Source organism: Schistocerca gregaria, chromosome 3 (genome assembly GCF_023897955.1).
Source record: "Schistocerca gregaria isolate iqSchGreg1 chromosome 3, iqSchGreg1.2, whole genome shotgun sequence".
Taxonomy (NCBI): Eukaryota; Metazoa; Arthropoda; class Insecta; order Orthoptera; family Acrididae; genus Schistocerca; species Schistocerca gregaria.
In genome coordinates, this window is record NC_064922.1 from 168,870,622 (window position 1) to 169,012,682 (window position 142,061).

General features: G+C 39.5%; 1 protein-coding gene across 1 annotated transcript; it reads left to right on the forward strand.

The window, feature by feature from the left end:
• The first annotated feature begins 33,675 nt into the window (after positions 1 to 33,675).
• On the forward strand, positions 33,676 to 120,000 carry LOC126354607 (ATP synthase subunit C lysine N-methyltransferase). The gene is made up of 4 exons (XM_050004362.1): positions 33,676 to 33,953; positions 72,687 to 72,859; positions 76,515 to 76,703; positions 119,702 to 120,000. Exons 1-4 carry the CDS (start codon positions 33,905 to 33,907, stop codon positions 119,849 to 119,851), a joined length of 561 nt encoding a protein of 186 aa, XP_049860319.1. The 5' UTR covers positions 33,676 to 33,904; the 3' UTR covers positions 119,852 to 120,000.
• The last annotated feature ends 22,061 nt before the right edge of the window (positions 120,001 to 142,061 follow it).

The window sequence follows — 142,061 nt, forward strand, 5'->3', positions numbered from 1 at the left end:
AAAACATCAGTGTAGGTCTGTGCTCTGATAGTGCCACCCAAAACAACAAGGGGTGCAATCTCCCTCCAAGAGAAACACGACCACACCAAAACACTATCGCCTCCGAATTTTACTGTTGGCACTACACACGCTGACAGATAACGTTCACCGGGTATTCACCATACCAACACCCTGCAATCGGATCTCCACATTGTGTACCATGATTCGTCATTCCACACAACGTTTTCCCACTTTTCAATCGTCCATTATTTACGCTCCTTACACCAAGCGAGGCCTCGTTTGACATTTACCGGCGAGATGTGTAGCTTATGAGCAGCTGCTCGACCATGAAATCCAAGTTTTCAAGCCTACCTGTCATTGTACTTGCAGTGGATCCTGATGCAGTTTGGAATTCCTGTGTGATGGTCTGGAAAGATGTCTGCCTATTACACATTACAACCCTCTTCAACTGTCAGCGGTCTCTGACAGTTAGCAGATGAGGTTGGCCTGTATGCTTTTGTATTGTATGTGTCCCTTCACGTTTCCACTTCACTATCACATCGTGGACACAGTGGACCAAGGGATGTTTAGAAATGTGGAAATGACACGTACAGATGCATGACACAAGTGACACCCAATCACTTGACCACATTCGAAGTCCGTGAGTTCCGTGGAGCGCCCCATTCTGCTCTCTCACGATGTCTAATGACTACTGAGATCGCTGATTTGGAGTACTTGGCAGTAAGTGGCAGCACAATACACTCAAAATGAAAAACTATGTTTTGTGGGAGTCCAGATACTTTTGATCACATGGTGTACACCCACTTGGGTAGAACACTTAAAATTAATTGAAAAAATGTTGAGATGCTTTTCCGAATATGGAGTAGCAGCAAATCTCAAGAAATCTAATTTCGAACAAGAAAAGATAAAATGTTTAGCACAAATAATCTCTTCAGAAGGCGTACTGCCAGATCCTAAAAAGTTGATGCCATTAGAAACTGCCCTTTCCTCAAAAGAGACAATTAAAAGCATTCTTAGACCTCGCCTCATTTTTCAGGAATTCCGTCCCTAAACAACTTATGAATAGTGATGTTTCACTCAGTCTTCTCTGGAAAAACAGACCTTGGTTATGGGACAAGCAATGTCAAACCGATTTCGAAAAAATCAAGTAAATTTTATTAAATGCTAATATTTTATGTCAACCATACATGAAGAAGGATTTTTGTTTATGCACCGACGCGTCTTCTCAAGCTCTGGGTGCATGGCTTTTTCCAAATAGTAGAAGAAGAGGGATATCTCGTGCCTAAAGTAATTAGCCTCCCCAGGCACAGTTTATCCGAAGTTGAACGTTCATATTCAGTTAAGGAGTTGGAGAGTTTGCCTGTATATTGGTCCTTTAAAAACTTTGAATATTTACTTATGGATAAATACACAAAAGTATACAGTGAACATTAGTCCCCATCGCTTTTGTTAACTTATAAATTACGACACCGATGGGTAGCCAGGTGGTGTATGTATCTTAAAGGATTCGATTTTGAAATGTGTGCATAAAAGGAAACCAAAGGCTATAGCCGATGCTCTTCCTCGATTATCACAAGGCTTAGAGGAATTCAACGATCTTTTAAAGCAGGAAAGTGAAATAAGAGCTATGTTGATGGAGGTCAAAATACTGTACCCACATGGAACAATTACTGCAGGAAGACAAACGCTGGGGTAAGGTAAGAGCGAAACTTACGCCAAACGGTGATGAAAAGTTCAAAAACTTTTTCACTATTCATAAAGACGTTCTGTTCCACAGGATACATCCCAAACAAGAACAATGGCGTATGTGTTTGTCAGAGGAATGTGTGGATGACTTTATCTAATACATACACAATATCTAGGGCCATTATGGCACTGCAAAATGCACTGACAAAATAGGAAAAAATTGTTATTTCCCCAACCTTAGACGAAGAGTACTGCAGGTACACTTTGATAAGTGTATTGTTTGCCAGAAAGAAAAACTTTCCAACATCTCCAAACAGATGGAACTACAACCACTTGTGGCTAAAAAAAAACTTCTAGAAAAGGTATCGTGAGATGTGACTGGCCCTATCCGAGAGTTACAGAGGAGCAAAATATATAGTAGATCTGTATGATATTTTCACCAAGTATGTAAAATTGCATGTTGTGAAGAACATAACAGCCAGTTCAATTTCAAGATGAATCAGAGAGGATTATTTTGAAATAATAGGAAAACCAGAAGCCATTTTAACAGATAATGCCTCATACTTTGTTTTATGTGAATGGAAAGATTTTGTAGATTCACAACAAACTCAAACACATTTTAGTATCCAAATTTCATCCCAAAGCATCCCCTATAGAAAAGGTGTTTATGGAATTCAGCAGGTTTGTGAGGACCTATATACCCCTTAAAAATACCAAGTTGATTGAATATGTCACTCCCTTCCTACAAGTTGTTAACAACCTTCCCCATACATCAACTGGATTTACACCAAATGAGCTGATGTTCAATTGCAAACAAGTAGATCAGTGTGAAAAAAGACACCAAGTCACCGGAACCAGAATTATCACTGGATGATAAAATACAACAGCAGTAATCAACCTCGAAACATGGGCTACATATAGGAAAGGAATTTATGAGAGAAAGCTGAAATGTACAACACAATTTTATATAACACAAAAGGTGTTACTTAGAATACATCCCAAATCCACAAAAATTGGAAAATTGAACCATAAGTGGAGACTACTATACACTGGACTATACATAATTACTAAAATCCTCTACCCAGGAGCATACAGATTGGTACACTTCAACTTGACAAGGGTCTTTACCCACACAAAGACTTGAAAACGTTTATGTATTGAAGAAGAGCTGTATACCCTGTAATTTATATATGCATGTAAAAATATTAAATTTAGGATGCTGGAAAATCACATTCCAGTAATTATGTTGATAGTTGATTAGGAAAATTTTTGTTTGCTTTTTTTTATATGACAATGGTGTAAACGATAAGGTGATTGGATGTAACAAGGAAGAGTTTTAATTTTATGTGTCTAGAAACGACGATACCCTAAATACAATGCTTCATCTTGAGAATGGTCCAGTTGTAAACAAACAAACAACCGCATGGTAGCGCGTAGTGCAATACACAACTCGCCAAAACGTAAGTGGTTTCAGAGCGATGCACTGCATGCGCATTGGGGAGCTAGCTAGTCAACAAACCACAAGTACATGTGCACCAAACCGACACAGCTGGGAGTGTTGGAGCACCCGAAATGAATAAACCGTATGAGCTACAGCCTGCAATAGCATTGTAAAGCCTATTGTATAAACAGGGAAATAGAAAATTGAGGGAGAGTCTATACTACAACTATGACTATTTACACAATACACACATAAGAAGATAAGCTAAGGTATTATGTACACAAAAAGCGACCTTACACTACGAGATATTTACTTCAGTTATGCTACTATATACATTATATATTTGTATGTACAATATCTACAAATATAAGTATTGAAAGTACCCTCGCTAATTATATTTGATGGGCCAGAAAAGTCTTCCTGCAGGTAAACAAGCGAGTACAGTATAAGTGCTAAACTGAATAAGAGGTCACACCACACATGTAATACACTTTAGCTTTCAGATTTGTAAGGTAAGTAGAGAGGCACATACGACATTAAATGAGTTTTGTGATAGCATGACTATACACTGAAGTTAATGAATACATGGTTGAATATATGAAAATGGTATTAGTAGCCATCGAGGCACTATCCACTTATCTATGAGGATTTAGTTTTAGGTTAGTATTATGTTTTTCTTCCAGGGAACAATGCATCGATGTGTCCTAAAGTGAAGAAAGATAAATGTTTGTAGTGTTAGGTACGATAGAAAAATAAGAAAGCACCGCACTGCAAGATAAATATACGCTACTGGCCATTAAAATTGCTACATCACGAAGATGATGTGTGCTACAGACGCGAAATTTAACCGACAGGAAGTAGATGCTCTGTTTTGCAATTGATTAGCTTTACAGAGCATTCACACAAGGTTGGTGCCGGTAGCGACACCTACAACGTGCTGACATGAGGACAGTTTCCAACCGATTTCTCATACACAAACAGCAGTTGACCGGCCTTGCCTGGTGAAGCGTTGTTGTGATGCCTCGTGTAAGGAAGAGAAATGCGTACCATCACGTTTCCGACTTTGATAAAGGTCCGATTGCAGACTATTGCGATTGCGGTTTATCGTATCGCGACATTGCTGCTCGCGTTGGTCGTGACCCAATGACTGTTAGCGGAATATGGAATCGGTGGGTTCAGGAGGGTAATACGGAACGCCGTGCTGGATCCCAACGGCCTCGTATCACTAGCAGTCGAGATGACAGGCATCTTATCTGCATGGCTGTAACGGATCGTGCAGCCACGTCTTGATGCCCGAGTCAACAGATGGGGACGTTTGCAAGACAACAACCATCTGTACGAACAGTTCGACGACGTTTTGCTCCAGTGTGGACTATCAGCTCGGAGACTATGGCTGCGGTTACCCTTGACGCTGCATAACAGACAGGAGCGCTGCGATGGTGTACTCAACAACGAACCTTGGTGTACGAATGGCAAAACGTCATTTTTTCGGATGAATCCAGGTTCTGTTTACAGCATCATGATGGTCGCATCCGTGTTTGGCGACATAGCGGTGAATGCAGATTGGAAGCGTTTATTCGTCATCGCCATACTGGCGTAGCACCCAGCGTGATGGTATGGGGTGCCATTGTTTACACGTCTCGGTCACCTCTTGTTCTCACTGACGGTACTTTGAACAGTGGACGTTACATTTCAGATGTATTACGACTCGTGGCTCTACTCTTCATTCAATCCCTGCGAAATCCTACGTTTCAGCAGGATAATGCACAACAGCATGTTGTAGGTCCTGTACAGGCCTTTCTGGATACAGGAAATGTTCGACTGCTGCCCTGGCCAGCACATTCTCCAGATCTCTCACCAATTGAAAACGTCTGGTCAATGGTGGCCGAGCAACTGGTTCATTACAATACGCCAGTCATTACTCTCGATGAACTGTGGTATCGTGTTGACGCTGCATGGGCAGCTGTACCTGTACACACCATCCAAGCTCTGTTTCTCTCAATGCCCAGGCGTATTAAGGCCGTTATTACGGCCGGAGGTGGTTGTTCTGGGTAGTGATTTCTCAGGATCTATGCACCCAAATTGCGTGAAAATGCAATCACATATCAGTTCTAGTATAATATATTTGTCCAATGAATACCCGTTTATCATCTGCCTTTCTTCTTGGTGTAGCAAGTTTAATGACCAGTAGCGAATTAATGCCATTATTTAAAATTGCAAGGTGAAAATACGCATGTTGAGTCCTTTCGACAAAAGATTGCTTTGTTTCAATCTCAGTTGAACAAAGTATGCTTCACGCATTTTAATACATGCCAAACATTCAGTCAGTGAACTGAGATTCCGTTTCCTGTAACTTTCGCAATTGGAGCATAGGGCGTTTAAAAATTAATTTTGAATCACGTTTTTCAGATATCGATGCAAATTCAAATGCTATCAAGATATTTCAAAATCCCTTTGACGTCGATATAGAAGCGTTACCTGGAGAACTTCACTTTGAAATTATTGATTTGCATTGTAGCGACTTTTTTAAAGTCACTGTTATGACAGTGAACCGATAGTTCTGTACTGACAAGTTACTCTGTAACTGCAATATATGATCTGAAGATGGGCAGCTAGCCTGAAACCGGTCATTGAAAATAAAAAATAGCGATCAAAGACTGAAATGCCATATTTTTATTTAAAGAACTATCGCAGGAATGCCATTAAGGCAATCCTGTCTACATTTGATAATTGGTTTTTGAAAAATCTTATGCTAAATGTTTATGTGTACGCTGCAGCAAATAGGAACTAATAATTGTAACGGAGATACACTACGACGATGCGTATTTCATTTTTCATTTGCTTTATGACCTTTGTATGAACATCCTTATAACTGAATTGTTTACTCGAGGTGCGGCCCGTTTCTTCATTTGGTACCTGCTACTCTCGAAGTAATTGTCTTCCTCTGCACTGTGACGATGCACTGGTCGCTGAAAGAAAAAAAACTTAAAATTGTATTATGTAGCTTGATGGCCACTGATACATTTCGTCATTGCATACATCCGCAGATATTTCCATACTTTGTTTAAATTCATAGGCATTCGTTTATTCTGTTACCCATTACGATCATTTACTCCGCAAAGAAAATTATTTGACATTTCAATTACGGTATCTCGCCGTTTCTCCTTAGCTTAGACGTCTCGTATAATTTTTAATGCTTCATTTTGCTTGTAAATATGTTGTACATAGCTTAATATTTAATTATATCTCTGTGTACATGTATGAATAGGTTCCTTAGTTCTTAGGCAGTAGATGTATTTGTGTAGTATTTCCGTTTACTTTGTATTTAAGTTAGGTACTTGTACATATTGCATTCCTATTTGGTTGCGCCTTCTGCCAGTCTGTCACACATGCATCCAGGTCAATGCTTCCTCTGCTACTACTGAAGACACATGTATTGTTGAGTGCGGACAGTTGAGTCATAGACTAATTTTGTTTATACCTTCGCTTCGCATTAAGTGGTGTATTACTTCTCATTGCTGTTAATTTTATGCTTTCGTGTACAGATCAAAAGAAATACTTATGCCTATTCACATTACTTTATCTAAAATACACTCCAGAAGAAAAATTACACTTAGAATTATGTTCACTATGTTCTATTAACTTGTGATAGAAAGAAAAAGGTTCATCATTCTATAAAAGCATATATATCTTCATAAAATTGTGTAACACATTCCAGTTTCTTTTCATAAATCTTCTTTCTGTACTCGGGCCTGTTTGCTAGTGTAACCATGGCTTGTTTGATTTTGACTTTTGTCATTTCTGTGGAGGGTACCTTTGGTATGGGCGACTCCCACTCATTCGTTTGTTTTATCCGGAACATCAATTCATTAGGTGTGAAACCTATTGAAGAATGTGGAAGGTTATTGACAACTTGCATGAAAGGAGTTATGTATTCTACCCGTTGGGTGTATTTGCGACGGGTGTATGTCGAAATAAACCTGTTGAATTCTTTAAAGACTTGTTATACTGCGCTTGCTTCTGGGTGAAAAAGGCTTACTAATATATTCTTTATGCCCTGCAAGGTCATACATTGTTTCAACTTTAGCCCAACGAAATATGAAGCATTATCAGTTAGTAGCACCTTTGATTTACCTACTCTTCGCAAAGAGGCTCCCTCAATTCTTTTTCTGACATTCGTGAGTGTTGCATTTTTAATGGCATACATTTTTGTATGTTCGGAGAAAATATTGTATAGTGCTACTACGTGTCTTACTCTTCTTTTACTTCCTGGATATGGACCAGCTATGTCCAGGGATACTTTATCTTGGGGGTTTTTTGTGTAGCCCAATATACTTTGACACATTGGATTGTTTTGATTTTTGACATATTGCACATTTTCTTAATACCTGTAGGACTAGCCGTTTCAAATTCGGAAAAGAACAAAGTGTTGCAATTTTTTCTGAACATTTGCCTACTCCATAATGTTCCTGTACTTCACGTGTGTGCCTTATAAATTCATCGATATAATCATCAGGAATATACACACGCCACTGATCAGATTTTTCATGTTTCTCATGAAACAAAACGCCCTTGTACTCTTGATACCATTTACTTACCTTTCCACCTTCATCCTGCTTAAGATTTTGCATGACTTTATTCCACCTGCGATCTTGCTGTTGTATAATTTTCATTTGCTTACAAAATGTATGTTAATCAGACTGTTGTGTTGTACCTTGCATTGATAACGTTCTGGGTTCTACATCTTGCTCTGTTAATTCACCAAATTCCTCTAAACCTTGAGGTAACCTAGACAAGGCATCTGCAGTAACATTCTGACTTATTTTAATATAAATGGTCTCGAAACTGAATTATTTTGAATACAGACACCACCTAGCTAATCTATGGTGCAATAGTTTACATGTTAAAAGAAATGACAGTGGCTAATGGTCACAATAAACATTGTTATTTTTGCCCCACAAAAAATATTCGAACTTTTTAAATGCCCATATTAGAGATAAACTTTAGAGTTCTGACACACACAGTATGATCTTTCTGCTTCTGATAATGTACGACTAGAAAAACTTATGACCTTGGGTACTTCTTTTCCTCCTTCTTCTCGCATCTGGAACAAACATGCCCCCAGCCCCTAAGATGAGACCAATAGCCTGGGGCTTAACTACGACTGTTAGGTGTTTTCCGATGGAGTAGTGTGACTTAATTCATTACCTGGAGTAATTTCAGTTAGTTGCACTGTATGGGTACTTCGCCAATTTGTGCTGTTAGCTGCTGTGCCGCTATTTTGCTGCCCAAAGGTCGGCAGCGGTACAGCGTTAGGCATTGCATTGTTGCCACGCGTCGGCCACTGCTGCAGCCGACTGTTTCCGAACACATTCAGCATAGGGCCTTGTAATGGTGGATTGTGATTCACTCGTGCATTGAAATTAATCTGGTGTTTTGGAAATTTCTTTTAAATCGTTTATTTTTTTCCGTTCCCGTTACCGTAATCTTTACCTCTGGGTATGATACTTTGTTGTTGCGTGTACCATCCTTGCTGTGTGTTTGGATCTCGTTTTATTCACAAATTTACTTAACTATGTTGTTTTTATGACTGATTTTCTGTTGCTCTATTGGCTACAGGTCTTTCCTCGTAGATTAAGTCTATAGAATCAAGCACTAACAGAAAATATTCAGTGTTGTGCTCTGGCATTGTGGCTGATTTTTCTCTAATGTGCGATGGTAAACGACTTTTCAAAAATTTTAACACATCTACCTATGATATTGGGTTTGTCCAGTAGCGTGTCTTGTTCAGGTATTTTTGAAAGTATCCATGTATACTACCATAGTTGCCATTGAATGGTGCCGGATTGAAAACCTCGCGTCTGAATCTTTCTTGCATTGCCTGAGATCAGTATTTATCGAGGAAAGCTCGTTCGAATTCGATATAAGTGCTGCAACGTTCGACCACTTCAGTTGACCATAAAAGAACGTCACTTTACATATATCTCACGACAGATCTGATTTCCCACACGAAAGAGTAAAAAAGAACATAAACGCCATTATTGTTCTATGAGTATATCCCTCAACTCTTTTACTACGAGTAAAGGTGTAGAGAAGCATCTGATTGATAGCTCTACTAAGGAAGTGATACATGGGAAAATGCCAACTTAGAACTCAGTTTCGGAAGTTTAAGAATTCACAAGCGTGTGATACTGTAGCACACTGTGAGGGAGATCCCACCGCCTTGCATACAACTCTCACATAGCAGCACATACATGTTATGGTGTATCGAGTTTTATGCTCGTATGACTCAAGTAAAAATAGTTTCAGATCACATATTGGTGATTATCTAGTGAGATGGTTGCTCACTGAGCTTTAAAACTTGTGTGGCGTGTTGATTGCATTTATAGAGGTAACATTCCTATGACCAACTTATAGCAGACTGATGATTTTTACAAGAAAGGGGACAAATGTCAAATTTGTAGGTTGTGACAACTCCAGTTAGAGACCACTATTTAACGGGGAAGTTCTGAGGTGCAGCATACAGTGCATTCAACTTAAACTACCAAGTGCCATATGCACACCATTGATTTGAGCGGGTATGCTGCCTATTCCATTATTGAGCCTTTCAGTGATTTCTGTTTGTCTTACGATCAGGTTAGTTTCTGGCCTGAGAGCATAGAGAGATACATTTCATTGTCCAAGCAGATGACACTCAACATTGCCTTATACTTCCTGGACTCACTTTGATTTATGCAAGTGCCTCTTCAGAAACTTGCTGAGTTGTCAGGAGGACATGCACCTCACTATAGCTCCATTTCCCAACAATACAAAGATTCAGCTCGTGATGATGACGAAAAGGAATGTTTCCTTACATATACCTGTATTAGATGGAGAGACTCAATGAACCCACATTGCCCCCCCTCCCTCCCTCCCTCCCCAATAACTGCATTCAGTAGTACCCTTAGAGGCAATGTCATAACAGATGTGGAGTGTGGGCATACACTGAATATTTGGCAGGAATTCAACAACTCTGACTTAGGTGAGTATGCGCAACTGGCAGATATTTTTGAGAAATTCTGTAACGTATGGATGACAACACACACTCTGGATCCTGCATTCTATTACACAGTGCCAGAGCTTTCTTGGTATGCAGTGTTGAAAAGGACATGTGTTGACATTGAATTACTGACTAATGTCGACATGCTATTCGTTTTCGAACACAGGATTTGCGGAGACTTTGCTATGTTTGGCACTCTCCCCCCTATTCCTTGGACTTTTTCGATGTCGTACATGAATCCTATGTGATTCGGATCCCATGGCACACAGCAATACTCTAGAAGAGGGTGAACATGCATAGTGTAACCAGCATCTTTTTGTAGACCTGTTGCATTTGCTAAGTGTTCTGCCAATAAATCGCTGTCTTTGGTTTGTTTTCCTTACAACATTATCTTTATGATCGCTTTTGTTTCAGTTATTCGTAATTGTAATCCCTAAGTACATACATACCTGAATTTAAAGTTAACATTTGTGATTTATCGAGTAACCGAAATTAAATTCAGGGGATTCCTTTTAGAACTGAAGTGGATGACTTCACACCTTTCATTATTTACAGTCAATTACCACTTTTTGCACCATTCTGACATCTTACCAAAATCATCTGGCAATTGATTTTGATCATCAGATGATATTACAAGTTAGTAAATGGCAGCTCATCTCCAAGTAATCTAAGATGAGTGCTCAGACTGTCTCCTAATTCTTTTACGTAGATCAAGACTAGCAGAGGGCCTATAACACTTTCTGGGGGATGCTGGATATGAATTGTGTTTTCATCAAAGACTTTACATCAGTTACTACGAACTATGACTTTCCTGACATGAAACCACTAACCAAGTCACCCAACTGAGACGATGCAATATGATTAGAAGTCACTTGTGAGGAATGGTGGCAGAAGTCTTTTGTAAATCTAAAAATATGGAATCAGTTTGACATCCCCTGTCAACAGCAATTAATTACTTCATCAGAATAAAAAGGTAATTGGATTCATATGAAACACAACAAACGCAAATGGCTATTGTGATTCATGATTACTTTGTGTACCTTCTACATGATGATGATTCTTCTTCTTCTCCACAAATGGTATGCCAAGTAAGCATTCGATCGCAAAGTCATGAGGTGTATACTACAAGTATCTCCCAACAGTGCATGTGTGTGTGTGTGTGCGTGTGTGTAGTTATTTCTTCACCTACTGCTAGCAGTTCTGATACTATCAGTGTCACTTTTTTTACTCATCTCTCGTTATTTTTTATCTCTATCGCCAAAATCAGTAACTGCATTAAAAAGAATCACTGATATTGTATTAAGAAAGATTCTCTCACTAACATTATGAAAGACAACACCTGAATTATTAAAAACAATATCTAATATTGCATTAAAGGAATGACTGTGATGGGAGACTTAGGAGTACTTTCTAGTCATATGAAATGCTTTTAATCATTGAGGCATCCACCACAGAAAGAAATGTATCTCTGTACTATCTAGTCAGTGCTATGTATTCTGTAATTTCTAGTTCTTAAGAAAAACTTCGTCGCTGTTATTTCTGTTTAGTGCTATGTATATCCCTGCACAAAGAATTATTCTATACATCTAGTGACTAAATCAGAAAAAATGCTGAATATATAACACTTTCTTGATCTTTTCCTCTACAAAATACCTAACACAAGTTTCTGGGCAGTATTAATGCATGTAAAAATGCATAGCCATTCTATAGCTTAGAGTCAGGTGGTAACGGAGGCACACAACTTTTTTTTCTCTTACAAGAGAATGGTCAGGATTGTCATGTCGAAACCTGTGTTGCTTTTTTTACCACTGTGAGTTAACATTGCAAGATGTCTGTATGCAGAATTGCAGCTGCTGATATGACCTGGAAGTCTGTAAACTAATTTATGAAGTAAGACATTATTGTCGCATGGTTTCCGCGCTTATAACTGCCTCTTGTATAACCCTGACCTCTCTCGCTACGTTACACCAACGCCATCTATGGACAAGGTGGCGTTAGCTACGCGCCGGTCTCTTGCCACAGCAGTGAGAGACCTGATTCCCCCAGTAAAAGCGATCGTATGATAATTAAACATTCGTTGACAAATATGGCTGATATGTTATCTACAACATTCTTTCCAAATAGCTATGAAATAGACACAAATAAAAATACTAATTAGAGCACGTCCAAATTTTATTTCTTGTAATTACCGCAAAAATGCGAAATATTGATACAATGTTCAAAACATAGGTTTTCTGTGCACCAAGAACATACAAGCAAAGACGGCATATGACAGCCCTGTGAATCACAGACGTTGTAGATGTCCGTAGACAAAACTGGGCTGGTGTTAGGAATGAATCAAGCCCAGTATCAGTATATTTCGAAGAGTGCCACGCATATTTAATCAAATTCTGAAACCGTGGGGAGGAAAATTGATAATGTACTACTGATTGCAGCTTGAGAATATTGTCACGGTGACACTCAGGAAATTGCAGTGATCTGCACACAATAATTTTCTCTGTTAGTTTTCTGTAAAATGCCTTCCACTGACGTTAAAATTCTCTGTCTTAAGGTTGAATTACGTTCGTCGTGCCGGGTGGAATCTGAAGTATCTCTATTTCTTTGGCAGGGTGGGCTCGAAATCCAGCTTTTAATTAATCAAACCTTTTATGACCTGAGCACGAATCTAGAAGGAGAAGAGATTTGTTCCTGGAGAAAGGAAGAAAGGCATGACGCATGATAAGTGCAACATTTTCATTTCCCATTTTTCCAGACTTCGATGCGTCTACCACAAGATTGTTTGCGTAGATCATTGTCCTTTTGACACGTGGTCCAAAACGTCCAGTTGGTTCTTGAAGTTTAGGCATCAATGAACCATCCAGACTATAGTGTATGAATGGGTGAGTGCAGTCGTGGACTGCGCAATCGCCTCAATATGTTTCTCCCCTTTGAATGCCACTGTTCTTTTTGTACACATTTCTTTTTGAAAACCTGACTGATCTGCATTGTACACATACGATTTACTAAAACTAGCGATCATAATTTTTGCATTCGTAAGAAAAGCTTCTACCATTTCGATTTGTCTCATTTCATTTTCCGACCTGTTTCGCGATACATATTTTGTTATTTTTTGCCACAATTTTGTGTGATCCCACTTTGAGAAGCTGTAAATTCTTTAGTGCCTATCTCGTTGGCAATCTCTAACGCCCAATCACCCAAAGCTGTATCGCTGACGCTAAATGACTGTTGTCTGGCATCGGTAAATAGCTCAAAAAGTCTCGCATTTATCTCCGTCGCAATTTCCAGTCGACTCTTACGTCGTCCAGCAACTTCCTTTTTCCACCTATACAATTCACATTCAGGACGGACAAAGCGATACTTATTTTGAACAGTACTGACACGTAGGCGTTTCTTACCACTTTTGTTCAACCAATATGTCACCGCTTGTTCTTTGTCTGATAAGGTAATTGTAGTTGCTGGTGTTATTTTCGGAGATAATTGATGATGGTAGGTGGCACTATCACTCGAAGAGTCTTCATGAGTGCAACTTTCGTCGGTGTCTTCGCCATCTGTAGATTCACAGTCTGCAATGTCGAGTGTTTCAGTTGTTTCTAGCCACATGTCTGCGCCATTTACATGCTCGTCTAGAAGTTTAACAACCATGTCGCACAACACATAGTCTTCACGCGTGTTTTCTGCTGATTGCTTCATTTGGCGTCTGTGGTATATCTCCATGGCAAGCAGCAAAACGTTTACAGGGTTCGCCATCACCTGTGAGGGGTGATTGAATGTTCACCGTAAAGTGGCTTGCGGAGTATAGATGAACATGTACAGAACATCTTTCACGTCTCTAACCAGTTTCAGGACGGTATGTTTCGAAATATGTACCAAAAATTAAAAGGACGCGTATGCCACAGAAACGACTATTCGTTTCCCCTTTCCACCAAAACCGTGCAGCGATATTCCTCTTTAGTGAACGCCGCGATAAGACGGCCGCACTTCCCGACCATACGCACAACGCTCGCGATTCGCCATTTCCAGGGGTGGCCAGCCGTCACTGCAAGCGCCAAGCAGGAAACACAGCCATGTTCGTGATTTTTTTTAGGTGACTTCCAGTTCATGTCAGCAGCTACAATTTTGCATACGGGCCTTTTGCACAGTTAAATAACAGTGCAAAAAAAGCAATATATGTTTTGGCATGACAAGTCTGACCATTCCCTTGTTAGTACAAGTACATGCTTCTGAAGAAGTTATAACAGCACTGCACCTTTTCTAGAAATAAACTACAAAGAATTTTTTACAGGTCATTTATTTTCTCTTTTAATTTTACATATAATTGTGGGTCATATAAACATATGAAAGTATGCCTGCATTTATTTGCCTACATCAGGTGACAGTGATGCACCGTACATGTTCTACACAGCTTCACAACACATATGTAGACCTTTTTATGTGAATACACCGTCAGAAGAGATCTCATTAGTCGCCTTTGAAAGAGTATATCAAACATTGCCAAAAACTCTATAAACATAAAAACACCAGCCAACATGTTCATTCACTGCCCACTGAACTACTGAACTGGTGAACATCACTTTTGTCACTTTTTCACTAATAATATTGATTGAAACATATACACTGCATAGATAGTCATAATATTAAACTTAATAAACAGGTTTTTGAATGAAGTTCTGGGTCTTACTTTTGCCATGGTTCTTATTATTCTTTTCTGCAATACAAATACTCTTCTTATATTGTATTGGCTACACCCATCCAACTATACAATTCCATAAGATAGATGGGGATACACCAACCCAAAATACGCTATTTTTATTTCTTCGATCTCTAAATATTGCACTACCGGTAGTCTCCTTAGTAAATACAGACTAGATGTTATTTTACCACAAACATGGTCTATTTGCTGATTCCACAAAAGACTGTCATCTATATATATCCCCAGAAATTTACATTATGTACAGGTATTTTCCTGAATGTCCTAATTTACAACAGTATTTTTATTTGAGCCAATTTCTTAAAATAAATTAAATTAGTTTTGTTAATATTGACCCTCAGGTTTTCTTTTTCAAAATGTGTTTGGGCTTTTTCAACAAAATTCTGGCTACCACCCATAATATGAAAGTGTAACATTTAAAACACTGTTAGAGTATTGAGCTCATTTGCGGAGGACATGCACAGAAGTATACATTTGCTACCACTCACATTTAGAGTGTATTTAACTGTGAATAGAGACATCTTAATGTGTGCATTATTCCACTGTAACCACACAGATTGTGGTGCAGATGTAGATGATAGTAATAACTCACGATTTTGGATAACAGTTCTTTTATATAATATGGTAATATGTCACTGGTGGACCACTCCTGTTATAGCTGCTGCATTAGAGGCTCAAAGTTGGACAAGATCTGGTGGGACCTGAAGTTCATCAACTCAGATAAATGTGGTGGAAAATCGAATGCCTTGCATAAATCAGGCTGGTTGATTGTCTATTGCACTGTAGGAGAAAGAAAATATTACTAACTGACAAATAATAGTAACAATAATAATAACAATAACAATAATAACAATGATAATGAGAAAGATATGGACTACTAAATACTTACATTCAAATGGAACAATTTTCTTCTTTATATCCTCCTCATAGGTAGTGGATAATATCTGACACTTCATGGTGTTATCGGTCAAGTGAATTATTATGACAGTTATTGTCCATTAATTACATCATAAATAAACAAAACATCAGCTAGGTCAACTTACCAGTTTGTGTACTCAAGAGAAAAATGCTTATCTTATTCTAGAACTGGCTCACCCCCAGTATTCAGAGCCACATTAGGCACTGAGTAGTGGTTTTACCTGGAAAGCGAGGCTCAAGAAACAGGCGAAACTGCTCAGAGTATTCCTCGCAAAGCTACAGATTCGAAGGTAAAAGCTGACAGTTGTCAATCACTGGTCACAGACCTGCCAGGAGATTGGCACATGGCACCAGCCTGATGCTAGTTGCTGACTCCCATATGTATCTCTGATTAGATTGTGTGGTGAGATAACCACAGGCTCAAGTCATGTCTATGCCCAGTCAAATCGGTCCTATGATACTTGTATTGATGATTTGAGCATAATTGAAATACATGTAAAATTTTTCCCTCCTTTTGTAGCATCGATTTATTCCATGCACATGCCATTTGTATATCAATTTCCACATTCATTTTACTACTTTTTGGCTTCTAGCATAGGGCCAAGTTCCACCTGTATTCAATTCATTATAGAATAGATTACAGCAAGAGTAAACAAAAAATAAGTTTACATACCATCTAAAAGAATTTATATGTATTATTATGTCACAAGGCTCTCAGCTGATTATGGACCACCGTAAAAACTTGCTACTAATATTTGCCACTATGTGACATACTTGTATCGGCATTGAGTTAAAGTTTACGAACAGTTGATGAACAAAAACAGCATTCCTATTTCTCCCACGCCTCTTCCTATCCTGACATTAAAGAAATCGTGCATTTATCCTTTATGTGTATGGTACACTTCCTAACAGATTCAAACTGCCTCTCAAGTCTGTACCTTAGTTACAGGTTTACAGCATTATCATCCTTTCAATTGCAGTTCTATATATGTGTACTCTCTAAAGGCATTTATGATGATTCATTGCACTATATTTTTGTTGGTGCGTTAGCATTAACAGTCAATAGAGATACTTCTTCTCATACCTGTCCCATCCCCTCTCCTTCACCATTTCTGATGCATATGTATTGACTAGTCAGCCTAAAGTGGAGTTTTCTCCTGTGATTTTTTATTTTACAATACTCTACATCCATGGCTTTTAACTCCATTAGGTATGTTTTGATTGGAGCCATCTCAATGGTATCCCTGTCCTCCCTCCAACCCATTCCCTCAAACCCTTGCTTAAATCACATTATTTAATTAAGCACTTTTGTTTATGCACTTAACTGTTACATTTTATGTTACATGAGGTTTGCACCCATTTTCCTGATACTGTTTTTGTTAAAAGTTTGTGCATCTACTTTTAATTCAAATTTCTAATGTTAGTACAACCCTTCCACTTGATAGCAAGTATTGGTAACTAGTTTTTGGAATGGCAGTCCATGTTCAGATGAACATCAATGTTAAATTTGACTTAATGTGACAGAATACTATGTATTAATTCATTAATATGATGTGTAGACTTATTTGTCAATGTGATTCAGAAAATTTACTCTAATGGCTTCTATATATTGTACATGTAATGTCATGACAGCTGTATATTCATACTGTAGATGATTCCTTAATCATCAACAAAGACTTTATTCGCTTATACGAGACCCCCAACACTGAATCACAAACTCTGTGTAGTATTTTAAAATACGTTTTTGCTCATCTTGATTTGTCAATGGATAACTTAAGAGGAGAGTACTATGATGGTTCTGCGAATATGAGAGGTAAATTCAAAGAACTAAAAAAGTTAGTTTTGGATATACAACAAAAAGTACATCATGTGCACAGCACTGCTCACAGTTTAGACTCGGCAGTTGTAGACAGTCTCCACCATCTTACATCTGTGAGGGATATTATGGCTTTAGCCAAGGATTTAACAAACACAATAAGGGAATCCAAAACAAGCATGGGACTTTCCAGAAGCATTCACTGTGAGAGTGCCAACAATCAAGCTGGTCTATGACCCCTTTGCCCAACTCGATGGACTATGTGAGCTCCTAGTATCTTGAGAATATTGAAAAACCTTGAAGATCTTCTAGAGTTATTTGGAACATTTTCTGCAGAGGACAAAACAGAGGCAGGTTACAAATGTGCAGGCTACCTTGAGTCGATGTTACAATTCAAGACTTATTTCTTTTTATGTATTTACTCCAGTAGAGGATAGCAATGAAAAAATTCAGTGCCATCATCTAAGTGTTGCTAATCTGGAAAAAATATATCAGGGCTTGATTTGTATGTTGAATGGAAGGAGTGGTAGTTTTGAAAATTTTAGGAATTGCATCTAAACGAAGAACCTTCAAAAGTTGTTGATCCTTTGCTTCCTCGAAATTGGAGTATACCAAAGGAATTCTACAAAGCTATTTCCATTGACGTTTGTGAAGTGGTGCAATATTGCATTACTGAGCTGGTCACTGAAAAATCAACTGAGTTTTTCAAAAATGACTTAAACATTGAGAGACTGAACTTACACTTGAATATGTTAGCCGATATAGCTAATAAAAAACAACTGGTCTTAAAAAACATGCTTAATGTAAGAAAGTACGTTACACAAGAGCCTGCAGTAGGAGAAATGTTATGTGAAGTAGTGAAGTGCATTAAACTTCTCCAAGTAGTTACAATCGTGACAGCAACAGCAGAACAGTCATTTAGCGCCCTTAGAAGTCTGAAGTCATATCTCCAATCAACAATGGACAGATGTGATGTAACAACTTGGCTGTTCTTCATGCACACTGGGATGTTTTGGATGAATTGCATATCTGAACAGTCATCAATGACTCCATATTCAGTAATCCAGTCAGATGGTCTACATTTACAGCTTTCTAAAGACACTCTAGCCCTAATAATGGCATTTAGAGAAATATTAAATATCTTCATAAAATAGAGAGATATGTACATAATGTTAAATTTTCAGTTTTGAAATATTAGTACTAGTTTAGTATTGTATTACTATATTACTATAGTACTGTATTAGTTATTTTCAAATACTTATAATATTTTCATGATATAAGACCCAATTAAAACCCACTATTTATATACTTTTTGGCTGAAAGTATTAGGAATACTGTATTAACTTTGTTAACTTTGAGATTATGTTTTTATTTAATGAACCCTGAGCCTTATTCAAAGTAATCTTAAATTAGCTATTTCACTTATTAATCGAAGTGCAATTACTGTGCAACAGCAATATTTTATGTTTTATTCTTTTAATGATAGTTTAGGATTTATTGAAATATAATTCACTGCTCTGTAACAATTTGTAAGTACGACTATTACTGTAAATTAAATTAGCTTTTTAGGAAAATACAATGCATGTTTGTTTTGTTTCTTTTTCAAAGGCAAAAAAATGTGTCGGGCTTGTCGAGTTTCCCAGAGTGTCGAGTTATCTAGAGTCCAGTTTTTGGGGTTCTAATATTGATAATATAACTCTAAAACGCTTAAAAAGACTTTAAACTCTCTATTTTCCATCTAAAATTTAGAAAATCGTCTGGGGAAAGACTCTGAGATCCCCCCCAATATTTTTTTTAAGTTGGCGCCCCTGGATTGAAGAATTACTATGAAGCAGAGCACACACTTAATGGAGATAAATCATCAGATGTTGACACATTCCCCAAAGGAGTGTTATAGACTCATTGCTTTACGCAGTGTATATAAATTACCTGTAGTCTGTTCAAAATTACTTTACGATTGACACTTCTGCAGGAAAGCTTTTGCATGAGCTGCACAGAGCACAAACGTAATTTTACATTTCATCAAACTTGCTCAAACTCGTCAGTTATTCAATGTAGATAAATGGAACTTTTGTCAGTGTGTCGTGGCAAAACTCCACTATGTTATTATTTTATATTTTTCTATAGTAGTAATTTGTAAGACAGAATGCAGAAGTTATAAAAATGCATTTTCTGACGACGTTAGCAAATGCACGAATAGTTTTTGTTACTGAACTAACACAAACACATTATGGAAACGAAATTTTTAGAATACATCATATTTTTATTTGCACCAAATCAGAACTCTGTCGGAGATCTCTTGCAAATGACATGTGCTGCACCATTCTGTGCTTCTGAGTGGAAACCTCAAAGATTGCACATTTGGCTCCATTGTAAGAAACAGAGCGCTAGGTTCATAATTAAATAGTAATAAGGTTTTCTGATCAAACTTTCTTCTTATCTGTAACATAGAAAAAAATTATGTTTCTTATTTCACATGAGGAAAGTCATTAGTTTGGAATAAAGAATAATAAAAGTAATGTAAAATACATTCTACCATAGTACTGCAAATAATCATAGGGTTTAAGACAGCTCCTCAGATGAACTTCATTCAGATTAAGTTGCTGATAACAGTCATCTTATTAATAGTCATAGCTTCCGAAACTATAGCATCTAAAAAAATGGCTTCATTCTGCCATATGTTTTCCATGATGCCTCATTGACAACTCCTTCTAAACAATAGATGAATTCTCGAATATGAGTAAATAAATCTGGAGATATAATATATGCATTTTGTGCCATTTAAGGGAATGGGATAGATAATAGAAATATTTACGTATAACACTATAATGTAAAAAAACTAAGTTTCCTGTGCGCATTTCTTGTGCATTTGACACATTGCACATCTTAGCGGTTTTTCTGTGATACTGATCAATGGAACACGTAACTAACTAACTGTGGTAGACCACTTCCTTCCAGTCTTCAAGAGATGACATTGAGAAAAGCTTAGTTGCTAAATGCCTCGACTACAGTTTATTTCTTTTAGTATTGCTGGCAAAGGAACCTCTAATTAGGGACCTTATAGGTATTAGATCTATAAGCATTCGGATCTATTTTGGAATGCTAGGAATTATGATGTCACAAGCCCTCACTGCTCCATATCGGTAACATTATAACGCCTATTAATGACATCATTGTACTTATCAATGCAGTTATCATATGACAAGCCACACCCCCTTTCCCCTTCCCCTGTCACCAGCCAATCAAGATCCAAACTGGCGAAACTAACCCAGGTGTGCTAATTGGAGATTTATAAAATCCAAAATGGTTGAACTAGCTAACTTGTGTTTTCTATTCCCTCTTCACCCCAGTATATCACAGCCTAGTATTAAAATGAGGTAGCCAATCAAAGTGTAGATGCAGGCTTCATTTCAGTTGCATAAAAATGGCATAAATTTCAGAGGCATACAGTGAAAGACTTCATAACTTTCATTTGAATATGCACCCAGGTCAAACTTATGCATTATTTCTACAACCTTCACTTGCAAGACAAAGATGCACTCTACGAAAGAAAAGATATGCCATGAAATAATTATCTGAACAGGATGGAAATCTATAGATGTGATGTACATATACAGACAAACAAATGATTATGATTTCAGAAAAAAATGGATGAGTTATTAAAGAGAAAGAGCTTACAAATTGAACAAGTCAGTAACATCTTGGTCCAATTATAATCTTGACGCAAGCAGTTATTTGGCTTGGCATTGATTGACAGGGTTGTTGAATGTTATGCTGACATATACGATGCCAAATTCTATCTATCTGGCGCGTTAGATCGACAGAATTCCGAAATGGTCCGAGGGACATTCCCATAATGCTTCAAAAGTTGTCAATTGGGACGAGATTCAGCTACCTTATTTGTATCTGTCAGTCGGTATGGAGATATTGAGACTGGGGGGATTTCTTTATATAGTTTTGCGTGATTAAGTCCAATGCTGTGCAAAGCTGTCATTTAGTTATGTGCGATTTGCGATCCGTTATGTGTTACTTCCCAATAATAAATCATATTTTTTCTGATTACCGTTAAAATATAATGACGATAAATGTTTGAGATCATTTGGAAAAATATGTTAATAACTATGTGGATGACGTGAAGTTATTCGTTTACTCTTACAAAATGAAAGAGTGTTAATTGTACTTTTATTTACGGTCAGTGTCGGGATCAGTGATTACGATTCCAGAAATAATTGATTGGACGTAGTTCAATTGCACGCAATCGTGTGGGGCGAATTATGACCTTGAAATTGGTTGTAGATGTATTTAGGTCAATTTCGTGACAGGCTAGTAAGCGTCACGAGTGTGTCGCTGTATCAAGACTGTTTTCGCGCCCCCGATGGTTTGCTTTAAATTCGCAAGAATACAATTTACACGAATTCTTCATTATCGCGAAAGGGTAGATTATTTGATGAGACATTGTGGCGGACGTAAATTTGGATAGGAAGATCATTTTCAAAATCCAATATAAATCCTGTTGATCGAAGTAGCCTAGCAACCCATAGGCTCATACGTAGCTATCAGCAGAAACAGTTACTATCTTTCATGCACATATTTACACTCTACATCGAGGTGTGGCTGATTTTTGGGCTCAAAATAAACATTTGAATGCATTTGATAAATAAAAAGGAAAAATATAAATAAATTTATTCGTATATTTTGTTATTTCATGAACATTGATATTTTCTTATAGTGCTGTAGAGCCTTATGTATTATTAATATTGTGATAGACTGATCGCAAGTGCTCTTGTTACAAGTTGAGTTTTGGGCCTGATTAAGAGTAACTGATTCTTAAAGTCTCAAAACTTAAGTGAAGAATAATATCAAACTTAAATAATGCATCATCGAAACCCACTATCTGTATACTATATTAACCATGGCTGTGTAGTTGTGTGTTGCCGACAACAAATAGGTAAACACTAACATAAACATTTCTCATGCTCTAATAGCGACATGGGAAGGAAGAGACGACAACGACGACATACATGTATACATATACAAACGGTATACGTGGAACTTTACAATACGACAACACAACGGACGTCATGGTATACAGCATCACACAACACATAACAAACAATTGTAATAACATATGAACTATGAACGCCACATAACTGTGAAATAAGAAAACAAACAAAAACTCAGTGCGAAACGAACGATCTCGAAGGAAGTAATCCGCCCCAAACTACAGGATAGTGTTTGTGGGAAGAGTTGTAATGATGGAAATGAAGGGCTGGCAACCATGGATGTTTGCTGTTAATACGAGCCTTGTGGGATTGACTGAGTGCTTGCCGTGCCTCATGCATGAATCTTGTCCCACTACATACTTCATAGCTGTCAGTCCCAAAGTAGTTCTGAACACATAGTGGAGATCGTTGGAAGCTGCAATCTCACTTACGACAGCTTTATCCAAAAATTCTTGAAAAAGTAATATATTAAAGAGTAATTTCACGTATTTGTAAAAATTAAGTACTAACAAATTGTCAGTTTGGTTTTCAGAAACCCTTTTCTTCAGAAGATGCTATACATGCTTTCACTGATCAAATATTAAATGCTTTGAATAACTTAGTATCACCCACTGGGATTTTTTGTGATCACTCAAAAGTGTTTGACTGAGTGAATCATGAAAGTCTTCTAGCCACCTTAAGCATCCTGGTATGAGTGGGACAGTGCACCAATGGTGTCCCACAATGTTCAGTCATACCTACAGGGTATATCAGTATTGAAGAGATATAAAACAAGGAAAACCCACAATTGGGGATTCACAAGCAGGGACATGGTATGGAAAATAATCTGTCACAATGAGTAACATACAGGGCAGGGAATATATGATACATAGGATGATTTCCCATGGTTACTTGGAGACAATGATGTGGGCATTTTATCCATGATGGTGCTCCCCTGGCCCACTGCCTACAGATATGTATGGAAAGGTGTTAGGTGGCCACAGCCTGGCAAGCAGTCACAAGGCTGGCTGGAGGCCTGCAGTACATGGAGGTGGTGGACACTGATGTCAAGATGTACGAGGCAGCATCAGCAGTGGATGTGGGTGGCAGTGGAGTTGGAGGTGGGTAACTGGGGTAGTGTAGGGCAGACATGTGGATGTTTCGCACTGTGGTCCCACGGTTTGCTGCTGTGACGTCTATGCCAGTGGCATCAGTTGCAGTTCCTCCAGAAACATGCATGGTCCATTGTCTTCTACATAATTGTTTGGTTCTGTATTTTAAAGCACACATCTCTGGAAGATTGTTGACTAAGAATCATTGAAATGATCAGTGTTTATGAACTGGTAGTACATGAACATGGCAAATCTCTATGGCCTTATGTTATCATATAGTGTCAGAGGTGTCATGACCTCTGTGAGAAAATGAGATGATAAATAGAAAAGATTTAAATGTGAACATAGGTTTTTGCAGTGATTGTCACAGTCAATAAAACTGTTCAGGATGTGTAACCTTAATGATGAGGTAGACTCAGAAGGATTGGTAACTCTCCTACTCAGATTTTTTTTGTAGTTACGTATGTGTCTTACTGCAATGTCCCACACTCACTAAAAATACAAAAATTTTATTGTGCTGTGATAAGGTTACATGCGTTTTTATTCAGCCCAGGTGCTGTCACTAACCAAAACTAACACTGCCCATTCATAAGTGCTAGTTTGGAAACAGGATGGTTGGTGGAGCTTGATTCCAGTTGGTACAGAGGGAAAGGGGGAGAGGATGACACTTATGTACAAAGCTGGTCACATATTTGTAGGTGCATTTGGATCTGTTTGCTATGGGTGGTACGGCTCTTTTTGGATTACCTGAATCCTTACCAGCATTTTTTCCGCCATCAACCATGTCAGTCTCATCAGATACGATTACACCTAAAATATTGAAAATTTCTTAGCCATTGCTGGCTCTGTGCTTGCTGTCATGACCATAATCCACACATATGTATTCAATGAGTAGCCTACCCCTACATGTGCCACATAGTCCTTCTGCTGCTGTATACCTTTGCTTAGATCTCTGTACTTCAACTGATACACAGTTGTTGGAGATATGGGTCAGCCTCATAGGCAGCTATTTTGTAGCGCTGTGCTCATTTTTAATACACACATAATGTATCTTTGGTTAAAATTCGGTAAGCCTCAGAATTTTACATCGACAACATAAATTTACCATATCATCATTATTTCCAAGAAAACGTTCATCTCAACACATGAACTATGATATCATACAATATAGTAATGTAATGATGGCCTAGCAAGGGTTTATCTATCAGGGTGTGGTGCTTCTCATACATATAGTGCCTACAGTTCACAATCGGCAAAATTTCAGTGCTTGTAGAATTTGCCATCTTCATCAATTTAGTGACTACATCATGATGTTATTATTTCTATCAGTAGAGAAACATGTTCACACCTAGCACATGCACTATAGCACCACACACAGTGTAGTAACATAGTGGTGGCTTAGCAATGGTGCTTAGCAATGGTAAATAATTTGGATATAGCACAAGTGTGTAATCTGACACCGCACGTCCTTATCAGTGACCATGAACTAATGCACGCTCTCTCTCATATCTGTACTGCTTATATACTAATGAATCATCTCTATCATGCAGCACAGCTAAAAGAACAAAAACATAAGATTATCATCAGGAGATAGTATATGGAATATTACTTCATACAGAAATTTATTAAACTGTGTAACTCAACTGTATAGATATAGTTTTTTATTTATAAGTTAGAAAATGTGTCAAATAACAGAGTTGAAATGGTACAACAGCACAGTTACTTGGTCAACCATTTTATTTTTTGAATTATTAACGATGAATAATATAGAGACCTTAGGTTTATAATGTAGATTCATGCAGGGAAGAGCATTTAGATTTATGTTGAATCCGATGTCCAAGGATGCTAGTAGTTATTATTATGTATATTAGTGTTAAATCAAGTAACATCCAGCTATGAAGGAACTAGTAGTGACTCTGGCATAGGATAATTTTAATTGATAAAGTTTTGTATAATTCAGTTTTTTTCATGTTATTTGCTAAGTAAAAATCTTTTATCCTGTACCATTATCCATGTATGAGTTCCTAGAATTGATTTTTTGTACCTAAATTCCGTTAACAGAACCTAAGAGCACAACAATATTCCTTGTCTGCCTGTATCGCCTCTAACAGGATGACTGACAGAATATCCAGTAGCCTGATCAGCGTGATCTCTGGTTCCCATTCAAATATGAAGACTCCCTTGTTGTATCAGTCATCTATGTCCCATCATTGTTCACTGACTTAGGGTAATGCCCCCACTCTCTGATGAGAATCTAGTTGGTCTGTCAGAAGTAACTCTGTAATCTATGAGTGCAGCAACTAATATACATAACTTTAAATATAGTAACACACAATTAAAACATACAGCATGTTGTGCTGACATCCCAGCTCAGGAGTGTAAGTTGGGACATCTGCAAGGCTTGTTGTCTGTTTTAATTGTGCGCTATGTTATTTGTGACAAGCTGATGTCCGCTGCCATATATTATTTGTTGCAAAATCATTATTTGACTTTCAATATTGTAGCAAGCATGTACAACTACTGCAATAATGTTACAAGATACAATGGTGACATCATATTTCTGTCAAAGCAGTATGCAGTAATAAAAAACTGCTAGCGAACTTAGCTAACTCGATTCTCCAAGAATAATATAACTCTCAGATCAGCTCAAAACTCATGCAATGTCAAACATATATAAAACTCAAATGCGTTGTTTGTATAAGTGAAAAATCGATGTTTTATTAAATAGAATGTACAATTAAGTTTTTAGAGGAATAGATAAAGAAAATTTAGAATTGATAAATAAAACAAAGTATAGAGTAGAATGCACATGTTGTTAAACGAAATAACAGGACTATGAAATGGTATTATGCAGGTTCATCGTACATAATGATAGATTTCTTGTGGTCTTCTTGTACAATTTATCGGAAAACACAGTATTTTAGATTAAAAATTATTATTTGGAAACTTCCTTATTATTATAGTATCAATATCACACTCCAACAACGAAACAACTGAACTCTGGATCTCTTAGTCTTTTACTTCAAAATGTCATTTATTTTGGAAATAAAAATAAAATTAACACAAATAACAATTATTTACAGAACTGTAGGTTATGAACATAAATATAACCCTACAAACCACTTCAAAAGACTTTACTACTTGACAAAAAAATACAGACATAATTTTTAAGAAGATCGTTCAAATTTTAAGTTCATTATTTCAAATAAAAACTGAGTACTTATAAAAGAGGCATATGAACACCATTTTAGCTCAAAAAACTTTTGATGGGATAGTAGATGGTTAAGCACATGCAAATTAAACCAAATTTTAGTTATGATAATGTAGAAATGCATACTCTTCAAGATGAAGTTTGGTACTTTAAGACAGATAAGAAACTCCAAAATAGAAGATAGGGTTTTATAGCATTATTTCATAAAATCGCTTTTACATTAGGAATTGCACATTCTGGTGATAATATGGCAATAACGATCTATTCTAAAATATTTCAGATATTGAATTTAGTACAACAAGGGTCAGGAAAAAGGCTTTATAATGGATGACGACAGTGAAAGAAAAAAAAAAGAAACTGACAATTGATAAGACGATTTAAGTCACTCATAAATATGTAGATGAACAATAAAATTAAGAATGAGCCTATTGCTGATGATGATCTATATAAGTGCAATGCAAAATTCATTTCTATAAAGGTTTTTGATAATTTAGTCTTAAAGAAAACCACGAGTGATTACTTATATTTTCTTCTGAAGGGATTTAAAAATAGAACTAGAGTATGTTAAAGTCCATCTAAGTTCTTGTTTTATTACTTGGTTATAAACAATATTTATCTAGTTTTTGACAAACAAAGAATGTAGTTTTTCATTAAACTGGAAACACATACAGTAGAGACCCACTAATCCGAAACCCCAGTAATCCGAACCTTTGGGTAATCTGAACATAAAAAGCATTAGTCTAAGTATGGAAAACTGTGCAGTAATTTGCTGTACATACATACATACATTTTTAATTTACACAGTACAGTAAACATGTATTGGAAAAATTGGGAAGAAAACATTAGGTTTTAGCAATGCACAACAATGAAAGAAAAGCTGTCAAACCTACTAAACTACAGTGGACATTTTAACCCTACTTTTTAGATGACAAAAACTTACTCATTGTTTTCTGGCATAATGAAGACAGTCTGTTATATGACGCATAGTTGCGCTGTCGTCTCGTAAACATCAAATTAGTAGGTATAGCAGTGGGCTGTTGCTCCAAATAACGTAGCGCGAGATGAATGGTTTTTGCTGCGTTCAGTGTGGCACCAGTTCTTTGTCGCTTTCAGACTCATTGACACTTCCATCACAGCAATCCACTTCTTCCTGGTCTTGAGTCACAGCCACAACCTTTATCTATGTCTCCTTCAACAGCCTCTTCACATCCAGAGATTGTTTGTATCATTTGTAGTAGATTTTCCTCTTCATTTTCAACTAGGTTGTCCTGAAAGTCAAGAGATGTCCGCAGTTTTCTCCACAATTTTTTCAGAGTATTTTCTGAAATATTCTGCCATGCCTCTTCTGCCCAGTAAACAACATTCTTCGCATTGGTCCTTTTTAATTTGTCCAGTAAAGGAATGCTATCATCTTGGATCAGCATTATTAAAAACTGTTTTCTCTAAATCAGTTTTAATGTTTGCAGTATGCCCTGATCCATCGGTTGTAGAGGTGGTGTAACAATCAGTAGCAAAAACTTCGCCACAATTTCTCTATCACAAAATTCCTCATTGCTGGAGTGAGATGTCGTGTTATCAATCAGAAGGACTGCATGGGGAGACAAATGATTTTCCTTAGAAAACCGTTGAACAGAGGGACAAACTGGCAGTGAAACCATTCTTTGAACAGTTTACCATCCATTGATGCTTTCTTCTGGTTGCGATAATATATGAGCAGGAACTTAATGTTGCAGTTTTTAAAAGCTCTGCGTCTAGGAAATTTGCCGATCAGCATTGAAGGCAGCTTGTGATTACCAGCAGCGTTGCTGTACGCTAATAAAGTTACAAGATGTTTGCACATTTTAAAACCAGGAGCATTGCCTTCTGCTTGTGATGCCAGGCTTTTTGTTTGCAATGGCCTGAAATTAAGGCCAGTCTCGCCAGCGGTATAAATTTGTTGTGGAGAATACCTCCCCTGTCTTATTTTTTCAAACTCACCCAAGTATTCCTTCACTGCATCTTGGTGAGAAGGAAGCTTCTCTCCAGTAATTGTTAGCTGACGGATTCCATGACGTTTTTGGAATCTGTGCAACCAACCCACACTCACCATAACTTGTTCAGAATAACAGCCTCCTCATGAACCACAGGTTCACTCAAAGGAGTTCCCCTTTCTCTTTCCTGTTTAAACCAAACGAAAATGGGTTCATCCAATTCATGGTACTGGGACTGTTTCAAAGTCTGCCATATTTCGAGTGTTCTTCCCAAAGGCATTACATAGGAATGGTCAAGTTTCACTTGGTTCTTCTTCCAATCGCACATTGTTGCTTTACCAACACTCAGTTCCTTTGCCAATTTAAATACATTCTCACCACTGTCTGACCACTTCAAAGCATTCATTTTTTCTTTGAGAGCTAATTTGTATGTTTCCGTTTCCTCATGACGAAAATATGTACACCATTACACCTTAAAGAATAAAATACAACTGTTATGCGTGCCAGCGAAAGATAACTAAAATAACCAAGCGCCTTGCGAGCCAACTGTCAGTGCACTGACCTCAGTCACTACAAAGGTCTCAACAATACACAACAACAAGGGCAGGGAGTAAGAGTGAACCATTGTTCGCACACTTGTTCCCATTCGTTGCCATGGTGTACCTACTGATCTGCTTGGTATACTTCATTCTAGAAACTCGTCACTGTAATTGAAACCAATCCGAACAAATTGGTGGTTCAAACAAGGTCTGGTTCAAAATAATTTGGATTAGTGGAACTCTACTGTATTTGTGTAAAAGGTACATTTTTTGGCTATGTTAATTACTTGGAAATTGATGTATGTAAAGGAAATAATAAAAAAATATAGCCAAATAAAACAGTATTTTAAGAAGTAGCACCAATGTAGGGAAAAAGATTAGAAACTTAACATGAGTAAGAATAGTTATGTCATCCAGCAGTATATAAATTACAAATTACAAATTTTTTGAGCTGTCGGTGAAGATACACAGGCTACACAAATTGTATTTATAATACTAATGAAGTTTTTAATGTAGTTATTATAAGAAAGTATCAAAGCCTCTGTTATGATATGATTTTTATGGAAGGGATTTTTTTCTGCAGTAGATCATCACCTATCAAATTTATTTTGTAATGATAAAAATGAACATATGAAATTTGAATTCCTTAGGTATATAAAAATAACCATCTGGAAATTTAGCTCTTTAGTTTTCTAATGTAATATATTATTTTATTATATCATGGATTTAGAACATTATTATCACTTCTACTGCATGTAATCGATGTTTAGCATTTATTAGGATCATTATCCTGCATCACTTTTTATTGTTGAATAAGCAGTGCTTATAATCATAAAATAATGTTCTATAATTTATAAATCATTTCTTCAGACCTCTGTATTTTATGAGTCTCTTTTCCACTTATTTTCCTTTAGACTAGTTTTATAAATTCACTCATAATTTTCCATTACATTCAGTCTTCATCTTTCCTACAGCTTTATTATTCACTTATCGAATCTTATACCCATTTGGATAATCCCTAGTATCCAACAGCTGAATCATATATCTAATATCTTCATAAGGCTCTTCAGTTTTTTTGGGTCAAATGAATGAATCTGTACCTTGAAAGCAAAATTCAGCTATTTTTCCATATTTTAAGACTAATAAACATTGTAATGACAATGATACATCAGTTCTTTTGATAAATCAAAAAGACTCATAGCCACATATATCAGTTTACTAAATAAAATTATCTCATTTTTCACAAATATTGGCGCTAATTTTTCATTAAAGATTGATCTGCTTTAAGTAATTATTTTAGTTATTAATTTATTTTTTCTGAAGTCATATCTAAATACACTTTACTTCTTAGTTGTCCACAGAGACTGAATTGTTCATCAGAGTGTACATATCCATCTCAAAGTCATTTGTTGTTTTTGCCTACATTTGTGTACTGTTACATATGTAGTTCTACAAGTAATTTGACTGATTAAATTTTATGTTCATATTAACCTTTTTAAACTATAGTCAAAGTTCACAATATTGTTTTAAATTTCAATAATTTTACAGTATATTCTGAATTGGAGAGCGTAATTTTGGTAGTAATTTAAATTCATTTGCTCCAGGAACTATTTTATTCTCTGAAACTTGTAGCAGATCTTTCGATTCAACATGCAGTTATTTATTCCACTTGCATACTGTACTACACTCTGTACACATATGATCAGAAGAGACGCTCTAAAAGTTAAATTTCCGTTTGAAGATAAAAAATTCTCATTTTTAGAAACGCTGTTCCTTCTATTGCCAATTTGCAACTAGCATCCTCTCTACTTTAGCCATCGTCAGTTATTTTGCTGTCAAAGTAGCAAACCCAATGTACTACTTATAATCTCTCATTAGCTAATACGACTCTATCACCAACACATGATTTAATTTGGCTGCTTTTCATTATGTTTGTTTAGCTTTTTTTATATATTCAAACCTATAAACTATCTTTAAGAAACGTTCCCTTCCATAAAAGTGTTCTTCCTAGCCCTTCATCATCTCTGAAAGAATTACATTGTCATCAGAAAACTGAGAATTATTTCTCCCTGATGTTTGATTGCCTATATGAACCTCTCCTGTTTTACTTTATTGCTTGATCGAAGCACAGATTGAGTAGCACTGGAAATAGACTAAAACCTGTCTCACTTCCTTGTCAACTAGGGCTTCCCTTTTCTGCCCTTCGACTCTTGTACCTGAAATCTGGTTTCTGCATTAGTTGTAGATAAATTTCGCTACCTCTTATCTTTGTGGACATCAAAGGGTATATTCCACTCAACATTGTCAAAAACATTTTCTAAATCTACAGATTGTATAAATATAGGATTGAATTTTTTTCAATCTATGATCCAAGGTAAGCTGTAAGGCCAATATGTCCCTGTTATTATAAAATATAAATTATTAATTTTCCCATTTGGCGATTTTTGTACTCCTGGCTGTGGACTATATTACTTTAAAAACCCAGACTGATTTTCTTTTCGGGTATCTTGCTTCTTTTGTGAAAGAACTCTCAATGGAAACAATAGCCAAGTGTCACTAAACATATGTTGTTTCTTATTAAAACAAAGCAAAATATTGAAGTAAATACTATTAAGATGCAGAAATACACAGTTCACTCTACAAAATGTTTCTTCGTGGCGAAAAGGGTTACTTTGGATGTTAACACAAGATGACATCATTTTGTTCGTCAACATCAAAATTTTCTCGATGTGAAACATTGTCCTTGGCATCTCATCCCAATCTGTCCCATCCTGTTCTGTTCTGTTGATGGCCTGTGTGAATTCTGTCATTCGAAATGCAATGTGGAATGTTTTGACGTTCTGTCATATCTCATTTCACTCTTTCAAGTAAATAAAAAAATATAATGAATCCTATTTATATGTAAATTATAACTAGACAATTAACCTAGGAGAACGAAACTAATTACATAGTCCACTTTTATACACTAGCTTCCAAAACTAACGCCCCACACCCATCCCATTATTTATTGAATCTAAGTCCAATGTACAAGACATCATATATGCTGAACTACTGGTGTGTGTTATGCAATGATACATACGATTTTTCTAATACATTCAGTGGTGCATGTGGATACTGCCTGAAAAATATGTTACGAATAGAGTTATTAGTAAAGAAGCAATAAATTAAAACGTCATGCATAATGCTGGAGTGTACCATAAACAAAGGAAATATATAGTAAGCGATTAACCTTCTTTTCTTTCATTGTTTTGCGAGGAGTACCAGGGATTAAAATTTTCGAAAATGTTTGAAATTTCGTGCGAAGTTTGTTGGTAGCCACTAAGCACTCTCGATCTTAAATACCCTTGTTAATTTGCACGCTTGAGCTACACCGCCTCAAGACAAATACACACTTTCTATCTATAGTACTTAACTTCTTTTGTTAAACTGTAACGTAAATTATTGTACGTCTTAATGAATATATTATAATTCGACAGAATAATATACCATACTGCAGATAAAATTTTTCGTGTCCCCAAAGTATTTACATTGGCAACCAGTAACCGGTATTTAACAATGAAAATCACCAAACGATTTGAGAAGTTATTTTATGTTCACAACAAATTTCGGAAATTCAATATGCTTTCTTCAGTCTCAATATGTATCTCATGTACAGACATTCAGTTTGCCAATATTGAGACATTTGAATGTCTATACATGAGGTGCACCTGCGGCCTGAAGATGGCATATTGAACTGCCGATACTGGTGTGAAAATAAAATTACCCCTCAAGTCCTACGGCTGCTTGGTGAATTTCCTTGTTAAATATTTGACTAGCCGCTGCCCCCTTCCACAATGAATCATAGAGTAACTGGTATTGTGCACCGGTTAGTAATTTAGATATGACAGCACGAAGATCTTTTTAGGCTTAGCAGAACCTAAAATTGAATCGTTCATTATAAAGAGCATTGCGCCGTCGATAGCCTCGAACTTTCCTTGCTGTGGTGTTCTTATAAAAATAAGTTTTGGGAAAAGTATTTTTCTAAGTGGAAAATTTTGAAACGAGTGCAAGGTAACTCTCAGTTACTCTTTTGAGATACTCATTCATCCTAGCCGCGATTGTATGAAGATTGTGGAGAACTGTAATGATGACGGAATACGAAACTGTCATTTTTCGTTGATGATTTTTATCATGTGTCCAAACGGAGTTGACTCTCTATCGACTGACAATGTCCGAATCGATTTCGATTACCGCAAGGGCGCAAGTATCTCGAAAGACACGAACTTGAACACACTTCGTGGTTGGGAAGCTGCAACGGCTAAAAATTTAGTTTGTACTATTTAGGAAATTGAACTTGATACAGTAATCTTTAAAAACACTATCAAGTGTAAACAAAAGATTTACAACAATGCAGCAGTTACAGACACCTATTAAACAGATTATTGTTAAGAGTCAATTCGCATCCTAACACTGTATGTAGATGTTTGATGAGCGTGTGGAGAAATGGAAGAGTCAAGGAGTAAAACCGGTCTATTGCTTGTTGGCATTACAGGTGCTGTTGGCATTAAGTATTATTGCTCTGTACATAAGATTTAATGTACTTCAGAAAATTCAGTTCCGGGCATATGTTGAGGAAAAGCTACATAATGCCACTCCTCATGCACTTTTGTAGTCTTTATTTTCGTCATCTGTACATAATATGCGTCTAAGTATTTGTCGGAGACTTTTCCATTGAGTTTACCGTGCGGTTTAAGTTTTAACTTCGGAAAGTATGTTCATTATGGCGAGGACGTAAACGCTAGGCTACACTACAGACCAAACCTACCACAGTTTGTATTTACTTTGGGTTTCACGACAGATCGGGCTATCACCACAATCAATATTTAAATTGTTATGATTGATTTCCTGTAGTTTTGTTTAGGTAATGTACTTAGGTCAAATGTTCTTGAAACAAATTTTGTTGCATTAGACAAATGATAGTTGAAAAATACTGTGAAATTTCCTGCACTGACGTTTCCTTAAGCTTGACGACAGTGTTTTGAAATCACACATTAACTAATATATTTAAAAGGCTAATAAGACTTGTTGGATGAAATATAGCCAACATCATAGCAGAGGGGGAACAGATAGGATGATATTTCAGGGATTATCAGTGTTCATTTTTCTTTGAGTTTTGGTTGTACTAATATGTTAGAGAAGAGAAAATTTATGAATATCAATGACTGACATGTATTGCAATACCTTCCTATGTGTACTTAAATCAAAAGTATAAGCCCCAGCTAACCAAGACGAGTTGTGTTTTAGGCCTTACTTATAAAAAAAAATCTATCACCAATTGTTTTGTCAACTAGCAAACAGAAGCATGGATTATTTTGTTTCTGTAGCTTTAAATATTCATTTGACCACTTGGATTGGTATATACTGCTATACTAAACAATCAGTTCATCACCATATAATATCAGGATGGTTCATGCAGAGATGTGGGTTTGGTTTGTGTTCCATTCACATTTCAGATGCAAATGCTTCTATTATTATTTCACCATTAACATGTGACACAACGTTTTCTGGCACTGAAGTTAATATGATTATTGCAATACATTGCATGAAACTTAACTGCCTAGAAGAAACCTTCATTCTGAATTGATGTTTTGTGTTCAGCAGAAGTTTTAAAGGCTTGTATTTGCTATCTGAAGTTGTGACTTTTTGTATTCTGCCCTCCCAGTGATGAATCATCTGAACCTACCAATACAGAATGTTGCCATCATTCTATAACATAATGATGATGTGACTTCATGTATACACAAATAGAAAAAAACAGAACACTGCCAGTATTTCTTTGATTTCTGAATTCGTTTTTGGAACGTAGTTTGCGGTTGCAGTCTGATCTGTAGTGTATCTCAAGGTCAAGGTTAGGTTGAAAAGTAACATTTTATTGTGAGTTAGCAAAGCCAACAAATGTATGAGGTCATAGATGTGGTGACATACGTATCTGTAAGGACCTAGAATAGATCGAAAAGTGGCAGTTTGGTTGTGAGTTTGCAAAGGAGTACTAAATGCTTCAGTTAATCTCCAGTGACTTTCCATGTCAGATCCATTAAATACTATTGCTAAGGCAGATTATCCTGAAGTATCTTAGCAAATAAGTGTGGAGAGATAAGTGCAGTTTTACAAAGAACTTGTTCAGTCTTGATTTGAATGAAGTACAGTAAGCAGTTGTCAGGAGTAGTTGTTCTGACTTGCAGCAAGTTGTTCTGTTCATCTCACTCGGTAAAAACCTAGACCACATATGGTATCAACATACACACGAATGTTCCTCACATTTTACTGTGTTGTTTTTCTTTTCAACGGGTACCAAGATTGATTGCAAGAAGTCATTATGCCACTCTACCTTTGACTATATTTCTGTGCATATTCCCAACAGCTCTTTCTTTACATCTGAAGTTTTTAATGTTTATATTAGCAGCTCTCAATCCCTGTGCCCTTTCCATATTTCATCTCGTTATTATACTTTCTACTTCGTGTTCATGTTGTTGTGTCTTGTCTTCATCCACCATTGTATAGCCTCTCATTGTATTTCTTCTGCACCTCTTTCACTTCACATTGGCAATTCATTATCCTGCCAACCTCAATCTCTGTCTCCATGCTTCCATCCCTTCTTCTTACACATCAGCGCCATCACTTCTTTATACATTGTCATGACGGCTGTCAGTCACTCTAACTGTTTGATGATGTTACATTTCTTCCAGTCTACTTTCTTAATTTGTTATTTAATGTTTTGTAGATTCATTTTCCATCTTCCATGTTAATGCTTTTCACCTCCGCCTTTCCTTCATTTTACTGATGATTTAATCCATTTTGAACATTACATTATTCTCTCTCTAATCCTTATTCCTAACACTTGTTTCATTTCTTCTTTTGAAATACTTTTAAAGTTTTTCTACCTTTCATTGATGTTACCTGGATAATTGAATTTTATTACAAAATATTCTTCTGCTTTGTTAGACATTCCCCCTTCCTTTAATGTCTCTAAATTCATAATTTCTCTTTTGATACCTTTCCAAATAATTTTAATATTAACTCACAATTCTCTGATGACTAGGTTGTAATCTGAGTTGATATCAGCTCCTGGATAACATTTGGCTTTTGTCAAGCTATTTTTACACATTTTTTGGATTAATTAATACTAGTATGTTGACATATATCATTTGGTCTTGATTTCTAGGTGTAGCTCCTTCTGTGGTTCTTGAACAAGATGTTTTGTACCATAATAGGTAACATAGGATGCAGTATGTTCGTGACACACAGTTGGTCTGCCAGAGTTCCCTCTATTACTACCAGCCATGACTTCCCACCGCATGATGTGAGGAGTTGCACCACTGAGTCTCTCCAAAACATTGGAAGAATGGGACCTCACCCTAGATTGCTCCAGTACTTATTGACAATGGTCATCTGAGGTACAGCAGAACCGTGCTTCATCACTGAACACAGAGCAGTCCATTCTTCCAGGTCATGGCACCACTCCAAATGCAACCGTTTGTGCTATGGTGTTAATGGCAGCATATGCAGGGGGCAGTAATGCTCTAGTCCACCTGTTTGTATTCTCCAACTATTAGTGCAGGATGACACAGAATGTTACAGGGGATCTGTTACTTGTTGTTGGATAGTAGGCAGAGATTTGAAGGGTATACAATGCTGCACAATATGGCAATCCCCCCTTATGGTGATCAATCAAACAGAACCATAACAATGGGTATACCAGCAACCACATTGCCACACATTGAACCACTGCTATGTCCAAATGCCTCACAAATTTCTATACTGCACAATTTGACCAGGCAATGAAATAGAGACCCATGACAAAGCCCCAGTCTAAAGCTGCCGAGTTCTGATAACACTGACTCAAATGTGTGTGCGGCATCTCCATGTCCTTCATAGTGGTCATTCAGCATCTGACATTGTTCGTGTCCCTTATGTACCCTACCAGATCTGATAACAGCATTAATGCTCTCTGGTGGCCATTCTACTTATCTATGTGCAACTGTAATCGTTTATACCTGCTGATGGTGTGTACATGTATGAAGTTACATTGATAATCCAGAACATTATGACCACAGACCTACTGTGATGAATGCCGATACCTTCTTCATCATGCTGACAGTAGGGCGTGAATCCTTTGTCTTCCAGGGGAACAGTTCCTTGACACCTGTACTGCGGGATGGAGGCAAGTTCACGGCGGCTCCATTACACTATGGGGAACATTCACTTGAGCATCCATGGATCCGGCGGAGCTCATGCAAGGCACCACAATGGCCAAAGGGTATTGTACATTGCTTGCATTACATACCATGTACACCCCTTCATGATGATCATGTTTCCTAATGGCGGGGGCATTTGTCAACAAAATAATGCACCATGTTACGTGGCCAGGACTGTGGTGGAGTGAATCAAGGAACACAGTGGTGAGTTCCTTCTGATGTGCTGGCCAACAACGCACCTGATCTGAACCCAATCGAACTCGTGTGGAATGTGATTGAATGCGGAGTCAGAACTCATTGCCCCCTCCCCCTAATTTACGGGCATTAGGTCACTTGTGCGTGCAGATATGGTGCTGTCTCCCTCCAGCTACCTACCAGGGACTCATTGCTTCCATGCCATGATGTTTCGGCACTGTTATCCATGCCAGAGGTGGACATACGGGTTATTAGATAGGTGGTCATAATGTTCTGGCTGATTGGTGTATACTGGCATCTGATTATATTTTCTGGGTGCATCACTTTTGTTCCCAGACAGTATATTAAAATCTTATGTCGGCTTAATGGGGTCGTCCTTAATCTATCTTTGTAGACAATCAGCTTGTTGATTATCGTGCCCATGCAGGACACAGCACAGTGGTTGCAGCTTAACTTGTAGCCCACATGACTGGTTTCACAGGTAGTCCTGCCTTTGATGCGATATGTGATGTGACAGGAGTGGAGTAGGTTGTGGTGGGAGGATGTTTGGGACGGGCCTTGCATCTAGATGTATTACAGGGATATGAGCCATGAAGCAAGGGGTTGGGAGCTGGGGTTGTATAGGGATGGGCGAGGGTATTACGCAGGTTCAATGGGCAGCAGAGGAGGGGTGAGAAGGATAGTGCGTAGGACATTCCTCATTTGAGGGCATGATGAGACATAGCCGAAACCCTTCTGGAGAATGTGGTTCAGTTGCACCAGTCCCAGCTCGTACTGAGTCATGAGAAAGTGTTTCTCTGGGGCTAGACAGTGGGATCTTGGGAGATGGCAGATCTGTTTTTGTATAAGGTTGGGAGGGTAATTACAATCTGTGAAGTCCTCATTAAGACTCTTGATACATTTAGAGAGGGACTGCTCATCACAGACCATAATTACCCTCCAAACCATGTACAGAAACAGGTCTCCCATGCCTTATGTCTCCAGTCACTCCCCACCTCCCAAAGGCCCAGTGTCATGTGCCAGAGGAGCATTTCCCTTGTAACTCAGTACCACCCATGATTGGAAAAACTGAACCATATTCTTTGCCAGGGTTTCACCTACCTCTTGTCATGCCCTGAAATGAGGAATGTCCTACACACATCCATCCCACCCCTCCACAGTTGTATTCCATTTCCATTGCCTACTTAACCTACACAATATTGTTGTTCATCCCTACACATCACCTGTTCGCAAACCCCTTGCCTCATGGCACATATCCTTGTAATAGACCTAGATGCAAGACTTGACCCATACCTCCTCCCTCAGCCACTATTCCAGTCTGGTCGCAAGCATCAACTATCCCATCGGAGACAGGGCGACCTGTGAAACCAGTCATGTGATCTACGAGCTAAGCTACAACCACTGTGCTGTGTTCCATGTGGACATGACAATCAACAAGCTGTCTGTCCACACGAATGGCCATTGACAAACTGTGGCCAAGAAACAACTGGACCCCCCAGTTGCTGAGCACTCTGCTCAAGACAACATTCTTAATTTTAATGACTGCTTCACAGCCTGTGACATCTGGACCCTTTCTACCACACCATCTTTTTGGAATTCCACAGGTGGGAACTCTCCTTGCTGTATTTCCCTTGTTCCTGTAATCATCATGGCTTCAGCCATCTTTAGTCGTCGTCCTACACCCATCTCTCCCCTTCCCTTTTCCCATTGTGCTACACAGTCCTCTATTCCACCACACAACCAGTCTTTTTACTTCTCTCCTTTTCTGCTGCCCCTCCCCCCCCCCCCCCCCCTCCAAAGCATGTTCTGGGAGCCCTCTGGTTGCTGCAATCCCTATTGTCTTATAAATCACTGTTTAGAAATTTATAACAAAAACCGTCTGTGATGCTGATTCAAGAATCCCTAGTTACCTGATTAGAATATATGTAACAGACATTAAAATTTGTAATCAGGGATGGATCGGTCAGGGCCTTCGCTAAGTAAAAAGCTAAACAAAAAACAACAAGAATGGGTTATCCTAAAAATCAGATTATAATTACATTTTAAATGACCACTGTGGACTTTAGGTTAGGCGTACTGATGAAGTCAAGTTGAGGGATGTGCTAGGTTGAGCTATCATTTTTCCACAGCTGATTTTTGAAGTTGTGTTTCTGAAACGAATAGCATACATGATATGGAACTTTTTATCCCCTCAAATGTGTTTGAATGAGATACTGACATAGTTAAACATCTGCTCACATACACTCTCTCTCTGCTATTCTGTATAGAAAATGTATGCAACAGGGAAAGAAAAGCTTTATAATATTCACAACACACTCCTAAACATATTAACTCATGAAAAGTGTTAAACGAAGATGGCATTTACCACTTCTGCTGTATTAATATTATTTGTTCACAATTAGTTTCAGTTGTATAGACCATTCTCAAGTGGTTTGTGGTTCTGTACAAAATGGAATATATCATGTTACCTCCACATATACAGGGTGATTTTTTCCACTTTGTACAAACTCTAGAGATCGATTGATGAGAGCACATGGAATAAAAAGGTCTGATGAACTAATGTTCAAAAATGTATGCTTTCCACAATAGATACCATTTATTCTATCATACATTGTTACCATGCAGCCACTGTTACATTATGTGTTGAAAATGGTTTCCATGTGCCTCAATGCTTGCTTTGTATGCTCCTTAGCATGTTCTGTCTCAAAACACTCACATCAGTGAGGCTGCAACCAAATATTGTCAAAGGCAGCATGAATATGCTACTCCAGTGTCTCCACATCTTGAATGGGCTGTGCTTGCACGATACTTTTGAGATGGCTCCCTTAACCAGAAATCACATGGGTTGAGATCTGGCCATGCAACTGGACACCCTCGTCCAATCCGTCGACCAGGGAAGACGCAATTGAGATGCATCCAAATGTTAACGGCGAAGTGGGCTGGAGCTCTGTCAGTAGCAGCCATATAACACTTCAAATCATCAGTGGCGCTTCTTCCAGCAGGGGAGGCAAAGTCACTCACAAGAAAAGCCGATAGTTCCCGCCTGTTAGGCGATGTGGAAGGAAGGCTGGCCACAAAATATGGTTGTCAATTATCCTGGCCCACACAGTCCATCTGCAACAATGCTGATGATTCGCTGTCACCATACAATGGGGGTTCTGCATACTATTCCACAAATGACTTACGAAAGCTGAAGATACCAGTCCTCATAAAAAGGTGGCCTCTGCTGCAAATAGGGTGGATGACACAAATCCTGGAATTGTGGCGGCCTGGTGGAGAAACAAGTGACGAAACTTCTCCTGATGTGGAAAGTCTGTCACTAGCAACTCCTGCACATGCTGTAAGTGATAAAGGTAGTAACAATTGTCATGGATAATGTTCCACACAGTTGTGTGGCTTATCCTCTACTGGTGTGCCAACTGCCTGGTCTGACACGCTGGTCACTTCCACAGTGTTAAGCACATTTATCTCCAAGTCTGGTTTACAGACGTTTTGGGCACATCCTTCATGATTTCCTTCTTCCTGAGATGAGCTTGTCTAAGACAAACAGTGAAACACTGTTGCAAGCAGTGAATGCTGTGGCTGTTGTCAATGGGCATAGGTCACCTGATACAACTTTTCTGCCCATTGGTGTTTGCCTTTCTGCATGTAAATGCCATGTCGGCAAGCTCTCGATTCAAATCTGGAACATTCTTGTACGATACTGTGTCACATCAACTACACGATGAGTCAGCAAGAGACGTGAATTGGGCACAACAGTACCAATTACTATGGCAGTAGAGGATGCTGGGCATGATGTATGAGGAACCTTACCACCCTCTAGGAAGAAACCATACATACTGTAATCATGGCTGCATGGTACAGCGTGTATTAAACCGCAGTCTCTTTAACAAAATATGATTGGATAAATGGTCTCTAGCAAGGAAATCATGCATTTCTGGACATAAGTTCATCAGAACGTTTTTGTTCTGAATCCTCTCATTGATCAGTCCCTAGAGTTTGTACGTGGTGGAAAAAATCATCCTGTAGAAATGTTCTTTAAATACATATATCTGCAATACAAATCTATGCCATGCATATTGAAATGTCAGCATCTTTAAATTTGTGTTTTCTATTCATTTTGGTTCACAAATGCTGTCTTGTTGGTTTGACAACTTAACATTTACAACATTATTCTATTGATCAAGGGTTAATGTAATGATGCCCAGAAAATGAAGCTCAAATAATTCTGTTTGTACAGAGCTAATTTAAATATTTAATAGCATATATCTCTGTGACAGACAGGAACAACACAAAAAAGTGTCTAAAAAAGGAAGTTAACACAAACCAAAAGAAGAACAGTCTAGCCACCTTAAAACAACATTAACGTTGTACCATGAACACCCTTCCACAATGTTAATTATCAGTGTTACAGAATCTAAATTACAAGATTTAAATAAGTCCTATCCAGGCTCTAAATTAGTCAAATTTTATTTCACATAGTGGCTTTGTCAAAACATCAGCTATTTGTTCATTTATGCTAATGTGCTGTGACACAAGTGTCTTAGCAAAAACTTTCTTCCTAACAATTAAAACTTTGAAATCAATATTATGAAAAGAATAATTACTAACAAAGAGATAGAGGGGCTGGCCAGTACTTACCTCAGCTCAGTACAGCATGGTTCCATGCCTCCATCCTTGCTACCTTCCCTGTTTTCCTTTCCCTGTTGCTTCATAACGAGGGTTGTTAGTAACTAAATCCACTTTCCCTTCTTCCCTTTCTTTCCCCTCTCTCCTCCCTGATGAAGGAACATTTATTCCGGAAGCTAGAAACTTAAATTTTCGGTTGTTTTTTGTGTTTCTATCGGCTGTACTGAGCTGAGGTAAGTACTGGCCAGCCCCTCTATCTCTTTGTTAGTAATTGTTTCACATCTTTATATGAGATTTTCCATTAATTAGTTATGAAAAGAATAGACTGTTATTCACCATGTAGCAGAATGCTGAGTCGCAGATACCTGTAGGTAAAAAAAAGAAAAACACTGTCAGACAAATAAGCTTTTGGACAAAAACATTTTCTTCCGAATAAGACAAAAATACACACACACTCACCCAGACGTGCGTAAACGCAACTCACATGCACATGACCACAGTCTCTGGCTGCCGAGGCCAGACTGCAAGCAGCTGTGTGTGGTGGGAGAAGCAACGTGGGTGGTGGGGTAAGGAGGAGGCTGGGGTGGGCAGAGGGAAGGTAAGGGGGTAGGGGTGAGGGACGGTAAAATGCTGCTTATGGGAGCATATAGGGAGGAGGCGGAGAGAGGGTAGGGCAGCTAGGTGCACTCAAGAGGTTTGACAGGGGGGGGGGGGGGTTATGGAGAGGGTTCTGCAGAAAATGAGAGAAATAAAAAGACAGTGGGTGCCTCAATAGGTAAAATGGAGGGTTGTGTAGTGCTGGAGTGGGAACAGGGAAGGGGATAGGTGGATGAAAGACAGTGATTAACAAGGATTGATTGCTTCAGAGCATGACATGACAGTGGGAACACTTCCTGTAATATATCCTGTGTTCCTGTAACTCTCCAGGCCTTTCGTGCTTCTCTATGACTCAACCACTGTATTGTGAGTAGCAATCTATGCTTTTCATAATATTGTCATTATTCCATCCTGGATTTTCCATTTTTGAAATTTTTTATATCTATATGATTAAGTTTATAGTGAAACTGTGAGTTCTTGCAAAGGCTTATTACTGGAATATTACCTTTATAAAGTACAAAAGCTCTTTGATTGCCAGAAAGATTATAATAACAAATAACTGAACCAACAGGATTTGCTGATGCCATGATTAGCGGTACAAATTTTTATACTGTAGATGGTAGAGACACTGTGGGCTGCTTGTTGCTTCTTAGATGCCCACGGAACACTACAACCCAAAACTTGAAAAAGGTAACCACTTGCAGATTTTCTGTCGCCTCCCACCAGTCCAGTAAGATTCAACATAACCAGTAAAGTTTTTATAACAAACTCAGTTTAAGGGCTTCCTTAATATAACACCATAAACATTTTAAAGTATTCTATAAATCCAGACCTGCACATAATGGGTACCTAGCTAGCATACTTATTGCCATACAGGTATCTGGTCTGGAACATAACATGGCATACATTAATGACACTGTTAATTTTCTCCATCTTTTTTCAGTGTCTTCATTTTCAGATCCTTTCATTTGAACCCGTTGAGATCAAAATTTTCCTCTGTGGGAGTTGAAACAGAATTACATTCAGACATATCAAAAACTTTTTATACTTTTTCAGGATAGGTACTTTGACAAATAGTAATACTTCCTCCCTTTAAATTTTGAACAACATTCATGCCCAAATAGTTCTGCACCCAAGAATGAGTATGGGAATTAATTTAAGGAAAGTGAGTGAAAGGGTGGCCCAACTTGATGCATTGTTTGTCATTCCCAAACAAGTATTTTTACTGAATAACAGTTCGATCGTGAGTCACCTGACAGTTACCAATTTCTTGTGAAATATGTACAGATAGTTAAGAGTTTGAAATTATTTCACAATTTATAACAACATTTGCATTGTACATAAAATTACAAACAGTTCTCAACAAATTTCAATTGTGCAACACAATGTGGCCTGACTATAAACAGTTAATTAAATAAACCTGCTGCAGCACAGTTCCTGGAACTAGATCACAACTGTGGCTAACCCCACAACAGGACTTGAATATAAGTTCAACAAACATTAAATAAAAAACATTAAAATGCATACATTTCCACTGGTTATTCTGCTCTCATACAGGCAAGATGCGACCAAGTTGCTCAAAGACTACCCACATGTAAAACCAAAGCAACAGTACTACTTCAGAAACCTCCAGATGGAGACATACAGCCCCTAAGGGGTCACCGAAAAGTGTAAAGAAACTGGACTGCTGGCCAGCACACACTGAGCAGAATTAACAATCTTTAAGTACAGTACCTACAAAGCAGTCTTCATAGATAATTTCAGACGAATGCCAAGGAGACCAGTAAATTCAGGACTCCAGGTAGGCACGAGATAGTACTGCCCTCATGCTCGTGCCTACTAACAAGTTGTTCAATACATCTCGGCATATATAGCACACCACAGTTGACTGATGCCACAAGCTTGTTCCACATAAATCATTGTAAGTACTTAAATAAACTACTGGACCCCTAAAACACAATTAAAATGATAATGATAATTAAATCTTTAATTTTTTTAAGAAAACAAGAAACCCCATGCTCAGTTTGCCCAAAGACTTTCATTACACTCCCACAAAGGCCTTACAATAACAGAAGTACTTAGTCAATTACTTCCTAATCTGGTGACACACCCGTCATGACACTTTATAACAAAAGAATAAGAACAAACTATTCAGTGTGAGGCTGGAGTGGGAGATCCACAGAACTTCGTGTGACTTGCCAACACTTAGGTCTTGTGTGATGACACGAAGGCTGCGGAAGCAGAAGGAAAATGTATCCCTGCCCTGCACCTGCAGAACATAGCACCTCAACCACTGCTGATGCTAGGCTGTCAACATATACGTAACAACAAGCAGCAAAACAAGTTTGATAATAATTAACATACCATAGTAATACTTAAATGGAAAATTGAAAATTCAAGTATTAAAACTTGAGTATGGTGGGGCCCCCTCATAACGTTGCAAGTTAACTTTCCCAGTAGTAACAAGAAGCAATGTACAAGGTCATTTAAAAGAATAATTACATAATAAATCCAACAAGATTTAAAAAATCAAGGTATACCTTTACTGGGGCCTCTTAAGGGCTAATAGACATTGTAATTAGGATGCACACTGAATGGCAGATGGTCAGTTAAACTGTAGAGCCATAACCCAAAGGGCTCTTTAACACAGAGTGAGAGAGAGTACAAATACAAGCATGCACACACACGACCCATACATGCATACCTTTAGGTTGAGCACACACAAATTTAGTTACTGGCAGAAGCCAATAAATTGCGCCAAAAAGAGCCACGTGCTCTCCAACAAACAGAAATTACAATCAGTAGTATCAAATACTCAATAATAACAAGTTTTACCATGATTTCAAAATGAGATTAACATTGCAAAATACTAGCTTGGAATATACAGAAACCTCCAGATTGAGACACACAGCCCCAAAGGGGTCACCAGAAACCGTAAAGAAACTGGATTGCTGGCCGTCTCACACCAAGCAGAATGAACAATCTTTAAGTAAAGTACTTGCTATACAATCTTCATAGATAATTTCAAACAAATGCCAATGAGGCCAATAGATTCAGGACTCCAGGTAGGCATGGGATAATACTGTCCTCATGCTCGGGGCTACTAACAGGTTGTTCAGTACATCTCAGCTTGTTTAGCACATCACAGTTGACTGATGCACATCATAAACAGGTTGCAGGCGATGAGAGCCACTCCTTGCCCACTAAACTTGCTGATAGCGACAGTCAATGTTGCAGGAAAACATGGGCCCTCATATCGCAATGGTCAATGGTGTTAATTCACTGCAATTGCCAGGACGCTGAGTACTCAGGTACACCCATTCAACTCCATGTCTGATGCACCATCATCCCAGAGGGAACACACAATGCAGCAAAGGTGACACAACGAGGGTCAGAGTTGATGGAATGCGCGCATGTGTGGCACCAATAAGACCACATGCGCGCCCTCACGGAAGCCTCCATGGCTCAACCTGCCCTACTCAAACCGAAAGATGCCATGAGAAGAAGAGAACATACATTAATTTATGAGTTTTACCTGACTAAGATGTACTGGGAAGGTCTTCCCAGTGGCTAACTTCTTGACTAGCAAATTAACCAGTCCCAAAACCTTGATGATAGAACACAGTCCCACAAAATGGGGGTCACCTTGCCAACACTAGCACCATTCTGCACTCTCCCCACAAAGTTTCTAACAAAAACCTTATCTCCCGTCATACCCTGATAGGGTCGTCAGCCACGGTTGTAGCACCCTTCCAGATGGCAGTGTGCCAATTCAATATTCTGCCAAGCTTGCTGCCAATTCTCCTTGAGGAGACCGGAGTGATTGATGTGGGTAAAAGGTCATTAATGCTTCAGAAATTGGAGAGGGTAGAATTAAGGGGATATGCTAATATAAGAGCGGCAGGAACAGCCTTGGATGCCTCGTGCTGGGTGAAACTAAACGCGAAGATGAGTCAGGGGAGTGTTGCATCCAATTTGCACAGAGACTTATCATATTACATGATTAAGGGTGCCTTATGATTGATCCTCTCCTCACAGGACAATACAGCATGGTTGTAATATTCCTAATGCCAGTGTGGTGATAGGTCTAAACTGCCTGGAGACAAAGGCCAGAGCATTATCACTCACAAGGGCCTTGGGAGGTTTAAACAATGAATAGATCTTGGTTAGCTGATGGATGGTAATGGCAGTTGTAACCCCTCAGCTAGGGAGCGTACAAACAAACAGAAAATGCACTGACAGCAACCAAGATGTAACAGTTGCCCCTCTTAGTATGGGGAAGGGGTCTTGCAAAATCAGTAAAAAGTCTATCCATAAGATACTGCTCTCACTTGGACTACAGAAACCACATGGCCAATTAGTGATCGGTTTATCCTTGTTACTAGACTCGCACTCCTTAATCAAACGGCGAATATCCTTGTACAACAAAGGCCACGTGAGGTGAGCATGTACCTTCACCAATGTTTTCTAAAGGCCTAAATGATCATCCACCATGAAGTTATGCAAATAATGAAAGATGGAGGGAACTAACTCAACAGGGAGACAAATTCTTGGCTCACGAAGTTCACCTCCTTGTTTACACAAAATGCCTTCCTTTGACAAATATTTCGGGACACACCCTCCAGACAACAATTTCATCCTAATGGCTCCCCACAATGGATCCGGATCCTGCTTGGCCTTATGGCTGCCAAACAATTTTTTATATGGGCATACCTTGAAACGGAAGGGTGATATGTAGAGAGCTCATCTCTCAATCCTACCAGTTTTCCTGGGACTAGCCAGAACCCAACTGAATGCCTGATTTTTGGTTTCTAGAGAAATTCTCTGTGTTCAAGATAAAATTTGAACTTTTCAAGGATGAATAGAATGATTAAGGCCTTACACGAATATGTAAGTTCTGGACCCATCAGTCTCCTAGTTGCAGAAGCTAAAGCATGTCTTTCATCCAGATTCTTCTGGAGAAGAATCATGGTGATGCCAGCTTTCAAAGAATCAGTCAGGACAATAAATCCCTTGTTGAAATGAGGCACAGCCGACACCAGAGGATTAGTGATGGCAGTCTTAATAGCCTCAAAAGCACGCTGCTCACTTCCTCCCCACGCAAAGCTCTCTACTTTCCTGTGCAAATTATTAAGAGCAGCAGCAAGTTGAGGGAAGTTGGGAACAAATTTACAAAAATAATTAGATGTTCCTGTAAACCTGTCCACCTCCTTTAAAATCGTACATGGAGGAAATTTCTTCAGGTCCATTGATTGTTCCTGGTTGATCCTAATGTCATCTTCTGAAAGGAGGTGATCGAAAAATGAGATCTGGCACCTGGCGAGGGTAATCTTGGATGACTTCACTGTTAACCCAGCAGAACAAAGTCTGGACAATGCCTAAGCAAGGTGAGAAAGGTGTTCCTTGAACAAACAGCTATAGACATCCACATCATCCAAGTAGCTGTAAATGCATACAATTTTAAATCCCCCAAGACATGATCCAATAACTGAGAAAGAACAGCGACTCCAGTTGCGAACCTGAACAACATGCTACTAAACTCATACCGATTCCAGTCCATACAAAACGCAATGATGTGATTAGGTTCTTGGATCAAGGGAATCTGGTAATAGGCTTGATTCAAGTCGAGCATGGTGAAGCAAATAGACCCAGAAAACCACTTAAAACAGTTGTAAAGATTGGGCAAGGAGAGTGATTCCAAAATGATCTTGTTTAAATCCCTGTAATCAACTACTGGCCTATGGCCCTGTCCCTGACCTTTAGGGACAAGGATTATTGGTGAAGCATATAGTGAAGTGGTAGGCCTAATTACCCCATCCTGTAACACAGCACTCATTTTATGCCTTGAAATTTTCATTTGAGGCCATGAAAGATGATAAGGGGCCTGTCGAACTGGGACATCATCAGCTAGACTAATATTATATCGAATTAAATTAGTAATACCCAGTTTGTCAGACAAGAGATCCAGAAACTCCCACATGATGTCCAATAACTGTCTCTGCTGTTCTGGCTGAAGATGACCAACCTCAAACTCCCCAATTTCGCAACTTTCAGAATTAATGAGGCTCGGACCATGACGAGAGCAGAGAGCTTTCTTTTTCACTAGAGAGAATTTAAAGAGCAAGGTACCACTCACAAATTCAAGGACCAGTCTGGTCTGCTGAATAAAATAGCAGCTGAACAACAATGTGACCACCAAGTCCTTAGCTACGAGAAGTATGACTGGCTGTGAGAATTCACAAATGGATAAACTACTGCGTACCTCGCAACCAGAGGCAACTCTTGCCTATTGACCCACGACATCTCTGGGACGCTGAGTACATGGGAGACAATTTACAGAAGTGGCCATACCCCAGGAACCATTTGTATTCAGGTAAGGAGATCGAACTGCCGGAGTCCAATAATGCACAAACTGGTTCCTGACCAATAGGGGCACAAACATAAGGTAGTGAAGATCTTTCCATAGCATGAAAACACATACAATGAAATGGTAACCTCCTCTGACATGTTCGACCCCCCATCCCCCCAATGGCATCGGCTGTTAGGCCTGGGGCTCATCACAACAGAGAACTCGCACCACAACAGAAACAACACTTGCAACTGGTCCAGTCATATTTGGATCCTGGTTTGTTACCTCACAGAATAAAAGGTATCGATGGTAGAGTTCCATCTGACCCTGCTGCTCATCAGAAAAGGTCAGTGCCTCAATTGACTCCAGCAATTCCTGAAGCACATCAAAATTAGTTGGATAGCACGCAAACACCAAGTGAAACTAATCCTTTGGGCACATGCCCTCTATAACACTGCAAAGAAAAGTTGATTAAGTCTCTTCAGTAAATTGATTCCTTAGGATGGATAAGATGTGTGACTGCTGTGTACGGACGCAGGAGGAGCTGGCCACTCTTCGCGAACAGCTGAGCGTGTTGATGGCCGCAGTCAGCCGTCTTCAAGCTGCTGCCTCGGAGTGTAGCGGCAGTGGGAAGTCTGGTGCGTCGCATGGTGCACCCCAGGTGTTACATGCTTCACCCACTGTCCCTGCTGTCGAGACATCTTCGCTGGTACCGGGCGCGGTTGGGCCACCATCTCCCCAAGGGGAGTGGCGGGTTCAGCGGCATTTGCGGCGCACGAGGCAGAGGGTAAATGTGGAGGCTGGTCGTGTGGCATCGCCCGCTCTGCCTGTGAGTGGACATGTGGCTGCTCCTTCGGCAAGGTCCGAGCAGGCGCACGGGGGGAGGGGTTTATTTGTTATTGGGAGCTCCAACGTTAGGCGGGTGATGGAGCCCCTTAAGGAAATAGCGGAAAGGTCGGGGAAGAAGGCCAGTGTTCACTTTGTCTGCTTGTCGGGGGGTCTCATCCGAGATGTGGAGGAGGCCCTACCGGCGGCGATAGAGAGCACTGGGTGCACCCGACTGCAAAGTGTTGCTCATGTCGGCACCAATGACTCCTGCCGTCTGGGTTCAGAGGTCATCCTCAGTTCGTACAGGCGGTTGGCGGAATTGGTGAAGGCGGAAAGCCTCGCTCGCGAGGTGGAATCAGAGCTAACTATTTGTAGCATCGTTCTCAGAACCGATCGCGGTCCTCTGGTTTGGAGCCGAGTGGAAGGCTTAAACCAGAGGCTCAGACAATTCTGCGGAGAGCTGGGGTGCAAATTTCTCGACCTCCGCTATTGGGTGGAGAAATGTAGGGTCCCCCTGAATAGGTCAGGCGTGCACTACACGCCGGAAGCGGCTACAAGGGTAGCGGAGTACGTGTGGAGTGCACATGGGGGTTTTTTAGGTTAGAGAATTCCCTCCCTAGGCCCGACAAGACGCCTCCTAAGGCGCGGCAAGGTAGGAGTAGGCAAAATGCAACAGGGAATAACAATATTAATGTGCTAATAGTAAACTGCAGGAGCGTCTAAAGAAAGGTCCCTGAACTGCTCTCATTAATAAACGGTCACAGTGCCCATATAGTACTAGGGACAGAAAGTTGGCTGAAACCAGACATATACAGTAATGAAATCCTAAACTCAGATTGGAATGTATACTGCAGAGAGAGGCTGGACAGTGAAGGGGGAGGTGTGTTTATAGCGATAAGAAGTGCAATAGCATCGAAGGAAATTGACGGAGATCCGAAATGTGAAATGATTTGGGTGAAGGTCACAGTTAAAGCAGGCTCAGACATGGTAATTTGATGTCTCTATAGGCTCCCGGGCTCAGCAGCTGTTGTGGCTGAGCACCTGAAGAATAATTTGGAAAATATTTTTGCCGGATATAGATTAGGAGACTCAAACGTTCATACCGGGTGGCAGGGACAAAGAATCCAGTGAAATTTTTTTAAGTGCTTTATCTGAAAACTACCTTGAGCAGTTAAACAGAGAACCGACTCGTGGCGATAATGTATTAGACCTTCTGGTGACAAACGGACCCAAACTATTTGAAACAGTTAATGCAGAACAGGGAATCAGCGATCATAAAGCGGTTACTGCATCGATGATTTCAGCCGTAAATAGAAATATTAAAAAATGGTAGGAAGATTTTTCTGTTTAGCAAAAGTGACAATAAGCAGATTACAGAGTACCTGACGGCTCAACACAAAAGTTTTGTCTCAAGGACAGATAGTGTTGAGGATCAGTGGACAAACTTCAAAACCATCGTACAATATGTGTTAGATGAGTATGTGCCAAGCAAGATCGTAAGAGATGGAAAAGAGCCACCGTGGTACAACAACCGAGGTAGAAAACTGCTGCGGAAGCAAAGGGAACTTCACAGCAAGCATAAACATAGCCAAAGCCCTGCAGACAAACAAAAATTACGAGAAGCGAAATGTAGTGTGAGGAGGGCTATGCAAGAGGCGTTCAATGAATTCGAAAGTAAAGTTCTATGTTCTGACTTGGTTGAAAATCCTAAGAAATTTTGGTCTTATGTCAAAGCGGTAGGTGGATCAAAACAAAATGTCCAGACACTCTGTGACCAAGGTACTGAAACAGAGGATGACAGACTAAAGGCCGAAATACTAAATGTCTTCTTCCAAAGCTGTTTCACAGAGGAAGACTGCACTGTAATTCCTTCTCTAGATTGTCGCACAGATGACAAAATGGTAGATATCGAAATAGACGACAGAGGGATAGAAAAACAATTAAAATCGCTCAAAAGAGGAAAGGCCGCTGGACCTGATGGGATACCAGTTCAATTTTACACAGAGTACACAAAGGAACTTGCCCCCCTTCTTGCAGCAGTGTACCGTAGGTCTATAGAAGAGCGTAGCGTTCCAAAGGATTGGAAAAGGGCACAGGTCATCCCCGTTTTCAAGAGGGGATGTCGAACAGATGTGCAGAACTATAGACCTATGTCTCTAACGTCGATCAGTTGTAGAATTTTGGAACACGTATTATGTTCGAGTATAATGACTTTTCTGGAGACTAGAAATCTAGTCTGTAGGAATCAGCATGGGTTTCAAAAAAGATGGTCGTGTGGAACCCAGCTCGCGCTATTCGTCCACGAGACTCAGAGGGCCATAGACACGGGTTCACAGGTAGATACCGTGTTTCTCGACTTCCGCAAGGCGTTCGATACAGTTTCCCACAGTCGTTTAATGAACAAAGTAAGAGCATATGGACTATCAAACCAATTGTGTGATTGGATTGAGGAGTTCCTAGATAACAGAACGCAGCATGTCATTCTCAATGGAGAGAAGTCTTCTGAAGTAAGAGTGATTTCAGGTGTGCCGCAGGGGAGTGTCATAGGACCGTTGCTATTCACAATACAATATACATAAATGACCTTGTGGATGACATCGGAAGTTCACTGAGGCTTTTTGCGGACGATGCTGTGGTATATCGAGAGGTTGTAACAATGGAAAATTGTACTGAAATGCAGGAGAATCTGCAGCGAGTTGACGCATGGTGCAGGGAATGGCAATTGAATCTCAATGTAGACAAGTGTAATGTGCTGCGAATACATAGAAAGAAAGATCCCTTATCATTTAGCTACAATATAACAGGTGAGCAACTGGAAGCAGTTAATTCCATAAATTATCTGGGAGTAGGCATTAGGAGTGATTTAAAATGGAATGATCATATAAAGTTGATCGTCGGTAAAGCAGATGCCAGACTGAGATTCATTGGAAGAATCCTAAGGAAATGCAACCCGAAAACAAAGGAAGTAGGTTACTGTACACTTGTTTGCCCACTGCATGAATACTGCTTAGCAGTGTTGGATCCGTACCAGATAGGGTTGATAGAAGAGATAGAGAAGATGCAACGGAGGGCAGCGCGCTTCGTTACAGGATCATTTAGTAATCGCGAAAGCATTACGGAGATGATAGATAAATTCCAGTGGAAGACTCAGCAGGAGAGACGCTCAGTAGCTCGGTACGGGCTTTTGTTAAAATTTCGAGAACATGCCTTCACCGAAGAGTGAAGCAGTATATTGCTCCCTCCGACGTATATCTCGCGAAGAGACCATGAGGATAAAATCAGAGAGATTAGAGCCCACACAGAATCATACCGACAATCCTTCATTCCACGAACAATACAAGACTGGAATAGCAGGGAGAACCGATAGAGGTACTCAGGGTACCCTGCGCCACACACCATCAGGTGGCTTGCGAAGTATGGATGTAGATGTAGAATACTATCAGATTCAGTAACCCCCATTTTGAGTGCTGACACAGCCATACGCACTTGTTCAACATATTGGCTCAATGCCTTGGAAGATGCTTGCTCCTGCCAAGCTCATGCCTGCACCATGGTTCCAGCTCATTGCATATGTGCACCAACAACTTTCTTTCTATAATTCGAGCCCTGATATGCCCTATGGAATCCTGATGTTTCAAGGTTTCAGAGACCAAGATACCCAGTGTCCCATTTGTTAATGGATAAAGCAACAAAAGGATCATGTGGTGCGGTATGCACAGGGCATCAGCATGAGACTCAAACTGGACAAGCAGCCACAGAACTTGCTGCACGTGATGCAGATCATCAGTAGACAACTCAGATATTCCAGTAAGGAGGCACGTAATAGGTTTGGGCAATTTGGCAAAGTGGTCAGAGGACAAACTACCAAGACCTCGGGCATCGGATGGCTTATCAACAAGGAGCTGATTACGACTTACAACTTCCTGCTCCGACCCCACACCCTCACTTTGTAAACTCAGGTATGCCACCCTAACCTGTAAGTCCCTTACCCAATTAACTGTCTGTTTAACCCCTGGCTTCTCAGAATCCGTAAGTTCAATATGACTGAAATCCATTAAGCAATTTCCCCAATGTGCTAGGTTTGTCTGGATCCTACAAGACTGCTTACAGGTGGGTTGGCTGCCCTCCAGGAAAGACATCACATAATGCAGCTGAAATAATAGGAAGAGATTTACCTATCCCCCAATGGTGTCTGAAGAAAGGCAACGCGGACTGTTCACCGATGTGTACATCCTGGCTGCCAATTCTGAGATGTACCTTCTATAGATAGGCCACAAACCTTTAATTCACATTGTAGATGCTCCCTCTTAAGATGCAAAATCCCGGGACACCCCATCGGATCCATGATAGGTACTCACCTCCTGGAAAACAACTAAAAGCATTAATGTATTAACTAAGGGAATGACAAATGTATTAACACAATAGCTCAAAGGAATGACAAATGAAGACAAAGGGTAGACAACTCTAACCCCACGCTCTGCTACCAACTGAGACCTAGAATACGGATCAGCATTAATTTAAGGAAAATGTGGAAGGGTGGTGCAACTTGATGCATCATTTATCATTCCCAAACAAATATTTTTATTTAATAGCAATTCAGTCATGAGGCAACTGACAGTTGCCAAGATCCTTGCAAAATACATGCTAATAGTTCAGATTTTTAAATTAAATTCACAGCATATAAGAAAATTTGCTTTATACATAAAATTACAAATAGTACTCAACAAATGTCAGCTGTGCAACACAATGGTGGCCTGACTCCAAATAGTGTTAATTAATTAAATAAGCATGCAGAGGCACACTGTCCCCACAGCTAGATCACAACTGTGGCTAATCTCACAACAGGACTAGAGTCTAAGTTAAACAAACACATTACATAAAAAACATTAAAATTCATACATCTCAACTGGTTATTCTGCACTCACATAGACAAGATAGGGCCAAGCTGCCCAAAGGCCACCCACATGTTAAACTGAAGCAACAGTAGTACATCACTGATTGGCCACAACCTTTTCCACGAAAACTGTGTTAATTACTTAAATAAACTACCATGCTCCTAAAACACAATTAAAATGATAATGACAACTAATCCCTTAATTTTTTAAGAAAACAAAAAAACCAGTGCTCAGTTGGCCCAAAGAATATCATCACATTCTGACAAGGGCGTTCCAATAACACAAACACTGAGTCAATTACTTCATAATCCGGCGACACCCCCGCAAGGCACAATACCAAAAGAATAAGAACAAACTATTTAACTTGAGGCTGAAATGGGAGATCCACAGAATGGTGTGTGACGTGCTAACATGTAGGCCTCATGCAAAGACGGGATGGCCTCCAAAGCAGAAGCAAAAAAGAGTACCTGCCCTAGAACCAGTGGAACAGCAACACGTCAACTGCTGCTGATGCAAGGCTGTCAACATACACCAAACAACAAGGGGCAGACCAAATTTGATAAAAATTAACATACACAGTAATACTTAAATGGGCAATTAAAAATTCACTCATAACATTTCAAGTTAACATTCCCAGCCATGACAAGAAGCAATGTACAAGGCCATTTAAATGAATAATTACACAATAATTCCAACAAGATTTAAAAAATCAAGGTATACCTTTACTGGGGCCTCGTAAGGGCTAATAGACACTGTAACAGTGTTGTCACAAGTTCTGGAAATGAGAGAATTTCAAATATGTCAGGGAAATTTGAAAAAAGAAAACCACTGGAAAAATCTTGTTTTTTGTCTCAGTAGATGAAATGGTTTGTTTACTGAGATGTCATGCATCGTTGCTGGCTGGGTGCAGCTGAGTATGTGCACTGCTTCCCTACTCCCTCATTCTTACTGCTTCTCCCCTTCCTACCACTTCCCTCAGCTTGCAGTCAGTGCTGCCACCACTTATCGCTGCTAGCCTAGCAGCTGCCGACGAGAGGCAGGATTTGTTTGGATCTGAATCTTAGAGATTGTTGACGGAGCAGCCAGAAACAGCAGTCATGAGTGCATGAGATGTGTCTGAGTGACTGTATGAATGTGTGTGTGTGCTCTCATTTCCCAACAAAGGAGAGTGAGATTGTCTTTTCTACATGTCTGCCTGCAGCTCAGCAATCATCTTTACAGTGAATTGCTAGCTATTCCCATTAGTACTGATTCTCAGAGTTTTACACAAGTTATCTGTTGCATGGATTGATCACCACGGTCTCGTTTCATCTACTTGGTGTCTGTGACACGTAAATAGCTGGCTACATGAGGGGATTTGTGCAGTGGGCCAAAACTACAGGCCATTTCTGTGGGTGTGTCTAACGGATTGGGCCTGCCAATCTGAAGCCCATTGTTTCCCACTAATGTGCAGGCCCTGCCTGTCGGATCTAGTTTCAACGATCTGCCTGCATGCCGGGTCTGTTTGTGTGTGGCATAATGCGGCAGATTCTTGTGGTTTATCCATGGACCCATGTCAGGCGTGTTCCTTGGCGGGCCAGAGGCCGTGGGTAAGGTGTTTCAGGAATTGTGACTGTCTCCCCGCAAGTACATTGTACAGTATGGTATTTTATAGATATTTTATGTATTGTAGTACATTTTGGCACTTTGAAAGCAGTTTATATATTAGAAAGTATGGATGAGAAGAAGAAGAAAATTGTGGCAGTTGTTGGTGGCTTGTATGCCATGTACTCATATCTTTCTTGAAAGATAAATCACACAATAGCTGTGAAATAATAGACATAACGCAGTAGGTAATAACTGACAATAATGAACATAGTAGAACCAACATTTTATTGGTGGTCACCTATAATGTTGGTTTACACAACTCTTCCCTGCGTTATACACTTCTTTCAAGAGGCCTACTTTTTTCTGAGGTTGTTTCTGAAATCAGGGAAGGTATTTTAAATCTGCCTTGCAGCTCCAAGGAAATACCTATTTTTGTCACCAAATGTGTTTCATTTTATTGAAACAAAATAACAACAGTGGTCTTAATGAAACACACATTCCATTTGGCTTGCTTTCTCCATCTAAAAACAGTTCATTACAAAAGATGTTGATGTTAGTACTTATGATTTTTGCCCAAACGGTGGAGAGATACAGAAGTCTTTACATTTTTTGCCAACTTACTTTACTTACCCTTGAGATCTCAGAATCTGTCAGGGAAAAATGCTAAAACTTGTCTGGAAATCAGAGCAATATCAGTGAGGCATCCCTGGTACCTTTAGACAGTTCTCACAGCTTTAGTTACAGTCCAAATCCAATAACTCATTCCAGGAAGAGCCATGAGGTCTACAACAAACAGAAATTACAATCAGTAGTATCAAATACTTAACAATAACAAGCCATGATTTCAAGTACAAGATTAGAATTGCAAAATACCAGCTTGGCTCATATGGAAACTTCCAGATTGAAACACACAGCTCCAAAGGGGTCAGTTACCGAAAAGCATAAAGCAACTGGATTGCTGGCCAACTCACATCAGGCTGAATTAACAATCTTTAAGTTCAGTACTTACTAAACAGTCTTCATAGAGGCCAATAGATTCAGGACTTCAGGTAGGCACTAGATAATACTGCACTGCTGCTCTTGGTTGCTAACAAGTTGTTCAGTACATCTTGGCATATTTAGCACACCACAATTTACTCATAACCAAGTTGCAGCCGACAAAAGCACTCCTTGCCCACTAAACTGACTGGTAGTAATGGTCATCGCTGCAGGTAAACACAAGCCTCCATAGCCCAAAGGTCAATGCTGTTAACTCGCTGTAGTAGTACACCAAGTACTTAGGCACACTTATCCAGTTCCATGCCTGACACACCATTTGCCACCATGCCACCCCAGAGGTAACACGCAACCCATTTTCACTCAACAATGTACCTTTCTAAGTATTTGTAAACTCTAGTCCATTATCACTCCTTAGAACTTTAATTTTTAGATCAGCTTTTGCAATAAAGTTCTTGATCAAACTTTTAACTTCATCCTTTTGTTTTAAAGACTGCTTTGTTATAACGTAAGTAGTCATCCTTCTAAAGCAAAAATAATCTTGCTCCTCCTAACGAATGCATCTGCATAGGTCTACAGGCATCTGCACGAATCAGTTCTTGTCAAACTAACAGGGAAAGGTGAGCAATGTTGTTTATCCATCAGGTATTCTTCAAAAGTGACAAAGTCATCGATGAAGTTCACTCCTTTACGCAACAATTGCTGTCTCACATGCCTCCTGTATTTTACATACTATAAGACACATTTTTTTCTTCAAAAAATTGTCTCAAAAATTCAGATGTCCAGTATTTGATTTAAAATTCCTGTCAGCCTTAGAAATGGCCTTATATTTAATACTATGAGAAAACTTTCTCTGTGTGGAACATTGGATTCAACTGGCCGCAGCAATGCACCAATGTGACGAAAATGAGTTGCGGGGATTCACAAGCTTGCTAACACTGACTCCCTCCCTCCCCACAGTCAAAATCCCAGAACACTGTCTAGCCTGTGATGCATCACTGCTGTCTACAATGATGATTTTCAGAGATTTTAAAAGACAGTTTGATTTATATAAGAATTTTTTTAGTCTGGCTTTGCAGTCTAATAATGAAAATGGTAATAACAACATTTTTCAGAAAATTGCTTAAAAATTAAGGTGCATCTTGTAGGCCATGAGGTGTATTTGTCCTTCTTTTCCTGCTGTTGTTTATTTTGTAAGATTTGTAGTGGGTCTTATACCAGCACTAGTGAGAAGTTTCATCCCTGACCGATATAACAGGGCAATATTTTGCCGACCCCAATACACTGCCAGATGAAAGTAGTATTAGCTTTATCCTCTCCTCTCAGAGTAGTTTTTCTGGTGGTCTGGATCCTTCTGTGCAACCTCCCTGTCGATCCGACTGTGGTGAAGATCCCTGGAATGCTTCCGCAAGTTCTGTCTATTGCACTACTAAATAAATAGCCACACTTCTGATAAACAGGGGTATATTGTACCCAGCATTTTCACTATAACTTTTCACAACACAACTAACAATTGCTATGGTAATAGCAATTACATTCAATTACGTTACATAGCAATTACATTCAAACGTCCGTACATGTGTACTGTAGGACCTGAGAGAAAAACCAGAAAAACAACTACCACTCTTCAACTGTTCATTACGCCCTTGCTGGTGTGTTGTTTACTTCATGGCTCTCGGATTCAGGCACTTGCTGCACCATGGCACAAATGACTCTTGTAAAACTAATGGTTGTAATACCATTTTTACTGGTCCCCTTCTCACCAGCTCTACCACTGCTCCACATTCACTGCATACAAGAAAGGAAAACACACAATTTCCCTTTCCCACTACATTTATCCTTATTCAATTTACTTACGAGCATCTCTTGTCGACAGCTTTCCAATGGTGTGTTGGGATGTTTAGAAATATCCCGAAACACTACAACAGTAGTGTCTTATAGTCCGTAAAATACAGTATTGCTCTGATGGCACAATTTTTTTATTCCAACCATTCAAGTTTTCAACATGTTTAGACAAATTTACCTGACCACTGTCAATACTGACTGACGAAAGCCACTAGTGTCATGTAAGTCAACCATAGAGTGTGTTTTATGTGCACACATCAAAGTAACCATTGACAGTTTTGATTGTGTTCTGTTTAGGGGAAATAACATACAATACATTTTATTGACACATTTGGATAATGCACAAAGTTCACCTTTACTGTTCAAGAATTCACATTGTTCGTTATTTAACACTAAACATATACCCCTGTCCAACATAGTTCCTACCAAAAACAGATTGAACTTCAGTTCAGTTACAAAAATCACTCTCTAAGTAGTGTTCTGATAAATATAGTCCCATTTCATGCATACAGTACCATGGCCAATCACATTAAGTAGTTTACCAACATCCACAACTACTTTCATTGCATGTTGCACAATCCAAAGAAATTCTGGTCGAACGTAAAGGCTGTTAGTGGCACCAAAGTTAGTGTCCAGTCCCTAGCGAATGAGAGAGGAACTGAAATTAAGGATAGTAGAGAAAAAACTGAAATGTGTAACTCTGTTTTCAAAAACCCAGGAGAATTGACCCAATTTAATCCTCATATCACTGAAAAGATGAATGACATAAGTATTAGTCTCGGTGTTGTTGAGAAATAGATGAAATAATTAAAACTGAACAAAGCTCCAGGCCCCAATTGAACCCCTGTCAGATTCTACACTGAATTTGCAGCTGAGTTAGCCCTTCTTCTCACTATAATCTATCATAGATCCCTCAAACAAAAAACCATGTCCAGTTCATGGAGAAAAGGCACAGGTGACACACATCCATAAGAAGGATAGTAGACATGATTAGAATAGAATTTTAGAACACATTCTGAGCTCAAACATAAAGAGGTACCTTGATCAGAATGACCTCTTCAATGCCAACCAGCAAGGTTTTCGAAAACATCGATCATGTGAAACCCAACTCACACTTTCCTCACATGACATACTGAAAGCTTTGGATCAAGGCAACCATGTAGATGCAGTGTTTCTTGATTTCTGAAAAGCATTTGAGTAGTACCACACCCATGCTTATTGTCAAATGTACAATCATGTGGGATACAAGTGAATTTTGTGCCTAGATTGAGGACTTATTGGTACGGAGGACACAGCTTGTTATCTTGGATGGAGAGTCATCAGATGTAGAAGTTACTTCGGGTGTACCCCAGGAAAGTGTGCTCTGACCCTTACTGTTCATGTTGTACATTAATGACCTTGCAAACAATATTTATAGTAAAATCAGGCTTGTTGCAGATGATGCCATATCTATGATGAAGTACTGCCTGAAAGAAGCTGCATAAATATTCAGTCAGATCTTGGCAACTTTCTCTAAATGTTCAGAAATGTAAAATTGTGCACTTCACAAAATGAAAAAAATGTAGTCTTCCGTGACTATAATATCAAGCAACTCATACAAAACTCTGAGTGGTGTATGAAATGGAATGATCACATAGGTTGAGTTATGGATGAAGAAGGTGGTTTATTGATAGAATACTGGGGAAGTGCAATCAGTCTACAAAAGAGACTGCTTAGAAATCACTCATGTGACCAATCCTAGAATATTGCTCAAATGTGTAGGATCCATAGCAGATAGGACTAACAGGAGATATTGAACGTATACAGAGAAGAGGAGCAGAAATGGTCACAGGTTTGTTTAATCCATCGGAGAGTGTCACAGAGATATTGAAGGAACTGAAATGGCAGATTCTTGAAGACAGGCGGAAACTATCCTGAGAAATTCTGTTAACAAAGTTTCAAGAACCAGTTTTAAATGATTACTCTAGTGATAGAGTACCACCCCCTACGCATTGCTCACACAGGGATCTTGAGGATAAGATTAGAATAATTACTCCACACATAGAGGCATTCACACAATCATTCTTCCTGTGCTCCATTTGGAATGGAAGAGGAAGAAACCCTAATAGCTGATACAATGGCACTTACCCTCTGCCACGCACCTCACGGTGATTTGCAGAGTACAGATGTAGATGTAGACTGTCCAGTTTCTTGAACAATTCTCTCTTATTCTACATATCCATGAATGAATAATCTTCTAGGTCAACATCTTGACTGATACACATAAGGCATTAGTTCCTGAGCCTAAGCCTTCCTTGGACTTCAACAATCTGCAGTCTGCCTTCAAATTACCTCTTTTCTTACAATAATTGCAGCTTGTCATTTCTCTTGTCACTTTATTTTAACAATTCTTTGCAAAATGGCTCTCTTTACTACAAGCATGAGGGGTAATTTTTTGCTGCCTGCTTGCACTGGTCAAACTACCTCTACTTGATCAGACTGATTGTTTCTCCCTTTCTCAGTTGGCAATCCTGAAGTTAACTTGTTAAGTGTTTGCTCGTCAAGGAGGACGTTCTCCCATGTTGAACAGAAATGTTTATATTTCTCTGCCTATGGCATTGACATCTTTTTGTCATTTTCTCTGAAGGTAGTTCATCTGCTTGCTTCAATGTAGTATTGACTTCTTCTATTTTCGACATAACTGTACTCACCAAGTCATCACCAAGTAGGAGTGAGAAAAACTTTTGTTGAAATAGGTGAATGCTGACTGGATACTCTTTCTCACAAATGGTATTCAGTTTAGTCCACATGCCAGCTGACATCATACATGAAAGCAGTTGAGCGAGTGGCCCTGCATCCATCTGCATCACAATAAGTTCCTGCATCCTTCTCTAGTCGCGTTTTCTGTTTCTCCTTCAGAGACTCAATAGCTGTGCCTTTTTCTTTGAATATCACTTCCATTTGGAATTCTTACACCACGAAATTGGCCCCTCCAGACAGCTTTTTCTATTGAAGCTGATGGGATGAGCTCATGACAGGAACTATGGTATCTTTATCAGTTTATACAAGTAAAGGAACCAGCTTGCAATTGCATGGAGTTAGAAAAATCATTGATTATTGAATTAAATTGCACTAATGTAATACCATTGATTAGCTGTTACATAGTAAATGGTGAAATTACACTCATGATTATTGATTTCATTTTAGACATTACACTCATCATTGATTTCATTTAGACAAAGGGCATAAAAAATTTGATTAAAAGTAGTGTTTCTTTTGTAACAGTGGAGCAATACAACAGTATAAACACCGGATGGACATCACAGTGTGATGTGAAATTGTAGTTACCTGCTATGCAAGTTGTTTTTCCACGTCTATAACTATTTTTACCATTGCTAGATATCAATTTCAAATCTTCACAATTTATTTTAAACAGCAACTGCTACATCTAAGTTTATGTTCTACAGACCAGCAAGAAATGCATGGCAGATGGTCTTCCTCTTGAACACTTATTTGGGCTTCTTTCTGTTCCATTTGTGTATGGATTGTGAGAAGAATGATTGTTTAAATGTCTCTGTGTGCATTGCAATTAGCCTATTCATGTATATATGGTTGTATATTGCTTATGTCATGCTGGTTTTTGGAACACCTTAAGTAGGCTTTCACGGAATAACTGCTGCATGTCTTTTGTCTGACAGTTTACCATCTCTCTGACATACTCCCATGGCTCAAACAAACCTGTGACCGTACATGCTGCCCTTCATTGTAATGTTCAGTATCCCTGGAAGATAGATGGTAGAACATAGCCATAAAGAAGTTTCAGCTCTGACCCTGTTCAAAACCTGCATAATACCAAATTTTAATCCATTTTCTTCATTTTCTTGTTAGAAAACACTTAACTACACTGTATTTTTTCCTTCCTCTGAGAGCTGGGGGCCATGCCCTTCCCCCCTCCTCCCCTTTCCCCCCCAGGTAGATGTGCCCTTGCTGTTTGATATGGATCCACACACTTGAGTATAATATTCTAGGATGGGTCACACAGTTGTTTTGTAAGGCATCTATTTGTAGACTGAGTGCATTTTTCTACTGTCCAACTGATGAAACAAAGTCTTCCTCCTGCTTTACCTATGACTGAGAGTGTGTTGTTATTCCATTTCATATCTGTACAAATCACTGTACCCGTGTTTTTGTAGGAGTTTACTGATGTCAGTTGTGTTTCATTGATACTGTAGCCATAGGATACTATGCTTTTTAATTTTGTGAAGTGCACAATTTTATATTTCTGAATATTCAAGCCAAGTTGTCAGCCTTTTCACCTCTTTGAAATATTATCAAAATATGTCTGAATAGTTGTGCAGCTTTTTTCAGATAGTACTTTGTTATCAATACCAGCATCATCTGCTGGAAGTCTGAGATTACTACTAATATTTTCTGCAGGATCATTAATGGGCCATATAAGCAACAAGTACCCCAACCATTTCCCTAGGGTACACCTGAGGTTGTTTCAACTTCTATTTATGATATGTAGTGTATCCATTGGTAATTTTTCATTGCGAGGGAAGTTCCTATTGTACCACATTATGGAGTCGACTATGCTCACACTGTAAGCTGCACGTGAAGGGGTATGCCAGATGAACTTCAAGAGTAAAACCTAGAAGGTTTGTTTACCTTGCATCTTATGGCTGTTCTGATGTCCCATTAGTTATCTTCTCCATTGGACACAGATTCTTAGTTGACATATTAACAGAGAGATCTAGGATGGTACTTAGAATCACTAATTCCATCTTGAATGATAAATTCCAAGTCTTTTGATTCAAGAGAAGGGGTGCTATCTCATTTCATTGTTGTAATGAGAAAATAAATATCACACAATAGCTTATTGACAATTGAGAGCCATTAAAGTCAAGAATGCAATGCCTATTCACATTTTTGAACACTGTATCAAATGAAATAATAATCATAGTTTTTCCTCATATTAAATCTTTCATTGTCACTTCAAAGAATGTCTGAGGCATGTGACGAATTTCAAGCAACACACTATACTGTTGGTCATCTGCAACTTATGACTACAGGATACTCCTCATGACTTAACACAATGGCAGAGCCTTTCACTTTAAAGGCTATAGTGGATCACATTGCCCATGTAAACTGTAGTTCATCAGCACTTGGTTGTTACGACTGATGTTCATCAGGTTTCTCTTATTCATCATACTAAGTTTTTAACATGATTATTGTATCACAATTATTAGAAATATGAAATAGTAGTGTAACTTTAGCTTCCAGTAAAGTCCTCTTATGATTTAAGTGACTTAATTATTAATTCTTAAGGTTTAACATTATCCAACTTCCTTTCAGTTTTCATATGGTGTGTTTTTCAGTGTAAATATCATCACAGTGTCTCAATCTTGACTTGACAGACTCATTACCACATCCCTGACTATTGTGCCTGGCCATGTGTCATGCTGGAGCTTGTTATCTATCCCCCATTGAGAACCATACCTTTATCCATTGATGTAACTCAGTGTAAAATAAAATCATGATAACAAATTGGCATAAACAGCACAGACTATCTGTCCAAGATAACATGCTTTGTCGTCTCTACCAAGAAATAGTCAGTCAATTCTTAGATTCCATTTTACATTCAGTGTGATATCGTCAGCATTGGTATGCTATTAAGTTGATTTAGTTTTGGAAGTCAAGATTGCCTTCACCCATGGCTTTCAAGATGTTATGTGACAGAAGTACAAGTTGGATTCCATATCACTGATATTTTCAAATCCTTGTTGGTTGGCTTGTCATTCTGTTCAACATAACTCACCATGTTTGAGCTTAGAATATGTTCTGAGTTTCTATCTCAGATGGCTGTCTAAGATATTTGATGGTATGATGATTGAAATTTTCCTGGCTTTCTGATTGTTCCATAAAAACACAGGAGAACTGCCGTAAGTCAGTAACATCTGGCCACGACATTTCGGCACAAAGTCTTTTGTCCATCTTCAGGTGAGCACAGCTGTAAAAGTACTGGCGAATACACGGTGAGCTCTGCTATTTAAAGCCAAAGGGAGCTGCATTGCGCATGCGCTGTGCATGTACTGTTTAGCGTGCGCGTTCACAATTCCGTGTGCTGCGCCTGGCGCCCTCCGCGGTGAAAACTTGACATTTTGATATCAGATCAATCTTCATCTTTATACCAATAACTACGTTGACTACGAAGTTTCTCTACAACGGGATTCCAAGTGGAATTTAACTGGTAACCACTATCTCAATTGATAAAGAGTCTCACTGTCTGACAATTTTATTTCTATGGATTCATTTATAATTGAACTCTAGAAATTTGATGTTTGAGCCACAATTTTTGTACCATTGTAATTCATAGAGTGGCCAGTAGAAATGCAATGGCCTCATGGTGTGCACCGTCTCCACGAATTTTTACATCATATGAATCCCGTACATTAAAATATTAAGTTCACAATGGAAACTGAAAAAGATGGTTGTTTGCCATTTTTAGATGTTCTGGTATGGCGCAAGAATGATGGCACACTTGGTCATTCAGTGTATAGGAAACTGACCCATACAGATTTGTATCTGCAAGTTACCAGTTGCCACCATTCGGCACAAACAATGGGTGTCCGTAAAACTTTAATCCACTGTGCTCATACTATTTCTGACGTCGACAGTCTTCAAGCAGAACTGAAACACCTGCAAAAAGTATGCCTGATGAATGCCTTTTCAACTAAGCAAGTGAACAGAGCTAAGCAGTCCTACAAACGACGCAACAAGGAAGAAGAAGAGGTCTTCAGGTCAACGGCTTATCTACCTTTTATTGGGAACATCTCGTCACAGATAGGCAGAATATTGAGGAAGCATCAAGTTAGAGTCATCTTTCGCCCTCCTCCTAAAATATCATCACTGAGGGGATCCATTAAGGATGACCTGGACCTACGTAAAGATTCTGTGTGATTACAGCAAGTCATATATAGGGCAGACAACAAGAACGGTGCAGGAACGTATTGTGGAACACCAGCAGCATACTTGCCTTCTCCAACCCACCAAGTCCGCAATTGCTGAACATTGCATTTCTACAGGCCACTCTATGAATTACAATGATACAAAAATTGTGGCTCAAACATCAAATTTCTGAAGTTCAATTATAAATGCATCCGTAGAAATAAAATTGTCAGACAGCAAGACTCTTATCAATCGAGATAGCGGTTATCAGTTAAATTCCACTTGGAATCCCGTTGTAGAGAAACTTTGTAGTCAACATAGTTATCGGTATAAAGATGAAGATCGATCTGATATCGAAATGCCAAGTTTTCACCGCAGATGGCGCCAGGCGCACCGCATGTAGTTGTGAACATGCACGCTAAACAGTACATGCGCAGTGCATGCGTAATGCAGCCCCTTTTGGCTTTAAGTAGCAGAGCTCAGTGCGTATTCGCCAGTACTTTTACAGCTGTACTCACCTGAAGATGGCCAAAAGACTTTGTGCCGAAATATCATGGAGAGATGTTACTAACTTACGGCAGTTCTCCCGTGTTTTTATGGAACTATTTGATGGTAGTTTTATGTATCACTTCTACAGCCCTTCTTATAGATTGGGGACATGAAAAACTGACTGATTAAAACCAATACTGGCATTTTAGTTCTGAATAATTGGTATTTTCTGGTATTTGTTTGGTATTGGTTATAACAGATATTTTATTTTTATTTTTTACTAATAGCTGTGTAAAAAATCAATTATAAATGAATAAGCTGCAACAGCGGTACTAAAAATTTTGGATCCAAAATAAACCTGATTTTTTTAAAAAAAATTATTCATAAAATTTCCATTGCTTTGAAATGTTTGTTATTGTAGAGAATGGGAAAAGAAATCGGTGCTATTTTAATAATAATGCCAACGGAAATGACAACAAACATATGGTGATATTAATTGGTGCTGCATTGCTGAGACAGTAATGTATCTGTTACCTTGTGGTGTGGTCTATTGGATGATACATGTATACAAGCAGATTGCGTGGCTTGCCCATATGGTCTATATTATAGTTTCATGGTGTCGTCGTCAGACATTAGTTGTTTTACAGGGTGGCAAATCACTTGTCTGGAAGTATTATATGAAATGCGTTACCATTTTATTTTAAAATATTAAGAATGGGTGGAGCCACAACAGGTTGTGAAAACTTATAACTTAACAACTCATTCATAGTTTACCATAAAAATTGAAAGTAGCTGATGTGTTGCCTGTGCCTACAAAATATGCCTTCATCTGCTTGTAACCCTTGGAAATGGACAAATTAACATGAAAAATAGAATTCTTTGATTTGTTTTCAGCCTTTAGCACTGACTATTCCTAACACCCAAATGATCCTCAATTAAAACATGATTTTTGAGCAGAATTTCAAAGTATTAGAACCAACAAGAGAATACTATTGTTTTTTTGGTATTCAGCCACTTATCACTTGTCCAGAAAAGCAGCAGATGGTGGACAGGCAAAATTTTCTTTTTATTTGCCTATTTAATTTAGTACTTTGATTGTATTTATCTTGAAACTGAGGGTGTAAAAATTTTTCGGTCATTGTTCGATTTTTACATTGTTACAGGAAATAACAGAAACAAAGAAAACAGTAACTGGTTATTTCAGAAACTGGTTATTTTGTACTGTTTTAACAGTCAGGTTAAACCGGCATTGAGAAAAAACTGATGTAACAAAAAACCAGTTGTTTCAGTGATAAACACCATCCCCTACGGTAGACAGGTGTGACCCGTGTTTTCTTCCGAGTACTCGACGGAGTTTCATGTTGAGGGACATGTAATATATTAAGGTTAAAATAGGGGTTAATGCAGGAGCATATTCTCTATAGAATTTGGAGACTTCCATCAGGCCATGGATCTTTGTTAAATTTTAGCAATTCCAGATGTATCTCAACGTCAGTGACATTAATATCTATATTAATCATCGTTACATCAGTGCAAGAATTAAAATTTGGCAGTATTTCTAGACTTTCTTTTTAATTCTTGAGCAGATGCACCTATGTATAAAGTGTGCCAACCTCAAATAACATTGTCTTGTACCGTTCAATTGCTGCTTTAAAATTGCAAGTCTGTACATATTCCTTTATTACTGCTGCAGCTAACAAACTGCTAAGCTCTGCTGTCATACATCCAAATGAGCAGCAATAATATAAAATAAACAACAAGTTAGATGAGAAAAATGTAGAATCTATGCTAGAAAATAACCTAGATTCCGGGTTAATGGTACAATCCCACAATGAGGCAGCTGTCTGTGAGATAATTAGCAATCAAATAAGCAGTTGGCCATGATCTGATGAAACTGCACTGTTTAATGCTTCAGGTATGTCATTACTGTGGCATAAGACTTGTACACAACATCAGAGTGATATAATGAAAATTTATTTTATTATTGCTTAATTAAACAATGATTTAGATCATATGATATCTGTTTATTTAAACTAAGATTAAACTGTGATTTTGGTAACATAAAGACAGCTATTCTTTACATGTGTGCAATGTACACTGTGTACATAATTCAGCATTAATGTGTCTGCATCTCAACTGTTGTTCCAAATGCTGTCTTCAAAATTTTAGCCCTAGCATCCAACCATCCTCTCAATTACTGCATGTGTCACACAACTTCCACTACCTGCCTCATTTGTTCTCGTAGTTGCTTGTAGGATGTATGCAATTTATAACACTCCCTAGACACTTCTTGCTCTTGGCACTATGGCAGAATCCATTGGATATTTCTTCCTGCCGCCTCACCTCATTCCACATTTTCCATGCATTAAAAAGTACCTTCAACCTTCAGTGCCCATCAATGGCTGATAACATCGTATCCTTTTTCCTTGAGAACAGCACTCCTCTTTCCATGTGCTGAGTCCACAACACCTCCACCCTGATACAGGCAAGGTGGGATCTGAGGAGGGTCCAGAGAAAGGCAGCTCCAAAGGTTACAGGTTCTTTATTGAATCATTTGTACTGGCTGGCCACTGAGTTCTGCTTGGGAGCCTGCTTGTACACCCTAGAATCCTGACACAGTTCTCTGACATGCGCCGGTGGCCTCATTACATAAACTGACAGTGACACTGCCATGCCAGTGGTATGTGTACTCAGTGGTGCTGTGTCTCCTCTGGCCCAAGATGGTATCTAGGCTGCATCATGGTGGGGAAGCCTTCCACAATGAGGCACTCCTCCTGTGATGCCAGATGACGACTGTGTGCACAGTCTCCTGGGCAGGGCTCTGACATACTGCTGAAATAGACCTGGGATGGCCTGCTGCACCATGGCACTAAGTCTGAAATGGACTTAACATATAAAGCTATTGCCCTTGTTTGCCTTCAGCCTTATGACTTGTACTAGAAGGTCCATATGACGACCTCACCTGGCCCAGTCCCTTAGTACTGGTTGAGCTGCGAGGCTGAGAATAATTTTCCTACAAAATATCAATTGCTTTTAGTCAGAAGTGGCATACTTATAGTGCATACATGCCAGTACCTATCATGTATCCTGAAACACTACTGCCACTGCCAGTGTGAACTTCTGCCCTGCTTCCTACTGCATGAGTTCGGGCAGTACTGCTGATTCTTCTAGTTCAGCAAGTTAAACTACGTTGCAACATTGCCTCAGGCTTGTTTGAATTATTATAGTGACATCTCACACATGTCTGCTGTCAGGGTGGATGCAAATCTCTGCACAGACTCACGCTGTTTGATTTGATTTGATGTTTTATTGGTTCAGTTTTATCATACAGCACAAATTGTACAATTGATATTGGACAGGTCAAAGATAAGTTACAATAATACATAGTATTAGCAAAATAGTAGGCAAATTGAAAATAGGTTTCTATTACAATTAATTTTGTTAATGTGTTCAGAAATTTTCTGACAGAATAGAAACAGTGCTTTATTAGAAATGCCTTTAGTTTAGCTTTAAATATTGGATGAGTAGCATTTTTTATTTCCTCTGGTATCTTATTGTGTAGTATTACACCAATGTTAATTATGCTCCTCTGATAGGTGGTTGTTCTGTAATATTTTTGATGTATATTTGATTTCTCTCTGGTACTACAGTTGTGTACATTTTTGTTCTGTAGCAGTTTGACTGTTTTCAGGAGGTAATCCTTAGTGAACAAGATAGTTTCATAAATGAATAAACTTGGAACATTTAGAACACTAAGCTCAGTAAAATGGGATTTACAGGACTCCATCTTTTTAAGAGCTCTTTTTTTTGCATTCTAAAAACCTTACACTGTGAGTTGATTATCCCCAGAAAACGATCTCATATTGGACTACTGAGTGGTACTGTGCATAGTATGCCTGCAGTACTGTTATTTTGCTTGTTGTAGCCTTTAAAATTCTTAGGCCATAGCACACATATGATAATTTTCTAGACAAGTTATTTATATGTGTGTCCCACTTTAAATCTTGCTCAACCCATAGACCCAAAATTTTTGTGAGACTTACATTTTCTATGGGATCATTTTTTAAATGTGATTGGATATACATTTGACTAGTTGGAGGAATTAAATGAAAATTGACACACACATTTTTTTCAGTATTTATAATGAGTTTGTTTTTTTGTGAACCACTCAGAAAGTCTTTTCATAGGACTTTCTGCTGTGGACTGCAAAGTTTCTGGACTGGATCCAGTGAGCAATATGCTGGTGTCATCAACAAATAGGATAGTTTTTGTGGGGCTCATATATTCAACTAAGTCATCCACATAAATCAAGAAGAGTAGTGGACCTAAGATTGAGCCCTGTGGTACACCATATTTTATTGGTAATTTGCTAGAAAGAAAGGAGTTTTTTCTTGTTTTATTCATTTTGTTGAATTCATACTGAAGTGATACTTTCTGCCTGCAGTTTTTTAGGCATGAACACAACCAGCTATGTGCTACACCGCTTACTCCTTGTCTTTCTAACTTTTTGAGCAGAATGTTATAGTCCAGGACATCAAAAGCTTTTGATAGATGTAGAAATTATACCTGCAGCTAATTTATGTTGATCAAGGGATTTTGAAATCCTGTCTAAGAATTCGAAAATTGCTGTCTGTGTAGATTTAGACTTTCTAAAACCATGTTATTGTACTGTAAGAGGTGCATATTTATTTATGAAACTTAAAAGCCTGTCATAGAAGAGTTTTCCTAGACTTTTTGAGAAGGAATTGAACTGTGACACAGATCAGTAGTTTGATTTTTTTTAGAAAAAACATTTTTTTAGCAGTGGTAAGACTTTTGCTATTTTAAAAATATCTGGAAATACACCAGTTTTTAAAGAGAGATTGAAAATTTTTGCCAAGGGTTTTGCTACATAATGATTACATGCTTTTAATATGAAATCAGGTACTTCATCAAGACCACTTGACATTTTATTGCTCAATGATTTAATTTTACTTATAATTTCATTGGGGTTTGTTTCATAAACATACATAGAAGCAGTCGAAATCACTGACTTGCTGGAGAAACTTGGGACTGGTCCTTGACAGTTTACTTGAATGAGTGAAGTGAAGTATTTATTGAATTTTTCCACAACTGAATTAGGGTCTGTGACTTTTGGGCCTTCTAGTGTTAATGATACATTCTTTTTCTTTGGTGCTGAACTACAAGTTTCTTTCTTTATAACCCTCCATGTGGATCTCATTTTGTTAGATGAGTTTTTTATCAAATTGTCATTTCACGTAATTTTGCCTCTTTGACTACTCTACCATAGATTCTTTTGTAGGCTTTTGAATAATCTGCGAACTCTTAGGTTACTCTATATTTCTTACAACAGTACTGCAGAAATCTGTTTTTCTCACTGCCCATACATGGTCAGTGCAGTACATACCCATAAGTATCTGGATGCTAATTTCAGTGTTACTGACTGTTTTTACATAAGGGAGGAGAGGGAGGGGAGGGGAGGGGAGAGAGAGAGAGAGAGAGAGAGAGAGAGAGAGAGAGAGAGAGAGAGAGATTGTACCAAATGTTAGTGTGATTTCCTGATTTGTTAGGTGTGCCTTTCATTCTTCCTGAAACTTATATATAGATTCATGATACTGTGGTAGAATTGCTTTTCACCTGCAAAATGTTAACTGCTGTATCTTTTTAACAAGGACTATAATTTTAAATTACAGGTGGTGCTGCCGTTGCCATAAGTTTGGCTTGTGCCCCTTTTGTGTCACCAGCTCTAAGAAGAATTTGCCTTCCATATGTCCCTGCTACAACAGCACAGGTTCAGAATGTACTAACACTTTTAAGAAAAAGGAAGGGCAATGTCATTGATCTGGGCAGTGGAGACGGCAGAATTGTAAGAATCTAATTATTTTTGGGTTACATATAAAAAGAAACTCTGTGTATTTTGCATAACTTTTTTCTGTGCATGCAAATAAGAACAGGTTATGTAGTAAACATATGATGAAGTAGAACCAAATCTAATAAGTATCCTCATGAAAGAAGGGCCAGGTCATAAAATGTCTGTCTTAGAACTTTAAAGAAGTTACTCCATTAGGAGAACCATGTTAAAGCAGAGACTCAGGACAGAAGTCAGATGTAACTGAGGTTTACAATGGCAGAAGTTCAAACAGTGGAAAATCCAGGATGGAATATAACGAAAAGGACAGTTGCTACTCACCATAAAGTGGAAGTAACAACAAAAAGACTGTCCGAAAGTTAGCTTTCAGCCAGCAAGGCCTTCGCGAAAATAGACAACATACACACAATCATGCAAATGCAACTCTCACACACGTGGCCACAGTCTCTGGTAGCTGGAGCCAGACTTTGGCCAGAGGTCTTGCTGCCAGAGATTGTGGTCATGTGTGCATGAGTTGCATTTGCATAAGTGTGTGCGTGTGCGTGTATTGTCTATTTTTGACAAAGGCCTTGTTGGCCGAAAGCTAACTTTCCAAAAGTCGTTTTGTTATGAGAGAGAGAGAGAGAGCTGATATAACAACAGAGTGAGACTTCAAAAAGTACAGAAGAATTAGAGTAAGATATTAAGATATCACAAAGAACTAAAAAGGAGAATTAGAAGACACTGGTTTTAAATCAAGGTCAGGTGTATGGCATGGGCCAGATATACCTTGAACAGGTAATTCCCTTCTTTGCACTTTGCAGACATTGGCTTTAGGATAGTGTTACAAATGACCCTAATGAAATGATTACCCAGATCCCCGCTTTCTGAAATATATCGAGGAACTACTGTATACAGTTTGTCTTGGTCATTCACTGTAGTTGACTACTTGGCACTAATCTTGCTAGCAGAAAGCTTTACAGTTGACTTACTACATACGTATTATGTCAACAGAAACAATCAATTTTTAAAAATATGATGTAATTGGATAGATAAAAAAAATCTACCCACTGAATGGTGGCAGGAAAACACAAATATAAAGGTACTGAAATCTGCTAGCTCTTGGAGCCAGTAGCTCCTTCTGCCAGGAGAAGGCTTGAAGGGGAAGGAAGAGGTACGAATTAAAAGGCCTTTTGAGGTGTAGGAAATGGGGACAATATGGAAAAGCCAACCAGAACCCTAGGTTACAGGAGACTTACCGGACAGGATGAGAAGGAAAGACTGATTGTTGGTGACTGCAATGCCTGAGACTTGAAAACCTGAGAGCTTGAATGTGGAAGTGATGGCCTGCTTTTGAACTAGACTGGTGGGTTAGTTATGACCAGTACTAGTGGGAGTAAAGTTGTGAGGACGGGTCGTGAGCCCTGCATGGGTAGCTCAGTGTTAAAATTTCATTCTTACTGAGATGGTTGGTGGTATAGTTTGTGTCTTCTTTGGATTAGGGAGTGGGGTTGAGCAGTTTTGTAGTTAGGGAATATACATGAAAGTAGGTTCTTTTCAGGTGTGTAACACAGAAGGATTTGGGGAAAAAGGGGAGGGCCAAACTCATAACCAAATAAATTGTCTTTTGACAAGGCATGGATGCAATTACAGGTATGTATATATTTTGACAGTTAATATTTGTCAGACAGTGCTAGAGGGAAGACAAAACAACATATATGGAATGTGGGTAAACAAGTCAACATGGATGAAATCATGCCTGTAGGGTGAAAATAGTACTGGCAAATTAAAAAATGAAAGACATCGTGTAGTGCAAAGAGAGATGGGGATGGTGTGCTTTAAAGAGCAGCATAGGGGACAAACAAAACTTAACACAAAAATGATTTTAAAAAAGTCAAAAGATTTCACGAATGGATGAAGAGAAAACAGTCGAAGACAAAAAAGAAAGAGTGGGTCATTAGTATAAGAAAGTATAACCGCCACAAACTAAACAGTGTGATGAAATGAAATGATAAACAGAAGGGCACCAATAATGCCTGGAAAATAAACAGAAAAATAATTAAATAAAAGGGGCAGAAATAAATATGGTACCAGGTAAGACAAAGGAAAAACAGTTAAATAGAATGATTTGAAAGTGTGTGATAAAATGCAGGTTTGAAGATGAAAATTGTTCTTGCAATTGCAAAAATAACTGAATGGAGAGAGAAATATGTAGTGACAAGTTATAAGAGCAACTTTTCCTTGAAAGCAACTACCCTCCCGACCTGGTACAGAAACAGATAACCAGAGCCACGTCCTCATCTCCTCAAACCCAGAACCTCTCACAGAAGAACCCCAAAAGTGCCCCACTTGTGACAGGATACTTCCCGGGACTGGATCAGACTCTGAATGTGGCTCTCCAGCAGGGATACGACTTCCTAAAATCCTGTCCCGAAATGAGATCCATCCTTCATGAAATCCTCCCCACTCCACCAAGAGTGTCTTTCCGCCGTCCACCTAACCTTCGTAACCTCTTGGTTCATCCCTATGAAATCCCCAAAGCACCTTCCCTACCCTCTGGCTCCTACCCTTGCAACCACTCCTGGTGTAAAACCTGTCCTATGCACCCTCCCACCACCACCTACTCCAGTCCTGTAACCCGGAAGGTGTACACGATCAAAGGCAGAGCCACGTGTGAAAGCACCCAAGTGATTTACCAACTGACCTGCCTACACTGTGACGCTTTCTATGTGGGAATGACCAGCAACAAACTGTCCATTCGCATGAATGGACATAGGCAGACAGTGTTTGTTGGTAATGAGGATCACCCTGTGGCTAAACATGCCTTGGTGCACAGCCAGCACATCTTGACACAGTGTTACACCGTCCGAGTTATCTGGATACTTCCCACCAACACCAACCTATCCGAACTCCGGAGATGGGAACTTGCCCTTCAATATATCCTCTCTTCTCATTATCCACCAGGCCTCAATCTCCGCTAATTTCAAGTTGCCGCCACTCATACCTCACCTGTCATTCAACATCATCTTTGCCTCCACACTTCCGCCTTGACTTACATCTCTGCCCATACTCTTTGCCTTTAAATATGTCTGCTTGTGTCTGTGTATGTATGGATGGATATGCGTATGTGTGTGTGTGTGTGTGCGCGAGTATATACCTATCCTTTTTTCCCCCTAAGGTAAATCTTTCCGCTCCCGGGATTGGAATGACTCCTTACCCTCTCCCTTAAAACCCACATCCTTTCATCTTTCCTTTTCCTTCCCTCTTTCCTGACGAAGCAGCCGCCAGTTGCAAAAGCTCGAAATTCTGTGTGTGTGTTTGTGTGTTTTATTCATTGTGCGTATCTACCGGCACTTTCCCGCCAAATTTATGTTCATATATATTTTAGTACCTGCTGCCCTCTCTCTCTTCTCTCTCTCTCTCTCTCTCTCTCTCTCTCTCTCTCTCTCTCTCTCTCTCTCTCTCTCTCTCTTTTTCATGGCAAAGAAAAAGTTTTAAAAGTTATGAAAAATATAGATTCCTTATCACTTTTGTGCATTAGCACTACTCCAGTCACTACTTTTTCAGCAGATCAGAAACAGACATTCATCTTCCACCACCTGTATGCTTTTTCGTTTCTATAATATTCTGTTAAAAATTAATTAATGTGTGATTTTGTTCTGAACTTTTACAGGTATTTGCTGCTGCAGCAGCTGGGTTTGAAGCACATGGTGTGGAACTGAATCCATGGTTGGTAACATATTCAAGATTGAAGGCTGCTTCTTTAGGTCTTAATAAAAGAACAAAATTCTATCGTAGAGATCTTTGGAAGTTCAGCATTCATGGATACAAGAATATTGTAGTATTTGGAGTAGAAGAGATGGTAGGTCCGTCTTGCAGTTTCCTTAAACTACAGTGTTCAAGTAGAGTTTGGAAACCTTCTTTTGTTTGTTTTAATGCTTTGGAGATGAGCAACATAATTCCCATGTCGCACAGATTATACTGCAAAGAGAAGAGCAGCGTAGGACCTATATCAGCCTTGTCTCACTGTTGTAAATGGATTCCATCATTTGTCTTACATCTGTTATTTGTATAAATATTCTCTACAATGCTTGTATGGCCGCAAAAAACACGGATGGCAGCACTTGTTACTTGTATTGGTGGGAAATGAATACAGACAACATTGTGTTTTACTTGCTTTGCAATATTTGTGTTCTCCATATTGCCACACACCACACCTCATCAGGTCACATGCAGTGCAAAGGGTATTGATTGTTGTCTATTACATGCTTTGTACTTATTTTCAAGGTGGTCTTATAGTACAGCTCTTAAACGAAGAAAAGGGCTACCTGATGATCTAATTGCCCATAAGCTCAAAGAACATGAACTTTCATTTCACACAGGAGACCGTTTGCTCAGAAGAAACAACGCAGGTGATGATTGATTTCTTTTGGAGGAGGGTGTTGACAAGAACAACCTATATCTCTAATCTTAGAAAACAAATTTTTGAGGCAATCCTGTTTCAGCAGTCCTTTTAAAATGTACATGATTCCATGTGACACATGGCCAGAATGAAGGCCAAATAAAGAATTAATTGATTTTAACAGTCCTTTTAGGAACAGCAGTAGTTGATTTCTGTTGCCAACCTGCATTTTTTCACAGCAAGAATACATTTTGTCAAGGATAATTTTCTAGAGCTGCTTGTTAGTTCTGTAAGAGCTTGCTAATGCCTTTTTGTTGATCATTCCATGAGAATTCAGAATGTCAAAAGAGTCATTAATGAGCTGAAAGAATCTGCCATTTCCTCTTCTTCAGGCAACAGATAACGAATTGCTTGAGCACTTTTATTTGAAAACAGTTGCAAGGCTGAATATACGTGTTGCCACTCTCTACCTGTGATGCTCAGATGAAACTGTGACAGTTTGGGACACATTTCATTTCTGTGTTATCCGCTGGGTTAAAATAGGCCCTAGGTATCCCTGCCTGTCATATGAGGTGACTAAAAGGAGTCTCACTTTTCGGCCCTATACATTCAAGTCCCATTTTATGATTTGACCTGCCATTTTCAAAATTCTACAGAAGTGCAGGCCATATGGAGAAGGACGCCTTACGTGGTGCATGAGTTATCCATAGTGCCCTCTTGTCATGGCTTTGCATCTCCACCTGCAATTCAACTATTTGGGCGAGGACACGTTTTCGGGGTATGTTATTTTCTTCCATTGTCTGCTGTCTTTTTTCACCCCCATGACAGCATTGGTTTTCTCTGCATCCAATATCCAGCATGGTAGCCAGTCTATTGTCATGGGGCCATCAGTACCCATTTGGTGGTAGCCCCCTGACAACACAGGGGTCACACTGATGATGCCTGAGCTGTAAACTCTCCACATATGCCAAGGAGTAGATGTCTGTCTTCCTGGGACATCAGGACTCCCAGCAATGGCCATCATGCCAGGTGGCCTTTGCTGTGGCTGGGTGGTGCCCATGGGGAGAGCCCCTGATCAGAGAGGGTGGTGTCAGGGCGGATTACCTGCAATGAAGTGGACTAGGTCATCTCTTGCTGGTGACTGTATGGTGCCAGCAGTCTCTGAAAGGGCAAGATCAAGTATAGTGCTGACAGATAGGACTCTATTAAATTGTTTCCCTCCCTCGCTACACCATGGGAGGAACGTAGGGCTATAGAAAGAAGAGAGCCATATTTGTCTCAGTATTTAGTCTGTAGCAGAATGGACAAGGACTCTTTTCTACCTATGAAGCCTCTTGAGGATAAGTTTGGGGAAGTGACAGCGCTGTCCAAGATGAGAAGTGGTGCAGTCTTGATTCAGACAACATCCCCAGCCCAATCCCAGATGTTACTCGCTTGTGACCAGCTGGGTGATATGCCTGTTTCCATGTTTCCATCACTCCCCATAAAAGCCCCAACATGGCCCAGGGGATTAATTTCCATCGTGACCTTCTCTTGCAGTCTGATGTCGAGCTCCGCGTCAGTCTAGAATGGCAGGGTGTTTATTTCATCCGGTGCATTTACAGGGGACCCAAAGACAACAGGGTTGCTATCAGTGCCTTCATCTTGGCCTTTGAGTTTGATTCATTGCTTGAAAAAATTCAGGAATATGTCTTCCCGCTGCACTTCCAGCGCCACATGTCAAGACTGTGGACATCCACTGCATCCAGACACTCCCTGTGCACCTCCTCCCACTTGTATCAGCTGCGGAGAGCAGCACTCCCCCTACTCACCTGACTGCACAGTACTCCAAAAGGAGTGGAGAATCATGGAGTACTAGACCATGGACCAGTTGACGTACCAAAAGGCTAAATGTAAATTCGTACCAAGAGGCTAAATGTAAATTTGACCGATTACACCCCGTTTGGTTGACATCCTCATATGCTGCAGTTACATTACCATCGCTATCACCACACTTTGTGCCACAAATAGTGGGCGCTCTTCGCCTCCAGAATACATCTGCCCTCTTGGTGGTAGGGGGGAAAATCTCCACCTACTTTGGGAGCAAGCGCCCCCCCCCCCCCAAACGCCGGGGACATTGGTCCCCTCTCCCCAGCTGGAGAAGCAACAGCCTCCTCCGGCTCCTCTCATGTGGAAGGAGTTACTTGGGACCCTCTCTCTCAAGGTCTCCACTAATGCCACAGTGGACACTCGCCAGTGGCTTAACGAGCCAAAAGCTGCTGGACGAAGAGCTTCACAGTCTTCCTCTGTGCCTGAAGCTACTTCAGAGAAGTCCTCCCAGCAAGCCCCTAAAGAGAAGTGAGAGGGCAAGTAAACAAAGAAGTCTGCTAAGAAAAAGGACCCTCCAGTGGCCCCAACACCACCAATCCCTACCAATTCTCCACCTGTGGATGAGGAGGACATCTCAGCATTCGCTGAGGACCAGGATCTAACTGATGCTTCATCCACAATAGGAAAGGATACAAATACTCAATCAGTGATAGCAGGTGACCCTGAGGCATAACCTGTCTCCTTGCATGCTTCATTCCTTCCGAGCCTCATAATAATGTAATCCTCCAGTGGAAATGCTGCGTTTTTTTCCACCACCTGGCTGAATGCCAACTGTTAAGCTTTACACCTGATTTCTGAGTTTCCTTCCAGGAAACCTGGTTCCTGGCAATGTGACCCCTGTCCTTCATGGCTATAGGTGATATTACAAGAACTGTAGCGACTATAATAGAGTGTCAGGTGGAGTTTGTGTCTATGTCCTGAACTCATTATGCAGTGAACCTGTGCCACTTCAAACCCCTCTTGAAGCTGTGGTTGTCAGGATAAGGATGACACAGGAAATAACTGTCTGCAACGTTTATCTTCCTACAGATGGTGCAGTACCCCTGAACGCATTGTCTGCACTGTTTCATCAACTTCCTAAACCTTTCCTACTTTTGGGAGATTTTAATGCCCATAACCCCTTGTGGGGTAGCACTGTGCTTACTGGCCGAGGTAGAGATGTCAAAACTTTCCTGTCTCAACTCGAACTCTGCCTCTTAAATACTGGGGCCCCTCGCCTTTCATTGTGGCTCATGGCATTTACTCAGCCATTGATTTATCCTTCTGTAGCCCAGGACTTCTCCCATCTGTCCACTGGAGAGCCCACAATGACTTGTGTGGTATTGACCACTTTCCAATCTTCCTGTCACTCCCCCAACAGCATTCCCCTGGATATCTACCAAGATGGGCTTTAAACAAGGCAGACTGGGAAGCTTTCACCTCTGCTGTCACCGTTGAATCTCCCCCGTGTGGCACCATCGATGTGGTAGTTGAGCAGGTCACTAGAACACTCATTTCTGCAGCAGAAAACACACTCCATTGTTCTTTTGGGTGCCCCCGGTGAAAGTCAGTACCTTGTTGGTCTCCAGAAATTGATGAGGCCATTAAAGAGCATCGGCAAGCTCTACAGCGACATAAGCGACACCCTTTCCTAGAGCACCTAATAGCTTTTAAATGGCTCCGTGCCCACGTTCAGCAACTTATAAAAAGACGGAATCAGGCGTGTTGGGAGAGGTACATCTCGACCATTGGGTGTCATGTGTCAACTTCCCAAGTCTGATGTCACCTTCCTAAGTCAGACGTGTTTGTGGGTACCAGACCGCGACAGGTGTTACTGGCATTAACATCAATAGCATGTTATCTACTGATGCAAACACAATTGCCAAGCACTTTGCTGAACAATGTGCTCGAGCCTTCACATGTAAAACAATAATCCCCCCACATTTTGCTCCCTCAAATGGCAGATGGAAAGGAAAGCCCTCACGTTCACTAAATGTCACAGTGAACTCTATAATGCTCCATTTACAGAGTAGGAGGTCCTCAGCTTCCTTGCACATTGCCCTGACACAGTTCCTGGGCCAGATTGGATCCACAGTCGGATGATCAAACATCTATTGTCTGACTAGAAGCGACATCTCCTCATCATCTTCAACCGGATCTGGTTCAATGGCATCTTTCCATCGCAATGGCGGGAGAGCACCATCATTCCAGTGCTCAAACCTGGTAAAAACCCGCTTGATGTGTATAGCTATCAGCCCATCAGCCTCATAAATGTTCTTTGTAAACTGTTAAATGTATGGTAAGTCGGCAGTTCTGTTGGATCCTGGAGTCACGTGGCCTACTGGCTCCATTTAAGGGCGGTTTTCGCCAGGATCGCTCTACCATTGATAATCTAGTTTCCCTCGAGTCTGCCATCCGAACAGCCTTTTCCAGACACCAACACCTACTTGCCATCTTTTTTGATTTACAAAAAGATTACGACACGACCTGGCGACATCGTATCCTTGTCACATTGTATGAGGGAGGTCTCCCGGGCCTGCTCCTGATTTTACCCAAAACTTTCTGTCGCTCCGTACTTTCCATGTCCAAGTCAGTGCCTCCCATAGTTTGCCCCATATCCAGAAGAATGGGGTCCCACAGACCTCTGTATTGAGTGTATCTCTATATTTAGTGGCCATTAACGGTCTAGCAGCAGCTGTTGGGTTGTCGGTCTCACCTTCTCTGTCTGCAGACGACTTCTGCATTTCGTACTGCTCCTCCAGTACTGGTGTTTCCAAGCGACACCTACAGGGAGCCATCCACAAGATGCAGTCATGGGCTCTAACCCAAGGCTTCCAGTTTTCAGCCGCAATGTTATGTGTCTTGCACTTCTGTCAGTGTCGTACCGTTCACCCGGAACCAGAACTTTACCTTAACGACGATCCACTGAGTTTAGTGGAGACGTATCAATTCTTTGGACTGTTTTATGACACCTGATTGACATGGCTTCCACATCTTCGTCAGCTGAAGCTGAAGTGCTGACAGCACCTCAGTGCCCTCTGGTGCCTGAGCAACACCAACTGGGGTGCAGATCACTCTATGCTGCTGCAGCTCTATAGAGCCCTTGTTCAATCCTGCCTTGACTATGGGAGTCTGGTTTATGGTTCGGCGGTGCCCTCAGCATTGTGTTTACTTGACCCAGTTCACCACTGTGGGGTTCGACTGACAACAGGAGCTTTTACGACAAGACCAGTGACCAGCACCCTGGTTGAGGCTGGAGTCCCTCCATTGAAGGTTAGGCATGCAGAACTGCTCACCAGTTATGTTGCACACATTCATAGTTCTCCTGAGCATCCAAATTACCATCTCCTTTTCCCATCCATAGCGGTTCATCTCCTACATTGGAGACCCAGGTCAGGGCTTAAGATTGCAGTTTGTGTCTGCTCTCTTCTGTCTGGAGTCCTTGCCTTTACCAACTATACTCGAGGTCCATTCATGTACACATCCATGGTGTACACCTAGGCCGAAACTTCACCTGAACCTTTCACATGGTCCTAAGGAGTCAGTTAACCCTGCAGCACTCTGCTGTCACTTCCTCTCGATTCTTGACATGTATCGGGAACATGAAGTGGTTTACACTGACAGCTTCATGGTTGATGGTCACGTTGGCTTTGCGTATGTTCATGGAGGTCATATTGAACAGCACTCCTTGCCAGATGGCTGCAGTGTTTTCACTGCAGAGCTGGCAGTCATTTCTTATGCTCCTGAGCACATCCACTAATGCCCTGGTGAGACATTTCTTCACTGTATTGGCTCCTTGAGCAGCCTATAAGCTATCGACCAGTGCGACCCCCACCATCCTTTAGTAGCAACTATCCAGGTGTCCATCCAGTCATTCTGTGGTGTTTGTGTGGACCCCAGGCCACGTCTGAATCCGAGGAAATGAACTTGCCGACAGGCTGGTCAAACGGGCTACACTGAAACTGCTTCTGGAAATCAGCATCAGTGTAACCGACCTGTGATCATTGTTACTCCGCCAAGTTTTTCAGCTTTGGGATACGGAATGACACAATCTCAGTACTAACACAACAAACTGTGTGCCCAAAGGGGGCTTTTATCATACCATCTAAGGGTGGGCATTTAGTCTTCTCTCTGAGGTCGCCACCCTGCCTCCATTTTAACTCTGTCACACCTTCTATGCATATGTTTGTCATGGTGGTCATCTTTTCCCTACATGTGTTCATCTCTCCTTGACATTTTAATGTGTTGCATAGTGGCTGGCACATCCTCTTTTATTGTTGGGATCTCCCAGCCCAGACCATTTGCTCTATGGTTTTAATACCCTCTTCTACTTTTCCTTGTGGTGTATGTTTTCCCCATTTTTAATTCATTCCATTTGTTTTTGTTTTAGGTGTGGTGTTGGGTGTTTTTGTACCTTGAGCATTGCTTGCATCAGGAAAAAGGGACTGATGACCCTGTAGCTTGGTCCCTTTATATCCCAAACCAACCAACCATCTAATTATAGGGGTTCCTCAATTTGTGCTTTTGTAGTCACTTTCCCATTGGAAAGCTTTATGCCTTCATCAAGAAAGTGGTTGTGAAGTAATTTGTAGAGCTGAGGGACATCTGAAAATACCCCCACCCACACTTGTTTCACTGGGTCCTGTGAATGCAGAAAACATGAACTGACGTGATCAATATGCGGTTCATTCAAGGCACAGTGATTTTTCAGCCCAAGATCAGAACCAGCTGCGACAACACTATAAACTACATTATGAAGCAAGGAAACTATTGAGAGTAGTGACATCATTGTCATCTGAATGTGAAAGTCATAAAATATTGTCTGTGCTACCATGCTTGCCTGCTGGTCAGAAATTTCAGTCATTGCTGTGAACTGTGAGAAATGGTCTATTATGGTCAATATGTAACAGATACCTGTTGGTATTCAATTAAGTGGACCTAAATTATCCATTTTGAATGGCTTAGAAGCTACTGGCAGTTTCTGTAATGGAATTTGTCAGAGACTAACATATTGATCGACATCTTGTTTCCTAGGCCTCAACCAAAATGTTTCTGGTACCCATCAATCAGTTGCTCTGTAACTGCCATGATCCACCAACATAGGGTCATGCACTTGTTTCAGAACTTCATCCTTAATCGCTACAGGTACCATCATGCTTGATCCACACTTTCTCTGCACAATATGCCGTTGTGCGTCACAGACCATGGCTGTGAATTAAATGTGTGACAATCAGTGTCCACTGCCTGTGCTCTCTGCCATTCAGTAACACTCTTGCACAGTGCTCATAGAACTCCAGTTTTCCTGCTTAAAGTATCAGCATTACTATGCTTCTAGCTTGGTTTGTTCACTACCTCATAATTGGACTCACTCAACTTTAGTGCCCACATGCCAGCCTAGTGGAAGGGCTACTTCAGTGTGACATGAACTGTCACCCCTTTAAACTTTTGGCCACACAAATAACAATGCAAACAAGAAATACCATAGATAACCATTAACATTTCCTTCTCCATAATGGAATAATTCCAGTCTGCTTTAATCCAGTCTCTGGATGCGGATACCACTGGGCGTTCCTTATTATATATACTCTGGCTGAGCACGCATCCGATAATCACATTGCTCACGTCGCAGGACAAAATGAATTATTTTCCAAAGTTGACAAATACAGTACTGACATTGGGTCAGACATCAGCTCATGTTTCGAGGTGTCAAACACTGTCTGACAGTCAGTAGCTGTTTGATAGTTTAGGCAGCCCTTTACCCAGACACTGTTTATCTTGCTTCCTTCTTTGTCCATCATGTGCTTTATGTCCTACTTCTCCACACTAATAACATTCTGGCTGAAGTCACTGCATTTTTGTGTGACCTGCATGCTCACATCTATAATGCTTTATCTCAAAGGAGAAGATACTACGGTCATTCCGTCACTGAGTAACAATGTCTATTTTCTCCAATTGTATGGCAATCCTAGTGGCAGCGGAAAAATCACTTGGATTTTCCATTCTGACTGTTCTCAGTGTGTCAGCAGAAATATTCCTCACAAACATATCTAAAACCAATTTCCTCCTGATACATCTGACTCTGTCAGTCTCTGCATTCTGTATTAGCTCATAAGTCTGTGTGTTAACTTTCCTAATCTTGTCAGAGAATGATCCTACTAACCCATTATGCTTTTGAGATGATCCACTGAGGTTTTCCATAAAAAATCTTACACTGTTCCATTTGCTATAAGGCTGATCAAACATTTGCACTTTACTAACAAGGGAAACTCCCCATTGTACCCTCCTCAATATTTAGTGGTTAGAGGGCCCAGTGGACAGCCCATCAAAAATTGAGCACAGGTCAAGCATGGAAACAGGAAGAAGATGTACTGAACTGAAAAAAAAGAAGAAAAATAGGGACAATGAATGGTTCGTGGTCACGGCATTGGATTGCAAAGAAGGGGAGCCATGTACAGGGAACATATACAGGATGTTACAAAAAGGTACGGCCAAACTTTCAGGAAACATTCCTCACACACAAATAAAGAAAAGATGTTATGTGGACATGTGTCCGGAAATGCTTAATTTCCATGTTAGAGCTCATTTTAGTTTCGTCAGTATGTACTGCACTTCCTCGATTCACCGCCAGTTGGCCCAATTGAAGGAAGGTAATGTTGACTTCAGTGCTTGTGTTGACATGCGACTCATTGCTCTACAGTACTAGCATCAAGCACATCAACAGGTTAGTGTTCATCACGAATGTGGTTTTGCAGTCAGTGCAATGTTTACAAATGCGGATTTGGCAGATGCCCATTTGATGTATGGATTAGCACGGGGCAATAGCCGTGGCGCAGTACGTTTGTATCGAGACAGATTTCCAGAAGAAAGGTGTCCCGACAGGAAGACGTTCGAAGCAATTGATCGGCATCTTAGGGAGCACGGAACATTCCAGCCTATGACTCTTTACTGGGGAAGACCTAGAATGACGAGGACACCTGCAATGGATGAGGCAATTCTTTTTGCAGTTGACGATAACCCTAATGTCAGCGTCAGAGAAGTTGCTGCTGTACAAGGTAACATTGACCACGTCACTGTATGGAGAGTGCTACGGGAGAACGAGTTGTTTCCATACCATGTACAGCGTGTGCAGGCTGTATCAGCAGCTGATTGGCCTCCACGGGTACATTTCTGCGAATGGTTCATCCAACAATGTATCAATCCTCATTTCAGTGCAAATGTTCTCTTTACGGATGAGGCTTCATTCCAACGTGATCAAATTGTAAATGTTCACAATAAACGTGTGGGCTGACAAGAATCCGCACGCAATTGTGCAATCACGTCATCAACACAGATTTTCTGTGAATATTTGGGCAGGCATTGTTGGTGATGTCTTGATTGGGCCCCATGTTCTTCCACCTACACTCAATGGAGCACGTTATCATGATTTAATGTGCTGCTAGAACATGTGCCTTTAAAGGAACGACACAACATGTGGTCCATGCACGATGGAGCTCAATCTCATTTCATTCGAAGTGTTTGTACGCTTCTCAACAACAGATTCGGTGACCGATGGATTGGTAGAGGTGGACCAATTCCATGGCCTCCACACTCTCCTGACCTCAACCCTCTTGACTTCCATTTATGGGGGCATTTGAAAGCTCGTGTCTACGCAACCCCGGCACCAAATGTAGAGACTTTTCATGCTCATATTGTGGACTGCTGTGATACAATACACCATTCTCCAGGGCTGCATCAGCACACCAGGGATTCGATGCGACGGAGGGTGGATGCATGTATCCTCACTAACGGAGGACGTTTTGAACATTTCCTGTAACAAAGTGTTTGAAGTCACGCTGGTACCTTCTGTTGCTGTGTGTTTCCATTCCATGATTAATGTGATTTGAAGAGAAGTAATAAAATGTCCTCTAACATGGAAAGTAAGCGTTTCCGGACACATGTCCACATAGCATATTTTCTTTCTTTCTGTGTGAGGAATGTTTCCTGAAAGTTTGGCCATAGCTTTTTGTAACACCCTGTATATATTTCTTTGTCACTGTCCACTGTATTCAAATTTGTGTCTGTGTCATGCTGTAACATCCACTTGCAGCAGCAAGGTATAATAAAGGAACCTATAATGAAAGTTGATTCTGTACAACTACTCTATTAGCAGCTGGAAGGAAGTACTTTTGAATGGGAACCGCAAACCTTTGATGACAAAGCAACAAGTCAATTGTATCCTCCGCTGGAAAATAGGTCTGGTGTGTCATTCATGGCATTAATGCCAGTATGTGTGTCTAATGGTAGGAATCTACTATTGATGCACCTAATTTATACACCTGGTGAATGAGCGAGTTATGTCCCCACGTCCGATTTAGGTGTTTGTACGAATGTGAATGTGATCATTCCCAAGGAAATTATCAAAACATAATAGTTTGTCTCATAAGCTGCAACAAATGAACACAACAGTTTTTTCACAATCACACAGTTTGTCTGTGCTATGTCAAAGTATGTGTTTGTAATGTATTTGGAGTTGTGTCTTGTTTTGAGAGTTTTTTCTCTTTGTTGTAACATAGTTCACATCCATTTTTTGTTGTTTTCATTTCTGTGAGATATCCTACCCATGAACCATGGACCTTGTTGTTGGTGGGGACACATGCATGCCTCAGTGATACAGATAGCCGTACTGTAGGTGCAACCACAATGGAGGGATATCTGTTGAGAGGCCAGATAAACATGTGGTTCATGAAGAGGGACAGCAGCCTTTTCAGTAGTTGCAGGGGCAATGGTCTGGATGTTTGACTGATCTGGCCTTGTAACATTTACCAAAATGGCCTTGCTGTGCTGGTGCTGTGAACAGCTGAAAGCAAAGGGGAAACGACATCCGTAATTTTTCCTGAGGGCATGCAGCTGTATGGTTAAATGATGATGGTGTCCTCTCGTGTAAAATATTCTGGAGGTAAAATAGTCCCCCATTTAGATCTCCGGGTGGGGACTACTAGGGAGGACATCATTATCAGGAGAAACAAAACTGGCGTTCTACTGATCAGAGCGTGGAATGTCAGATCCCTAAATCAGGCAGGTAGCTAGAAAATTTATAAAGGGAAATGGATAAATTAAACTTAGATAGAGTGGGAATTATTGAAGTTCGGTGGCAGGAGGAACAAGACTTCTGGTCAGGTGAATACAGGGTTGTTGTTGTTGTTGTTGTTGTTGTCTTCAACCCAGAGACTGGTTTGATGCAGCACTCCATGCTTTCTATCCTGTGCAAGCTTCTTCATCTCCAAGTAACTACTACAACCTAAACCCTTCGAATCTGCTTAGTATATTCATCTCTTGGTCTCCCTCTATGATTTTTACCCTCAACGCTGCCCTCCAATTCTAAATTGGTGATCCCTCGATGCCCAGAACATATCCTACCAACCAATCCCTTCTTCTAGTCAACTTGTGCCAAAAATACCTCTTCTCCCCATTTCTGTTCAGTACCTCATCATTAGTTACGTGATCTACCAATCTAATCTTCAGCATTGTTCTGTAGCACCGTGTTTCGGAAGCTTCTATTCTCTTTGTGTATAAACTACAGGGTGGCGCACGAAATGTGTTACCATTTTGTTTTTGAATATAAACTTTATTGTCAATACAATCTGAAAGGAACATATACTACAATGAAGAGCCGTCCTTGGAGATTTGTTCTAACTCAGCACATGCTCAATATGTCCACCATTTTGTTTCCTAACTTCCTTCAAACGAACACTGAAGTTAGTGATTACGATACAGCACATGTTTTCCGTAATTTCACTGCAAGCTTGAAGAATAAATATACTAATATGGTATCTATTGTTTCAGACATGTCCAAAAGGACAGATACCATCGGTGACCATGCAGTTTACAGCCTGTAAGAATAAGTCTTGAAGAATAAGTCTTCTGAGCTTCATTAAATCACGTGGACGTTCCAGGAAATTTTTTTTCTTTAGGTACCCCCAATGAAAAATGTCACATGGATTGAGGTCTGACTATTTGGGGGGGGGGGGGGGGGCAATTTTGTCCATCATTGAAGCGACCTGGGAACCTGAGTGAAATGATCCACATGTTGAAATGTTCATGCAAAAACTCAACACACTGTTCACAGTTCCTTCAAAGAAAAAGGGTCCAATAAGTCCGTGACTGGAAATTGCTGCCCACACTGTAATCCTCGGAGCATAATGTTGTCATTCATGAGGCACTTGTGGGATTTCAGTGGCCCAAAAGCGTACATTTTGTTTGTTAACCACACCGTCTAAATGAAAATGTGTCTCGTCTGAAAACCAAACGTTGTTGAGTTTCTTCCCTATTCTCCGCCCATTGAGCAAACAGTAGTCTCTGCTGCTTGTGTTCTTCAGTGAGATTCTGTGCACATGCTATTTTGTATGGGTACATACAAATAACAGAGTGTCTGAATATTCCCAGTTGCACTGCTGCCTTTCTACATGATTTCCCGGGACTTCTCTGTACAGCAACTGGTACCACTTCAATGTTCTCCAGCGAACAAACAAAATTAGGCCAAGGTCACTTTGCTTCCAATACTATTCCTTCATGTACAAATTTATCCTCCAACCCGTGGATGGTCTTCTTGCAAGGAACCCATTGTGTGTTAAACTGTTGTCGAAAATGCCTCTGAGTCATATCAAGGCTTTTCGTTTCAGGAAAAAGTAACACAGTTGCCAATCCTTGCTGTGTCGTCAGTCTTCCACTGTCAGCCATTGCTGCTTACTAGTCTCCTAGTGGCAGTATCGTGAATTACACATCATTTTGTAACTCATTTGTTTTTCCAAGCTCTGTTGGTACTGCTGTAGAGATCCCAGCGGGATATCTAATGTGCGTCGTAAATTGTGAAAGAAACAATTGGCAACACATTTCGTGCGCCACCCTGTATTTATTGTCCATGTTTCACTTCCATACATGGCTACACTCCATACAATTACTTTCAGAAAGAACTTTCTGACACTTAAATCTATACTCAATGTTAACAAATTTCTCTTCTTCATAAACACTTTCCTTGCCATTGCCAGTCTACATTTTATTTCCTCTCTACTTTGAATATCATCAGTTATTGTGGTCTCCAAATAGCAGAACTCATCTACTACTTTAAGTGTCATTTCCTAATCTAATTCCCTCAGCATCACCCAATTTAATTTGACTACATTTCATTATCCTCGTTTTACTTTTGTTGATGTTCATCTTACATCCTCCTTTCAAGACAGTGTCCATTGCATTCAATACAGGGTTATAAATACAAAATGAAATAGGGATAATGCAGGAATAGGTTTAATAATGAAGAAAAAATAGGAGCCCAAGTAAGTTGCTACAAACAGCATAGTTAACACATCATTGTAGTCAAGATACACATAAAGCCCATGCCTACCACAGTAGTATAAGTTTATATGCCCACTAGCTACGCAGATGATGAAGAAATTGAAGATATGTATCATGTGCAAAAGAAATTATTCAGATAGTGAAGGGGACGAAAATTTAATAGTCATGGGGAACTGGAATTAGACAGAAGGAAAAGTAAGAGAAGGAATAGTAGTAGGTGAATATGGAATGGGGATGTAGAATGAAAGAGGAAGCCGTCTGGCAGAATTGTGCACAGAGCATAACTTTATCATAGCTAACACTTAATTTAAGAATCATGAAAGAAGGCTGTATATGTGGAAGAGGCCTGGAGACACTGGAAGGCTTCAGCTAGATTATATAATGGTAAGACAGAGACTTAGGAACCAGGTTTTAAATTTTAAGGCATTTCCAGGGGCAGATGTGAACTCTGACCACAATCTATTGGTTATGAACTGTAGATTAAAACTGAAGAAAGTGCAAAAAGTTGGGAATATAAGGAGATAGGACCTAGGACTTCGATAAACTGAAAGGACCAGACGTTGTAGAGTGTTTCAGAGAGAGCATTAGGGAATGATTGACAGGAATGGAGGAAAGAAATACAGTAGAAGAAGAATGGGTAGCTTTGAGGGATGAAATAGTGAAGGCAGCAGGGATCAAGCAGGTAAAAAGACAAGGGCTAGTAAAAATCCTTGGGGCCCTCAGGGGCTCAGCAATGATTTACTGGGAATGGGCTTGGTGATCCTGGGATTCCTGAGCTGGGGACTGGTAAGTGCTACCAATCTCCTGCAATCTGGGCATGCTTCAGCGACCACTGCATGGCGCGGCAGTGGAAAGTTGTGTGTCTCACGGAATGGGGATCTTGGCTTGACTGCTCAGATCGTGAGGAGGGGATAAACCTCTATAAAAATACCTCTCAGTCTCAAGGTGTGCTGTCCGCAGCTCGTGGTCTAGCAGTTGCATTTTCACTTCCCGAGGATAGGGTCCTGGATTCGATTCCCAGTGCGGTAGGGATTTTCACCTGCCTTGAGATGACTGGGTGTTTGTGTTGTCCTCATCATTTCATAGCCATTCATGAAAGTGGTGAGATTGGACTGGGCAAAGGTTGGGAATTTGTACGGGGGCTGATAACCACGCAGTTGAGTGCCACACAAAACAAACATCATCACATCATCTTCTTCATCATCATCATCATCAAAGTGTGCTGCAAACTGATGGAATGCATGGCTGTTGAGGTGGAACAGTCATTAGCGAGCAACCTCTGGGGAACCTGCCGCACTTCAGTTGTATAAGGCTTACTCAGGCATGCGGGGCTCTCTCTGAGTGGACTCTTTATTTCCCTAGTTGCTCATGGGTCCAAGATGGAACCCTTGAAATCATCTTCTTCTCCCAGGGGGAAGGGTGTACTGGGAGTATTCACACCCATTCACCCAAAAGAATGAGAGAGGCTAGTCCTCCTGATAATAAGAATACTTTGGACTGGAGTAACAGGGCTCATGGACTCATGAATAACAATGTGTTTCTGGTGATAAGGAGAAAGGAGGGGACATTTCTATCTGTAAGAGTTTGGAAGGCCTTGCTGAAACAATAAAATCTATGAAACGATTGCATAATGACTCATTTTGTTCAAAACTAACAGGTCGAAGCAGGTAGACCTTCTTAAGAGATACACACCTCTCTTAACTCCAGTAGGGGCACTGTCACATGCTGATATCATGGACATGGACATAGCAGAACTGAAGCGAGAATGGGCATCCCAGGTAATAGTCGATGTGGAGCAACGAACACACAGGAATAATGGATTAACTGAAAAGAGTGCCACTTTCATTGTCACATTCAATACTCTGACACTGTCTTATGGTGGGGTTCCTTCGACTTAATGTTCGGCCTTACATTCCAAACCCAATGCGATGCTATAAATGCCGGCGTTTCAGCCATACAACCTCGAGTTGTGGAGGTGAAGCTATCTGTGGGATCTGTGGAAAAGCAGCGCATGATGCTGGGACTGACTGCCTGTCTCCGGCGATCTGCATCGACTGCTCTGGGAACCACCCAGTCCGAAGCTGAGACTGCCCTGTTTTTGGTGAAGAACACAAAATACAGGAGATAAAAGTGACCAAGCAGATCCCCTATGCTGAAGCCAAAAAGGAATGTAAGGCAATGAAACCCCCTGCCTTTGTCACCTCATATTCTTCCATGGTGCAGAAACCTATTCCCAAGATGGACACCTTGACACAGATGACACCTAGTGTACCTGTATCCACCACAAGCACCTGTTCTTGCACATGTACATATCAAGGGAAAAAGAGTAACTACAAAGCAATCCATGCAGCTGCACCAAGAAAGACCAACAACAATTCCACAGTGAGCATCCAGAAGGTACACCTCAAAGGGACAGGGTACAGGGAAAGGCTTACGACATTCAGGTCAAAAGCTGTCCCGAGCACTGCCAGACATCATTCTTTCCCGTCTGACTGATGAGGAGGATATCATGGAGTTAGATGCCTTGGATCCAGGCAGCCCCTCCACCCCCTCTTGCTCTTCAAGTGCCTCACCTACCCGGTGCAAAGATAGGGCTAAATTAAAATCACACTGGTAACATGGCTTCCATACTACAGTGGAACATGAATGGGTTCAAGACTCATGGAGGAACTGAAACTCCTAGCACAGGCATGTCCCTTGTGCTTTTGTTTACAAGATACAGATGTCCCTGTGCTACAGGGTTATACACAACACCGCAAGGGTGACCTATCAGGGGAAAGAGCCAAGGGAGGTGTTGCAGTGTTTGTCACTAATGCACACCATTCCTCTGCCCTCCCCTTGGTTACTGACATGTAAACAGTGCAGTTCAAATTCATGTGTGTTGAGGGATCACTGTTTGCTCACTGTCTTTACCTCTGCAAGATGCACTAGACTCTGAGGCTCTCATGGATCTTATTGCACAACTCCCACAACCATTCCTCCTCCTGGGAGACTTCAATACTCATTATATCCTGTGGGGCTCAACCAATTGTTGTGCTTGTGACCGGGGATTTGGAGGCCCTATGACATCTCACAAGCTGTGCATCCTCAATATGGGTACTCACACACAATTCTCTACTGCTACTGGGTCATTCTCAGCCATCAACCTCTCTTTCTGTTCTTCCGCCCTTGCCGACTCTGTTCAGTGGGAGGTAGTTGACAACCTTCATTCCAGTGACCATTTCCCAAACCCCTTTCACCTACTAAATCTCACCACCTGAAGTTAAGCCCCCAAAATGGATGGTCGGCAGGTCTAACTGGATGTGTTTCAGCCAACTGTCTGTGTTCGAACACTGGGACAGCGTCTTAAGGATGGGTGGACCACATCGCACGAGTGATCCATTGTGCCCCTGACCTCTCCATCCCGCAGTCCTCACGTCATCTTAGGAGGTGACCAGTACCTTGGTGGACAGATGAGTGTTGCTCCACGATCCGGGAAAGGCGTGCAGCTCTTTAACATTTTAAGTACTGACCGACAGCAGACAGCCGTAGGGCCTTTCAAGTCGTGAGGGCCAAGGTTGGACGTGTCATTGTAGAGAATAAGAAAAGGTCATGGCAAGCGTTCCTGGAGTCCATCAATCGTTCCACTCCTATAAAAGTATGGGAAGCCATATGGAGGATTTCCGATAAACGCAGCCATTTACTGAAGCAGCAGTGCCTCCAAACAACACCAAGAGACATTGCTCAGATGCTGGCTGAACATTTTGCACTAACTACTGTCAATGCAAGCCAGGATCTGGCGTTTCATTGTTATCATGCAACTGTAGAGAGGGAAAAGTTGGACTTCAGGTCCAAGAGTTCTGAGGCCTACAATTCCTCTTTCTCCATATGGGAGCTTGAATTGGCACTGACTGAGATTCATGACATTGCACCAGGTCACAACCAAATCTGGTATTGCATGCTTCGATGTTTGAATGTAATGTGGCAGACAGGCAACTTCAACAACTCATGGAGGGAGGCAATTCTGACCCCTCTTTTCAAACCAGGAAAGGACTGCACATGTCCCAGTAGTTATCGGTATATTGCTTTAATGAGCTGTGTAGGAAAGACCGTGGAGTGAATGGTTAAGCATCATCTGGTCTGGTGGTTAGAGACCAGACAACTTGTTAGCCGCTCTAAGTGGGGATTCCAATGATTTTGGTTCACTGTCAACAAACTGACCCTCCTAGGAGTGGCTATTCAGCAGGCTTTCCTCCATAAGCATCACTGTGTTGGCATATTCTTCGATATAAGTAAGGCATATGATACAACTTGTAAACACTGTATTCTCACACAACTGCATCAATGAGGCTTTTGTGGTCACCTCCCCATCTTCATACCATCTTTCCTGTCTCAGCGATTTCCTAGAACCTGAGTTGGTTACGCATTGTCTGATTGATTTTAGCAGGAGAATGGTGTTCCTCAGGGCAGTGTTTTAAGTGTTACCCTCTTTGCCATAGCCATCAACAATATCACATCTATAGGAAGGAGTCCTGTACAGTGCTGCATATTTGTAGGTCCCCCCTCCAGTGTTGCAATGGCACGCCGTCAGTCGCAATTAACTATGCAGAGGTTAGAGGAGTGGGCTGCAAAGATGGGATTCCAGTTTTCTTGAGCTAAGTGTGTGTGTGTTCATTTTAATCATTCTCGTTGTCTTTTTAATTTGCCTGCCTTGAATATGGGGGACACCATCCTACATATTAGTGACACAGTGTGGTTTCTGGGCCTCGTTTTTTACTCCTGGTTGTCGTGGTTACCACACCCTGAGAGATCTGAAAGCCAGATCCCTGAAGGCACTGAACATCATCAGGTGCTTTAGCCACAGGTCTTGGGGAGTAGACAGGGTGCATCTCCTTCAGTTTTATCGGTTTCTGTGCATTCACGGCTGGACTGTGGTTACACAGTGTATGGGTCAGTCAGGCCCTCTTAGTTGTGTATCGTTGACGCTGTCCACCATGAGGGGATTCGGCTGGCCATGGGTGCTTTCGGACCAGTCCCATACCTAGCTTCTGTGCTGAGGCGGGGGAACCACCACTTGCCATCTGACACAAGCTCCTCATTGTGTGTAAGGCATGTAAGTTCCTTGCAGCTCCAACTTCACCCACACACCATACTGTTGCTTGTCCACCTCTGGAACGCCTTTTTTCCTAACGTACACAAGCCACGTTGCCATTTGGGATCTGCGTGGAGTGTGTGCTGGAGTCACTCAACGTTAAGCCAGTACAACCCCAAATCCAAGGTTTTAACCATCTGGTGTCCTGGCCACTGGAGAGGCCCATAATGATTTTAGATTTGGTGCAGTACAGGAGAGATAGCACTCCTGCTTCTGTTTCTAATGCAATATTCTCTGATATTTTACCTGAGTACCCGGACCATGTAGCTGTTTTTATGGATGGGTCCAAGCAGGGGGACTCTGTTGGTTGCCCTGTCATTTTCCAGGATCATGTCGTCAGCATCAGACTGCCTCCAGAATTTACTGTCTTTGATGCAGAATTATTTGTGATCTTGCGAGCACTGGAGCAGGTGAGATGTTCTGCCAGTGTTAGCTTTCTAATCTTCTCAGGTTCTCTAAGCACCCTTTACTCTCTGCAACATTTGTACCCAGCAGATACAGTAACCCAGAATATCCAGAATGACCTCCTACAACTACAGTGACTGGAGAAGGAGCTGTCTTTCTGCTGGGTACCGGGGCACATTGGAATTGTGGGGAATGAAAGGGCAGATCGAGCAGCCAAGGAGGCATGTCGTGATCCTCTGGTATTTTGCTGTGCTATCCTCCTGCATGCTATCACTTCACTGTTGAGGTACAAAGTCATGTGTCGATGGGAAGACGAGTGGTTGGCAATGACCGATAACAAGATCCATGTCATCAAGCCCACAACTCGGCTGTTCCTTCCAGCTACATCGACAAGATGAGGTCCTTCTTACTTGTCTTCATATAGGCCACAGCCCTATGACTCATGGATTCTTACTTCAGTGAGAGGACCTCCAATGTGTGGTGCTTGTGGTGTGCAGATCATGGTTGGTCAAATTTTATTGGAATGCATTTTATTTGCCAACGAGCGGACTGCAGTGGATTTGCTGATGGATCTGCCATCTATTTTATGTAATGATCAAACAAATGTGGTTAGGGTTTTAAAGTTTTGTGAACTGTCCAACTTTTCAACAAGATGTTAGGGAGATGTTCTTAATGTGTCAAAGGGTGGCTGGCTCACCGTAGGTTTTTGTAAATGGTCAGCCAGTCACATTTTTCTGTGCTTTTCTTTTAGTTCTTCAGTGTTTTGATTTCTTGATTACCTCTCTTCCCTCCTAACTGGTTTTAGTGCATGTGACTCAGAGTGTCTGTGTGGTGATTTTGAGTGCATGCGTGTACAACACTTTTAGTTCATCTCCACATTTGTTTGTTTTCATAAGTGTAAGGGCACTAATGACCTCGCCGTTGGGCACCCATCAGATCCAAACAAAGACACACAGAAATCCGTGGGCAACAGAAGAGATATTGAATTTAATTGATGAAAGGAGAAAATATAAAAACGCAGTACATGAAGTAGGCAGAAGGAATATAAACATCTCAAAAACGTGATCGATAGGAAGTGCAAAATGGCTAACCAGGGATGGCTAGAGGACAAACAATGTAGAGGCATATATCACTATGGATAAGACACATGCTGCCTGCGGGAAAATTAAAGAGACCTTTTGACAAAAAGAGAACCACCTGTATGACTATAAAGAGCTTAGATGGAAAACCAGTTCTAAGCGAAGAAGGGAAGGCAGAAATGTGGAAGGAGTATGTAGAGGGCCAATACAAGGGTGATGTACTTGAGGGCAATATTATTGAAATGGAAGAGGATGTAGATGAAGGTAAAATGGGGGATATGATACTGCATGAAGAATTTGACAGAGCACTGAAAGGCCTAAGTCAAAACAAGGCCCCGGGAGTAGACAACTTTCCATTAGAGCTACTGATAGCCTTGGGAGAGCCAGCCCTGACAAAACTCTACCATCTGCTGAGCAAGAGGTATGAGACAGGCAAAATACCCTTGGACTTCAAGAAGAATATATTAATTCCAATCCCAAAGAAAGCTGGTGTTGACAAGTGTGAAAATTACCGAACTATCAGTTTAATAAGTCACGGCTGCAAAATACTAACATGAATTCTTTGCAGACGAATGGAATAACTGGTAGAAGCCGACTTTGGGGAAGATCAATTTGGATTCTGTAGAAATGTTGGAACACGTGAGGCAGTACTGACCCTACGACTTATCTTAGAAGATAGATTAAGGAAAGGCAAAGCTACGTTTCTAGCATTTGTAGATTTAGAGAAAGCTTTTGACAATGTTGACTGGAATACTCTCTTTCAAATTCTGAAGGTGGCATGGTCAAATACAGGGAGCAAAAGGCTATTTACAATTTATACAGAAACCAGATGGCAGTTGTAAGAGTCAAGGGGCATGAAAAGGAAGCAGTGGTTGGGAAGGGCGTGAGACAGGTTTGTAGCCTGATGATATTGAAGTAAAGAGGATATAAAATGCAGACTGGCAGTGGCAAGAAAAGCATTTCTGAACAAGAGAAATTTGTTAACATCAAGTACAAATTTAAGTTCAGGAAGTCTTTTCTGAAAGTATTTGTATGGAAGTGAAACATGGATGATAAATAGTTTAGACAAGAAGAGAATAGAAGGTTTCAAAATGTGGTGCTACAGAAGAATGCTGAAGATTAGATTGATAGATCATGTAACTATGAGGAGGTACTGAATAGAATTGGGGAGAAGAAGAATTTGTGGTACAACTTGACTAGAAGGAGGGATCAGTTGGTAGGACATGTTCTGAGGTATCAAGGGATCACCAGTTTAGTATTCGAGGGCAGAATTGAGGGTAAAAATCATAGAGGGAGACCAAGAGATGAATACACTAAGCAGATTCAGAAGGATGTAGGTTGCAGTAGGTACTTGGAGGTGAAGAAGCTTGCACAGGATAGAGCAGTATGGAGAGCTGCATCAAACCAGTCTCTGGACTGAAGACGACAACAACAACAACAACAACAACAACAACAACAACAACAACAACAACGAGATGTATCTCGTCTGCTCTCACTATTATTCATCACATTTACTTGTGATGGTAATGTATGCTTAACACATGACTCATATTCTATAACCAGTGCATAGTATGACAACTGTCAAGACTACAAAAAGAGAACAATCATTTCAATGACTGGATGGACAGTTCATAATGTTGGGGGGGGGGGGGGGGTAAAAATAAATAAATGGCACGTGGGAGTATTGAACCCAGCTCATCCACTTTGCAGCCCAACACTGTGCCCACTTAATAATAACGCCATGGCTCTTTCAGTTCACTTGATGTTGCACTTGTTAAGCTTAGACCATTCATTGTTTCTATTTTGCTTTTTTCTGTAATTCAGTACACCTTCCTGTTTTCGTATTTGATCTGTGTTCAGTTTTTGATGGGCTATCCACTGTGCTACTTACCACTAAATATGAGAGGGATGCGACGGGGAGTTTCCCTAGTAAGAGTCTTAGCCACTAATTGTAACTTAGTCATAGTTACACAAGTTGCTTAATGTAGCTTAAAATTACAGATAAATCTTTGGTTGTTATCCACAAAAAAGGAATCACTAGGTTAACTGCTGTGGAATCAATGGAAAGGAAGATTACACACAGCAAGGTTCTTGTCTCTCCTGAATGAGATTGTACTTGCCACTAGTGGCTTGCAACACTTCTGTTTTCTTTTGTAATGCATCATTAACCTCTTTCTGTACAGTAATAGTTCCTAATAGTATGGTTATCTGCCCTTTCAAAATTTTAACTGTCTTGTGAGGTTGTCACATGTGTTTCTCGTGTTTATGTAATGTCCGTCTTTGATGCAGTAGAGTCCCGTTAATCCAAACTAATTGGGACCGGACATTGTTTGGATTACCAATTTGTTGGGATTAGTTGGAATTACAGTGACGAGTTTCTAGGATGAAGTATACCAAAAAGATAAGTAGATACACCATGGTAACAAATGGGAACAATTGTGGGAACAATGGCTCACTCTCACTCCCTGCCCTTGTTGTTGTGCATTGTTGAGACCTTTGTAGTGTCTGAGGTCTGTGCACTGCCAGTAGGCTTTCAAAGCACTTGGTTATGTGTTATCGATCGCTGGCATGCATAACAGTTGTATTGTATTCGTTCAGGTGTGGTGGTATATGTATTTTTGTCAAGAGTAAACGGAAACACACATTAGCTGTCAAACAAAAAATGAATGCTTTGAAGTGGATAGAAAGTGGTGAGAATATATCTAAACTGGCAAAGGAACTGAGTGTTGGTAAAGCAACCATTTGTGATTGGAAGAAGAACTGAGTGAAGCTTGAACAGTCCTGTGCAATGTATTTCGGAAAAACACTCGAAATTCGGCAAACTTTGAAACAGTCCCAGTACCATGAAGTGGATGTAGCTCTTTTCCTTTGGTTTACACAGGGAAGAGAAAGGGAAACTCCTTTTGAGTGAAGCAGTGGTTCAGGAGAACAACTCAAAGAATGGTGATGAGTCTTTTAGTGCGAGTACTGGTTGGTTGGACAGATTCGTAAAACATTATGGAATCCATCAGCTAACAATTACTGGAGAGAAGCTTTCTTCTGACTGTGATGCAGCAAAGGAACACTTGGGTGAGTTTGAAAAAATAATAAGGGAGGGAAAGTATTCTCCCCAACAAATTTATAACACTGACAAGACTGGCGTTAATTTTAGGGCATTGCCAACAAGAAGCCTGGCGTCAAAAGGAGAAAGCCATGCTCCTGGTTTTAAAATGTGCAACAATCATGTGACTTATTAGTGTGCAGCAATGCTGCTGGTAATCACAAGCTGCTATTAATGCTGATCGACAAATTTGCTAGGTGCAGAGGTTTTAAAAACTGCAACGTGGAGTTCCTGCCCATATGTTATTGTGACCATTAAAAAGCATGAATGGACGGTAAGCTGTTCAAAGGATGGTTTCACGGCCAGTTTGTTCCCTCTGTTCAACAGTTTTCTAAGGAAAATCATTTGTCTCCTTGTGCAATCCTTTTGATTGAAAACGCTCCATCTCACCCCAGCAGTGAGAAATTTTGTGATGGAGAAATTGTGGTGAAGTTTTTGCCGCCAAATGTTACACCACTTCTACAGCCTATGGATCAGTGCATACAGCAAACATTAAAACTGATTTACAGAAAACAGTTTTTAAGAATGCTGATCCAAGATGATAGCCTTCATGTAGTGGACAAAATAAAAAAGACCAATGTGAAGGATGTTGTTTATTGGGCTGCTGAGGCTTGGCAGAATATTTCAGAAAATACTCTCAAAAAATCGTGGAGAACACTGTGGACATCTCTTGAATTTCAGGACAACTTAGTTGAAAATGAAGAGGAAAATCTACTACAAATGATACAGACAATCCCTAGATGTGAAGAAGCTAGCAAAGGAGACGAAGATGAATGGATGGCAGTGGATGGGGCATGTGTGGAGAACCATACAGACACTGATTTAGTTTCTGCTGTGGCTCAATACCAGGAAAGAAGTGGACTGCTGTGACGGAAGTGACAATGTCTGAAAGGAGAACTGGTGCCACACAGTGACACAGCAGAAGCCCTTGACCTCGCCCTACTTTATTTGGAGCAACAGCCCTCTGCTACACCTGCTGATTTGATGTTTATGAGACTATGGTGCAACTATATGTCATATAACAGACTGTCTTCATTATGTCACAAAACAATGACTCAGTTTTTGTCATCTAAAAAGTAGGGATAAAATATCTGCCATATTTTAGTAGGTTTGACAGCTTCTTTCATTGTTATGCATTCTTTAAACCTAATGTTTTCTTCCCATTTTTCTAATACTTGTTTATTGCACTGTACTGTGTAAATTAAAATAGTGTGTATGGACAACAGTTTACCGCACAGTTTTCCATACTTAGACTAACATTTTTCATGTTCGTATTAACCAAACGTTCAGATTACTGAGGTTTGGATTAGTGGGACTCTGGTGTACTAGAGAAATGAGGAAACTGTACCCTCAGTGCGCAATCAAGAAGCAAATTATATTATTCCTTGTGCTGTATCATGGCAAATGAGATTCTGTGCACTGTTGTGTCTCGTGGCCAAACCTACAAGTATCTCACATAACTGTTACTGCGTAGTACACCGCACCTTATGCCCAGAAAGATTACAGAATTAACGCCTCACTGGTCACATTATGACTTCCCTACAATTGCCATTATACTATGAGAGAGCCACAGGCTCCTGTGGTGTAACAAGGTAACTTCCAAATTCCTATGGGTGTCCCTATGACCGACATGTACGCAAACAATAGACCAATAAAAGACAGTCTTTCATTGTACCATGCGATGGCTGACCACAACCTGTAGCAGTCAAGCTTGAGGATGAGCTGGACACATGATATTGGCTATTGAGGGTGTAGACATGTGGATATGGTAAAAGGAGTAGATAACAGGTGTAGACATCTCTATAGATGGCAGCCACCCCCGGCACCAAGTATAGAAGGCCGGAGCTCACACATAATGGCTGACCACAACCTGTAGCAGTCAAGCTTGAGGATGAACTGGACACATGATGTTGGCTATTGAGGGTGTAGACATGTGGATATGGTAACAGGTGTAGATGTCTCTACAGGTGGTGGCCACTTCTGATACTAAAATAAAGCTTCCGACATGAAGTATAGAAGGCCGGAGATGTGGCCTCTATGATTGCCAGGATGCCACAGAGCAGCGAGCAGCGGTGAGGATCTGTCAAATGCCCAGATGCACCAGTAAGGAATTGTTAACAGAATACGTATTTATTATTTGTGGATACACAGTCATCATCTTTCACGGCTGCCATTACCCAGATGAGCTGAAGGGCGCTAGCTGCATCGGTATGTGCCGACATCTGCAAGTGTCACTTGTCATTAACTATATGTGTAAACAAACACAAAATCTGATTCCTAATTAGTACTCCTTTAAATACATAAGTAACTATAAGCTGAAATTCAAATGTTGCCATGTAAAAAATCCCATTGAAAAGAGCACAAAAATTTGTGAAACATGTTTGGGTAAAGAAAACAAATGAATAGTAAAACTTCCTGGCAGATTAAAACTGTGCGCCCGACCGAGACTCGAACTCGGGACCTTTGCTTTCACGGGCAAGTGCTCTACCGTCTGAGCTACCGAAGCATGACTCACGCCTGGTACTCACAGCTTTACTTCTGCCAGTATCTCATCTCCTACTTTCCAAAGATATAGGCAGAAGTAAAGCTGTGAGTACCGGGCGTGAGTCGTGCTTCGGTAGCTCAGATGGTAGAGCTCTTGCCTGTGAAACGTAAAGGTCCCGAGTTCGAGTCTCGGTCAGGCACACAGTTTTAATCTGCCAGGAAGTTTCATATTAGCGCACACTCCGCTGCAGAGTGAAAATCTCATTCTGGAAATGAATAGTATCTTGCATGAGGTGGAATATCTCTCCAGTATTTTTCAGCAAGCATGGAAAGAAAGAAGAGCATCAACACCCAAAAGATGGTTATGATTTTAGACTGCTTTCCTTAGTCCAGTGAACAGTTTTGGCAAATCTTATTTGGGAGTATTACATGTGATATTGATATTTGTATGTAGCCATGTATGGAAGTTAAACAGGGACGATAAATAGTTTGGACAAGAAGAGAATAGAAGCTTTTGAAATGTGGTGCTACAGAAGAATGCTGAAGATTAGATGGGTAGATCACATAACTAATGAGGAAGTATTGAATAGGATTGGGGAGAAGAGAAGTTTGTGGCACAACTTGACCAGAAGAAGGGATCGGTTGGTAGGACATGTTCTGAGGCATCAAGGGATCACCAATTTAGCATTGGAGGGCAGCGTGGAGGGTAAAAATCGTAGAGGGGGACCAAGAGATGAATACACTAAGCAGATTCAGAAGGATGTAGGTTGCAGTAGGTACTGGGAGATGAAGAAGCTTGCACAGGATAGAGTAGCATGGAGAGCTGCATCAAACCAGTCTCAGGACTAAAGACCACAACAACAACAACAACAACAACAACAACATTGAAAACATACTGTCTGAACAGGCCTTGAAGGCCCAATGCTACCAACCGGTTGCCCTGTCATCCTCAGCCCTTAGGCATTAACGGATGTGGTTACGGATGGGTGTGTGGTCAGCACACTGCTCTCCCGCCTGTAGTCAGTTTTCGTGGTCGGTGCCACTCCCTCTCAATCAAATAGCTCCTCAGTTGGCCTCACAAAGGCTGAATGCACCCCGCTTGCCAACAGCATTCGGCAGACCTGCAAGGTGATCCGTCCAAGTGCTAGGCAAGTCCAACAGTGCTTAACCTTGATGATCTAATGGGATCTGGTGTTACCACTGTGGCAAGGCCATTGAAAAGCAGTACACAATTGTCTGTGTCAACAGTAGAGTTCACCACTGTTACTGTTCATGACTGCTTGTGGAAAATGAAGCATTAATCATCACAGGAACATATAGACATACATTTATAATATTTGATGCATAGGGTATAGTGCCTAGAAAGCTTAAAGTTTTGCAAGAGACAAAATCTTTATAAAAGAAATTTACCATTGTGGAGAGAAACATACCCGGAGAGGTGGTAGCCAAGAAAGAATTATTCATCCACTAAAATTAGAAGTTATGTGGGTGAAGCGGCATCAAAAGCATCCATCTGCTCACATACAAAAATATGGTGTGGAGAGTAGTGGCGGGGTAACAGCTATAGCCCTGTTATGAACAACAATGTGCGCAAGCAATGGGGCTAAATGATTTTGAGGCCAGAGATCCTTTCTTTCTTTTTCCCCAGTGGATTATCCAGTATAGTAATGCAGTGTCTAACTTTCTACAGTTTATATTGTTCACTGGTGAAGCCCTTTTCAACTAAAGAGTGAAAACCCATTTTCACTATAGCTGACATATTCGTCTTGTGAGAAACGGAGAGTGTTGATATTTAAGTTAATTCTCGTTTTTGTCCTGACTCAGTTGCCCACGTTGCACTGTCTCAGTTGCATGTTTCGATCGCTCATGAAAAAAGAATTGCAAATAAATGTAGAATTTACCTATGTAGTTGCATCAGCAATCTGTCTTGTCTACTCAGGACTGCATATTAGAGTACTGTGTTTTGTAGCTGTTGGCAATATTTTAAGTAGGTATATGTTGGAGGTAGGGGACGGGAGGGGAAATGGAGTGAGGCTTATTGGGGAGGGTAAAGGAGGCAGGGAGACGATGGTGAGATCTTGCTAGAATTATGGAACATATAATTAGGTAAAAATACTAATCATGTAGAGCAGTGCATATGTAAGAAGTAAACAGCGTAAAATAGTAAAATTATAAAATGGATTGTTGGGAATTGAGAGTGGGGAAAGAAGGCAAGGGAGGGGGAGGGAGGGATACAGGCAGGGATGCTATGGATTTAGCAAGAAAAGGTCTTGCACTAAAATTGCATTAAGTTAGTAATGTAAAAAGCTTTCTGTTAAAATGCCAGAACATATGTGTAAGGGGACAAAAACTAGATTATAAAATAGCAAAAATGGATAATGTAGTAAGATATTAACATTGTGGAACTTTGAAAGTATTAAACCATAAGGTATTACTCTGGAAGTATAAAAATAATTTTTTTTCATTAAAATACTAAAAGTATAAACAAGAAAAACATAACAATCATAAAATTACAGAATTGGAATTATGTAGAGGACCTAAACCTGTGTGAAGTGTCATTAAGTTAATTTTTTTGAAAACACTGAAAGTATTAAACTGTAAAAAGTATAAAACAATAAATTATAAAAGTGAGACTATCTGCAGCAACTAACGTTACAGGGAACATGATGTGACAGTTATAGTTATTGCATTTGCATTTGTACCCACAGGGACCACAATACATGGGAATAAAATTTATGATAAATTAAAAGGGAACAAGTTAATGCAGATGAATTTAAATCCACTTCAAGGAGAGCAGTATGATGTGTGGACACAGAAATTTTATTACTCAGTGGATGAATTCATGTAGAAGAACTGGAAATTTGAGCTGGAAACAACACATTATATATTCAAGAAAGATGATTTTAATGTTATTATTTGTTTTAGTACTGTTATGTATTAATGTAAAAATCATTGTAACTGTATTATAAATTTTTGATATGTCTCCTGTACACACACGAATGTGTTACAAATGTACATCACGAGATGAATGAACTACAATTCATAAAATCATTCTGCCAATTTAAAGTCTTTCCAGGCTTTTGCATACACTGTGTAAACATCTCATTTCTTCCAACATTGTTAGGAGTTGTCCCTTAGGCAGCACTTCCAAATATGTATCAATAGTTCCAACAGCATGCTTCGATGTTAAAACATGCTCACCAAACATTGCTTTATTACTGTGAATTGAGGCATGTTCTTTGAAAAAACATATATCAGATGTCCTGTTTATTTGACATACATAATTGTTTGGACAGTTTTCACACTTTAGTTTACATACACCTGCTGCTGTGAATTTCGAGGCTTTTCTGTTCACATGGTGCCTCATTCAGAAGTAAATAATCTCATTAGTATCAAACTCTATATGCAAATTGGTATTGCAAAATTGTCTAGCAGTAATTTCTGAAACCTGTTTTTTTTAAATATCTCATGGGCACACACACAAATTTCCTGTCTTCCTGTTCACCTATTAGCATGCTGAGATTGATTTTGCACTGTTGTCTTTTAATCCTCTCTACTAACTTAGTTACTGTTGAGAATGGATAACCGCTGCTTACTGAAACTTGCTTTATAATGGTGATTTCTTTATTTCTTTCGTGCTCTGTTAATGGCAGTTTTAATAACCTAGTAATCATGGACCAAAAATATGCTACCTTGATTCTTTCAGGATGCCAAGACTTAGAATCATTAATAATATCGACACAGTAATTTTTCTTTATAACGCTAAAATGGTGTTTACCCGCCTCTCTTGTAATTGTAATGTTGAGATAGTTGATGACTCCTTTATTTCGTGCTCAACTGTAAATCTAATTTTTGGTTGAATAGCACTCATTCTTTCCATTAAGTCAATAATGTCACTTTGATCTCCTTTTACTAAAAAAAAATAACCTCATGCACATAGCGGAAGAAGTAGAAGTAGAAGTTTATTGTCTTGTAATATACAATTTCAAGCCATTGACTTAAAGTACAGGAGACTCGTCAAAACACAAAAACTGGTTTACAATTTTCTTTATAATACCAGTAATATAATATACAGTACTGATTAATTACATAAGCAAGTAATAATTTTTCTTCAAAAGTAACAGACTTTTAAGATTAACAGTCCTAAGTACTTGCTCTCTCCTGCTCAAATTTTTGGGTTGTCATTTATGAATTCTTCTACTGAATAGTAACTTTTCTGTACTAGTTTCTCATACCAGGATTTTTTCAGTGTTTCAAAATTTATACTGAGCAATTCTCATCCTTTCACTTTGTTATAAATTTTCATACCTATATAATGTGGAGTTAGAACATAAAGTTTCAAACGGTGGGTGGACAGCATAAAATTTTGTTGATTTCTGGTGCTGTAATCATGCTGAAAATGATTTGCTACAAATAATTCAAGGGTACTGTTACAAAGATAATCCACTCACATATGTATAGTGAGAGAACACTTAATATACTTAGATTTTTTTAGTAGTGGGCAACATGATTTTCTTCACCCTACGTTGTGCATATTTCTAATGATGGTTTTCTGAAGTTTTAGTATTCAACACACATGGTTTGAGTTACACCAAAATACAATTCCATACCTTATTACTGACTCAAAGTAGCTATGATATACTACTTTTCTTATGCCCGTACTGGTAGCATTGTACAATATACTAGGCTATTTAATTTATTTGCAAGGTACTGTATATGTGATCCCTGTGATAGATTTTTATCTAGTTCCATTCCTAGGAATTCACATAGCTAGCTTCTTGCAAATCCTGGTTTCTGTATCTTTCATTTTAAATATCATTTCATTTTGCTTGTTTTGTTTTAAACTACATTAACTAAGTCTTTTCCATGCCTAATTTTAACCCATTTAAATCAACCCAAGTATATTATTTTTCTAAAGTATTTAATACAGTTTGTGGAATTTGATCAGTACTGTTACTTTCAATGATTAAAGATGTGCCATCTGCAAATAAAACTGAGTGACACCTGGTATTAAGTGGGAGGTCATTTATGTAAAACTAAAAGAGGATGGACCTAAGACAGAACCTTGGGGTACATGTGAAATGGATTTCCATTTTGTAGTATAAGTTCCTCTCTCTGATGTTATAACAACTCTTTGTCTTTGGTTGGTTAGATATGACTCAAACCATTCTAATACTGTGCCCCTAATTTCACACTTTTCCAGTTTACAGAGTGGCAAGGAGTGATTCACACTATCAGAGGCCTTTAAAGCTTACAAAAAATTCATGTGGTATGCAGTAATAGTAGAGAACCTTTCAGGCTACTGTGGGATTGTTAGTAAAAAGTTGGCTTCCAAAATGATTAAGGAGAAAGTCAGTCATAAATATGGCTAGGGAGTTTTCTTGGCTAGCTCGTCAGGATGATGCTATTTCTTATCGTTAAACATGAAATGATTATAACATAACAACAGTTATAGAAGTTTCATTAATTCAACTATTTCTCCTACAGCCATTTTTTTTTTTACAAGGTTGTTCATAATTATCTTTAATGTGTCATGGGCAGGCACATTAGTATACAAATTCACCATATCTAGGAGTGCAGGCATGTAATAAACTAGTATGACTGCTCATAAAATGTATATAGTGTTTTCATCCTTCATTGTATTTATTGGGGCATTAGGACTCTTTATCATGTTGGAAATAACCATCATGGACTTGTTCCTTTTATGAACCTTTGCCTCTGTGGGTGTGTCTGGCATTTGTAGGTTCATACTATTTATCGCTTTTTTGTCTGTCAGAAAACAGAAAATCAGAGTTTTGAGTTTTGCATTTTAATTGAGCATGGAACTTTTTGTATGGTCTCTAGATACTTCATTAATCCCATTTTCAGAAAAGAAGAGGTTTGGTTTTATTTACATAATCTTCGGCACTCGTAAGTATGATAATGCTGCCTTTATCCACTGTTTTAATTTCTTGTTTAAGTTATCTACTTTCATTACCATGCTTGCTTTCTGATTGTAAACACCATTTTTAATGCATTGGTGACTTTGATGACTAGGTCATACTGTTTATGAATGGGAAGGTTTGCTACATCCCTAGCAAATTTGACCTCTGTTATAATTCTCTTTATGTCTTTTTATCTTTATGCTGGTGATGGATTATAGTTTAAACCTTTCCATAGAAGAGATATCACTTCAACTGCATGAGGAATATCTTTAAGATTTTCAAGCTTGTCAAAGAACTTATGTTTTTTTAGGCACAGTATTATTTTCACGTTTACTTACACCTGTCATATATAGTATTTCTTAAGATCTCTCGCAATTATTTTTCTTCTTTTGGTATCCACTCTGTCATCAGTAAATGTACTTATGCTGTCAACCTTTAGAGGAGATAATGTTTTAGTTACCATTAAGAGTAATAAGCATAACTCTTCATTTAATATGTTCTTGTTCTTGTAGGCCTCCCTGATTTCTGCTTTTTCTCTTTTCTTCTTTCATGGACAATAATTGCTTTTTTATTCCTGTTTGTAGAGTTTGCATAGCTTGGAATTACATTCTGATGTGAGCATTGCTTGTTAAGTTTAATTTTACAACAGTATTTCATTAATTTTCAGTAAAGTAAAACAGTCTCTCGCCATCTGACTAGGCACCATTTTCATTATGGCTGATATATTCATTTCGTGACAAAACAGCAACTGTATTAATATTTAAGATAATTCTCATTTAGTGTTACTAAGTAGAATGCATTTTTTGAACATTCATGATCATCTTCAGATCCAAAACAAAGTAAAACTAAAATGTATTATCTATAATTCTCCAATAAATAGAAAAAAGAATTGTGCATAAATGCAGAATTTACTTAAGTACACTCCTGGAAATGGAAAAAAGAACACATTGACACCGGTGTGTCAGACCCACCATATTGCTCCGGACACTGCGAGAGTGCTGTACAAGCAATGATCACACGCACGGCACAGCGAACACACCAGGAACCGCGGTGTTGGCCGTCGAATGGCGCTAGCTGCGCAGCATTTGCGCACCGCCGCCGTCAGTGTCAGCCAGTTTGCCGTGGCATACGGAGCTCCTTCGCAGGCTTTAACACTGGTAGCATGCCGCGACAGCGTGGACGTGAACCGTATGTGCAGTTGACGGACTTTGAGCGAGGGCGTATAGTGGGCATGCGGGAGGCCGGGTGGATGTACCGCCGAATTGCTCAACACGTGGGGCGTGAGGTCTCCACAGTACATCGATGTTGTCGCCAGTGGTCAGCGGAAGGTGCACGTGCCCGTCGACCTGGGACCGGACCGCAGCGACGCACGGATGCACGCCAAGACCGTAGGATCCTACGCAGTGCCGTAGGGGACCGCACCACCACTTTCCAGCAAATTAGGGACACTGTTGCTACTGGGGTATCGGCGAGGGCCATTCGCAACCGTCTCCATGAAGCTGGGCTACAGTCCCGCACACCGTTAGGCCGTCTTCCGCTCACGCCCCAACATCGTGCAGCCCGCCTCCAGTGGTGTCGCGACAGGCGTGAATGGAGGGACGAATGGAGACGTGTCGTCTTCAGCGATGAGAGTAGCTTCTGCCTTGGTGTCAATGATGGTCGTATGCGTGTTTGGCGCCGTGCAGGTGAGCGCCACAATCAGGACTGCATACGACCGAGGCACACAGGGCCAACACTCGGCATCATGGTGTGGGGAGCGATCTCCTACACTGGCCGTACACCTCTGGTGATCGTCAAGGGGACACTGAATAGTGCACGGTACATCCAAACCGTCATTGAACCCATCGTTCTACCATTCCTAGACCAGCAAGGGAACTTGCTGTTCCAACAGGACAATGCACGTCCACATGTATCCCGTGCCACCCAACGTGCTCTAGAAGATGTAAGTCAACTACCGTGGCCAGCAAGATCTCCGGATTTGTCCCCCATTGAGCATGTTTGGGACTGGATGAAGCGTCGTCTCACGCGGTCTGCACGTCCAGCACGAACGCTGATCCAACTGAGGCGTCAGGTGGAAATGGCATGGCAAGCCGTTCCACAGGACTACATCCAGCATCTCTATGAGCGTCTCCATGGGAGAATAGCACCCTGCATTGCTGCGAAAGGTGGATATACACTGTACTAGTGCCGACATTGTGCATGCTCTGTTGCCTGTGTCTATGTGCCTGTGGTTCTGTCAGTGTGATCATGTGATGTATCTGACCCCAGGAATGTGTCAATAAAGTTTCCCCTTCCTGGGACAATGAATTCACAGTGTTCTTATTTCAATTTCCAGGAGTGTAGTTGCATCAGCAACACGTCTTGTCTACTCAGAACCACTTATCAGAACACTGCATTTTGCAACTGTAAATTTCACTCTGATAAAGGTGTTAACAAGGTGAATAGAGACCCACAAAAAATTCCATGCACAACTAAAATGCAAAATTCAGAACTCTGATTTTTTTTCTGACAGGGAAGCAAAGCAATATATAGTCATGAAACCGCAAACAAGAGAACAGACACACATGCACAAGCACAGACAGAATCCTACTGCCCCAATAAATAGGTTTAAAACACTATACGTATCTTATGGGCACTATACTTTAAAAAAATATGCACTAGTTTGCAGACAATGTTAAGGATACAGTCATACTAGCTAATTCCTTCTTTGCTTTGATAGATGTAGTGAGTTTAAATACTAACGTGACTGTCCATGAGACATTAGAGATAACTGAGAATACCAAATATGACTATAGGAGAATTAGTTGTATTAATGAAGTTTCTAGGATTGATGTTATCTGATATCTATTTCATGTTTAATTGTAAGATATATAACCACAGTAGCCTGCAAGGTTCTCTACTATTACTGCATGGCTGAGGTTCCCCTTAATCATTTAGGAAATAAGTTTTTCACTAACAACCATGCAGCAGCCAGCAAGTTCTCTACTGCTACCACTATGTAGATGATGATATTTTTTTAGTTAAAGGACATTAAAGTGACATTAATGGCATAGCAAAGAGGCTTGAATGCTATTCACCAAAAATTAGGTTTATAGTTTAGCACGAAATAAAGGAGCCATCAACTATCTCAACATTACAATTACAAGAGAGGTTGGTAAACACCATTTTAGCATATACAGAAAACGGATCAGTGCAGGTATTATTAATGACTCAAAGTCTCCACATCCTGAAAGAATCAAGATATTGTATTTTCAATCCATGATAAACAGGTTATTAAGACTGCCATTAAGCGAGCATGAAAGAAATAAAGAAATCACTATTATAAAGCAAGTTGCAGTAAGCAGCAGTTATTCATTCTCAACTGTAAGTAACTTGATATAAAAAATTATAAGTCGACAACAGCGTAAAATCAATGTCAGTGTGCTAATAGGTGAATTGGCAGACATGCGCATTAGGTATAAAGAAAGGGATTCAGAAATTACTGCTAGATAATTTTGCACCACCATTTTGCATATAGGGTTTAAGACTAATGACATTATTTGCTTCTGAATGAGGCACCAAGTGAATAGAAAAGCCCCAAAATTCACAACAACAGGTGTATGTAAGCTGAAATAAAGAAACTTTCCTTAAGTTTATGTTGGCCAAACAGGCAGGATATTTGAAATACGTTTCAAGAAGCATACTTCAAATCTCAATGATAAAACAGTGTTTGATGACTGTGTTCTAATGTTGAAGCTTACGGTTGGAACTGTTGATACCCATTTGGAAGTGTCGCACAATGTAACTATGGGTCACCAATGGACAGTGTTGGAAGAAATTGATATTTTTACACACCATATGCAAGAGCCTGGCAACACACTAAATCAGCAGGACAATTTTATTAACATTAAATTTTTTTAAATTGTGAAAGCCTCCTGCAGTCATCCACCTCATTATAACATGTATATGATAAACAATCCCACTTACTGAGAAGAGATAGCGGTAGCACATCAGCTAATACACTGTCCTCACAATGGGTTGGTGTGCAGATTGGCTTCTGTACTTACTGCAAAACTACAAACTTCCATTGCATTCCAGAATGAAATTTTCACTCTGCAGTGGAGTGTGTGCTGATATGAAACTTCCTGGCAGATTAAAACTGTGTGGCCAGACCAAGACTGAAACTCCGGACCTTTGTCTTTCATGGGCAAATGCGCTACCACTGAGCTACCCAGCATGACTCACAAGTAAAGCTGTGAGGACGGGGCGTGAGTCGTACCAGTGGTAGAGCACTTGCCCATGAAAGGCAAAGGTCCCAAGTCCAAGTCTCAGTCCGGCACACAGTTTTAATCGGCCAGGAAGTTTCATATCAGCGCGCACTCCACTACAGAGTGAAAATTTCATTCTGGAAACATCCCCCCAGTCTGTGGCAAGCCATGTCTCTGCAATATCCTTTCTTCCAGGGGTGCTAGTTCTGAAGCATTGCAGGAGAGCTTCTGTGATGTGTGGAAGGTAGGAGACGAGGTACTGGTGGAGGTAAAGCTGTGAGGATGGCGTGTGAGCTGTGCTTGAGTAGTTCAAAGGTCAAGCCCTTGCCCACAAAAGGCAAAGGATCGAAGTTTGAGTCCTGGTCCGGCAACAGTTTTAATCTGCTAGGAAGTTTCAGTGCATTCTTTCAGTGTTTCCAAAAAATTAATTTAATGGCTCTCCATGCAGACACTCCTCTTCATAATGCCACTTCTTTAATTGTATCATCTTTATGTCATTCACTATTTATACATATATTGTTCTAGGCCTATACTTAAAATATTTTAACAAAAGAAATTATACAATTTTAAAGTTTCACACTCTTAATATCTTGCGATACTAATTCAGTTTATGCTACTTTATAGTCTACTACTTTATCACTGTTTACAGTTGTACACATCCATTCTGGTATTTTAAGAGAACTTTTTTTCCATAATTGACTTTTTGCAATTTTAGTATAAGACTCTCTCTTATTAAATCTGTAGCTTCCTTGACACTATCCCTCCCTCCCTTCTTTCCCTGCTCTCAGTCCCCCTTGCTCCATCTTATAATTTTACTATTTTATTCCATTTACATACATATTGTTCTACATTGTTAGAATTTTAACAAGAATTTTTACATAATTATATGTCCTATTACTTTAGCAAGACCCCTCTTGTTAAACTCATGACATCCCTGCCACCCCTTTTCTGTTTCCTTTACCCTCCTCCAAATCAGCCTCACTCCATTTCTCCCCTCCCCCCCCCCCCCCCCATACCCCCATCCATTGTCTCCCGTCTCCCTCTCATCTATGTCCAACACATACCTGTTTAAAACATTGACTGCAGTTGTAAAACATCATACTCTGATATGTGGTTCTGAGTGGACAAGACAGGTTGCTGACGCACCTTCTAAGGTAAATCCTACATTTATGTGCAATTTTTTCTACTTATTGCAATATATTAGACAGTACATATTTATTTTTACTTTGTTTTAGATCTGAAGATGATCCTGAATGATTGCAATATGTAATCTAATTGATAATGTGCAACTGATATAGAACAGTAAATGAGAATGATCTTAAAAACCCATTTGTCACATTCATCTCGAGTGCCAGCATCTATTCTCTATCAACTTCTGGGACTGCTCACAACTCATGCAACCCATCCTAGAATATTGTACAAGTGAGTGAGACCCATACCAAATAGGACTAATGGGGATATTGAATGTATACAGAAAAGGACAGCACAAATGCTCACAGGTTTGTTTGGCCCACAGGAGAGCAGCATGGAAATACTGAAAAACCAGAACTCCCCAAACGCATATACAGTATACTTATAGAGTTTTGAGCACCACTATTAAGTGAGGAATGTAAGAAAACACTATAGCCTCCTGTGTATCACTACAACAGGATGTACAAGGACTGCATTAGAATAATTACTGCACACACAGAGGCATTTAAGTACTCATTCTTTGTACTCTCATACCCAGTTGAACATGAAACAACCCTCATATTTGATGCAATTGGAAATATTCTCTGTCATGTAATTTCAGATGGTTTGCGGAGTATAAATGTAGATATATATGTGAACAAAATTTTTCAAGAACTACCAATGATGAAAATGTTTGTGAACAGCTGAACAACAGATACCCTTATCATTGGTTTGGTAGTGGAGGTCTTCTTCCATGGCCAGTGAAATTGCCAGATGTCTCTTCTAATGATTATTTTGTATGTGGCACATGAAGTAGTTGGTGTACGACACTAGCAGGAATTGAAGAATATCTGTGCAGTAAGGTCTTAGCTGCCTGTCACTCTGAAAGACAGACAGTAGGGATATTGGAGAGAGTTGCAGCAAAATTTTGTGCACCAGTGTAATGCACAATTTGTGACTAGCAATCATCAGTTTGAGCAGTGCTATGAGCTTAATATTGCTATAAGGTGTAAGGTGTTTCTCTGAATAAAAAATTGAATTTTTATTTCTGGCAATTAGTCCCTTATCTCAAAGTACTTATTCCAGAATACTCTACCACCTGTGTAATTCGGACCCTAAAGCTTTAGTGCATCATATAGAGAGACAAATTTGTGCACTGTATGGGAAGTGCCAAAAACTGCCCAACATTTTCATCATTGTTTAATCTTTGTGGAAGATTTTGCCAAATTTTTAATACTTCTCAAAGTCTATAAATACCATCCTGGTGGACAGCTGATTGGTAGTTGTACCAATATGAGAAGCTATGCAATGTTGCAGCAAAGCTAGTATATGACATGGCTACTTTCACAGGTGGCCCTGTCTCTGGTAAGGTAGGATAAGCCTGTGACAGGATTGGAGTAGGAAGTGCTGTGTGGGTGGATTGGGCAAGCCTTGCACATGGGTTTTCCACAGGGATATAATCCCTGTGGCAAGTGGTTGAGATTGGGAATGTCATAGGGATGGACTAATATGTTGTGGAGGTTGGGTAGATGACAGAGCACCACTTGAGGAGAGGTGGAAAGGATCTTTGCTAGGGTGTCCCTCATTTCAGGACATGGCAATAAATAATCAAAGCCCTGACAAAGAATGTGTTTCAGTTGTTCCAGTCTGGTTGGAACTGTTTGATGTAGGGGACACTTCTTTGTAGCTCGTTCTTGAGGATGGCAGGAGACTCCCTTCCCTCAGGGATCATATCCCTGTGGAAGACCGAGGTCCAGGACATGCCCAATTCACCCATCCAGCACTTCCTGTTCCAGTTCTGTCACAGGCTTATCCTACACTGTCAGAGGCCAGGTCACCTGTGAAAACAGATATTTCATATACCTGCTCTGCTGAAATCATTGCACAGCTTCTTGTATGGGTATGAATATGAACCAGCTGTCAACAAGTATGAATGGCCACTGCCAAATTGTGGCCAAGAGCCTGGTAGACCATCTTGTGGTACAACACCTAAACATAGCACGCATGAGTTCAGTGGCTGCTTCACAACCTGGGCCATCTGGACCCTCCCCATCACTGCCACCAATAGTTATCCTTACAACACATTCTCTGCTCCTGAAATTATCTCAGCATCAAGTTATAGTAAACTACTGCCCCACACCCTCCACCCAACAGTTTCAGCCACCTGTGTTTTCTCACTTCCTCCCTATTCACATCCCCTCACCCCCATTGTGTGCCACCCTCTGCCAATGCATCCACCTGTCTTTCCCCTTCCCTGTTCATCTCCTTTCCACTTTCCACTACCTGTCCCCCCTCTTCTCCCCTTCCCTTCCCCCACCTCCCTGAACCACAACATCCCAAAGCTATGTCTAGCAGTCTTGTCTTGTATCCATCTAATCCCTGTACACTCAGTGGGACAGTGCTCTTCTCTGCCTCCTCACCTGTACCCTGATACCCCTTCCCCTTACCCAACCAACTCTGTATTGCTGCTTCTTTCAGCAGCAAGAGCTGCATTCTATTTGCAGTTGCCAGAGATAGTGGTCATGTGTGCAAGAAACATGCTTGCTTGTGTGAATGTGTGTGTGTTTTCTTTTCTGAAGAAGACTTTTGCTGAAAGCTAAATGTGTAACAGTCTTTTCATGGTGCCTGTCTGCAACTCTACATTGCATCTTTCCATGTTTTGAGAATATGAGAATAAAATAATGGTTTGAAATGTGAATGGAACTAATGTGAAAAGAAATGGTATGCCCAAGATTCAAATAGAATCTCTGCGGGCTCAACTTGTCCTGCAATCCTGGTCACTGTTTGATCTGCACCACTATTCCTCATTCCTCTTTGCTTCTTGGTATAGCCATATTTATTTTCCTGTGATGGTTGAGTGGAGTCTATCTGCAATGTAAGTTTTTACAATACAGTTTATGTTATTGTTATTGTTTTTTATTTTTTAGATTTTTATGTGCAAAATACGTTGTTGTTGTTGTTGTTGTTGTTGTTGTTGTTGTTGTTGTTGTCTTCAGTCGTGAGACTGGTTTGATGCAGCTCTCCATGCTACTCTGTCCTCTGCAAGCTTCTTCATCTCCCAGTACCTACTGCAACCTACATCCTTCTGAGTCTGCTTAGTGTATTCATCTCTTGGTCTCCCTCTATGATTTTTACCCTCCATGCTGCCCTCCAGTGCTAAATTGGTGATCCCTTGATGCCTCAGAACATGTCCTACCAACCGATACGTATCAAACAATGGAAAATCCAGGATGGAATTGGTATTGTTACAACCAATACGTATAATATATCAATATATATTTGATACACAAAAGGGAAATACTATTACCAAAAAATCTTGAAAAGTACTTGACTGATTTCAATCATATCTTTACATGATACTCTAATAAACATTGGTTGGACATAGGGTATACATTTTTATAAGCAACAATGTACTGATTGTTTTGTAAAACCAACTGCAAATAGGAAAATTCTGTGCTGTGCTGTGAAAATGTGAGGTTTTGTTTTCGTTGTGCAGTCAGTTTTACAGGAAATGAGCATTTATGGCTTGTCGGCTTATTATTAGGCTACTATTACAATCTGAATCATCTGGAACTTAAACCTTACCCATTTGCAGATTAAAACTATGCGAAATACTGTCACTGAAACTAAAATCCTCACAGATCCAACAGCTGGTGAGGTCTCTGTAATATCCTGTACACCAGTAACCCCAGCCAGTTTATCATTTCATTGTAGGCAAGTTCAATTCCCAATGAAGGTTTTGTTTGCAATAATAATAAACAAGGGTTATGGTCAGAGAGAGTGGTAGGGGGACAGAGAGGGGAGGCTAAGAAGTTTAGGATTTATATGCAATTCCCATACGAATTTAGCAATAGCAAAGCATTGCCAGGTTTTTGTAGTACTTTATAAATAGCTCATTCACACTATTTTAAATGTTACCTTAGATTTTTTAAAGAAATAGTAAAAAATCAGTCAATTTAAAAATTAACATGAAAATAGCTTCAAAGGAGATAAAGTATCATTTTAATCTATACAGAAAAGTGCTAATTACATATGCATTTTATTATGACACTGTTAGTCTGTATTTCTGGGCAGTCACTATGCTTATCATAGCATTTATTTTATAACGGCCCATGTGAAAAAGTATTCAATGCAAAGCCTGTGCAATTATGATATGATAATGAGCAGAATGAGAAATGTTTACCAACCAAGAATTCGAAGAGTGTGAGTGTGTGTGTGTCGGGGGGGGGGTTATATCAGTGTATCAGTGCTCTGAACTTACCACCTTATAGCCGTGATGTAGCACCTAGTTATTTACATGTCTGCACACCATTGGCTATCAGAAATATAGGTATTCAGCACACAAGATTAACTGGGTTACATATTCTGGACTCATCATGAATTGCAAAACAGAACCGAAGTTCCTTTTCAATATCATGGCTGCTCCTTGGGTTCCTGTAGGTTCCCATACTGCCACTGATTTGAACACTTATTTTTCATGTAATTTATAGTCACACCACAGAAGCTACTGAATGAGTTGGAGATAGCTGGTAGTCTCATAATTAATAGCATATTTAGCAGTGTAAACACTGATATTGTTATTGCTTGTTTTGTAATATTTTGAACGTTTTGAAATTTATTTTGTAAATTTAAATCTTGTATGCCATTGTTGGCTGTCTCATATCATGCAGATTTGCTTTATTCATACTTTCTGGGCCTCTTTCCATTGTGAAATTTGTGTGTTGTTTCTTAAGTATCATGGTTTGATGTAGAGCAGGCACAGGTAACCTTTAGTAACCTGCCAGCCTGACTCACATAGTTCCTTAAGCTCACAGTCCACTTCATCATATGACGCAACAGCATAGAATTAAAATTATAGCGTCTCCGACCTTAATGTTTATAAGGTAATGTATCGATGTAAGTGGTATACCTTTCCCAACACACCACACCAAGAAATTATGCCTCAAAACATACCTTTTTGAAAATGCATTCAGCCCACCTTCATCCGCATCTACTTAAGTGTTGTGAACATCGTTTCTTTACTTGGGACATTTTAAAAAAGCTGCCTCAAAAACTTCCTTTGCAAAATTTTACAATGCTGTTAGCAAAGACACGTATATGAATGTAACATCTGAAGATGGGATGCCAGGCATCTTGAAATGTAATCATGGAAAAATAGACACCTATAAAACATGAACACACGCACACATGCACGCATGCAAATTTCTTATGCGGACTGGATAGAAACCAATCATGGGCTAATTGAAGATGAGTTAGATGAACAAGGGTGAGGTTGAAACATGGCATCAGAAAATACTCTATTCCTATTTCATAGCACTAGTGTATCACTGACCTTATAGTTATATCGGACATAAGGTACTCCTTCCAGTGTCACAAGCCCTCACTCTCAGAAACTGCAGAGAGATTTGGAACGCAGTATGCAAGATAACAATTATAAGAAAATTATTCTACCACCTCTTTAGTGATTAATGTACCAATAGTTGTGTTGAAAATTTCTTTTCTCCACAAGATTTAAACCAGCGAGTTCCATGCAAGCATTATGACAGTAGCATTCATTATTAGCCTCAGGTTAAGGTATGTTGTCTAAATCTTGAAAGAAATAATTAATTTATCATTCAAACAATGGAAAATCCAGGATGGAATAAACCAATATTGAATGTAACAATTTATCATTCTCTGGAGAAAGAAATAATATGTGATGTAGATTAATAAAATGATATTGAAATTACTTTTCTTTTGCAGATGCCAGAACTGGAGGCCAAAATTAAAGCAGAAGTTTCAAAAGATACTCATATAATAGCCTGCCGCTTTCCTTTTCCATCTTGGACTCCAAGTGTAATTGTAGGCAGTGGAATAGATAAAGTTTGGTTGTATGAGTCAGAAAAAATATAGCAGTTTTGCATCATCACTCTGAGTATGTACTTGTGGAAATATTGTTAAAATGGTTTCATGTGTATGTGAGAAAGTATTTTTTACTTGCTGATTTTAAAGATGCTTCATTTAAAAAGGTTTTAATATCAATAAAATTTTACTGAAACATATGGTTTATGTTAAAATTTTCATTCTTTAAGTATCATTTTATCATATAACATAATCACAGTGAGCTCCTTGTTGTGAGATGAGGGAACTGTGAGGTAAAAGACAGTCATATTTAACGTAAATTGCATGTAATATAGTTTTTAACAAGAAGGCACTAATATAATTTAAAATAACTCCACTCTTTTATTGGGAACTTTGCTTAGATGTTACCATATCATTATAGAAACGTAAACAAGTTGCTATTATTTGACTATTTTATTACAGACTTATGTTGTTATTCATATATCTTAAACCATTTTTCTCCACATACGGGGATAAATACTTTAGAGAATTAAATAATGTTCAACAGAACTAAATTTAATTATCTGACACCAAGAAATAATAATATTTGAAATAATAACAGACATAATAAAACATCTTTTTGAAGGCCATCAATACTAAAGGGATTCAAATATGAATAAATCCAAACAAGATCACTGTCAACTGTTTAGTCTTAGCAGATGACATGGCATTGATTACAGATTCACTAGATAATGCCCAAGAACAAGTAAGAGAACTGCATAAACAAGCAGCCAAAGTAGGACTAAAAATATCCTTTGAAAAAACACAGTCCATGACAAACATCTGTGATGCTCCTCAAAATATTGCAGTTGACAACAATACAATATACAAAACAGATTCCTTTAAATACCTAGGAGAATGGATTACATACAATGCGAAAGAAAAGACAGCTATAGAAACTAGAGTGCGTAAAATGGAAAGAGTGTTTCATATGACCAAAAACGTTTAAACAAAAAATCCTTTTCCTGGAATACAAAGTTAAGACCCTACCAAACAGTGGCCAGATGTGAAGCTCTGTATGTGGCAGAAACACTTAAACTAACAAGAAATGGAGAAATGGAGGTTCGCAGGAGAGCTTCTGTGAAGTTTGGAAGGTAGGAGACGAGGTACTGGCAGAATTAAAGCTGTGAGGATGGAGCATGAGTCGTGCTTGGATAGCTCATTCGGTAGAGCACTTGCCCGCGAAAGGCAAAGGTCCCAAGTTCGAGTCTCCGTCCAGCACACAGTTTTAATCTGCCAGGAAGTTTCATATCAGTGCACACACCACTGTAGAGTGAAAAATTTCATTCAAGAAGTGGAGATCTTGAGAAACTACAGGATGTGGAATGAAGAATTATAAGGAAAATACTGGGAGCTAAAAGAAGCGATAATGTTGAATACAGATTAAGACCAAACAGAGAGCTATATTTGAAAACTGAAAAACTAACTGATGTCATGAGAAGAGAAGACTGCAGTTTTTTGTACATATATTCAGAATGGATAACAACAGACTAAACAAGCGAATATTCACATTACTCAATAGTTTCAAATCCAAGCCTGCATGGGCATTCGGCCACCCTGATTTATGTTTTCCATGATTTCCCTAAATCACTCCAGGCAAATGCCGGGATGGTGACTTTTAAAGGGCACGGCCGACATCCTTCCCCGTACTTCCCTAATCCGATGAGACCGATGAGCTTGCTGTTTGGTCTCTTCCCCCCAAACAATCCAATCCAATCCAAGCCTGCATGGTTCATAGAGACCGAAAAGGACATAGAAAATCCTGGAATTAGAATAGACACAAAACAGAACCCATTTCAAAAAGGCAGTTCAAAAGGCAGAGTTTCAGGAGAGAAAGAAAACAACTAGACGAAAGTGGAATCAAGAGGAAAGGGAACAACACTCTAAAAGGATGAAGGAAATTTGGAAACTAAGGAAATCCAATACAATGAAGAGTAGCCAAAGTTGATTCATCGTACCGTCCAAATGGATTATTCGAAAGAAGAAGAAAGCATCTTATTAGCTGTCCTGTTTAAACTATCTACGGGGCAGCAAAGAATTTAGTGCCAGGTACTTTTGATAAGTACTATTGCTAAAAATTGAGAATACTAGAATGAAAATTAGGGCATGCCTCACAATGCCCCAAGGCATAGAACAACCTCTGGGTTTGTATAAAAGACTAAATTCTACAAACAGTGGAAATTTGTAAGTATATAAACAGTAATCCATATAAAATCGCATAATTCGCAATATATACAGTAATTTTTATACCAATGCCTAATTTAAATTTACACTCCGCAGTGGATTATTATTTTGTGAAAAAGGGGGGAGAAAGGAAAGGAAAGTGCTTACTGATGTCAGCTGTATCAGGACTTTGTCATTTAAGTGATAAATGAGAAAAATATTTAATTCAGAATAAATGTCACAAACTGAAATAAATAATGTGAGATACTGAAGAGAAGACTCCTTTTATCACCAGCAAGCACATACTACATGTAACACGTCATTGTATGTAGAGAAACACAAATGCTTTATGGCATTAATGACCGGGTAGGCTAGGTGCTCCGCTGAGGAGGCATTAAATCAAATTTGTGAAGTGGCTGCAGAAACCAGAACTTGGTAGGGCCCACTAAGGATGCTGTAAAAGCCATCAACATTGCAGATATACATTGAACATAAATGCAATACTTGATTGACAAAAAACAACAGATTGGCAAAAATGGAGCACTGTCGTGATTATGGGCAGCTTATAATTGCAAGACAGCCATCAGTGCATACACACACAAAATAGGAGAGGAAATTGAAATGAAGCTCACAATTTTGTAGCATTTTCCCCAGTCCTGATCATGGCCATCTGGTTCTGAGTTGAGTGGAAGGACTGAACCAGAGACTTCGAAGGTTCTGTGACAAGCTAGGCTGCAACTTCCTGGACTTGTGCCAAGGGTTGAGAAGAGTAGGATCCCTCTAAATGGTCAGGTGTGCACTACAGATCAGAGGCTGCTGCTCAGGTTGCTGACTATGTGAGGAGTGCACACAAGGGTTTTTACATTAGCCGACTCTCCATCCAATCCAGATAACAATAGCTGTAGGAAACTAAGAAATATCATTGTAACATCAAAAGAAATGCCTCCCGCTGGTGAGAGTATTATAATCCTAATGGTTAACTGCCAAAGCATTCGCAACAAAGTGCCAGGGTTTGAAGCACTCTTGAAAAGCAGTAAAGCTCACATAATACGAGGTGTAGAAAGCTGGTTGACACCTGAAATTGATAGCAGTGAGGTTTCTGGGGAAAATTTGATTGTATGTAGAAAGGATAGGCAAATGGGAAATGGAGGGTGGTGTATTTGCTGCAGTAGACAAGAAACTCGTGTTCATCGAGCTAGAAATTGAAGCTGCATGTGACATTGTTTGAGCAAGACACACTATCAGGGATGGGCATAGAATCATAATCGGAACCTTCTATCACCCACCAGATTCATCCCCAGTCATACTGTAATAATTGGTGGAGACTTTAGTCATTCAACAATTAATTGGAAAAATTACAGTTTTGTTAATGGTGGGCATGATGAGAGAACCTGTGGAACATTACTAAATGCCTTCTCTGAAAATTATCTGGAACAGATAGTTAGGAAGCCCACTCATGGTAAAAATATGTGCTTTAATGGCAAAAATAGACCTGATTTTTGGGGGGGGGGGGCGGAGGGGGGGGATGTCCACATCAAAACTGATATCAGTCACCATGATGCTGCGGCTGTGGCAAGAGTGATTACTAGAGTACAAAGGACAACAAAAACAATCAGAAATTGTCTGTATATGTGCGGATGGATGTGTGTGTGTGTGTGTGTGTGTGTGTTTGTGTGTGTGTGTGTGTGTGTGTGTGGGCGCGCACCACATGCGAGTGTATACCTGTCCTTTTTTCTCCCTAAGGTAAGTCTTTCCACTCCTGGGATTCTGTGTATGTGCAGATGGATATGTGTGTGTGTGTGTGTGTGTGTGCGAGTGTACACCTGTCCCTTTTTTTCCCCTAAGGGAAGTCTTTCCGCTCCCGGGATTGGAATGACTCCTTACCCTCTCCCTTAAAACCCAAATCCTTTCATTTTTCCCTCTCCTTCCTTCCTTCCTGACGAAGCAACTGCCAGTTGCGAAAGCTTGTAATTCTGTGTGTGTGTTTGTGTGTTTTGTTCATGTGTCTGTCTGCCGGCGCTTTCCCGCTTGGTAAGTCTTGGAATCTTTGTTTTTAATATATTTTTCCCATGTGGAAGTTTCTTTCTGTTTTATATATATATATATATATATATATATATATATATATATATATATATATATATATATATATATTTTGTGGCAGCCTTTTCACTACCTAACCCTAGTACAAATAGTAAGTACACTTCAACTATTAAAAGTTAAATTTTGTGTGTAAGATCTTATGGGACCAAACTGATGAGGTCATCGGTCCCTAAACTTACACACTACTTAATCTAACTTAAACTAACTTACACTAAGGGCAGCACACACACACACACACACACACACATGCCTGAGGGAGGACTCGAACCTCCAATAGGGGGAGCCGCATGAACTGTGACAGGATGCCTCAGACTGCGTGACATAGCCATGTGACTAAAGGCCAAATACAAGACGGAAATGTAACCAATAAATTCTGAAGGGAAAGATATTGAGGGAGATATAGCAATTGCACAAAAATTTTCTCTAGACCAACAACTAAACTTAACCTCAAACAGACCAATTTTTCATGGGATTTTTCGTGATTGCAGCTCATAACACTGTGTTCCTTAGAGTAATTTTGGGTGCAATGTGCCATAACAAATAAAAAACTGATGCTTTGACTTCCTAGAATATAATATGAAGATTTGTCCTCCTCGAGCTCCTGGTATAGTGTGTGGAGTTCCCATTCTATACCATTTAATGACTTTTTTGGACCCACACACTTTTTTGTGTTGATTTGCACTTCTGTCTTCAGTCTCTCATATACCAACTATACCTGCTAGCTGTAAACCATTTGAGTCTAATAAATGTCAGTTTCGTGTAAATGTTGACTCCAGCATCCACATACATGAGCTACCACATTTTGTATTTGTGCTTCAGGTGTAAAAACAGTTGAAAACCATTTTCTGAAGATTGCAATTCCCACAGAAAGCTTTGTTGCAACCCGTGTTCACTCAGGTACAAGCAGCCCTTAGCGGCTTGCCATCTTATCTTATTTACAACTTTTCATGATGTCGCCTTTCCGGCTTAGATTTTTTTAGAATGTGACTTGTAAGTTCTGCATCTCTTTCCTGTCAGTACACACTTTAGTTTATTAATGTCTTATATACCTATTATGTTTTAGAACAGTTAGTTTAATTCTGAAGACAACACTCATAGTAGCGTCGAAACCTGGTCAATTTTGACTTAATATTTGTGACTGAGTCCTTATTTGTTCTAATATAATTCTGACACGGTCACTGAACCTTAGCAGCTATGTTCAAAGAGCCCACAGTTGTATGAAAATGACATTTATTGGACTCAAGTGGTTTGCAGCTTTCAGGGATAGCTTGTATATTATAGAAGAATGCCAGGACTGCAAAACAGCACAAAAAAGTGTGGGTCCAAAGACTTATAATGTGGTACAGAAAGGGAATTTCACACACCATACAAGGAGCTTGAGCAAGAGGAAACTTCATTTTATATTTTAGAAACTTGAACCATCAGGTTTTTTATTTGTTACATTTCACCCAGAATTACTAAAATAAATGTAGTGTTATGAGCAGCCATCATATTCCATGAAAAATTGGTTTGTTTAAGGTTAACTTTCATTGTTAGTCCAGTGCAGATTTTTGTGCTATAGTCATACCTCCCTCAACACCTTTCCCTTCAAGATTTATATAGGTTTTCTGTATGTTTTGCATTTGGATTTTAATAGTTCAAGTGATTTATTTGTACTGGGATTAGCTAGTGAAACCACATAAATATTGACCACTGATGCCTGAAAAACTGTTTCAAACATAATCCATAGAGTTACTTAACAATAAATAATCCTGCCACAAACGTGTATTTAAACAAACAACTTGCAATGTCTAGGTTTCAGTCCATTTCTTCATGAAACGCTACAAATGCCTGACAATATACAAATAACTTTCACCTACTAGTCAGTCTGATTATATTCACAGTACTTTTTTTCACTTCAAGATGCAGCTATGCTGTATGCATTTTATTGTAAAATATGAAATACCAAACCAGTATGTATATAAATCCACTTTATAAATGTAGTAGAGGGCAAGTAATTTAGCACACTCATGTCATACAGTTCAGACTGCTGCCGCACTGTTTCAATTAAACTTTCATCATTTATTATAATTTTAACAAAATAAATAATGAAACAAAACAGATTTATAACAAATAATGAACAAAAAACAATTGATATTTACCACTAAAACCACAACAAAACGAAATATGGAGATCTGCGCATGGCTGTATTTTGGGAGGAAATTAATTTGGGGGCCACATGATCAACAACGGATGGATGACATCAGTCGTCAAAACTTTCTTGTCAAGAAACCTTGACGGTACTGTAATGTGTTCGGAACAGCCAGTGTGGATTGGCCTTAATTCACTCCTTCCTGTGTCAAAGTCAGATTTAACACAGAATAGTGATCATCCTTTCTTCTAGTGTTATAGCTATGCACTTTGCTATTATTTTTGAATTAAGATGGGTTATTAATAACAAATTTCATAAGTATATATATGTATTGTGTATATGTATTGTGTAGATAATATCCCTAGTTCCTTAAATAAATATCTACAAGGTAATCTTGGGTGGGCCCCAGTTATTATTCTTATTACACGCATTTGTGCAAAGAATGCTTTTTCTCTTAATGATGAATTACCTAAAAATATGACGCTATATGAAAGCAGTGAATGAAAATGGCATAGTAGGCTAAGTTACTGCTATGTTTAAGAACAAAATTTGTAATAACTTTCACAGCATAAGCAGCTGAATTGAAATGTTTCAGCAGATCATCAGTGTGTTTCTTCCAATTTAATTTCTCTCATCAGTGCACACACCCAGATATTTTGAATATTCTGTCTTAGTAAAATATTTCTGTTTATTGTCTATATTTACCAATGGTGTTATGCCATTTACTGTACGAAACTGTATATACTGTGTTTTTTCAAAATTTAGTGAGAGTACATTTGGAGAGAAACACACTATTTACAATTTCCTCAGGTAATCTTTTTTGGTGGGTGTGATTATCATACTTGTATCATCAGCAAAAAGAACTAACTTTGCATCTTTGTGAATATAGTGTGGGAAGTCATTAACATATATTAAGAACAATAAGGGACCTAAGAAGGAATGCTGTGGCACATCATTCTTGATATCTCTCAAGTTAGAGGACTCTGCTGATTTTGGCAGACTATCTGTACTGTTAATTTCAAACTTCTACATTCTTTGAGTTAAATGTGAAGTAAACCATTTGTGCACCATCCCACTCATACCACACTATTTAAGCTTATTTAGAAGAATTGCATAACTCACACAGTCAAAAGCTTTTGAGAGATCACAAAATACCCCAATGGGTGATGTTCAGTTATTCAGAGCATTTAATATTTGATCAGTGCAAACATATATAGCATTTTCTGTGAATAAGCTTTTCTGAAAGCCAAATTGGCATTTTGTTAGTACCTCATTTTAACAAATATTTGAAGCAACTCTTAAATACATTACTTTTTCAAGAATTTTTTGATAAAGCTGTCAGAAGTGAGGTCAGGCAGTAGTTGTTAGCCTCAGACCTATCACCTTTTTTATGCAATGGATAAACAACAGCATAACTTAGTGTATCCATAAAAAATGCCCTGTTTCAGTGAGCTACTACATATGTGGCTGAGAATCCTACTTATCTGTTGGGAACAAGCTTTTAGTATTCAGTTGGAAATGCCATCAACTACATGTGACCTTTTACTTTTGAGTGGATTTCCTGATTTCAGTAGGAGAGGTGGGTTGAATTTAAATTTTATCAAATTGCGTAGATATTGTCTCTTCCATACATAACCTTGCATTTTCTGATGAATGTTGTCTCTACAACAAATAAAAATTATTCATCATCATCATCATTTAAGACTGATTATGCCTTTCCGCATTCAGTCTGGAGCATAGCCCCCCTTATAAAATTCCTCCATGATCTCCTATTCAGTGCTAACATTGGTGCCTCTTCTGATGTTAAACCTATTACTTCAAAATCATTCTTAACCGAATCCAGGTACCTTCTCCTTGATCTGCCCCGACTCCTCCTACCCTCTACTGCTGAACCCATGAGTCTCTTGGGTAACCTTGCTTCTCCCATGCGTGTAACATAGCCCCACCATCTAAGCCTGTTCACCCTGACTGCTACATCTATAGAGTTCATTCCCAGTTCTTCTTGGATTTCCTCATTGTGGACACCCTCCTGCCATTGTTCCCATCTACTAGTACCTGCAATCATCCTAGCTACTTTCATATTCGTAACCTCAACCTTGTTGATAAGGTAACCTGAATCCACCCAGCTTTTGCTCCCATACAACAAAGTTGGTCAAAAGATTGAACGGTGCACAGATAACTTAGTCTTGGTACTGACTTCCTTCTTGCAGAAGGGAGTAGATCATAGCTGAGCGCTCACTGCATTACCTTTGCTACACCTCACTTCCAGTTCTTTCACTATGTTGCCATCCTGTGAGAATATGCAACCTAAGTACTTGAACCCGTCCACCTGTTCCAACTTTGTTCCTCCTATTTAGCACTCAATCCGTTTATATTTCTTTCCCACTGACATTACTTTCGTTTTGGAGATGCTAATCTTCATACCACAGTCCTTACATTTCTGATCTAGCTCTGAAATATTACTTTGCAAAGTTTCAATCGAATCTGCCATCACAACTAAGTCATCCGCATATGCAAGACTGCTTATTTTGTGTTCACATATCTTAATCTCACCCAGCCAGTCTATTGTTTTCAACATATGATCCATAAATAATATGAACAACAGTGGAGACAGGTTGCAGCCTTGTCTTATCCCTGAAACTACTCTGAACCATGAACTCAATTTACCGTCAACTCTAACTGCTGCCTGACTATCCATGTAAAGACCTTTAATTGCTTGCAAAAGTTTGTCTCCTATTTCATAATCTCGTAGAACAGACAATAACTTCCTCCTAGGAACCCGGTCATATGCCTTTTCTAGATCTATAAAGCATAGATACAATTCCCTGTTACACTCATAACACTTCTCCGTTATTTGCCGTAAGCTAAAGATCTGGTCCTGACAACCTCTAAGAGGCCTAAACCCACACTGGTTTTCATCCAATTGGTCCTCAACTAATACTTGCACTTTCCTTTCAACAATACCTGAGATTTTACCCACAACGCTGATTAAAGAGATACCTCTGTAGTTGTTACAATCTTTTCTGTTTCCATGTTTAAAGATTGGTGTGATTACTGCTATTGTCCAGTCTGATGGAACCTGTCCCGACTCCCAGGCCATTTCAATTATCCTATGTAGCCATTTAAGACCTGACATTCCACTGTATTTGATGAGCTCTGACTTAATATCATCCATCCCAGCTACTTTATTGCACTGCAATCTATTGAACATTTTCTCCACTTCCTCAAATGTGATCCTATTTCCATCATCATTCCTATCCCATTCTATCTCGAAATCTGAAACATTACTGATCGCATTTTCACCTACGTTGAGCAACTCTTCAAAATATTCCCTCCATCTGTCCAAGGCATTCACAGGATTCACCAGCAGTTTTCCTGACCTGTCCAAAATACTTGTCATTTCCTTCTTACCTCCTTTTCGAAGACTGCTAATTACACTCCAGAATGGTTTTCCAGCAGCTTGACCCACAGTCTCCAACCTGTTTCCAAAGTCTTCCCAAGATTTCTTCTTGGATGCTGCAATTATCTGTTTGGCTTTGTTTCTTTCTTCAACATAACTCTCTCTGTCTACCTGAGTTCCAGTATGTAGCCATTTTTGATAGGCCTTCTTTTTCCTTTTACAGGCTGCCTTGACTGTGTCATTCCACCAAGCTGTTTGCTTCATCCTACTTTTACACACTACTGTTCCAAGACATTCTTTAGCCACTTCTAGTACTGTGTCCCTGTACCTTGTCCATTCCTTTTCCAATGACTGTAATTGACTACATTCAACTAACTGGTACCTTTCTGAGATCGCTGTTACGTACTTGTGCCTGATTTCCTTATCCTGAAGTTTCTCCACTCTTATCCTCCTACATATGGACCTGACCTCCTGCACTTTTGGCATCACAATCCTAATTTCACTGCAGATTATTATTATTATTAAAAATATTTTCTACTTCAGACTTTTTGCTAACGCTTTTCATTGAGTTTGATAGAAATACAGTCTTCTGTGCTCTCGGTTGACCTGTTTCCCTTTTAACAATATTCCAAATTGTTTTAATTTTATTATCAGAGGTGCTCATCACAGACAATGCACTTACTTCCCGACTTTTTAATAACTTTTCTTAGTAGAGTGCAGTAGTTTTTATAATGTATGGCTGTTTCTGGATAATTACTCTTTCTGCCTATAAGATTCATTTTCCTTTTCTGTTTACAGTATATTTTTATCCCTTTAGTAAGCCATGGCATTTTAGATGATTTCTTAGAATTATGTTTCACTGTTTTCTTAAGGAAACTGTTTTCAAATATACTCATAAAGGTACCATGAAGATTAAATTTTAAATGTTACCTGTACACCTCATCCCAGTCTAATTGTTGCAAGCTTTCCCTAAAATTTGCAGTTATTAAATCATTAATTGAACATGCTCTTTTGGAGGCTTGTATTGCAGTACTGCATCAGTCTATGTCATATACTGTAAGTAGCTGTGCCTCATGAACAGACAGACCATTCTCAGCAGGAAAAGTTTTCATTTCATTAAATTTATCTTGGTCTATAAAAACATTATCTATCAGCGTGCTGCTTTCCTGTACTACCCGAGTAGGAAAATCAATAACTAATGTCAAATTGAAAGAACCAAGTAATACTTCAAGGTCAAGCTTTCTATTAGACTCTTTCAGAAAATCTGTATTGAAATCCCCACAAATGAGAACTTGCTTCACTCTGTCTGACAGATAAGCACAACAAAGAATCCAAGTTTTTCAAAAATAGCTGAAATTTCCCAGTAGGGACCTATACACCGGTACAGTTATAAAGGTACTTTTATTTTGTTTAAACTCACATGCACATGCTTCAATATGTTGCTCTACACAAATTTCTTTGGTTTCTAAATTTTTCACACCATGATAAATTTTAACATATATGGCAACTCCTCTCTCTCCATAGTGTCTCTACTCACTTGTGCTGAAAGTTTATATCCGTCTACATTTATTATTTCCATATCTATGACTATGATTTTCAGACAGGCATAGTACATCTATTCCAGCCTCATTTTCTAAATCTTCTAAACAGACAAGAAGCTTATCTACTTTGTTTTTTAATCCCCTGATTTTACGGTGCAGTATACTAATGTCATTTTTCACTGTGCTTTTATGAGAATCTTGTGACATACTAACATTATTTTTCACTGTACTTTTATGAGAATCTTGTGATATTTTAACATCTCTAGTATCTGCCTGTCCAGGCTTCTCATTAAGCTTAATTTCATTCAATGTTCAATTATTGAACACTGGTCTTAACCTAAAAAACTGATGCTCCCCCCTAAGATTTTGCTATCGTCCTGGCCAATTTACCCTTCTCTTTCCTACTGAGATGCAAGCCACGTCATGTAAAGTCCCACCTACCAATACCATCAACAGGAACCAAACCTATGCCTGACAAAGTAGCCACTTGAAGCAGCTAGTCTAGCTCCATATTGACCCTACTGGCTTTACCACATGCAAGCAGAACCAGGCCAACATTTGTATGGTTCATTGTGGATGCTATTTTTACCAGGTCACACTCAACATTGTATCTCTGATCCCTATCAGTACCATTTCCTGCTCCACCTACTATCAAAACATGATCCTGCTTTGTAAAACCCTTGCACAATGATCCTGCATCTTCTATCACTTGGCCAAGTCATGCAATGGGCTTGAAAAAACTTGTGACCTGGTTCAATAATTTTTCTTGCAATATCTGGTCCACATCTCTTCCATGGCTACTACCTAACAACAGGTAGGCACTACAACACTCCAATGCTCCGCTTAAAAATTGACAATTTTGTGAATCACAGAAAGAAATAACATTAATTTCTATCAACTTACAACTTTTGTCATATTTGAACAGTTTTGCAATAAAAGTTCTCATACATGTATGAATACTGTACACATATGTTTATGCTGCTTTTTAATGCAATAATAGTTCTCATACATGTATGGGTACTGTACACATACGTTTATGCTGCTTTTTAAGTAAAGGCAACATTCAAAGACAAAAAGCTTGTCCTTCAAAAACCATTGCTTGATTCTGGATCCAGGTCAATATTTTATTTGGTTATGAGAAATTCAACCCTGTTCGTTACCAGCTTTTAAATCAGGTTTAGAACAAGATGATGACATTCAGATGAAATGAGAAGGAAAATTAATCCAGAATGAAATATCCAACAAACAATATAAATCATATTAAATGGACTGTAATTGTTATCGCAAGAATAAAGTACAGCAAAAAGACACACTGTGGAGGTGCTACGAACAGACGTCACTAGATTGTGGGACAAGAAAGTTTGAGAATTGGACTGGATAGTGACTGCGATCTTTTAATTATGTTTTAGTTGCTGTTGTTCATATGACTTACATTGTAGAAGATATTGCTGTCCATTTTCACTGGTGCTCAAGCACAGTAATATGCAAAGTTGGAGAGGGAGCAGTGACGCAGCGTGGCTGTGAACTAGAATGAGTCCATGGAGGGGAGTGTTGAGTAGGCAGAAATTTAATAATGCAGTCAACCATCGTACGTATTTTGTATACTTTGGCTTTTTATGAACATCTAACATTTTCAACCACAGTTTGCCTGAATCCAATTGTACTCGGGATCAAACTGACTTTAAAATTAGACAAATATCCAACAATAACATACATTTTTGCAGGAGGTCTGGAGAGTATGGAGGATGAGGCAGCACAGTGATTTTGTTTTTTGTGTAATAGTCACGCACCAACAGGGATGAATGTGCGGGTACATTATCGTGATGCAAGAGCCATAAATTGTCTCGTCACATTTCAGGCCATTTCGTTCTCACATTTTCTCACAGGTGTTGCAACACATCCTGATAGTACCATCGATTAACAGTTTTCCCTGTGGTATGAATTTATGAAGCACCAATCCTTCAAAGTTAAAGAAAACTCTCAGCATGGCTTTGACATTTGACCTGACCTTAAGAGCTTTTTTTTGGTCTTTGAGAATCTATCCTGATCTATTGTGAAGATTAAACCTTAGTCTCAACATCATAACCATAGACCCACGTCTCATCAGCAGTTATGGTTCTCTTAAGGAACATCTCATTCTCACTTGTGTGATCCAAAAGATTTTGAGGTGAAGGTCTTTCTGGTCTTGATTCATGAGCCGTGGGATGAACTTGGAGGCAGCAGATGCATTCCATGATGCTGTGTCAGGATTTCATGACATAATACAACTGAAATGTTACATTCTTCTGCCATCTCTTAGATGGTCAGTCTTCTGTTTCATGTACAGTTTCGTTGATGTTCCTGATGAGACTCCATAGACTCTGAGGGTGTCCTGATTGAAGATCATCTTTAACCTCTGTCTGGCCAATTTTAAACCATATGAGCCATTTGTATCACAGAGTATGGCTTAAGCACTCATCACCATAGACTTCTTGCGTCATTTGGTTTGTCTCGGTAGAGTTTTTCTTGTGTTTCACACAAAATTTAATGCAGACACATTGAACCTCTAACTCTTCCATCTCAAAATTTGCAAACTTGATAGTACAACGTTCTACTGAATACAGAACTGAACAATAATTAACAGACATAAAACAATGAAACTTCCAGCAGTGACACATTAAACACAGGCATGTGCAGGGATGCCAGTCACATTTTACTGCAACAAACCATTGGTGCAAAATTAAAAATGTTCCAGAATTTTTGAACAGACCTCTTATTTGGCTGGAGCAGCTAAATATTTGTGCCAATCGAGATACAAAATTCGCACCTATCCTGTTAGGATGATGATGATTATGATGATGATTAAAAATAGTGATACTGCAGTTAACATGCTACCTAAACAAAAAATGCAGTGAATATAAAAATTAATGTAAACAAGTTCTTTTTGTTTATTTTATTTCTCCTTGAATTGTCAAAATGTAGTCATTCAATAAATGGCATAAATTTAAAGTAGGTGTAATGTTAACTTTCAGAGGGATCTCTTGCATGAATAAAAGTTTGTAATTTTGATTAGTCAAAATACGTTAAAAAAATGAATTTTTTGCAAAAAGCCTTTTAAAAATCTGCAAATCTGCTTGTGCCACACAAGAGGAACAACAGTAGTGAGTCCACTCTGGAGCATGTGTCTCAGTTAATTTATGCACAGTGACGCACACTCCAACCAGCCTTATGATTTTTCGTATATACAAAACATCTGTAACATATTATGTTAGATTATTAGATTATATTTCTTGTAGCCTTGAAGTTATTTATCTCCTCTTCTTCTTTGAAGAAAATGTTGCTGTGGCCAGCTCGCTCTGCTTAAATTTCTTGCTTCTCCAAAGTATTGACACAGATAGATAGGTCAGCTGAAATAAATAACTAATAAGCAGCATTGGCTTATTACTATCAGAATTAATATATTTCACATTATTAGTAAACTAAACAGAAAATCACGTCCCCTCTCTATCGTGGACAGAAAAATAAGGGACAATACAAGATCAACAAAACTGTATATAGTATGCAGGTTGATAATTCAGTAATTTCTCTTGGCATCTGTTTTGTCGATACATATATAGTTTCACATATACAAAATAAGCATTGCAGTTTAACATATTATGACTTAACCTAAGCATACATAAACCTATATCTACATTCTGCTGATATGTCGGGTACAGATAGGGTACAATTTATACATATTCACCTCTAGATTCACTATAACATTTATAACTTGTGCAGAGAACAACATTTCAGTAACAGTGTATGTCCTTTAAGATTTTACTTTCGCCCTTAGGATGTGTATCACAAAGTCTTATTAAATTTTTATACACAATACTTGACATTTTCTTTGACCATTCGAAAGCTGTTTTCCACTTACAGATTTGTCGTGTGCAGGTAACTCTTTTAATCTTTGAGTTCAAGAAATAATATTACCTTACATACAATAATGATTAATTTTTATTTCAATTTCAAGATTGAAATGACAATATACATATGTACAGTTTGACGATATGCATAAACCGCTGTTCTCACATTTCGTCTGACTCACACCTGTAAATCTAGATTGCTAATGAAAGCAAAAATGTCCTCATTACATGTTAACCAACACAGGCAAACATAGCTGTGCTTAGACCCACCTCACTCAAGTCTACTAGGAATGCATCTACTGATCTACAGGGAATGGAAAGAAGCATTTTTTTTATCTGCTGCTGAAATCCATCGTCTACCCACCATAGAAGAACTGAGTAAACTCTTTGTGCACATTCCTTTATATCTTTATGAAACTACTTACTTAGTGTTTGCTGGACTAATTGCAGAATTCTACAGTGCAGTATCATAATTTATCAATATTACTTGTTTGGAAGTACCTGTAATGAGTGTAATTCAGTGTACCTGACTTATATCATCAGGATACTACCCTTGTGTACATAATATACTTAAACATGTCACTACAAAGATTGTGCCAAGAAAATATTGTAGGAGAATGTTCATATATGTCGTGATCCCATGTAAATGTGTTGTGAATACTCATATTTGATGCTCCATCAGTAACTTGTGCTTTTCAATATGTGGTCTGACCCCTTTTTTGCCTTGGTGGTACTAACAACATTATATGTACTGTAATCTCTTCATATATACACACTCATTCATACTGACACATTCATACACATATTTATACGAGGTGCAATCCAAAATTTTCAGGACTGGTGCCGCCATCTGTTGAAAACCTTACCTTTGGACTAATGGTCACCATCACCCTCGAAGTAGTTCCCATCAGCACGTACACACCGGTCCCAGCACTTGTGCGACTGGTCAAATGTTTCCTGGAGGTCCTGCTCTCTGAGGGTATTTGTCACTGCCAGCAGTGCTTCTTGAATCCTCTCTAGAGAGTCAAACTGATGGCCTTTCAAATTGAGTTTCAGTTTTGGGAATAGCACGAAGTCGCAAGGTGCCAAATCTAGTGAGTACGGTGGGTGGGGTACAACCGCTATGTTGTTTTTTGCCAAAAAGGTCCTCGTGGGCAAGGACTTGTGATAGAGTGCATTGTTGTGATCCAGCAGCCAGTTCCCTTGATGCCAAAGTTCAGGCCATCATTGCCACACATTTTCACGGAGCCATCACAAAACGTCACAGTAGTACGTGAAATTCACTGTTTGTTTGGGTGTGATGAATTCTTTGTACACAATTCCCTTGATATTAAAGAAAATGATGATCATGCTCTTCAGTTTGCTCTTCAGCTGTCTCTCTTTTTTGTGTCTTGGAGAGCCCGGGCTCTTCCACCGGGACGATTGTTGCTTTGTCTCTGGGTCATAACGGTAAATCCAGCTCTCGTTGCTGGTGATAACCCATGACAAGAAGATTGGATCATCAGATGCGGTCTGATGAAGGTCTGTGCACACTTCAACCTGCTGTGCATTCTGATCGGCAGTCAAGATCCATGGCACAAATTTTGCGGTGACATGAATTGTGCCCAGTTCATCAGTCAACATTCATTGACATGTCTCAGGGGGGCGCAGAAAGCAATGCACAGAAAGCAACGTGTTTTCTCAGTTGTGCGCATGACGTCACGGTGGAAGCAGCTATGCCAAACGGTACACAGTTCGAATTGTGTGTGATTGTTTTTGTTGTGTTGTGTTGTGTTTGAAGGAGTATTTTTATTGAGTTCTTTCTTCTGAGGTGCTCAGTTAATAGCGGAAACATTCGAAATTCGGGAGTGTTACGGTTTTTGCTGTAATAGATATTTGATTCTGAACTGAAATAGTTAGCGACAGTGGACAGCGGGATCAACATTGTGTTCGCCAGCTCTATAGTTTATGGTTCATCCTGTGAAATTCTTCTTGGAGAATCTACAACTGAGTGAGAAAATTAATTTTTTACAATGCCCGGCTGTGCTGTTACTGGATGTTTTTCCTACAACCGGAGCACAAAGGGATCTGACGTAATGTATCACAGTTTCTGGCATAATGAAACATTACAAAAACTATGGTTGTCGAAATGTTGTAGGAAAGTCAGTGTAAATGTTGCGCATGCACAGATACGCTCTCACCATTTCACAGAAACAGATTACTTAAGGGATTTACAGTCTAAATTGCTTAATTTGCCCCAAAAAAGAATGCTCAAGCTAGATGCAGTTCCTTCGTGCAATTTGCCGTGCAGTAGTGTGACTGTCAATGTGTCACCCACAACAGAAGACAGAACCAAATGGTATAAGAAACGAGAACTACATTAGAGATCTCTGGTAACTCTGGAAAAGCTGTCACCAAATAAGAAACATTATAATAAGAGCTCATATACAGATGACACTTTTTTTTCAGACACAGATAAAGGTACTTTGATGAATACTAATAGCGGCATTAGAAAGAAGGAATGCTGTTCTTACAAACAAGTGTGTGCAACTTCGAGCTCTTAAGTAAATCCATTTCAATGCAATTAAATGAATAGTTTCTGATTTATTTGAGCCGAGGTTTCGAATTTCAAGTGTGTGTCTGTGTGGTTATGATCTGATATTTTACCGATGTGTAAGGCATAAGCTGCGAAAGAATGTAACTCATCAGTTTTAACTGTAATATTTCAGCAGCAGAAAAGCAGTTTAAACATCTCAATTCTGGTATAAACAAAATCTTCCACCAAAAACTTGACGTAACCGCGCATGCCGTGTCGTCTGCTTGTGAGCGCTTGCTTCCACACTGACGTCACTAGGCCAGCCAGTGGCAGAGCAGAGCGCTTACTGTCCAACCTTATTATTTAGTAACCTTGGACATGTCCCATAACCAACACCCACTTCATCCTCAAGGTCTTGAATGGTTCGACATCAATCCGCATGAACCAATTGTAGAAGTTTGGCAACAATGTCTGGCATTGTACGGGTAATGGGCCTCCTAGCATGATGATCATCTTTGATATCTGAACGGCCGGCCCGGAACTGAGCATGCCACTCAAAAACATGCGTAAAGCTCATGCTCTGTCCCACAAACACGTGTTAAATCATTGCAAGGGTCTCCGTAGCACTTTTCCTGAGGTTCGCACAGAATTTTATACACACGCACTGTTCTGTTCATGGATCCATCATAAAATTGCCACACACCAAACACAGAGTATTACAGAAATCACTGTGGACACACAACACATCCTGCCAGCTGAATGTCACTCCACACATTGACTCATCAGATTTGCAGCTCTTGCCACCTAGCAGTGCAAAGATCTATTACTCCTACTTTCCAGATGGCTGCACCAGTCCTGAAAATTTTGGATTCCACCTCTTATACATAAAATTACTCATATTTCGATGTGATCTGTTTCCTTTGGTACCAGCTACCTAAATTTTCCTTCCTGCCTTTAGCAGGGTGCATGCTTGCATCATTGCCTGGAAAAGAAACAACATATAAATTAAGAACATAGTCACTCTGTGGTGATTATTGTAGCATTTTTCTCCTCACACACACACTTCTTTTTATTATAAGCACATGGGTGTGTAAATTTGTCAACCCCTTTTCAATTCTTAAACCAATCCTTATTTGTAAGAACGCAAATATTCAGACATGTCCATCATTTCGATTCACCTTCTCCAGTCCTTCCATATTCATAATATGATTATATCTGCAATTAAATAAGTGTTGTTGATAAATGGGCACAACCACATTATCTTTAGTAGTTTGTTCAGGATGTGACCATAGTCCTACAATTATTATGTCTTTCTTTCTATATAGATATTTTCCTTATAGTGTTTTATTCATTGTGTATATAACAACTGAAAATTTGTAAATACTGTACATAGTAGTGTAATGTGCAGATAGGATTCTTTAGTTGGTTATTCTTCCTTCCTCTGTAAATCTTATTTTAAACATCCTTACTATATTAGCTTTTTCTGTGTAGTGTAGATTCCTTCATTTTAACAGTAATTAGCTTATACTAAAACGTCCAAATTTTGTGTTGTATCCAGTATGCAAAGCGGCATGATGGAGTGGACTATTTTTGGGAATGTGCTGAGGTTGCTGATCTGTGTGTTAGCTCCTAATACGCCTGCACATCCTCTCCCTCTAGTAATGTTACATCACATTTTTATATTTCATGTGCATTGTCACACTCTGTTTGGGAAATATACGTATTGTTGAATGAAACAGCACTGTGATAGTCTTTTGAAATTAAACAGAATCTTAAATTATTGTAACTTACCTTGGTTCCATTTAAAAACATGTAAAATGAAAGTTTTCTCTGAAAACTAAGCAAACAATTCTTATATACATATTATATTGAAATATTTCATTTGTTCATGTACAGTACTTTAAGTGAGGTTTGACCTTTTTCCAATTCTTTTAGTTTACAAATTCTCTTAGATTCTTGTGAGGATAAAGTCCCATGTCCTTTCCACAATTAGGGTAAGCTAATACATATGCAATTGGATGTGGGATTTTGTAACCAAAAATGGCCCAGTCTACAAAAGCTGCCATTAACGACTTAGGTTCCCATATTTCATACATTTAGGGTACATTTGTAGTAATACCTCTTGTCCTACTTGAAATTGTGCAGTACACCCTATTCTTTTGTCATACAACTTTTTCCTTTGCATCATCTTTTTCTCCAAATTAAACAAAGCCTGGTATACTTTTTTTTTTCAAGTGACATCCCTCCCCTGGGTATATTGGGCAATAGTCTTTCCCACTCATTGACTTCTCTCCTTTTAAACATCAATCCAGTAAGTGTGAAACCAGCTGAAGTGTGTGGTAAGTTGTTAATGATTTGCTGAAATGGTGAACTCAACCCATTTCATGTGCTTCTGGGGTGTACATTCTTTAAATATCCTTTGTATTGTGCTTGCCTTGGGGTGAAATTTGGATATCAATATATGTTTTATCTTGTTTGTGTTAGTAAATTTCTTACATACCTAGTACGCAGTGTTCTCTGTTAACAATATCACCGGCTTCCCCAATATCAGGAGATAATCTTCTGTAAGCCTCCTAATAATAGAGCCTGTAGTCACAAACTGCACTGCATACCACTTAACATATTTTGTGAAAACATCATATAAGGCAATAACATATTTGACACCTCCCTTCCCTTGCGGATACGGTCTGGCAGCATCCAAGGACACTAATTCTAAAGGTTTTGTGGGCAGTATAGGATGTAGTTCAATCAGCTTGGACTTATTTGTGTGCTTCATCTTTTGGCAAGTAATGCACTTCCAAATTACTTGGTGAACTCTTCTCCACAAGTTGGGAAAATAGCAGTACATATCTGTCTCGTTCTTCAAATTCTCATCATTATTTTCAGACAGTTTTGACGTTACTTTTCTCCCTTGCTGGTCTCCCTCCTTGCAACTGCTCCAAACTCTTACACACCCTTACATAATATGGTTGTTGTGTCTTGTCCTGCATAAATAGAACCCTAATTCCAGGATTCTGCTCTGTGAATTCTAAAAATTCATTGAACCCTTGAGGTAACCTTGACACGGCACCTGCAATTATGTTTTATTGACACTTTATGTATATAATTTCACACCTGAACTCCTGCAAATACATGCACCACCTGGCTAATCTGTGATGTAATAATTTGCACATCAACGGAAATAAAGTGCTTTATGGTCACAGTAGACTTTGGTGTGCTTGCCCCACAACTAGTACTCAAATTTCTTAAATGCCCCTATAACCCAGAGAGCATCAAGCTCTGTCATGGAATATGACTACTCAGATTCAGAAAGTGTTCTACTAGCAAAACTTATTGTCCGGGGTGTCGACTCCCCATCATCTTCAGTTATCTGAAGTAAGCATATTCTGAGTCCCTGTAAAGAAGCACCTGTACTCAATCAAAAATCCTGTGGCACATCAGGGTAGTGTAGTATGTTTGCACATAGTAAAGCTTCCTTTATTTTGTCGAATGCTGCTTCACCATGTTGTTTTTCTTCAAAAAATTCAACAATGCATTACTATTCAATTACTGACCTGGAATGATTTGCCTTTTTTTTTATTTATTTATTTTTTTTAATTCTTTGGCGATGGGAAATGTTTGATCGCATCAAGTTTTCCTGGATCAGGTAGTATGCCCTGTCGTGAGATAATATGACCAGGAATTTGAACTTTTCTTTTCAGACTCCAACATCGTTAAGTTAACTGTACCCATATTCTGCAAGTCGGTAGAACACCTGTGCCAGAAGCCTCGCATATTCTTCCCATGTGGGAGTAGCTATTAACAGATCATCAACATAGAGAATGGCTCTACTGAGGAGTTTTGGTTCCAGAACTTTGTCCAATTTGGAAATGAAAACACGTGCACCTTCATGTAACACTATTTGCCAATATGACATGTCCAATACAACATGTTTAAATCAATTGTAGTGAGGTATTTAACATTGTGAAATTTCAGTAACTGTTCTTCAAGACTGTCAGGGCGTGTCCTGACAGGAATGATGATTTTGTTTATACTTTAGGTATCAAGCACAAGCCTGATGCTGCCATTGGGCTTGGCAATAGCTAAAATAGGACTAAATATGAGGAATAGGAGGGTTGTATGATCTTCCAATTTATCGTCCTTTCAATTTATTTCCTCACAGGTCCTCTTTGTGCCCAAGGAATTGAATATGAAGGAAAGCAGAAAGTCTCCCGTGGGTAAACATCCATTTTATACCCATCATCCTTTATTATCATGGGGCACCTTCCAAATACTTGCACGCATTTAAGTATTACTCCTTGTAACTCCACCTTCTGATCCTCTGACAAACAAACAGATTCACTTACCTTGGTTTGAACAGTCTCCAGTTTCATGTCATCTTCAGACAGCTGCTCACCCCTTTGTGTATCAACAAACTGTACATTTGGATATGAGAATTGTACTTTTATATCAGTACTCACTTTGAGAGTATTAGCAGTTTTGCTG

Bases quoted from the DNA above. Each gene is read 5' to 3' on its own strand.
- LOC126354607 (XM_050004362.1), top strand. From the start codon at position 33,905: ATGGAAGAGTCAAGGAGTAAAACCGGTCTATTGCTTGTTGGCATTACA. The intron at 33,954-72,686 runs GTGCTGTTGGCA...TTTAAATTACAG, and splicing joins ATTGCTTGTTGGCATTACAG to GTGGTGCTGCCGTTGCCATA. The intron at 76,704-119,701 runs GTAGGTCCGTCT...TTTCTTTTGCAG, and splicing joins TATTTGGAGTAGAAGAGATG to ATGCCAGAACTGGAGGCCAA.